Source organism: Hydra vulgaris, chromosome 02 (genome assembly GCF_038396675.1).
Source record: "Hydra vulgaris chromosome 02, alternate assembly HydraT2T_AEP".
NCBI lineage: Eukaryota > Metazoa > Cnidaria > Hydrozoa > Anthoathecata > Hydridae > Hydra > Hydra vulgaris.
Genome location: NC_088921.1, coordinates 30,370,001 through 30,512,500, shown reverse-complemented (window position 1 = coordinate 30,512,500; position 142,500 = coordinate 30,370,001). Strand labels below are relative to the sequence as shown.

The following is a 142,500-nucleotide window of genomic DNA, read 5'->3' as shown; positions in this document are numbered from 1 at the left end:
AAAAAAATAAAAAATGTAAAAAAAACTTTTTTTTTCTGATAAAACCGCACACTCGATTAATTGCTTAGTTTAGTTTTTCAAAAAATGGCAAATCTGGTAAAGGCTGGTTTCATGCCTTTATGAAGAGATGGTCAAAAGAAAATTCAACAAGAAAAGCGGATAATTTAGCATCTAAAAGAGTCGCTTCTTGTACGCACGAAATAATTGATCATTATTTTGAATGCGTTGCCAAGCAATATCAACAGATTGGCATAACTTCTGGGTCGCATATTTGGAATTGTGATGAAACAGATTTTTTGGGTGATCAAGGCAAAGCAACCGTATTGTGTCGAAAAGGGACAAGGCGTATATTTAAACTTACTGGCAACAATGAAAAAATTTATTACACTGTAAATAATTGCTGCAACGCTGATGGGCATTATGCACCACCATTTGTGATATACAAAGTCAAAAGAAACTTTCGTCCTGACTTGGAAAGAGATGGTCCAGTTGGCACCAAATACTCAATTTCAAAATCAGTATTTATACCCGAAACTGAGCAAATTGGTGGTATTCATATTTTAGTATTAGATGGGTATACAACTCACATAACTTTGAAAGCGGTATTGCTGTGCAAAAAACACGATATAATCTTAATTTGTCTACCAGAGCATTCTTCACATATTCTACAACCATTGGATAGAGGTGTCTATTGTCATGTCAAACAATCATGGAAAGAAATTCTTACAAAGTATTACAAGGACTCAAAATGTTGCTCATACTGCTGTACAAGAGAGATAAATATTTTACACGCTTGCATGCAATCGCTGGTTTCCAGTACACTGGTTTATTTCCGCTTTTTAAAAACAACATAAATCATAAGGCATTAGCAATCACATAAACGTTTAATCCACCTTTATCAACTTTAGCAGCCTCCGCAGCCCCTACACCACCTTGCTCAGAAACAGCTTTATAACCTTCAACAGTTTTTTCAAGCAGGAAATCAATCGTATATTAAGAAATCGAAGCAGTGCAACATGTCAAAATATGGCGGAAAATGTATTACTGAAGAAAATGAGATCGAGTTTTTCAAACAACAAGATGAAGAAAAAGCAACAAAGGAAGTCGTGAAAGTTGCTAAACCGTAGACTCTCTATGCCAAGTACTCAAATGCCTGACCATAAAATACTGAGCAACCTCAGTAAAACAATAATAAAGAACAAGTACCAGCAGCCAAACGATTAAAAATTGCAAAATGTAAAAAGTGTAAAGTACACTACACACAGAAATGTTGCAATGCGAGAATTCGATGTGTCAGGAACCGTTGTGCAAAGAAACATGTTTACCAAAGAAATATGTAGTTGGTAGCAAATTTTTTGTTGCAAAAAATGTAAAAATTTTAATATAGTTTCTTACATATAAGTTATGTTAAAAAAAAAGTTTTAAAATAAGTTAAAGCTTAAAAAATTCAATGTTTTTTCATGTTGGTGATTTTATTAGAATATCGTCTAAAACCGCACAATTTTCTTTTCTTTACATTTAATATTTTCGATAAATTTATTATTTTTTTAACATATACTTATATTATCTTATGTAGTTTTTATTACCTATCTAATAAAAAAATAAATAAAGAAGTTATTTAACTTTTATTGATAAGTATGCGGTTTGACTCCATTGTACTAAATTATATAGTCGATACTTTTTATATTTATAGTCATAATTGATAGCGTTCGATTGTCTATAAATTCGTCTGGCTTTGATAGTTTGAATCTAAAAACGAATGCAACATCTAAGTTAAGACAAGTCTAATCGATCGTTGCTAAGATTCTAAAGTTTTCTAGGGTTTTTTTTTAATTAATGATTTATACTTTCTTAGTTTTTATAACATATTATTTATTACATTAAGTACATCAAAAGTGGTACGAAAGCTAACGAAATTCAAAATGCATTACGTCACTTGCACTCGGAAAATTACGAACTACATCAGGAATCAACGCCGCAAATAAACGACACAACCGAGCATGAATCGAGTTATCACGAGTTACTAAAACGCCGAGCTATGTTAGAAAAATTGGTAGACATATTGCAAGAGAAAATGCAAGAAAAACGTCGTGAAAAAAAAAGTAAACAGGAAGTAATCATAAAAGATAGTTCGAATGACGAGGACTCTACAATTTAGCAATTGGAAAAATTAGTTTTAGTTATAAATTATGTGTTTTAATGTATATAAACTACTGTATAAACCTCTTTAAATATATGTATGTATGTATGTAAATGCATGTATATAAATACAGATATATATATATATATATATATATATATATATATATATATATATATATATATATATATATATATATATATATATATATATATATATATATATATATATATATATATATATATATATATATATATATATATATAATACACAAAAAACTAGCAAAGAAACAATTTTTTACGAAATAACTCTTATATTTTGGAACAGTTTATTGACAAGGTACCACACCTAACAACTCAACTCTCCATTGCTTCTTCTGCATTTGTTTCTTTTAATTCAGGAGCAAGTTTAACTACCGTTGTAGTCAATACCTCTGTAGCACCATTTAAATATTTGTATGAACGCGATCTAACTCCCTTCTTGTTAGCTCTGTCATAAGGCCTGATGTAATCGACACCATCTTTAGTTATCACGCATAAATCAACGTTACTACCGGACCCCTTTAAAACAAAAATTATAGTTTTTTAAAACTAAGTTAATGAATATGCAAATAAAACAACATGCTAGAACTACAGAAAACGAGCACAATTTTTTTATTTTGTATTAGCTTTTTACAAATCTTTGCAACATTTGCGAAAGTTGAGCTGTGTATAAACTACGCTCAACTTACGCTATAACTTACGCTAAAGTTAACGAAAAGTATTTTTCATGAAGGGGGATCTAATAAACTCCAATGGGTCGGAAAAAACAACAAAATTATTAACCGCCTCCACCTGTTTATTTGTAAGATGAGAGTACTATTACAGTTTAAAATATTCAAAGATATACTGCTATAATTTTGACTATTATAAATACACTATATATTTAAAATAACAAAGCACGTGGGTTAAATATGGAGGTGCAGACATCACCTCCATATTTAACCCACGCTTTTCTAAAGGGTAGAAGACATCTCCTAGCCGCAAGGTAAATAAGATAAAAAATAATTTAAGTGACATGTACAGCTTTCTGAAATCAGAGAAAAAAAGGGCCGCTGTATATATTGCCTACTTAAACTATCTTTGGTTGGCACAAAATTTTCGACACAAAGTTTTCACCAGAACAAAGTTATGTTTTTAAGCTATTTTTTATGTTAAAAACATCAAAAATATTAAAACTTTAAAAAGTCATTTTAGTAAGAGAAACATATTTGCTCGACTAAAAGTAAGCTAAAAAAAACTAGTTTTTTTTGTCAAAAAACAAAACAATTTGAACACTCTCCAGCTAGCACAAATGTCGGTAAAACGTTAGAACAATGATATGAGTTGCGTTGGCACAACATCAGTCGCCAACATTGTTTTTATATCCCTTTGGTTGCATGCGATACAAATGTGATGTCACCAACAACAAAAAACTGCAAAATGCTTTACGTGTGCAAGACTATTCAAATCGCAAAAATTGTGGTAGAAAACGTGTGAGTACATCACGAGAAGACCGTTTTTTAAAAAATGTTGTTAATAGTGAGCCCCACACAACATCAGCAAGGTTTCACAACTTGCTATGGAAAGGGGACTTACTATTAGTTCGAGAACAATTAAAAGAAGGTTGTGTTATGACTTTGGTCTAGTTGCAAGAAGACCAGCTAAAAAACCTTCATTAAATCCAGCTCAATTACAAGCTAGGATTAAATTTTGTAAGAGTTTAAAAGACACCGGAATGGTGGGAATGTGTAATGTTTACAGACAAAAGTATGTTTCAACAAATTTTCCCGCAAGATTCAGCTTGCTGGAAACTGTTAAGCTGTATGACCTTGTCATACAGCTTAACAGTTTTAACTGTTGTCATACAGCTATACATTCTTAACTGTTTTAGCTGTACGACCTTGTCATACAGCTAAAACAGTTAAGAAATGGTTTACTGATAATAAAATTGTATTATTATCTAATTGGCCCTTAAGTTCACCCGATATTAATGTTATTGAGAACTGCTGGAATATAATGAAGCAGAAAGTTGCAGCACATCAGCCAAAATCTGAAGAACATCTTCAAAAAGTTCTTAAAGAAGTGTGGACTAATGAAATCACTCAAAAATTTTGTAAAACATTAGAACATAGTATGCCAAGAAGAATACAAGCCATGCTTGATAATAAGGGACATCCAACAAAGTATTGAACTATAACATTTAAGTCATTTAAACTGTACTTTTGCTATAATTTGGTGCTATAATTATTATTTTATTGAAATTAACAATTTTTGATAATTTTTATCAATTTTTTTTTCATTTATTTTACATTTTCTATTGTGTTTATTCAATAAAAAATTTACACTGCAAAATTTGAGCTATTTTTTATGACGTGTCTTAATTTTTTGGCCACTACTGTAAGTTGTTTTGCATTGCTAACTTTTTACATAAATGTTTATGTAATTGAACCAATTAAACATGTATTTCCAAAAAAATACAGAATTGATTCAATTAAATAATAATTAAATAACGAGGATAGAATATTAAAACTTAAATTCAATTATATAATTTAAAAATAATATATATTTGTAGCAATCATACCAAATCATTGAAAATTCCTCCGAGAATAGCTTGTCGAACTAACTCTTTAGCCTCATCTATCTAAAATTTTAAAATTTATGTATTACAATTTAAAATATAAAATTAACATTTATGTATTACATTTTAAAATGTAAAATTTTAACATTTATGTGTTACAATTTAAAATGTAAAAAAATATTGAGCTGGTAAACAAAAATATGAAACATAAAGTAAGAAAACTTTATATGGAAGTAAACAAGTTTACTTCCATATAAAGTTTACTTTTATATAACATTTACTTACTTTCATTTAAAGTTTACTTTTAAATGAAGTTTACTTACTTCCATATAAGGTTTAAAACCAGCCTCAAATACAGCCATTGCAGCTAGCGATCCAGAACCTAAATAAAATAATTTTAAATTTAAAAACCCATATTAAAAAGGCCAAGTCAAATATTAGGAACACAATAATACCAAGTTAAATGCAAAAAAACATGGTCTAAGTTTAGACACAATGCAGAAAAATAATAAAAAACAGAGTACACATAACTCAAAATAACATAGATCCATATATAAAAATAGGAAATTAGTCAAAGAAAAATTAATAAAAACAAAAATTAAATCATTTTTAGAATAAAAATACAAACAGTAACTCAAATAAATATGAACTTTTAAAATAAAAACATCAATCTTAACACCAGTCAGCCACCTTCTGACTGGTGTTATGATGTTTTTATCTGGCAAGAAAAGAAAAAATCAGATTTAACAAAATATAAGACTGATTATTGATTGGTTAATTAATAAGCTACAGTAGTGAGCTGGATCTACATGCTAGGCATGGATTCTAAAAGGCCTTTTTTTCCAGTTATGTTTGAAAGACTTTTTGACAAGTAATTTTTGCAAAAGTTGTGTTTTAATATTAAAACCTTTAAAATTTTCATATTGTTATGAATATTGTTGAACAATATGTAAAACAAACACAAATTAAAATATAAACTAAAACTTAACTTTGAGACAATTAAACAAGACAAATATAACTTGTTGCATGTGAAAATGAAAAAAAATGTTGTTTAAAAATTGTTTCAGACAATAAATTTTTTGTAATAAACCGGTTTTATTAAATTATCTGTTTCAAATAATGCAATTATATGAATAAATGGTAACATGTAACCCAATCTGCTTCATGTCCTGCTGCCTTGTAGGATATTCCTTTTTAGGCAAAGGCTAGGAGATGCCAACTCCGACTTAAAACACCCCCTGCCTTGGGGCTCTTGGTTGAGTAAAGACTAGAGATGGTGTCTCGATAAAAATACTTATCTTGGGCCGATGTTAAATGCATCCAGCTACTGTCTTGTAGAAGGCCTCCTGGGCAAAGACTCAAGAGGTAAACATATTCTATCTGTTGATCAGCCTCGCAATCTTTTTTCATCTATTAGGCTGGAGCAGATGTATTTTTAATACATTGTTTCCAGTTTAGGATGTTGAATGCTGAATCTTCTTGACTCAATGCATGGGTTTTGCTTGTGTCTCTGATTTTATGACTAGGCAACTCATTCTATTATCTCCTAATGAGGGTACAGCTCTAAAACTCAGTTTTATGGTTCTGAGGCCGGCTGGTAGTCAGGTTTCCTGAACTCTGTGGTAGCTCTCTGCTTCTGCTCCTAATCAGTGCATAGTTTCTCCACATTCACCCTTAGGTGCTTCTGATCACAGTTTGGTCCTTCTAAAACTGCGTACCTCTTACAACTACCTTAAAACTGACTGGGATTCTTTCTGTGATTTTCTTCGTGATGGCCCTTGGGTAGAAATCTTTCGTCTCGACAAATGTGCCTCTTACATAACTTTGTGGGTTTCGTTCCCTCTCGACGATTCCAGTTCAAGCCTCACTCTTCTCCATAGTTTTCCTCACACTGTGCTGCTGCGATTGCTAATTGAAACCGTTACTTCCATATCTATCAGCAAAATAATTCTCCATAAAACAGATGTCAGTTTATCACTGCTAGGGACCATTGTAAAAAGGTTTTGTCTAATGCCAAACCCGCTATTCTCAGGTCATGAAATCTCGTATTTCATCTCAAAAATTAGGCTCTCGTGACTTCTGAAGAATCTTTAATAGTATTAATAACAAGGGCAAATTTTTAATTCCGCCTCTCTTGTATGGTTCAGATTTTGTCACCTCACCTAAAGACAAAGCTGAATTGTTTGTTAAAAACTTTTCATCAATATCATCTCTTGATTCCACTAGTTGCATTCTACATAATATTGCCAACAAACAAGTTGATCCATTGCTTGACATTCGTTTCACTCTAGCTTCTGTATCTAAAGTGATTACCTGCTTAAACTCTTCTACAGCTTGTGGTCCGGACAACATACCTGTAATATTCTTACAGATGTGTTCTCTGGAACTGTTGTCTATACTTTCAAAACTATTCAACAAGTGTTTATCAAGTATTGTTTTCCAGCCTGCTAGGAATCGGCATCTGTTATCCCTATCTTTAAAAATTCTGGAGAGCGATCTGATTCGTCTAACTACCGTCCCATTAGTCTTCTTCCTATTATAAGCAAGGTTTTTGAATATTTAATTAACAAACAATTAATTTCTGATCTTGAATCTAATAACTTTCTGACCATCAATATGGATTTCGATCTTCTCGTTCTACCAATAGATTTTATCGTGCATTAGATAAAGGTGAAGAGGTTAAGGCCATCGCTCTTGACATTTCAAACGCTTTTGATAAAGTTTGGCATGCTGGTCTTCTCCATAAGCTTTCTTCTTATGGTGTATCTGGCAACATCTTTAAGATTATTGAATCCTTCCTTTCCAATCGTAGTACAAATATTGTCCTTGATGGACAGCACTCTTCTTATTATTCTGTAACTTCAGGGGTTTCTCAAGGTTCTATCCTTGGCCCTATACTCTTTTTAATTTACATTAACAATCTTCCAGATATTCTTACATCTAAGGTGGCATTGTTTGCTGATGATACTACCATTTATTCTTGTGCATAAGAAGCCAACACTTTCTGATTGCTTGGAGGGGGAATTTGAGCTTGAAAAGGATCTCACTTCTGCTACAGCATGGGGCTCACAGTGGCTGGTGAACTTCAATACAGATAAAACTCAATTTTTTTCAGCCAATCGTTATCGCAATGAGTTAGATCTCCTCTATTTATGAAAGGTGATGTACTTGATGAGTCATCTACTCTTTATCTTCTAGGATTAACTCTTACTTCCGATCTTTCTTGGAAACCGTATATCAAATCTGTTGCAAAATTAGCATCTGCTAAGGTTGCATCTCTTTATCGAGCTCGACACTTACTTACTTCAGATCTCATCCTTTTTCTGTGACTGTTCCTAAATGCTCTAAAAACTCTTATTAGTCTAGTTTTTTTCCTCGAACATCAGTTCTTTGGAATTCGCTTCCTTCATCTTGCTTTCCTGATTCATATAACTTGCAATCCTTTAAGTCGTCCGTCAATCGCTATCTTGCTCTACAATCTTTATCTTTTTTCTTCTAGTAATTTCCAACTTTAATTAGTGGTTGCTTGCAGTCTTGTTGGAAGCGAAGATGTTAAATAAAAAAATAAAAAAAATATATCTCTCATTTACTCATTTAATTATCAATTATATTGGCAAAACAAATAAACCAAGCAACCAGGTAACAATCTAATTTTTATTAGGCAGTATTAATTAAAGTAAAAAAAGTTTATTTTAAAATTATCTTGTATTTATATTCAATACAAACTATCAAATAAAAACAAGCAACAAATTTCTTGCAACACATAAAATTAATAGTTTGTTTATATCAAATAAAAACAAGAAACAGATTTCCTATATCACACAACAAAGTTAATTACGTATTTAGATTAAATACAATGTAAGGAATATATAGCATTATATTAACATATTGTTTTAAACTTTTGAGATACTGTTGTAATGTTTTAAACTTTTGAGATACTTTTGAGAAACTGTTGCATAAAGATGGTAATATGAGTAACATAGATATGGTAATGTTACATAAATATGATATTAAAACAAACATTTTTTAAGAAAAATTTTAAAATTGCTAGAATAAAACATAAAATTATGTTAAATACTTAAGAAAAGTTTAAAACTGTAACAATAAAAATTGAAAATTATTGTTATAAAACTTATTCATTGTCATTTCTATTTATTATTAATACTACTTCATAAAAAAAAAGTTATTTTGATCTCCCGAAATATCTGTTATTCCTGATTAAAATTGATTGGCAAGAAATATTAGTCAAACTTTATTAATAACAAATAGACTTACATTTATTATGCATTTATATATTTTAATATATATTCAAAAAATAGAAACTTAAAATCAATTAATTAGAACTTAATAAAATTTAATGAAAACCACATTGTCTGAAAAACAATTTTATTATTCAGTTAATTAATGTTGATGGTCACCCTTTTGAATAATTATATGGAGAACTGTTGGCATTTTTTACTATTACAGGTTTTATTTGACTAAAAATCCCTTAAAAGCCTTGAAGACTTTAGAGAGACTGCAAAAATGACAGAAAAGAAAAAAATAGAAGTTTTTTGCCCGCCTAACAATGTAGAACTCTCTTAATCTTATTTAAAAAATATTTATGCATGGGTATCAACATATATATACACATGCACATAAACATTCCAATAAAAAAAGGATTAAGTCCCAAGAATTGAATTAAAATTAAAAAAATGGATACTGTTCATTGTAAAGAATTCTGCAACATTTCTTACCCATTGTAACATAAGGTAGTTTATCTGTGCTTCCATGGGGTGCAATTGTATAAAGACAAGGTCCTGTAACATCAACACCACCCAATACTAAAGCAGCACTCACATGACCTTGATATCTATATAGAAATTTTAAATAGCAAATCAAAACTAATCTTTTAATAAGAAGTCTAGAAATCAATAAAATCTGACCTGTGAAGATACTGTTTCAGCATCCTACAAGCAGTCGCAACTCTAGGCTAAAAAGTTTAAAAAATAAAAATATTTAGTTTACTACAAAAAAAACATCTTTACAATTAAAAAATATCAATACTTTTTTCTGAGTTTCTAAACGATGCAGCTCTATATTGGCTGATATAATTTGTGTAGTATATTCAGTATCTGCAGCAGTACCTGCTCCACAGCAGCTAAATATAATTAAGTTATAATTAAAAATCCAACACAGTAAAATATATATATATATATATATACACACAAATATATTTAAATGTACTCTACAAAATAGAGTGCTCAATGTTCCTAAAAGAAAAGAGGAACAATAAATTAGTACTCACTTATAAAACTTTTGATAAGTGATTTTCTACTAATTTGAGTCTTTATTGGTTTATAATAGTATGCATGTATTTATGTATGTATGTATGTATGTATGTATGTATGTATGTATGTATATATATTTTCCGACCTCAAACACTTTAAGGTCAGCATTGCCGAATGCCATATATATATGTATATGCATATACATATGTATACATATATATATATGCATATCCACCTATATATGTATATGCATTTATGAATATATATATATATATATATATATATATATATATATATATATATATATATATATATATATATATATATATATATATATATATATATATATATATATATGCATATAGTTGGTAAAAAACCCTGCATATATATAAGTTTACTTTTAGGTTGGCACTGTCTAAATATATTTTACATACATTTAATTTTAAAATGTAAATTTAAATCCAAACAGTTTTTTTTTGTAATATTAAACAATTATTTTATAGAACATAAATGTAAAAAAATTAAATTTACTATATATTAGGTGCTATATAATGAATCTTGGCACAATTTTTATCTGCAACAGTGTTACCCTAAAAATAAATTTATATTTAAAAATAAAAGTAAGTGTAATATTTTATATTATATATGTACTTTACACACACAGATAAGCATTCTAAGTTCAGTTTAATTTTATATTTTAACAAAAATTTATAAAATAAAGGTTTACTTAAAAATAAAGTATTACAAACTATAAAGCAACTTACCTCAGTAGCTCTGGTATCAGCACCTAAAACCACTCCATCCTTATATACTAATCCAACAATAGTGGTACCTGTTTTTTTGGCTTTTGGTAATGGAATCTTTCCTTTCAGTTGAGTTTGAATGAGCTCATTTCTAGTAAAAGTTAGAGAGCATACTATTGTTTACTTAAATTTAAGTTATTAGCAAAAACAGGATCATAGAAAAAAAGAAAATTACTTTAAAACAAATATTCTACAATAATTATTATATATTATTAAATATTATACATTTTTTAAATCTAAATAATATAAAAATTGAAACCTTTGCTTTGAATCTGTGAAACAAAGCCGTAAAAATGTGAAACAAAACTGTTTTAAAATGTCAACACAGCTAAAAACAACTTTACAATTCAGTAAGTACCAGAGTCAGGTATGGAGCTCTGTAAAGAGATCGCTAAAACTTTTGGCTTTTTAAATTGAAATTAAGTGATAGTGAAGACAGTTTTATGTATGAAGAAAGGTTTACTAGTAAAGTATGATTAACCACTAGAAATTTTTCGAAATAATCATTTCCTTGATGTTGGTTCTTTTGCTAGTGAATTTGGCCCAAAGCATAAAAACACACTAATTTAAATCGAAGTCATTTGACTCTACATATTATATCAAAAATTTTTCCCCAGAAATTTTAGGTTCACAAATTAATAATTTCAAGAGGCAGCTTTTTAAAATATTTTAAGAATTCAAAGAACTTTAGCATAGTTAAGTAACTAAAACCTACTCTCAGTATGTCAATAGTTCTGCTCTGGTTAGATTTAAAATCACATTCAACAAAGAGATTTAGCTAGACACAAATTTCTATGTAATTGTGGTACACTTGCTTGAAACTGATAAGCAGACTTTTTTTGCTTCAAAATTGCTTAATTAATTTTAAAAAAAAAATCATTTACTTGTTTGTCAATCTACATACCAGGGATAAAGAGTCCAAAAAGGACTCGGGACTTTATTTTTTCCTTTGGTGTCTATGAGCTCTAAAATAATTATTTTTTGACTTTCAAATCAGGAGTCTTTTTTGGGACTCTGCATCCCTGCTACCAACTTGAGCTGAATCTAGTGAGATTCCCAGCCCTAAGAAGATTTTGACTTTAATTGCATAAATAATATTAATAACACTAATCATTATAATGATATTTAATGCAATCATTATAAAAAGTATAAAATTAAATAAAGTACCTTATATACAGTCACATAAAAAATGATTTTTGAAAAGAAATATTTATTGTATTACTTTCAAAAATACAACCTTTTAAAAAAACAAGTTTGTGACTGTGTCAAACTTGTTTTTTAAACTTTATTTTTATTAAGTCTGCCTCTTTTTTATTTTATAGTGTTAACAAAAACACATGCCTTGAAAGTAGAGGGATCACCACAAAGCAAGATTTTTATAAATATTTGTTCATTATGTTGTTGATTGTCATTTTATCATCTCAGAAATTACATAGGCTGAATAACTTTTTTATTCATACTGTTGAGTATAGCCTGTATTATGCTATAAGGCAAATAAGCTAAGAATAAATGCAAACTCTATGTTTGTTTTTTTTGTTGTTTTTTTTTAATTATTACCCCAGGGCTGAGAAAACCACTGCAGTCAAGGAGGCTACTTTAGTTGTGGTTACAACCCTCTCTCAAGTCTATAACTCCGAAACACGAACCTTGCCGAACAAGACCGCTGCACAGAGAAACATGTTGAGCGCTGTACTACCAGGGATGTGGTGGGGATCAAACTTGGAACTACCAAAGAAGTGGTAAGTATCGAACTTGGGTTTAGAGCAAAATATAAATCCTAGAAAGTTTGATTGAAGTTTATCAACCATTAAAAATAAGTTTAAATGACAAACAGCAAAAGAGATACAGATGGCGAGAAATATGATTTAACTTATGCAAAATAACAATCAATGATATGGCCACAAACAAGTGAAAATTAATGCTAGAAAAAAACTTTGTACTTATACAAAATGATTAAGTGATGAAGAATTATTTCCTTTTTGTATTCAAACAACTCGCATTAAATTCACAAAATAAATTTCTTAAACTTTTAAATTAATAAAATTTTCAAACTAATAGAAAACAAATAAAATGCAAAAACTTATTATATTTTGAATAACAATATTTTTGGGTTTCTTTATATTTAAACAAATATAAAAATAATAAAAAATAAACACAATGCTTTTATTTATCATTTTAATCAAAAGTAAATTATGTTTGATTGAAATTAGCAAAAAGAAAATCTTATGTGGTTGTATTTACCGTTCAGGTCTAAATAATTATGAAAAGTGTGTTGACATTATAAAACCATTAAAGCAGGCATATGAACTCAAACAAAATAACAAATGCTCTGTTATTTTAATAGGTGGTGATTTTAACTATGCAAACATCAAGTGGAATGACGAAAGTTTTAGGGAAATTACAAATGAGAGTGACACAACAGCAGGTATGTTTATTGAGTCGTTACATGACTGTTACCTGCACCAAAATGTTATCGGCCCTAGTTTTTAAATAAAGTTTGGTATAGATACTAGCGTTTTAGACCTTATTTTAACTGATAATAGCAACAGAGTTTATATTCTGGAGCTTTTCCACCATTAGGTGGCATTGATCATGGTCATCATATTTTGAAACTTAGATTTGGATATGAAAATAGATCTAATTTATTAATATCACAACAAACATTAGAGAAAAAAATTTTTTTATAAAAAAGGGAAACTATAAAGTGTTAGATTTGTATTTTAATAACATAAACTGAGTACAAGAATTTAAAGGACTTGGTGTTAATGTTATAAAAAAAAGAATAGAAAAAACGAAATAGGGAGTGAAAAATATATTACAACACTAAATTTAGATTCTATTCAACACAAAAACAACTTACTGTGGATGACAAGTAAACTTAAAAGTATGTGTAAAGAAAAGCAAAAAAGTTGGTTTAAAAACAGAAATTCAGGTTTTAAAAGTCTTTTAGAAGTCAATAAGTATAAAAATTAAATAAAGATATAAAAAAAACTTGTCAAAAAAAGTATTCACAATTTTGAAAGAAACTTGGCACTTTTAAAAAAATTATTTATAAAAATTATTTATAAAAACAATCCTAAAAGTGTCTATGCATATATAAATAACAAAATAAGACTTGAAGACTCAAAGCAATAAAGCTACATAATAATATTATAACTGCTGATAATCAAGAGATAGTAAATACTCATAATTAACTTTTTGCATCTGTTTTTATACAAGATGATTCATCAGAAGAAGTTTTAGGTAACAATCTTTAAAAAAATGTCCTGATGCATATTTTAGTATTTCTATTATTCAGAAACATTTGAGTTATTTAAACATGTACAAATGAGTAGATCCAGATAAGGTTCACCCAAAAGTTTTAAGGAAATGTTAAGAATCTTTGTCGAGTTGTTTAGCATTAATATTTCATAAATCTTATAGTACAGGAACTATATACCAAAGTTATGGCCATGTGCAAACGTTGTTCTATTATTTAAAAAAGAGCAATAAACTAAAACAAATTACAGACCGGTTTCATTAACACTAATTGTTGGTAAAATTATGGAGCGAATTATTAGAGATTGTATGGTGGTGTTTCTCTTTGAAAACCATTTAATTTCTAAAGAGCAACAAGGTTTTGTTAATAACAACAGTTGTATAACAAACCTATTTGGAACATTTGATTTAATCACGCAAGTGTATGAAGAGATGGAACTGCAGAATATGCAGACAAATTTACAAATTTGAGAATTCGTCACCACTTCTCTACAGTTACAAATGATTAGAATTCTCTTTAATGGAATTTCTGAACACTTTTTTTTGTAATCAGTTGTCATAGTCTTAATTCTACGTAATTAAGACTCAACACACCTCAAGTGTGTACAGCATCTTTTCTATTCTATTCTATTCTAAACTGAATATTGTTTACATTTATATTATACTATAATTATTATATTTATTTACTAATTATTCTAATTTTGACTAAAATTATATTTTCCAAGGCCTATTTTTGAGAGACAATCATTAAAAGGTAAATTCTATCTACATCATTTAGTTTGAAAACCTAAGATTTACCTTAAACAGTTATTAAAATTAAAACCCGAGCGCACTGCGACATCCACCATTTTTTAAACTTTTAAGCAACTGAATCAGCATTAATGAGTTACGCAGAATTTGGGACTTAACCGCTTTCGTAAAAATTTATCAACTACGAGGTAAATTGATTTTTATTACCCGGTACACCGGTTTTTCATTGCACCCGGTACTTGATTGCAAACTAACCGGTTTCATAAAAATTCATTTACCGTAAACCGGGGTTTTTGATACGGATACTTTGAATAGCGGGGTAACTTTGAATACAAATCTATTTTTTTTTCAAGTTGTAATTATGGCAAGTACTTATATGAATCCGTTCAAACATTAAACATCAAAGTGTTAAAAATAGTTTATACTTTGATTATCTAAAGTTTTATTTTGTTTATTGGTTTTTATTATTCCTTAAAAAACGATTTAAATATTTCGGATATTTTTCTCAAAAAAAATTAGTCAGAATACTTTGTACACAACCTCAGCTAGTGTAGCAGCTTGTTGTCTAAGTTGCATAATTTTTGTTTATAAATTTATTAGGCATGTAAAATCTAAAGAAGTTTGTTAGCCTACTATAGTTATGTTCCATTGCTATAGCATAACATGCTTTATTGTATACATTTTTTCGCATATGGGGTAACTTTGAATAAGGTTCAAAGTAACCCCACTACATAAATAGTCAAAAATATGAAACAACTTAAAAAATTTCTTTGTCATACATGTATTATATATAATATTATTATGAATAAAAATTAAAGTATCATTTGTATCAACAGTTAGTCACACATACATACACATTCAGGGTGTTAGCTAGCCCAATGGTGCCGCGTAAAACGCGGAATTCTCAATGGGTTTAAAATTCCCAAAAGCCAATGACCTTTTTTTTTGGGGTTTTTTTTTGACATTTTTAGGACCTTTTCTAGAAAATTCCCAACATTTTCTAGAACAACAACAATAAAAATTCCCAAATTTTATTTCTGGCTAACGCCCTGACATTGCTTCTGTATTTGAACACACACAGATATATAAATATTTATATACGTGTGTGTATAAACATAAACACATACACATATATAAACATATGTGTGTGTCTACATCGTAGACACACACACACACACACATATAAATAAATATAAATATATATACATATATATATATATATATATATATATATATATATATATATATATATATATATATATATATATATATATATATATATATATATATATATATATATATATATATATATATATATATATATATATATATATATAAGTAGTATAATATGCGGGTTCTGGCACATTTTGATTTCGACCATTTTAGTATCCACATTTTTTCATATTATTTCAGGTTCATTTCAAACTGTATTTTATAAATTTTTGATAAAATTCAATTTTTTTTCTTATCGATTTGATCGTTTTTTTATATCTGGGTCAATTCAATCTAAAAAAATTTGATCGCGATCAAATTTTTTATAAAATTTGTCTATTTTATAAAAAATATTATTCTATATTATAATTTTCTCAATTTTTTATTATCTATCCAAGAGTTAAACGATTCAGGATATCCATACCACTTTACAAATGATTTGTTTTTGAGTTTTCGAATTACTTTTTCGATTCTAAATATTTCCTGATTTGTTTTTTGCAATTCTTGTTCATAAAAAGTACCTTGTATTTCATCATTATTATAGTCAGTTATTTTATAAGTTGGAGGATCTGTGTATTGAATTTTTGATATAGTAAAAACTTCTTCAGTCCATCTTGGTGTATATCCTTTTCAAATGTTTTCTTCTTTTTAGTTATCCTAACTTTATCACCTATTGAAAATCTAGGATGCATTGGTCCTGATCTTACATTTCCGTTCAAGTTTAACCAAACAATATTCTCATTCTTTTTATCACTAGCTTCAACTGGTGTCATTTTAATTGATGAATGTCTTGTATTGTTATAATTATTTACCATTTCATCTAAAATATCGATATATCTTCTTGTTGAATTAGCTGAAAAGTATTTAAACATTTTCTCTTTCGTGGTTCTATTCCAACGTTCAACTACAGAACTTTTTTCTTCATTTTCAGTTGAGTATATATCTATCCCTAACGATTTAACATGCTTATTATAAAATTCTTTACCTTTATCTACCCACAATTTTTCACACTTTCTATCATTAAATATTTTATTCAAAGCATGAGCAACGTCAAGTCCAGTTTTACTCTTCAATGGAACAATCCATCCATACTATGAAAATACATCTATGACCATGAGTAAGTATTTTATACCGTCATTGAATTTCGATAAAGATTGCATATCAACTAAATCAGCAGCCCATATTTTATCAATTCCATTGACAATCACTTTTCTTTTTTTAAAATGTTTTATAACAGGTTTATGAAGTTCGTTTGCAAGTTCGTCAGTCCATTTCAATTTTTTTTCCTTGTCTTTTTCGCTGATCGATTGTAGTTTTTTTGATCTTTCAGGCCTAATCCAAATCTAGCTTTAGATGCTATAATAGGTTTTATAATACCTCTTTCAATTTTTTCACGTGTTGTTGGATTTTTTATAGCATCCATTTCTTCAATCATCATTTTATCAGCTAAATTTCTATTTGGAGTATCTGTAAAATGTTGATAAGCAAGATCATGATGATAAGCGGCATTATCAACTCTATCTATAGGTTTACTCCATTTTTTATATGCATCAGTGGAAGTAAGTCTTTCATCTAAATTAGTACCAGGACTAGCAAAGTTCATTCCAGGTAAATGCATTTCACCAGGAAATTTTGCCCATGGTAATTTTATTTTTTTAGTTATTGAATTAATTGAATTCACTAAATCTCCACCTTTCGAAGCTGAGACAAATTGAGTTTTTGTTGTTCCACAAACTTCACAAGTTCCACGTAACATATTTCTATTGTTTTTACTAACAACGTTTTGTAGGTTTAGTGTATCTGTTTTTCTTTTACATTTGAAGCAATACATTTTTATAATGTAAATATTTTTTATATTTCCAATAAAAAATGAGCATCATTGATTTATCCTGGAATGCAAATAAAAATAAGAGAAATAATAGCAAGTTGCTCCCTAGAAGTATAAGAGGCTTAGTTGTTGGAAAGTCAGGTTGTGGAAAAACTACTTTGTTATTAAATTTACTTTTGAGACCTGGTTGGTTAGATTATAATAATTTACAAATTTATGGAAAGTCGTTATATCAAGACGAGTATAAGATAATAAAAAAGTGTTTTGAAGAAAAATTACCAAAAGAAGTTATTCTTAATTTGTTTAAATATCAAGACAAAATAGAAAATCCAGATTTAATGATTGAAGAAGTTTCAAAAAATATAAAAGATAAATCTGATATTGAGTGTAATTTTTTTGAAAAAGGAGATGATATACCAGATCCTGCAGATCTTGATTCAAAAAATAACAATTTAATAATATTCGATGATATTTTGCTTTCAAAACAAAATAAGTGTGAGGAATATTATACAAGAGGAAGACATAGTAATGTAGATTGTTTTTATCTTTCACAAAATTATTTTAGATTACCTAGACAAACTATAAGAGAAAGTGCAAATTTTATTTGCTTATTTAAACAAGATTCGATTAGTTTAAGTTATATTTATAGGGATCATGTTATAGGTGATATGCCAATAGAGGAGTTTAAAAGATTATGTAAAACTGCTTGGTCAGAACCTCATGGATTTGTTGTTATAGATTTATCTTCTAAAATAGATAATGGAAAATATAGAAGTGGACTAGATAGTTTTTATTTTACGAATGAATTTTTTAATAATTAATTTTTTTCTTTTATATAAAAAAATGCCATGTATACATGTTAGTGGAAATACAAGTTTAATAAAAACTAGATTCTCATCTAGTATATCTCTTGCTGATGATAGAGAATATGAAATGGCTCTAGTAAGTTTAGAGACGTATTACAGTTTTCCGAATATTGATTTGTCAAATAACAATTTTAAATATAGTTCAGACAATGGAACAACTTGGCTTAATATAAATATTCCTGTAATAGCTTACGAGATTGGAGATATAAATGAATATATTCAATTAGCTATGATTAAAAATGGAAGTACTATATCAGGAGCTGCAGCTATTACAATTGGAGCTAATAGTAATACATTAAGTTCAACTTTAAATATTCCATCCGGATATAAAGTAGATTTTGCAGTTCCAAACTCAATTAGTACGCTTTTAGGTTTTGAATATCAGGTATATTCATCTGGATATTACGAATCAGAAAATATTGTAAATATATTAAAAGTGAATAGTATTCGTATTACATCTGATATATTAGGGTCAACTTATTTAGATGGACAAACAGCTACTATTGCATATTCATTTTTTCCAGATGTAGGTCCTGGATATAAAATTGTTGAAAAGCCAACTAATTTAATTTACTTGCCAGTAATTATAAAGCAAATTTCTCAAATGGTAACTCAAATAATTGATCAAGATGGAAATTTATTGAATTTACGAGGAGAAAAAATAGATATTAGATTTCATATAAGGGAGAGACAAGATTCTATCCTTGAAAGAACATTTACAAATGTTAATAGTAAATTTTTTCGTAAGTTATAATTTTTTTTCGTGAGTTATAAAAATGACTAATTACACTAATATTAAAGTGAATATTTCAGAAGGGCAATTGAAAAAAATTAAAAAAGCAGTTAGTAATGAACTCAATGCTAGTATCAAATTATCGTATGAAGATCTAAATGGTGAGCATGTATTAGCTGTAACAAAAAGACAATTGAATAAAATTAAAAGTGCATATGAAAAAGGTACTGGAGTTGTTATTAATTTAAGTAAAGCTCAACTTATACACAATTCTAAAATAGAAGGAGGATTTCTTGGAGCACTTTTACCTTTTCTAACATCAGCTGGTAGCTTTTTAGCATCAAAAGTTATACCATCACTCGCAACAGGTCTACTTACAGGAGTAGGTGCTGCAACTGGAAACAATTTAATTAATAAAATTGCTGGAAATGGTATTTCTAAAACATTATATACTAAGATGAATGGTAAAGGAATTAATTTTACTAAATTAGGAAAAGGTTTCTATCTATCACCATGGAATAAAGGAGGAAATTTAGGAGACGGTTTATACTTGAATAGTGGTGATGGATATGAAAAGACGGGTAAAGGTCTATTATTAGGTCCTAATTCACCATTTGCTAATATTCCATTTTTAAATTTAATTTTTTAGGTCTTTCAGACCCATGCGGAGTAGGTCTTTTAGACCCATGCGGAGTAGGTCTTTCAGACCCATGCGGAGTAGGTCTTTCAGACCCATGCGGAGTAGGTCTTTCAGACCCATGCGGAGTAAGTCTTTCAAACCCATGAAAAATATTAACATATATAAAATAAATTTTTATATATGTAAAAACATGAGTTATCCAATACATAAATTTATAAATAAGATACCAATCGTTGATACTTATGCATCTAATTCACATTTTAAGTTTAATGAAAAATTAGATCATCCTTCAGTATTAATAAACGGTACAAAATGTGAAATATTTGCACAGCAGGATATTAAATTAGATTTTATGTCTCAAAAAAGTATTTCATTAAAAATAGGTATTGAAATTAATGGCAATAGTGTTGCATTAGTTTCACTTAAAAATGAACTTAAATTAAAAATGCTATGTTTACAAAATTCTGTTATATCAGAGTCTGTAGATGATATAGTTATTATTATTAAAAATAATTCATTTGAAGATGTAACAATTAATAAAGGAGATAGTTTATGCTTTATTAATTTATTATAATATTTTTATTTGCTTTATAAAATGGAGTATTCAACTAAATCTAATATAAAATTATATCCGTCTTTACCAAACGAATATACTGAAATAGAAACTCAAGTAAGTGCTACTGTATACCGTTTGAATAAAATAAGTGAAATTCAAAAAGAAATTGAAATTGAGAGAGAAAAAAGATCTACATTAAGTAAAAAGTATAATAAAGCAATAAAAATAATTTCAGCAGTTGATGTTGCATTAATTGGAAGTACAATGGCACTTGGAACTGTTGGTATTGGTTTTTTAGCTACAATATTAGCAGCACCAATAGCTATTGCATGTGAAGGAGCAGCATTAGCAATCGGAGCTCTTTCATTGATAGGAGGCCAAGTGAATAAAAAATTAAGTTTAAAAGCACAAAAACATGAAAGTATTAAAATACTTGCAAATTCAAAATTAAATACAATAATGGATCATATTTCTAAAGCTTTAGTAGACGGACAAATAGATGATAAAGAATTTGAGCTGATACTTAGCGAATTTGAAAAATTTAAAGTGATGCTTGAAGATATTAGATCAAAAATTAAAAAAGATATTGATGAACAAACTAAAATATCGTTGAATAATCAAGGAAGAGAGGAGGCTATTAATCTATTGCAAATGAGATTTAATAAATCCGAAAATATTAATAAAATAAAATAAGTAAATTCTTTCTTATTAAAAATATGTTTTACTTTTACCCTTTCTTTTTAGAATGTAGCAAGCGTGAAAATGATTTGAATAAAAAAAGGTATTTAGAAAAATTAGTATTTGAAAAAGCAGGCTTTATAAGAAATAATATGCTAACTACTGATGGAGGTAACTTTAAAATACCTACTCAGTATAGTGATGAAGCTAGAGATAAGCTATATTATCTTATTCAGTTTAAATATAAAGATAATGGTAATGTTGAAAATATGATTAAAGAATCATATAAAGAATGGAAAAATATTAGTAAGAAAGAAAAGTGTAGATTAGTTGATAGATATGTATATAATTTAGATTGTAATCTTAAAAAAAAAAAATTAACAAGAAGCAAACTATTGTCTGATTTAATATTTAATCCGATAGAAGATATTGATATTAATTATAGTGATTTTGAAATTAAAGATATCATTTATAACAATTAAAAACACATAACATAAAAGATGTTATGTGTTTTAACATAAAAGATGTAATGTGTTTTAACATAAAAGATGTTATGTGTTTTATTTTTTCTTAAATATATAAAAATGTCGTTGTTTAAATTTACAGATCCTGATAAAAGAGATCAACTTGTAAAAAAATACATTTATCTTAAGAAAAAAGTACAACAAGATAATATTGCTAAAAAGGTGGGTGACTATAACCTACAGATGGATTTATCAAAGTTATATAGACCCTTAATTGATAGTCAATCTGGAATAAATAATAGTATATCTAATTTGAAAGATCAATTAGCACTCACTTTTTCAAATCCTGAAAAGGATCTTGCTATCCTTCATCTTGATAAAGGGTCCGAAGTTCCTGAAAGATCAAATATTTTAAATTTTGGAAAAATTGCAACAAATTATCTTAGATTGTATGCAAAAAGTAAAAAGTCTACAGATCCTATATTTGGTATACATTCAAAAGGAGATGAACTATATATTGGTAAAAAACCAATTACAATTAATAATGATGATATAACTGTTGATGGAAAGAAATATGATGGTACACCAGGTTTTTTGGAATTAGTAACAAAGTTTAAACCTAATAAAGAGGTATATAGTAATGAAGATCTTAAAAATTATAGAGAAATATTAATAAATACAGATGCTCTTACTACTGATAAAGGTAAAGTAAGATCATCTAGAAGTGAAAAATATAATGAGTTAATATCTCCAATTTGGAAAGATATAAGAACTCCTATATTATCAAAGAGAAAACTTGAATATGGAACTGGAGTTAAAAGAACAAGAATACAAACTGTAATTCTTCCTAGTGATCCTAATACTCTAGTTGAGATGCTTGAGTTACGTATAGCTGCATGGGAAGCAGGTAATAGTTCATCAAGAAATGAAGCTGTTGCAATTGGCGATGAATTATTAAGACAAGGTGTATTAAGTAAGGGTAAGTATGAAGCAATACAGAATACTCTTGCAATATAAAAAAAAATTTTCCCTAATTAAAAATGATTATTGTTCAAAATAAAAGATTTGTGAAAAAACATGTTATTGGTGGTAGTGGATTTTTTGATACTTTAAGAGAAATGTTTAGACGAGCAGCAGCATCAAATGTAACAAAAGTATCATCAGCTATGATTAAAAAGCTTGCAGCTACTGATTTAGGAAAAACTGCAGTAACTGCTGCTAAATCAGCAGGAAAAGAACTTGCAACATCAGCAATAGAAGCTGCTAAAAATGTTACAATTGAAAAAGGAAATAAGTTAATTAATAAAGTAGCTCCAAAAGTAAATCTTAGTAAAAAAAGTGAGGATATATTATTAAGATTAGCAAAGTCAGGAGATGAAGCAGTAACAAATTTAAATAATATAATTAATGGAAATGGCCTGAAAGGCCCAAGCGGAGTAAAGCTATCACGTAAGAATGCTATCAGAATAGAGGATTTAGTTAAAAAAGGGAGAGGCCTTCGGAGTATATAAAAAAAAAATTTTTTCTATTATAAAAAATGACAACTTCTCAATCAATTTTAAATATTACAGAAACACCAATTGTAGATGAATCAATTGAAAAATATTATTATCGAGATTATGATCCAGCATCTCGACCTAATCTAAATAATACTGGAAATATTATAATAAATATTGAACAATCCGATTTATATTCAGTACCATCTGATGCGTACCTGTTGTTTGAAGGAAGACTTCTTAAAGCTGATAATACAGCTTATGCTAATGCAGATGCAGTAGCACTTACAAATAATGGTATTATGTATCTATTTAGTTAAATAGCTTATCAATTATCTAATCAAGATATTGAAGTAGTTTTTAATCCTGGACAAGCAACTACAATGTTAGGGATGCTTAAATACCCGAACGCTTATCAATTAGCTCAAGGGTTGAATCAATTATGGTATAAAGATTCAGCAACAACAGCAGTCATTCCAGAAAACACAGGATTTGCAGCAAGACAAGGATACTTGATTCAAAAACCAACTGCAAAAGGTACATTTTCATTTTGCGTACCTTTAAAGCATATCTTCCGATTCTGTGATGATTATGATAAAGTTATTTACGGATTTAAACATACAATAGTTCTTACTAGAAAATCTGATGATGATGCTATTTTTAGAGGAGCTACTGTAGCTGCTGGAAAAGTAGACCTCCAAAGAGTGACATTGTTTATGCCGCATGTACAACCAGCTCTAGCACAACAAAATGAACGTTTAAGTATTATAGCATCTAAAGCAACAATTCCAGTTGCTTTTAGAACTAGGCAATGTGATAGTTTAGAAATCCCACAAACTCTATCAACTACTTGGAAACTTAGTGTAAAAACATCTAGTGAAAGGCCAAGATATATTGTTGTCGGATTTCAAACAAATAAAAATGGAGATCAAACAACTAATCCAGCAATATTCGATCATTGTGACTTGAAAAATATTTACGTTATGCTAAGTTCTGATAAATACCCAGTAACTGATTACAGCTTATCATTTCCAAATCAACAATTTTCAAGAGCTTATAGAGATGCAGCTGTATTTAGTGAAAAATATTATGGAATGAACGAATTGATTACTAATAGTAACATACAACCTCTTGATTATAAAGATTTGTTCCCTATATTTGTTATTGATGTAAGTAATCAACCAGAAAGATATAAATCATCAGTAATAGATATACAAATTAAAATGAACTTTAATACAGCAGTTCCTTAATATACGTTAGGATATGCAGTGGTGATATCAGATAAATTAGTGAATTTTAAATCAGATGGAAGTAAATTAGACCTTTTTGTTAATTAAAAAATGATATGAATAATTTTTTTTCTTTATATAATAAAAATGTATTATACAAGGAAAGCTTTGCAAAATTTATTAAAAGAAAATAACATTTCACAAACATCTAAAAATTATGTCACATTATTAATGCTTGCTATAGATAATGGATTGATTGATAAGGATGCGATCATGTCAAAAGCAACAGAATTAACTGATGAGAAAAGACCTATTGGAAGACCTAGATTAAATAAAGTAAAAGAAGTTCGTGAGAGAAAACCAGTAGGAAGACCTAGATTAAATAAAGTAAAAGAAGAAAAAGAAAAAAAAGAAATTGATCCAAAATATGAAAGATTAAGAACAATTAGGAGAGAACCAGTCACTATTAAACTCACAAACATAGAAACAGGAGAAGAAATAATATATAAATCATTATATATGGCTATGAAAGAAACTGGACATGGATTTGGTTATTTTGAATTACGTGATGGAAAGATTGAGGATGGTTATAAGATTGAAGTACTCAATTCTAAAAAATTAAAAAAATCTTTAGATTTTTGATGTGCTAAAATCGCTTAAAAAAAGATTGATATATAAAAATGAGAGATAAAGGTATGGAATTTTATAAAATGTTTAAACCAACTTCATGTCAATTGTATTGGAAAAAATCAAATGGATTTGTGCAATCTACTTCAGATCCTTTTGAAAAATGTGAATCTTACAAAACAGCTATAAAAAGACCAAAAAAATAATATTAAAATATTAAATTTCATATGATCTTATCATATAAAATTTTGATAAGAAAAAAATTTTTTGAAAAAAATGATATAAAGGAATTTTATTATTATAAAAAATAAAAATCTTATGGATATAAAAATGGAAAACAAAACTGTAAAAGAATTAAAACAAATCGCTAAAGAGCGAGGAATTAAACATTATTATAATATGCGAAAAGGTGAACTTGTTAATGCATTATCTCCAATACAAGTTCCTTCTGCTCGTCATACCACTTCGGATCTAATAACATTTGATAATTCTAATATATTAGCTCCATCTCCTGTACAAAACCATGTAAATCATATATTAAACGAATAAATTCCATCATCAAGTTCATCACCTGTTTTACAACCTGGATTATTTTCAAAGTTGACTACAGCTGTAAAAAATGTATCATCGTATGTTGTCAACAGAATTATAGATGTTGAAGAATGGATTAAACCCTATGTACCAGATCCGATTAAGAAAAAAGTAGAAGATATAGAATCTGAGCTTAAAAGAAAAATAGACTCAATAAAATCTCGAGTTTACTCTACAATATACAAAAATCCTTTGAACCCAAGCAAAGTGGAATTTAAATTGACACAATCAGCTGTTAAGAATGTGGCAAAACAATATTCAGCTAAAGGTATAAAAGGATATGATCTTGAAACTTTTATGAATGTTGCTAAAAATAGTGCAATTAAAGTACTAAATGAAAATAGAGGATCAAAAGTGAATATAGTTGTCATTTGTAAAATGGTAAAAACTAGTATTTTTACAGGAGATGCTATAACCGCAACTCCTAGATTTGCAACGAATAGTACTGTTATATTAGAATCTACAAATTTAGATGAAATTTATGAAACATCAAAGTCTAAAATTTTAGAAACTTTTTCAATGTTTCAACAGTTAGGATCAAACTGGATATTTGTTTCTATTAAAAAAATAGATATAAATATTATAGAGTATAATCCACTTAAAGCAAAATCTTATATTCCACTTGATAAAAAATTAGCAGCTAAAAAAGCAATCATTAATATGCAAAATGATGATAACCAATGCTTTAAGTGGTGTATTGCAAGAGCATTAAATCCAACAGATAACAATCCTCAAAGAATAGATAAAGATCTTATAACTCAAGCTGAAAAAATAAATTGGAATAAAATAGAATTTCCAGTTTCATTAAAACAAATTACACAATTTGAGAAAAATAATCAAGATATAAGTGTGAATGTATATGGATATGAGAGTTCAGTTTATCCTTTACGTATTTCAAAGAATAATGATAGACAACATTTAATAGATGTGTTGTTAATACCTGGTGGTGAAACGAATCATTATTGTTTAATAAATAATTTAAGTAGATTACTTTCATCACAAACATCAAAAAGAAATTGTGCAACTCACTATTGTAGAAATTGTTTATTAGGATTTAGTTCAGAAGAATCATTATCTAAGCATAAATTGTATTGTAATACACATGATTCAGTTCGTATTGATCTTCCAAAACAAGGTTCAACAATGTATTTTAAACATTATTATAAATCAATGAGAGTACCCTTTGTAATATATGCAGACTTTGAAAGTTTTATTAAACCTATCAATACTTGTACTCCCAATCCAAATGAATCCTATACGAAGCAGTATCAAAAACATATACCAAGTTCATTCTGTTACTATATTAAATGTTTTGATCAAAGTATATACAAAGATAAATTAGTAACATTTACTGCAAATAGTGAAGAAGATGATATTGCTAAGATATTTGTAGATAGATTACAAGAAGACATTATACAAATTTGTAATGAAGTAGATTTTAAGAAGCCTATGATATTTACAAGTAAAAATAAGATTGCTTTCTATTCAGCAATAAAATGTCATATTTGTGAAGAAGATTTAGGAAAAGACAGAGTGCGAGATCATTGTCATTTAACTGGAAAATACAGAGGTGCTGCTCATAAAGATTGTAATTTGAAATATAGAATTCCAGAGTTCTTTCCAGTACTATTTCATAATTTATCTGGTTATGATAGTCACTTGTTCATAAAGAAATTATCAGGAGGTAAATAAAGCTGTATACCTAACAACGAAGAAAAATATATCAGCTTTTCTAGAGAGATTAAAGTTGGAGAGTTTATTAATAAAGAGGGTAAAACTGTTGATATTAAGCGAGAGATTCGTTTCATAGACAGTTATAGATTTATGCCATCTAGTTTAGATGCTCTATCAAAAAATTTATCAAAAGAACAATGTAAAATTATCGGAAAATTGTATACAGGTACACAATTAGATTTATTACTCAAAAAAGGTATATACCCTTATGATTGGGTTGATTCTATTGATAAATTTAATGAATCACAACTACCTCCAAAAGAATCGTTCTTTTCTAAATTGAATGATGAAGGATATAATGATGATGCTTACTTACATGCGCAAACTGTATGGAATGAGTTTCATTGTAAATCTTTTAGAGATTATCACAACTTATATAATGTTTCAGATGTACTTTTACTAGCTGATGTCTTTGAAAATTTTAGAGATGTTTGCATGAAAAATTATAAGTTAGATCCAGCTTGGTATTATACATCACAAGGATTAGCTTGGGAGGCTGCATTGAGAAAAACAAAAGTAGAGTTAGAACTGTTGAGTGATTATGATATGATCCTCATGATACAAAAAGGAATAAGAGGTGGAATCAGTACAATATCAAATAGATAAGGAAAATCTAATAATAAGTATATGGATAATTATGATGAAACTAAACCTTCAAAATTTATCCAATATCTAGATGCTAATAATCTATATGGATGGGCTATGAGTAAACCACTTCCTACGCATGGATTTGGTTGGATGGATGAAGATGAATTGAAAAACTGGAGATCAGTTCCATGTATACTTGAAGTTGATTTAGATTATCCAGATCATCTTCATGATGAACATAATGACTATCCACTTGCTCCTGAAAGAGTAAAAGTGGGTAAAGTTGAAAAATTAATTCCAAACTTGAATAATAAGAAAAATTATGTGATACATTATACAAATCTTAAATTGTATGAAAAATTAGGACTAAAGATAACAAAAATTCATAGAGGAATAAGCTTTGAAGAAAGTGCATGGTTAAGTGAATATATTGAACTGAATACTAATCTAAGGACTGAAGCAACAAATGAATTTGAAAAAGATTTCTTTAAACTCATGAACAATTCAGTCTTTGGAAAAACAATGGAAAATATTGAAAAAAGAGTTGATGTAAGGTTAGTCACAAACAGAGATGAAGCTGTTAAATTAGCATCAAGACCAAACTATGAAAGTAGGAAAATATTTGACGAAAATTTAATAGCAATTGCAATTGACATATTAAAAAATAATTTAGATAAAGTCAATTGGTATAGGTTATCTTCAAATCCTAATGCTATTGATTTGTTAAAAGATAATTTAGATAAAGTCGATTGGAGTGAATTATCTAAAAATCCTAATGCAATTGAATTATTAAAAGATAATTTAGATAAAGTTAATTGGTATTAGTTATCTTCAAATCCAAAAGCTATTGATTTGTTAAAAGATAATTTGGATAAAGTGGATTGGTATTGGTTATCTTCAAATCCAAATGCAATTGAGATATTAAAAAATAATTTGGATAAAGTGGATTGGTACTATTTATCTTCAAATCCAAATGCAATTGAATTATTAAAAGATAATTTAGATGAAGTCGATTGGAAGGGATTATCTTCAAATCCTAATGCTATTGAATTATTAAAAGATAATTTAGATGAAGTCGATTGGGAGGGATTATCTTCAAATCCTAATGCTATTGAATTATTAAAAGATAATTTAGATGAAATCGATTGGTATGAATTATCTGCAAATCCTAATGCTATTGAATTATTAAAAAATAATTTAGATAAAGTAGATTGGAAAAGTTTATCTACGAATCCGAGTATTTTCACTTATGATTATGAAAAGATAAAAGAAACAAATATACATTTACCTGAATTGAAAGAATTTTTCATTTCACCTGACTATTTAGATTTACTTATTAGTTTATATAGAAGAGAATATTCTTTAAATGTATTCCTGAAAGAACCAGAAAATGAGATTAAATGTAAAGTTAGAGAAATTTGGAATAAATAATTTTATTTCTACATAAAATGAAAACTTCACGTGAACTAAAAATCAAATCTATATGTAAGAATAATAAAATTGTAATAGCTATTAATAATTCTGATATAGATTTATTAGAAGAAGCAATAAAAGAAGCAAAAAATTTATATGACTATGTTGAAGACGATTTAGCTATTGACGTCTTATGCATCGAAAACATTGACGAATTTAATTCAATTGAAAATTATTGTAATAATGTCATAAATATAATAAAATTAAGTAAGTTATAAATTACAAAAAATTTATAAATTACAATAATATTTTTTTTCTTTATATAAAATGGAAATGCAGATGAAACGAAGATATAAATTAAAAACTTTATTGAATAGAAAAAAGGGTAAAATAACAGTTTTAACAAAATATGCTGATAAAATGACACTTAAAAATAGAACAAATGATCTCATAAACGCAATAAAAAAATATTACAAATTTTACCATGCAAAGTGTATTGACAATGTCGAATTTAATATCATCTACAGCCAAAACATTGATAAATATGATCCGCATAAAAGATACTATAACTTAGTTGAAATCTATATATGAAAAAAAATCCTTTTTCATATATAAAATGAACAAATTTATAAATGTTGAAGGAATAATTTTACCTAATGTACCACTTACAAATTTTCAATTAGAAAAAGCAGCAAAAAAACTAAAAATAAAAAATTTTAGAGGTGTATTTGTAAGAGATCAACTACCAAAGAAAATGAATAAAAAAGAATGCGGAATAGTAAATACAGGAGATTCAAATACAGATGGGTTTCATTGGATCTGTTGGTATAAAGTCGATGACAAAAAGTATGTCTTTGACTCTTATGCACAACCTCCACCTGCTGAACTTGTTGATTATTTTAAAAATCAAGGCTATTATAATAGTGAAAGAGTTCAATTTGGAGACACTTCATTCTGTGGACATTTGTGCCTTTACGTATTGAAAAAACTAGATGAAGGAGTTGATTTTCAAGATATTATTAATAAATTAAATTAAAAAAAATCTTATGTATATAAAAATGCCTGTTGATATATTCGGAAGAACAACAAATTCAAATTCACAAACAGTAGTTGATGGATTAACAATGACTCAAGCTAATAGCACATTTCTTAGAAGAGACGGATTGAATAATATGACTGCTAAAATTGATATGAATGGTAACACAATAGAAAATCTACCAATTCCTACACACCCAAATGATGTTACTTCAAAAGATTACGTCGATCATATAGTACCTAATTCTCACATTGTAAAAATAGTACCTGATTCAAGTTTAACATGTCTTGGATCAAAAAAACAAACTCTTCCACCAAGTACAGGTGATAAGGGAACAGATGTATATACTATATCATTTAATAATAATAACAGTGGTATTCTAAGAAAACTATGGCTAGCATTAAGTAGACCAGGTGATACCGGACCAAGTGTGCAGGTAACGTATTTATTAAAATATACGCAGATGGTGAACTTCGTATAGGAAATTTTGCTTATACTACAGTTAATACTGGAATGGATGCTGCTGGTCTAGCTTGTGATTTTTTATTTTCTTCACTTGGTGGTTCATTTTATGCTAACTCTTTGCAAGGATGTAATATGCATAATGCTACTCAATTTGGAGGATATTTTACATTTGATATGCCATTTAAACAAACTTTAAAAATTGAACTTTATAACGCTACTGGAGTTATGGTCGAATATTGGATACAACCTTTTGTTAGTAGAAATCCATCATTACCACCTTACATCTCAGATCTTAGTTTACGATCTGATGTATTTAGATATACTAATACATCTTATGGTAAAGAATATATTTTAATGGATACTGCAGGAAATGGTAGAGGAATCTATCTAAAATATATTAGAATGCATATTGTTGGCTTATCTGGAGCTTGGTGGGAATCAAGAGTGCGAATGTATGATGGTAGCGTTCCTCCTAAACATACTAGCAATACTATAACACCTTGGACTCCATATAATTATGCTAATTATACAATATCTGGTGGATATGTAGATGCATATAATCAGACTAGTACTAGTACATGTATATTCATGTCATCTGGATTAGAAGATTTTTATCTCACCTCATGGAATAGTGCTAATCTTTATTCATTTAATAATGAAGAATCTGGACTATTAGCTCAAATAGACACTAATGGTGCTCCAACACCTTCAATTACATCTACAACTACTATCTCATTTTATAGACATTTTAAAGATTCAATGCCTGCTGTTGCAGCTGGAAGAAGATTAGTAGTTACATTAAACTCTGGAGATGCACAAGTATCACAATCTGGAAGTTTTACCGTCATCGGAGTACTTTATTATTACAGTTAAGTTTTACAAAATAATTTTTTTTTTGAAAATAATATAAATAATTTTCTTGCTTATATAAAATGGAAATGAAAAATGCTAATGAAATATTTATAACTCCTGAAAAATTTAACATTGAAAACTTATTTGTAAAAAAAGTATTTAAAGCTGACAAACCTGTTCCATATCAAAAATTACATCTTGCATATAGATATCCTAATGGAAATGAGGGACCCGTTTTAATAAAAACATTACCTTTATTTTCATATGGTGTTTGCGAAAATAAAGATATGAAAACGAATGAACTTAATGGCTATTCACTTTCTTTAGTATGTTTTGATAAAAAAGAAGGTATAACTGAAAAACAACAAAAATTTATTGAAATGATTGAAGCTATTGAAGAATTTTGTAGAGAACAAATTGAAATTTATAAAGATGAAATAAGAAAAGGTGGGCGAAAATCCCAAGTTAATACTTCAAATTTAAAGATTTTAAGATATAATACAGATAAACCAAATGCACCTCCAGTAATATATGGAAAGTTATTTACACAAAAGAAAAAAGATTTAAGAATAACTTCACTATTTTATCGTAAAAATAATAAATCCCTTGTTGAAACTTCAGGTCATGATTATATAAATCAAAGATGTAATGTCGTTGGATGCTTAAAAATTGATGGTATTTTTATCGGTTCGATGATTGAATCAATACAAATTAAATTAACAGAAGTAGCTATTATTAAAAAGATTTCTAATTTTACAAGTATTATGACAGATTTAGATTTAGGAAATGAATCAGATGAAGAAAATATGTAAAGTCCTGAATCGTTTAACTCTTGGATAGATAATAAAAAATTGAGAAAATTATAATATAGAATAATATTTTTTATAAAATAGACAAATTTTATAAAAAATTTGATCGCGATCAAATTTTTTTAGATTGAATTGACCCAGAAATAAAAAAACGATCAAATCGATAAGAAAAAAAATTGAATTTTATCAAAAATTTATAAAATACAGTTTGAAATGAACCTGAAATAATATGAAAAAATGTGGATACTAAAATGGTCGAAATCAAAATGTGCCAGAACCCGCATATTATACTACTTATATATATATATATATATATATATATATATATATATATATATATATATATATATATATATATATATATATATATATATATATATATATATGTATATATATATATATATATATATATATATATATATATATATATATATATTTATATATATACACATACATATATAAACATATGTGTGTGTGTGTCTACATCGTAGACACACACACGCACACATATATATCAATATATATATATATATATATATATATATATATATATATATATATATATATATATATATATATAATTTTTTTGATAAACACTAATAAATTTTAAATCTTGTATGAAAAATATGTCATGTAATATGTGTATGAACATTCAATATTGTGTTGAACTAAGTTTGTTGAAAGTACTTTTATTTATCTTTAAATTTGTTTTTGTTTAGCATTTCATAGCAGTACTATCCTACGTTTATACGAAAAAAACTGACGTAAGGCAGTATATATATTATACTGAGTGCCAGTTTTCAAATTTTATGTTAACAATAAACATTATAAGATGAAAGCATTAGGTGTTCATTGGTTGCAAGTTACCACCTTGCATAACAGAGTTTAAAAACTTAATCCGAAAACACATGGAAAATCTGTAGTATACAAATATACAAAAATGAGCTTCTAGACAAATTGTCTGTGCTTATGTTTATAAAGCTGACCATTTATGGAAACAAGGACCAAAAGTAGACCACTTAGAGGAAAATACTTGATCAATCGAAAACCTCTTGTGCCAAAAAAAGAACAGACAATTACAAAAAATAAATCTCCTTTATTCTTTCTTTGCTTATAAACATTACATTTTTTCACATCAAAAGGTAATCAGCAACTTAGTAGCTTAGTGGTTTTGAAAGAAATATGGGATTTACCCATTAGAAATAAGTATAATCTTCAATCATTTGCCAGATGATAGTTGTAATTTTAGTAAGCCAAACAGTAATTAATTTACTTAACTATTGTTTTATGTTGATTTCAAGAAAAAAGCAGGCTCAAATGGAAGAAAAAAAATTGGTTTTGCGCTTTTTAACAGTTTTTTTTTTAAGGATTTCTTTGCAAAATGTAAAGATGTTCCACTTGCATTGCTTGTCAGTAAAACTGATGTAAATGAGAATTTTTTTATGCTAGTCCAATTAAAACTTACCCATTAAAATAAAATAAAATACTAAATGGGTGTTTGTTATAAAATAATATTATTTTATTTTAGCAAAAATGAATTAGTGTGAAACTTGACTGTTGTTTTTATTAAATATTTAAACAAAACAGTACGTTTTTGAATAGGTTTTGCTTTTACAAAAAAACGCATTCAAAGCTACCACATTTGTGGGGTAACTTTGAATGACTATTTAAATTAATATTATAAAAAATCCTTTTATTTAAATATTATTTTGATTTTGAATTATGTAAGAGTCAATTTTAGCCCCTATATTCACTTTGTTAAATTTCAAATATTGTCAATAGTGAAGGAAGAACTTGTGTCGCAAATTACAGACTTATTTCAATACTTCCATGTTTTTCAAAAATACTAGAACATATTATGTATAAAAGATTGTACCATTTCTTAGATATTAATAACATCCTTTATAATAAACAATTCGGATTCAAAAACGGTCACTCCACTTATCAGGCAATTGCCTATCTTGTTCACAATATTTTGAAATCTTTTGATGAAAATAAATATACTTTAGGCGTGTTTATTGATCTCAGTAAAGCTTTTGACACTGTAAATCATAATATTTTATTAACCAAACTAAAAAACTATGGTATTAAACACTCGAACTTTAAATGGTTTAAAAGCTACCTGTCAAATAGACAGCAATACATTTCTCATAATTGCAGTAAAACTAACAATATGAATATAACTTGTGGAGTACCTCAAGGCTCTATATTAGGACCGCTCTTATTTCTAATATATATCAACGACTTAAGTAAATCTTGTAATATATTAGACTCAATCTTGTTTGCAGATGATACTAATCTATTTTATGCTCACAATGACATAAAAATCTTATTTAAAACTGTAAACATAGAACTTCAATATCTTTCTAAATGGTTTAGAGCAAACAAATTATCTCAAAATGTAATAAAAACAAAATATACTTTTTTCCATCGCTATCATGAAAGAGACAAAATTCCATTAAAACTTCCAAATCTTTGTATTAACAATTATGAAATAAAAAGAGAGGTATCATTAAAATTTCTAGGCGTACTCCTGGACGAAAATGTAACTTGGAGATGTCAGATAAAATATATTGAAGGTAAAATATCAAGGAACATCGGCATGCTATATAGGGCAAAACCATTTTTAAATCTAAGTTGTTTAAAACTCTTATATTTCTCCTTTATTCATTCCTATCTTAATTACGCTAGCATTGCATGGTGTAGTACCAATAAAAATAAATTGAAAAATTTCTTTAATATGCAAAAACATGCTATCAGAATTATATCCAATAAAAGCCGCTATACACCCTCTCGACCCTTATTTATTAACTTAAATATACTAAATATCTACCAAATAAATATTTATCATCTCCTAATTTTTATGTTCAAGATTAATAAAAGTATCATTCCAAAAATATTTAACCCGTTATTCAAAATAAAGGAAAACAAATATCTAACTAGATATTCAAATAACAGATATATACAGCCCAAAAGTTATTATGCAGCAACTGACTTTTCAATTTCAATAAGAGGACCAAAGGCATGGAATAAAATACTTTCAAGTGAACTTAAAACTCTAACAATGCTTAATGAGTTTAAGACAAAACTAAGACAGCTATTAATAAAGAATGATTTACCACAAAACTATTTCTGAAATTACATTATGATTTATCTATCAAATACATGAAAAGTATATTAATTTTAGAAAAAGACTGAGTTAAATTTATTTATATCCTAATATATATATTTATATTATTTTGTTTTTTGCTAAGTCTATAGCGCTTCTAGCTAATTTTTCACTTTTTTTTTTTTTTTTAATAGATGTTTTATTTATTATTTTACCACTTTTGTACATTTGTTTATTTTATAAATTTAACGGTACCTCGTACTACAAGGGGGACGACTGAATAAGTACGAACTGGGAATGGCGTAAGTGCGAACTGGCATTATTGCGAATTGACATTAGTGCGAATTGGCATAAGTGTGATCTGGCATAAGTGCGAACTAACATAAGTACGAAATGGTATAAGTGCGACGAACAAATTTGTAAAATTGGCATAAATGCGAATTGGCATAAGTGCGAACTGGCATGAGTGCGAATTGGCAGTGCGCAGCAGCGCACATAAGTGTGCTGAACAAATTTAAAAAGATTGACATAAGTACAAAATGCCAAATCCGCAACTATGTTAATATTTGCTGTTTTATTCGGCGCACTTATGCCAGTTTGCACTTATGCCATTTTTTGTAACTGCTTTACACTCAAGACAGTTCCAACTTATGCCGATTTGAATGTTTACAAATTTATTCAGCGCCATTATGCCAATTCGCACTTATGCCAGTTTGCAAATATGCCTGTTTTTGCAATGCTTTGTTCAGCCTCCCGCTACGTGGTAAAAAAATTTTTACGAAACCGGTTAACTCGCGATCAAACACCACGGAAATAAATCTTCGAGGCTCGTAGGTTTATTTCCGCGGTGCTTGATCGTGCGATAGCTGAGGAAAGTAAATTAGCCGTAAAAGTACTCTATTATTTTCATTTATAAACTTATTTCCTCAACGATAAAAGAACAAATATATCAGAAGTTTTGTATCTTTCTTTCACAAAAATAGTATTTTTGTAATTAGACGCCGTTGGATCAGACACAGACGGACGACTTCTGCTTGCTTCAAAAACACTATTAAAAACTATTGCTTAATTTTGCTGAACGTTTTGTGGTTTGACTTGGGTATTAAAAATAATAGGATATAATAAGATAATTTTAACTTATCTGTTAATTTGAAAACTTTCTTGCTAAACTCTAAATGATGGTGATCATGAGATGATTGGATGTATTAGAAAACTACATCACATAAAACGCCCTAATAAAACTATAATTTCACGCAGCTACCGTAAATACGACTCCTTTTGCTTAAGAAATGATTTAAAGCAAGTAGATTGGAATATTATCATAAATTCAAAAAATCCAATCAATGCATGGAGAAAAATAAAGGATATTTTATCTTTGTTCTTTGATAAACATGCACCTTTAATTTCTCGAAGAATATCCTCTAAAATCTCATTTTGGTTGACATCCGATGTTAAAACTGAAATTAATTTTCGAAACTGTCTGCTTAGAAAACATCGCAAAAATAAATTGAAAATCATAATGCATTCAAATACCAAAGATAACTAAATGATAACTAAATTGATTCTAAAAGCAAAAGGAATGTTTCATAAAGCATTATTAAATGAGCACGCAGGCGATCCTGTAAAATTCTGGGAATCACTTAAGAAGGTCTATCCAAGTAAAAATAAAGATGAAATTATTTTAAACAACTTTGAAATTGATGGAGAGTACACGTCAAATAAATCTGTTATTGTAAGTGCATTTGGAAAGTATTTCTCTTCCATTACCAACTTACTTCTTAAAACTTATAACCCAATAATAAACTATGTATGGAAATCTAAAGCTCCGTTCAAACGACGTACCGAAAAGCAATTTTTACTCCGTCAAATTAGTGCCACGGACGTTGATACCATTATAAGTGCGCTAAAAACAAATAAATCCGCCGGTTACGACAATCTGCATCCTTCCTTACTTAAAGATAGCAAAGATGAAATAAAAGTTCCTCTATCTCATATTTTTAATCTTGTTATAAAAACGGGATTAGTACCTAATGAATGGAAAATAGCTAAGGTTTTACCCATACTTAAATCTGGCAATAAATTAAAGTTTGATAATTACAGACCAATCTCTGTCCTTCCTATAATATCTAAGGTTTTTGAGGAAATAGTTCATTGACAAGTTAGTGATTATCTAGAAGAAAATAATTTACTATGCAATCACCAATTTGGTTTTAGATCTAAGTGTTCTACAGAATCAGCTGTACAATTTTACTGATAACGTCAGAAAAAGTATCGATAAAAACCATCTTGGTATCAACTAGCTTAGCATTACATCAAATAACGAATTATCTATTTAACAGAACCCAGTATGTCGCATATGATGGGAAAGTGTCTGAGTCTCATGAAATCACAAGAGGAGTTCCGCAAGGTTTAATTCTTGAACCTTTGTTATTTTTGATTGAATTTATTGATGTATCAGACGTTTTAATACATAGCTTGATTATCAAGTATGCTGATGACACGGTTATTTTCGTAGCTGATAATGACATTCAATTAATAGTGGAAAAACTACTTGAAGACTTATACGGGATATCAAAATGGTTTGAAATAAATGATTTATTGTTAAACCTTCAAAAACGTAAAACTGAAACAATGCTTTTTGGAACCGCAAGAAAATTTATCTAAATGCCGGTGCTTAAATCTACATATTAATGAAGTTTAAATAAACAATACCAAAACATAAAAATATTAAGGAATCCATCTAGATCTAACCCTTTCACTAAACGACGATTTTAGTTTTAAATGTAATAAGATCAGTGGGCGTATTAGCTTACTAAACAAAACACGACACCTGCTAACAATAAACGCTGCTAAATTAATTTATGTCTCAATGATCTTGCCAATTTTTACTTACTGTGATTTAATCAACTTAAAACACACTGCAACCCAATTATACCACATCAACCGTTTATATAGTAGAATAATCCAAATAATATTAAATGCAAATAAAATTTCAAGCGTTAATATAAACTTGCCGCATTTTAAAGAAGTCAATGAAAAATAAGCTGTAACTTGCGTTTTTAAGATCTTAAAGAAAGAACTTGGTTCATGTGTTTTTTCTAACAGTTTTAAGGCAATTTGTCATTTAGCAAACACAAGAAACAATGAAATACCACTGACCATACCTAAAGTAAAGCTTGAATCCACGAAAAAAGGTTTCTTTTACCAAGGAGTAATTTTGAAATAAGCTAATAATTATTCAATAATATATGAAAAGAAAACTGTCTAAGCTTATAGACTTATTTACGATATTTATGTCTATGTTTTTTGTGTTTTCTTGCTTTTCATGTGTTTTTTTTTTTGTTTCGTTTTTTATTTCGTGAAATTTTCTTTAATAAATAAATTTATAATTTCTCAATCATAAATGTCAAAATGTTTTAACGTTTATCTTACTTCTAAACTCTTTATTTTTGACTTTTTTATTTATTTTATTTTAAATGCTGAACGCAATTTCTTATTTTTTATACTTACAAAATTTGTCTATGGTGATAGCAATAAGACATACTAAGTCTCCTCCTTGTCTTTGCTATCAGCATATAATGCTAATATCTTACGGAATGTATACATTTACACGTCAAAAAAAAAAAAGTATATATATATATATATATATATATATATATATATATATATATATATATTAAAACCTGAGTTATAAGGTAAAAACAAATTTAATTCAGCAGTTTTCACTTTGTAAAGCACTTTTTACTTCTTACTCTGTTGATATCATTATTTTATGGTAAATTTAATGTTTACCTAGGGAACTCGAGCTGCCTAGGAAATTTCATGATTTAAAATCAAAAAATTTGGAGTCTGCTCTGCATCAATTTAAACTTTATTTTACAGTTTAATTTATAAATCTCCGTAATAATCTATAAAAACGTCATAGTAACACTATTATAATATCATAGTGGTCTGTGATAACGGCTTAATTGCATATGATAATGTCGCGATAACGATGTAATAACCTATGATAACTGCATAACAACCTATGATAGCGCCGTAATAACTTTTGATACGCCTAATAACATATAATAATGAAATAATAACCAATGAAGCCAGTCAGCCTTGCATATGCACTGCGAAGTTAATTATTTAAATCCAAATAAATTTAATACAAGTCAATTATTTATATATTGATTTGTTCGTCTTGTTTCTATATTTCTATACCTGTGTATATTTATCAATTATATTGTTCAACGATTTGCGTTTGTTTGAATTTAAATTTACTTATTTATGCGTTTTTGACGCTAAGTAAAAAAGAAAAAATGTAAGGCAATGACTTTTATAAATTAAAGAAATACAATTTATTTGTTTTTAGTTGAAGGATTTGATATGTTGTTCAAGGTAATGTTTTAAAATTACAAATTTATAAATTTAATCTTCAAATAATGTTTTCAATTTTTTTTATCTAGTAATTCTATAAATTGAAGTTAAAACTCTAGGTTGTTTCGCTTGTTTGACGTATTTCTTTTTTTTTTTCTTTTCACCCTTTTTTCATATATTTTTATTATTTATGCTCTTTAAACTACAGTTAAATAAAAGTATAGGATGTAAAATTTTAAGAGCTTAATGATTTTTTTTTAATTTTTAAAGCATTTTTTTAAAATTTTGAAAAATTTAAAGTTTTTGGTAAAAGTTTCTTGACCCAAGTATATTATCAATAGAGATGAATGTGATGTAAAATTTTTATCTCCTGATATTAGATATGCCAGATATGTATATCTATCAATATATCCTGCAAGATATGTATATCTATCAATATATCCTACAAGATATATTACCACAAAGAAAAGAAATAAAATATACACTTTTTAAAAAAAAAAACTGTTTTATTTAATTGTTTTTTATTATTATTATTATTTTTGTGGAATGATAAACAGAGTTCTTTATTCTTCATTCATAAACATGTATGTAACTTAAATGTACTTAGCTATTTATTCGTCAGGAGCTATAACTTTCATAAATCAGCTTTACAAATGGGTTTTTCAAAAAGGCCGTCGTAAAGTTTTTTTTCGTTTTTTGTTTTTTTATCACAAATATTTGACAAAAAAATCAAGAATAAAGATTTATAAAGTTTCTTTAATGAAGAACTATTAAATAATGATTTTTTTTATGGTCGATTATAAGTTCAGGGCCGACGACACAGGTTTTAAAGTCGAGGGATACAATTATCAATTTCTTCTAAACCTTAAAAATATTATTTTATAATACAACATATTACTTATATTATTCTATAATAAAAATGTTATTTTAAAATACAACCAATCTTAAACCACATGTACTTTTTTAAATTGACAGAAATTTTTAAAGAAAATACTAATGTAAGTCAAACCATAGCACCTTTAAAAATTCACGTAGAAAGCGTCATTCGTACGTCAAAAGTATTTTCGCCAAATCAGTCAAGGAATGCTTTTAGTTTTTTATATATTTTCATGTTCAAAACATTTAACTTTGTAACTAATGATAAAAAAAACTGTCAAGAGATTTATAATAGTTTTAGCTTTTCAAGACTTTCAGGAATTGATAATAACCAAAATATTTTGATTCTTCATCAAATACAAAATTTTCAGGACTTGCAGATAACCATAATAAAGTACCCAGCCGGCATATCTAGTTTCATTTTTGGAATTAAAACCTGTATAGACACGTGTTTGTCACGATCTTTGCGTAAACCACGTCTATTTCCCAGTAGTAACCAGACTAGTCTATGGATAGACTTACAACACAGACATAGACAATTCTGTATGTTGTAATGGACACAACAAATGTTTAATTTTTTGTCCTTGTTGTGTCTATCAAATTTTTGATGGTGTCCTAAGATTGCTCAGTTAAAAAATAATTTTCACTTCATAAGTCAACAAAGCATAATTTTTTGTCTATTTGGTGTCTATGATTTTGTCTAAATTTACTTGAATTCATAAAACCAGAAATCTTTCATTACCGTATTATTTGAAGATTGTTATGTAGTAAATTTATAATATTAAAAAAATATTGAAATGACATCAAAACTCCAAATGACGATCATTGCCCATGATTAATTATTGTTTAAAACTTGCGTACATATTCATCAATAAAATGAAAGTAAAAAACATTTTTCTTTTTCACTATTGTTTTATTCACAAACCTAAATAAATTTTAACACCTATTGGAATCTTCTACTTACTAATCCACATTTTATAAAGGACAACTCCTTGATCACATATTTTTAAAATAATTTTATTGAAGGTGATAAAGATTTTAGTGACTAAGGAAAATTTTTTAAATGATAAACTTACCTTCAACTTTTTTGAAGTAATCCCAAACTGGAGAGGGCATTTTAAAAATAAATTTTCACGCACATTCACTGAGAATTGAAAAACAACTGAACTGAGTAATTAATGAACTTCAATTGAGCACAAAATAGTCCATTTTGAGGTTTTTAAATAGACATTAACTTTTTAATCAACAGCACACGCTGGACAAAAAATTAAAAAATGGAACTTCTGTTAGAAAAATTGTATTTTTAATTTTGTGCTCGTTTTCAGTTTTTGAAACGATGCTGCAGTGAAAATTTAATTACTCGTTATAAGTCCAAATTATATATTAAATAGATCTTCTATAAAAAATCGAGATTGTTCATTTAGTGTCCGTTTTTAAAATTATTGTCTAGAAAGACAAACATTTTTTATAGACAATTCATTTTTGATAGTTGTAATTAAAATTGTTGCAATTAGTGCTTTGTCGAAGTCTATTTTTGTCCTTTTATAATAAGTCCATTAGAGATTGTCTGGTTGCTATTTCCCAGGCAGTTTTACTCGAGTTTAACAGTATTTTTTTAGTGTTTTTTGATGTTTCAAAGTCAAACTTAAATGTCGCGTGCTTTTATCACTGGTTTCATATTCTCTGCGGAAATTTAGTATAATATACTACTACGTTTTCGTGACGGTGAAACTAATAACATTTAACTGGTAAATTTACCAAAAACGCCGGTTAAATATTATTGGTTTTTGTGTTGAATGCAATGCATTCTAGTAAAACTGTACTGACCAGTGAACGCCTCAGAGAAGCATAAAACATAAAAGAGTGTAGCCGATTGAGATAAAATTGACATATTTAAACTTAATATAATTCTCTCGTGCTTGTAGCTCGTAAGTGTATAACTTATTTCAGAAACAATATAAGTCACATTTTTGGTTGTTTTCGCTTTTAAGTGATTTCGAATTCTCATCATGTTATACATCATTTTATGCAAGAACAACACAATTCCACGTTGTTTATATGTGTTAATCGAATGCCCATGAAAATGCAATTGTCACAGAAACAACACAAGTCTGGAATCGGTGGGTTTTCTGTACTAAACAGCTGAGAGTTCTCTACAGATAACAGATTTGAGTGTTTGTTGTTATTTTTTTATTTTTGTTAATATGAGATATTTTATTGTAGTTCTTGAAAATGGATTTTGAGGATTCTAATAAGATGTTGTGCAATATTTTCCTACTCTGTTATCTCATGTTATCTCATAGAAGAAAGAAAGTAATGTTTATCATATAATGTTTATCCCACTAAAACCACACTAAATAGGAACAAAAGTCACACTTCATTTTTGCGTAAAAGTTTCGTGTGGCTCATGTGTGCTAAGCATATGTTAGCCATATATTTACTACTCTCCTTTAAGGAATAACCTTGGTGCGTTCCATATGTGACTATAATGTTTATTCCATAAAAACCACACTAAATAAGAACAAAAGACGCATTATTTTCTTATAAGAAAGTAATAACAAATTATATAAACAAACCTTCTGACTTGTTTAAATATCATATTTAAACAAGTTAGTAGATTTGTTTATGTATAGAATATGCTATATGTATACTTAACTGTATAGGAACAAAACCTAGTGAAAAAACCTAAATGGAAAAACATCATCAAATCTAACGTTATTTTCTGGTAGCAAACACAACGTATTAAGATAATTTTATCTTCGTTGAGTATAACTTTGTTTAGAATAAGTATAACTTAAGTATAACTCGTTATGTATAGCAACAAATTTTTATTTGTTAAATGTAACGCTGATTTAGAAATTTTATTGAAAGTATATTTTAAATAACAATCTTCAAATATATTTATTACAAAACCGCTCATACATACAGCTATAAATTGAAAATTATCAAAACTGTACACCACATGGTATCATGAAATATACTAGAGTTTACTACAATGCATTGCAATGGAATTGTAGTTTACAATTGGTTAAAATTTAAAATTCAATGAGGCAAGGTTGTGTATGTATGGCCACAATTTCAGGCAGGACATGAGCGACGTGTTTATCTAACAGAGCAAGTCAATCTATTAATCTAAAATTTGATGTTATTGTAACTGTTTTAAATTATATTTGAAACTTTGATATTTGCATTTTATCATTGCTTGAGTACATCACATCTTTTTTAAACATAAAGTTACAATTTCTTTTTTATGTAATCAAACAATTATTCAGATTTCAGGTAGAATATTTTTTTTAATGATAAAGAGTTTTGACATATAATAATTATATATCAATGTTGTATTAATTTTTTTTATTTTAGCTTATAAAACAAAAAGTTGTATAAAAAACGGTTTAAGGAAACCTATGTGTAACACAGTTTAAGGAAACTAATGTGTAACACAGTTTCTGGTCTATTAAACTACACACCCATCAATTTTTACACCTCCTACACCTCCTACACATCAAGTTCTCTTAATTATATTTATAACTGTATTTCATTATAATAAAATCATAATAAATTTAGTTTAAAAGAAGGTATAAAGTATAATATATTGTGCTATATTTTGATTCAAAGAGTTCAAACAAAAGGGAGGCGAAAACATGTACTAACCTATTCAAGCAATCTGTGATTAGATACTTCGTAGCATGTATAATTATCTTAGCAGTGCTAATTACCGTTATTGAACTGATTATGATAAACCTAAAGACTAAGAAGCACTCAGAAACGAGCGTTTATTCAATAGATACTAATGATGATTTATCTAAAAAATCTTTGTCAACAACCTACTTGCTAAAAAATGCAGAAGAAAATAACAACAACAATTATCAAAAACGTTACCTTTCTCATATAGTTTTTCAAAGCATTAAGAAAGACTGCAATACAGTATATACAGCCGTTGTAATTATAAGCTCACATGCAAGCTTCGTAGACAGAAGAAATACAATACGAAAGACATGGGGAAAATCACCATACTGGAATGCTAAGGAAAAATATCTTATAATATTTGTTGTCGGAAGGACAATTGACTCAGAAGAAGTAATAAACGTAGCTGAAGAAGGAAAATTATGGAACGATATAATTTTTGTTGACTTGTTTGAAGAAATTTCTACTTTAACAAAAAAGATGATCATTGGATTAATATGGACCAATTATAATGTTAAATATGAATTTGTATTTAAAGGTCATGATGATATTTACTTGAATATAAACAACTTATTAACGTTTGTTAAAAATAATAATATAGAAAACGCCTATTTTGGATATAAAATAGAAAATGCAGACGTGAAGAAAATAGATCAATACAAAATGGCGAACCAAAATGGCTACTATGTTTCTTATTGCTCTGGCGTAGGCTATATCTTATCGAAATCTAGCATCAAAAAAATGATACCACTGTTTGATCTAAATTCTATATTTAGTTTTGATGACGAGTTTGTTGGTGAAATAGCAATTAAAATAGGTAATTAATTTTAATAAAAATAGTTGAACAAATTTTTTTAATTTTATATATATAATAAATAAATTTGATATAATAAAATCCATGCTGGTCACAGGAGGCAAATTAAGTTAAAAACAGAAAGAAATACCAAACTATAAGATAAGCATGATTTCAATAATTGATTTTTGGGGCCAAGAAATTAAAATATGCAACAGAAATTTTTTTTTTTGCTTGCTATAAACACACGTACAACGTTTTTGAGATCTTAAACAACGGTATCCCTTTTTATATTTCAAAATATAGGCTCTATGAACCAAAATATATCATTAGCAAATCAATGCACACGCAAACACATATTTTTGCGCGTTAAAAGTGCGCACTAGCAGGCATAAAGCTCTTTAACACGCAAAAGAAAAAAGTTAAATGTTAAATATTTTTTATATTTTAAGATGCTAACAAGTTTAGTAGCTTTGCATAAGAAATGATCAATAAGGATCTAATCAAATAAAAAGATAGTGGATCTGATCTCTCAGATTGTTGAATCGTGATATTTTTGCTTTGTGGTGCAACTTTGCATTACGGATCAGTTTGTTGAGGCTTTCTCCTTAGAATTTAGCATTAAACAAATCAAATTACTTTGAAAAAAAAATTTGGAAAATGAATATCTGTAATAATCTATTTATTTCACTTGATTATCAGGAATTGAAAGAGAAGTTTTAATAAATTCAATAAGGATCTTCTTTAGTCTTTATAATTTTTTTTTCAACTTGCGTATTTGTATCATTGCTAAATACAAGCTAAATACATACTTTATAATCAAATTTCAAAAGGTTAAAACTTAATGTGACTATTTTAGGAAAATATGATTTTTACACGTCCGAAAAATATTACTCTTTTTTTTTTTTTTTAAAAAAAAGAAGCGTTGTTTGTAATGAAACTATGTAATACTATTTATCTAAAATTTTAAACTATGTATCACTATGTATTTTAAATAACTTTTTAAGTAGCAAGTTAAGTAACAATGCAGTTTAAAAAATTAATTGCAAATAAGGTTAAATTTTTTATTTTTTTCACTTTTATTTACATTTTCACAACTACATATTAGTTACATTTTTTTCACATCGTAATATTTTATTTTTATATTTATTATATAGTTATTTTTATATTATTATTTAATTTTATATTTAACCAAATACTGCTAAAATACATTTAACAAAAAAAATAACACTCCGTTAAAAATGAGAAACAATTGAAAAAAATAAATTTAGGAAGCATTAGTTAAATATATTATGAAGTACTTGTTAAGATGGATTATATTATATAAATTAACGTAAAGATACCTTACTTAATGTAAAGATACCTTACTTAACGTAAAGGTACCTTACTTTTTTAAATTACTATGATCATAATTCTAATATTTTCACGTATTTTATGCTAAAAAATATACTTTGATATTTGGTGTAGAATTTTCTTATGTTGATTATTTACCAAAAATTAGTTTACTTAAACATTTTAAGTCAAAAATTGTTGAAACTTAAGTTTTTGTGTGACTTTTTGTTCTTTTTAAAATAATCTGTCTTACTGTGCACAGTGGGCCATGTGGTGGACAAAACCTAAAAAATAAATGTCTTTTATATTCAAAACCATATAATAAAACATATTTGTAATACTCTCGTTTAAAATTTTAAAAACTGTTTTGAGTATAATAGTATCTTTTAAAACCACAAAAATCAATTGCGGTTTCATGTATAATAAAATTTTTTTTTAAAAAAAAAAAACGTGACATTTTTATTTTTAAAATTTTATGAACTTACGCGATTAGTTTATATATTTACATATTTAACAGTAAAGCTTTTCGGAAAAAAAAATAAAGTAAAGATCAGCCTTTATAATACACTTATAATCTGGCTTTAAAATAACCTGGTAAATTTTTAACATTTAATACTTTTATTTTGTACAAAAAGTGTCACATAATTTAGGAAACCTACGAGAACCTATATTAAATGCTTGAACTTGTAAATGTAATATGTGTACAACCTATTTGAACTATATACATTGCCCCTAACTTCCCCTTTTGGTTTTCTTTAACATTTTAAAATAATGACTTGTAGCTTTGTATTAAATGCTACATCATCAGTTAATGAGGTTGGGAAACCATGTCGCTCTTTTGAAAAAACTTGTAACAAAACAAAAATAATAAGCTTAACAATGTTTTTAATATTTTATTTAGCCATAAATTACTTCAACATGCATCATGCAATATGCAACATGCGACAAAATTGAAACTAAGAAGTGAGTTTAAATACAAAACTGGCACAAAAATTTCTATTATTTAAAATAAATACCAATTAAACCTGCTTAGATATACTCATTTGATAAAGCTTTAGCATTCATAATTAATGGTGATATATCAAAATCAACATACCAGCTACTACGATATGGTGCTGAAAAAACGGCTGCAACATATATCCTTTGTATAATAGTATAGGATCTTCAAAAGCTAAATGCTATTCCAAAAACATTTAAATGGATCGCTGTTCAGTACAAATACCGCTAAAAGATTTTCTAAAACACACTCTTAAAAAGCTATGTGGTATACAAAACATAATGCTAAGGAATTAACTAAACTGACGTTTAGATGCAAGGCTGGTTTTAGTGGTGCTACAGGGTATAGTGTTTACAAACAGGTAAGTTAAAAAGGAAAATAGAGGCAAATGAAGAGTGTCTGTTGATTATTTGCATAGTACCTTCAGAACTCAGTAGACTTTATAATAATAAAAACGTTGTAATATTATTCATCCAGAATGTACGGCTAATAGATTAAAAATAAAAAAATGCATTTTTATATACAAAGATGATAAATAATCTACAGACTTATTCAAAACGTCGTGGGCATATAATACTATCAATAACAGAGTTTTAAATCTATATATTCATTTATATTCTCTATATATTTCTATAAATTTATCTATATATTTCAAATCTATTATACAATATCGATAATAGAGTTTCAAATCTAGTGATAAATTTCCTTTTTTTCTGAAGTGCGCGTTTTTAATTTTAAAGTTTGTTGCATCAATTTTTTTTTAGTTTATTCCATCAGAAGAGTCTGTTATTCAGTTCCACAGTATTAAGAAGTTATAGGATTTCAAACTAAAAAATTGCAAATCCGCGTTTTTAAAGTTTTATCAAGTTTGTTAAATAATTTTTAGAATTAGCAACTATTTAACTAAAATTTATGATAAAAATAAATATATCTTAATACAAAGTGATTCTTCGGACATATAAAGGGTTTTAGTAAAAAAAAAAAGATCAAAATAATTTTGTCCACCATATGTCTAATATCCGGCCCACTGTGCTGTGGTGCGTTGAGAATCGAAACCATTAAAAACAAAAAAATAATAATAAAAATTTAAAAAAATAATAAAAAACTTTAAAACTATTTGGTTTATGTTTGTTTAAAATTCATCGACTAATGATGAATGATGAAACTATGTAACTAATGAAACATTTTGTTAAATGCATTCTGCATCATTTTTAAATTTCGTAAAGATTTTCAATCTTCATGAAATTTAACAATGATGCAAATTTATACATATGCTTATCATAAGCATATGTCTTATCATATGCCATATCATACCACATAAGCCTAATGTGTTACGATTCGCTCGATTCAATTTTGATTCAATTTTTTTTTCTTGATTCTAATTCAAAAAGAATTTTATTACAAAAATTGAATCAAGCATATCATTCGTTGTATTCCATTTTATTTTTACGCTTTTAAATTTGTATTTATAATTTATCTTAATATAATATATAGGTATTATTATATACATTCAAGCCCGTAACCAGACTTTTTTTTAGGAGGGTGACAAATTTTTGTCGGTGGCCCACTGTTTTTTTAAGTAAAATTTAAACTTCATTTTTTAAAAATATTATAATTGAATACAAAGTTTGCCGCAACTTTGATATAATGTAAGTGATGAAAAATAAATAAACAACAAACATTTGGTTTCAACGATAAGTATTCAAATGATCAAAACAATTGTTAATTGTCTAAACGAAAGGAGACAAATTCTAATCTCCTCGGATTAATTTTGCAAACATTTTAACAGCCCCATTTAAATCAAAATTTATTGCACATCCACTAATCATAGTGGATGTGCATTAAAGATTGCTTGCATAATGTATCATAGCTTTTTAAATCATTTCTTATATCTCCAATGAAGTTTTCACGCAGATAATGATGGTACAAAAACTTAACAGCATCTCAATTGTATCATATGATTTAAATCTATCTTTTAATTCAATTAATATATGATTTAAAAATGGAATGATGAGAGACCTTTTAAAATATTTTTCAAACGTTTCAAAGGACGGATTCACTCGATGAGATTGTTGGCCTGTGTGCACTTTTGGCGTTACTGACTTTATATTTTTTTCCCCGGCAAGAATTGATACATTCTTATATATTCGTTCGGCAAACATATTTACGTCTATTCTCATGATTTCTATTTCTGAGATAAGTTTTAACACACTTAAAAGCATATATAATGTCACTAGATTTTTCCTTCAACTTAACTATAGGCTCACAAAGAAACAACATAATTCGCTGTAGCGTAACTAGTCATATAATCAAATCTTAACTCCCAACGCTTTCAGAAAAGACAGCGCTTGACGTTTATTTTGAGCAGTCCACTCATGCAGCCATTCGTTTGAAAGAAAGTTACCAACATTTTCAAGTTTATCTACATTTTCAAGCGTACCATGCAGAGGTATACATCTACAATAAATAACAGCTTTAATTATAAATTTTAAAACTTGTTTATTGCATTTGATTCGTTTAGCAAGTTCTAGTAGTTTAGTTGACTGTCAACTATAAAAGAAACATTTTTAAGTGTTGATTGAATAGTATAACATTCGTCAAAACAATGTTTGTGATAAACTCTATTTTTTGTGATAATCTAGTTTTTCTTTAAACTTATTTCCAATTATTAAAGGGTAAGTCAACAAAAGACCCTTTATCAAAAGAAAGGGAAGTTTCTTTTAAAAACAAAGGTACATGGGCCGCAAAACAAAACTTACTGTACAATAGAACATAATTTCTAATTAACATTCGCCCATCCATTTGATCAAAAATATATTTTAGAAAGTCTTTTAGTATACTATATTTTGTGATGTATTGAATTTTGATATCAGGCGACATTTCTATTATATTTTGCTCAACAGTCCTCATGTTCATAGTAGACGTAATGAAATTTCCAATGTCAAAAAAATGACATTGGAAATGCCATTACATTAAATAAACAAATATTCCTGAAATTTCATCTTTTATATCTAAATTGAATACAAACAAATTATTTTTTCCAAACAGCATTCCCACAAATATTCTTATAGAATTTAACTATGAATTTTCAGATATTCTTTCTAAACTATTTAATACCTCATTTATAAATGAAAAATTTCCTGATATTTTGAAATTATCTCGCGTTATTCCAATATTTAAAAATAGCTCTAAACTTTCATGTACAAACTACAGACCTATTTCTCTTTTATTTAACATTAGTAAGCTTCTTGAGAAACTTATGTATTTTAGAGTGTACTCTTTTCTAAACTCATTTAATTGTTTAAATGTTTTTCAATTTGGTTTTCGGTCAAAACATTTTACTTGCCATGCATTAATAAGTAAATCAGAAAAAATTAGGAAAGCTCTTGATACTGGTCATTTCGTTTGTGGTGTTTTTATCGATTTACAAAAAGCTTTCGATACCGTTAACCATAGTACTTTGATTTCTAAATTAAAACAATTCGTAAATATTAATGGTTTCAATTCTAGTAATAAACCAGTTTTGTGCAGTGTTCCTCAAGGTTCTGTTCTAGGTCCTCTTTTATTTTTAATATACGTTATTGACCTAATCAACTCTGTTCACTTCTCTTCAGTTCGTCTGTTTGCTGATAATACAAATCTCTTGCACATCAACAAATTGTATCATTCTTTATATAAAAATGTTAATTCGGATCTAAAAAGTATAGTTCACTGGTTAAATGCTAACCTAATATGTCTCAACACCGAAAAAACTGAACTAATTTTTTTTTCATCTCCGAGAAAAAAGCTATTTCTTTAAAAATGTTGAAATCAAAATCAAAATTAATAATAACGGCTATATCCTTCAAGAGTTATTAAATATCTTGTTGTATTATTTGATTGCTATCTTTCATGGAACTTTCATACTAATGAACTAAGCAAGAAACTAACGGTTTTCGATTATTCGTCATTATGTCGATAAAGTTACACTAAAGAATATTTACTGTGCATTATTCTCATCTCATCTAAGATATTGTTGTCAAGTTTGGGGTCAGTTTGAAAATTATTGCATTAACAAGTTGCTATTGTCTCAGCGTCAATACATTAGAATAATAAACTTTCAACCAATAAAATCAGATACATCGTAGTCCTTCAAAAAACTTTTCATTCCAACATTTCCAGCGCTAGTTAGGTATGCTTAAAAACTTTTTTTAAAAAGTATGGTAAAAATTCTATTGTTTATCTTCTTTTTTTTTTTGTCTCCTTAAATAAAAACTTACCATTTCCTACCACAAACTTGTTCACAGAAAGTAGACTATTACATTTCTACTCTACTAGAAATACACACAATGGAAAACTAAATGTCATCTTTTAAAACCCAGAAGTATGGTAAAAATTCTATTGTTTTTTAGTGCGTCTGTGAATGGAACAGGAGCATTGCATGCATTTTGAATGAGTCTAAAAAACCAAAACCTAAAATACCTTTACTCTATCTTAAACAATATCAATTTAAAAAAATCTGAAAAACTTTTTATTCTGACTTCTAGACATACTATTCTTACGATGAAAATATTCTTTTAATTTTATTTTTGTCATTACTACAATTATTATCATTTATCAGTACAATTATCAGTACTTTTTTTTTATTTTTTTATTTTTTTTATTATTAAAACTTGCAAATTATGATTTCTACATGTTTGTTTTAATGAATGTTTTATGTGCTTTAATCTATGTGTTTACGGTCCATATGTTTCAATATATATCTTTGCTTATTATTACTTATGCTATGTTTAAAAATTGGTGTCACTCCTTTGATCAGATTTCAGTATGAGTGACACCATCCTAAATAAATCATTAACTTATTATTATAGATAATTTTATGCTCATAACTACCATTATGATATTAGTTATTATTATTTTTTCATTGTAATTTTTGTAAACATACTTATTATTACTATTACTATAATTTGTATTAATTATTTTTTATCGTATATTATTATAATATATTATTATTACTATTATTACTAATATTATTGTTATTATTATTATTATTATCAAAACTATTGTAAAAATGATTTACGGAAAATAAATAGCTTGTCGTTGTTGTTGTTGTTGTTGTAGTAGTTGTTGTTGTTGTTGCTGTTGTTGTTGTTGTTGTTGTTGTTGTTGTTGTTGTTGTTGTTGTTGCTGTTGTCGTTCATTAGATGTTATGTCATTCAAAAATTACTGTGTATTTGTTATTTAGTTGCCATAAACACTGTTTTCTTTTAAAATATAAATCATATATACTCAAAGTAATTTTTAAATAAGAAACTTATAAAACAATATATTTTTTTTCAAAAATAACCAGACTTGTGATTATACTAAAAAAGGAAAATCAAGAAAATTTAGCACTTTTTGGTAACTCCGAAAAAAACTTTTCTTAGATTTCCTAATTAGCGTAATTTGATTTTAAGCTTAGATTTAATTTAAATATTGTATTTTTTTTTTTTTTTTTTTTGCATTTGGTTTTTTATATTTTATTATTATTTATTCATGCTTTTTTAGAGTTGTTTTTAAGAATAAAGAATATGCAGCTTTGTTTGTCTTTTGAACCATCAAATCCATATAAATTTTTTAAGGTTTGATTTTCTGTAATTTGTGGCTATGCGACATAATTGAAAACACTGAATACTGGTTTCTAAGTACTGGTTTTCAGTTTAAATATGCGAAAAGAATTTTTAAATATGCTTCTAAATGTTTGTATTTAAATAGAGTTCTTATTTCAAAAGGAAAACAAGTTGATAAATGCTCCCTTTTGAAATCAAATAAAACTGTTATTTTTAAAGTGCATTAATTTAAGAATGTTAAGCAAAAGCTACTCCTCAAGTTACCCTTCAAGGTACCCCTAAAGCATCCCCTCAAATATCCCCTCAAAGAATGAAAAGCTAAAAGTTAAAGTTTTTTCAAAATTCTCTCATATCTATTCCCTCAGACTATGTTGTATTCTTTTTGAGTCACCGAGTCAAACGAACAACTAAAACTGTTCGAAATGAATTTTTAAAATAAAAACGTATATTGTTTGGTCTTTATTATAACTATAACTCTTTATAAGTATAAAGACTACATTTTTTTACTCGAAATAATTTTGTTTTTGTACTTTTTAAAGGTAAATTGAATGTGCAATGAAACACGTAAATGCTTGAAAAACTAACCATTTTATTTTTTTTGCATGTAATATTAACCCTATAAACTAAATTTAATCAAAAGACAACAAATTTATTAATATCTAAATTTAGTCATGAAAACAATAAAATTATTATTAATTAAATTAATTAAAAGTAAAGTTATTTATTTTTTAATTAATTATAATTAAAATTATTAAAATTATTATTTATTGTCCTAAAATCAAATTAATTGTATATACGATAACTGCATATCAACAAATAAGTTAATATGCATTTTTTACTCGGGTACTTAGGATAGTTTTTAAAGCAATTTTCTCAGTTTAAACGACTGACGAATACAAAATGCATTTTTGCCGAGTTATCTTTTCAGTATTTCGATGCAACATAGGTCATTACTAGTTTAAAAAGAAATTGCATTAAATAGAGTAAAAGTGGGTTAAAAGTAAACGAAAAAAAAATTGAACGATCAAGCATTTTTTTTTTATGCATTTATTGCAAAGCCATAGCAAAAAATCTTTAAAATGTGAGGAACCGTATTGTAGAGAATTTTGTGCTCTATCTAAAGATGTAAAATTTGTTTTAAAAAGTTTATTTTGCTTTAGCAAACTTTAAAATTCTCACCCTACTCACCCTAGTAAAAAAGAAAATTATTACAAAAATCAACTTCAAAACTCCCAAAATTAAATTTTACTAAACTAAAAAGGCCGTTTTGTAGAAAATTTTATGACGATCAAGATTCACTTTTCAAAATTGAACTTGCTAGTTTCGTGACTAATTCTCACTCTTATGCATTAAGATGAGCGTGGCTAAATCAATTCATAATTATTAGTTAAAACGTAAATAAATATGACAGCCTTTACTATCTATCTAAATATTTTTAAAACAAAAATGACTCGTACTTGCATTTGTAAAACGCAAACAACTTATAATAAAGAGCAATTGCGAAATGCGCAATTGTTGCAACAACTCAAAAAATATCAAAAGATCAAATTAAAAAAAGAAAAAATCACTTAGTAAAGCTTCAGAAAAAATCACTTAGTAAAGCCTTGTTCTTGTTTAAGTACTTATCAGTTTAGTCAAAGAAGGATTCGGCAAAACGTTCTGTACGTCTGTACAAAGATTGATGTGTAGGGGGACCACTAAACATTGTATTTACAACACCCAAGTCGGTTTTGATGGAAGAGAAGCAATTTATTCAATAACTCACTAAAGTATTCATATCGACAATCAAATTAATTCCAGAAAAAGTAAATAATCAAATAAGTTTTTCAATTACAGATATTCATATTTTAGTTTTGGACCGACACGTCACTCATGTTACTTACAATTTTGCATGTATTTACATTGACATTAACATCAGGCTGACATGTTTACCGGTTCATTCATCCCACCCACTTCAACACTTAGATGTAGGTGCGTATTGTTGTATATTGTTGCATTACTTACCGAATTTTATGCAGGAACAAGTTTCAACAGCTCAACAAAAAAAAGTTCATTCAACTACAGGCAAAACCTTTTAGTTCCGGTGACGCATTTGTATGAACACTAATAATTGGTGGATTTCAAAACACTGGTTTCTTTCCACTTGATATTAGCAAAATTGATTAATCAAAACTAAAAACTGAATAAATAGCCGTAAAATGTTTTTTTGATAAAAAAATTATTAAATTTGAAAGTAGACCATTTACTCTTACCCCAGTCTACTTTATTTATTTTAAAAACTTATGAGTTTTATAATATAATTTAATTAGGTCACTGTTGTTCTTCTTAGTGTTCTTGTAGAAATGGAAAAAGGCTTTTTTTATTAAAACGACCTCTAACAAATTCAAAATATACAAAAAATCTTCTTGATTGCATTCAAAAGTTTTTAAAAAACTGGTTCATTTGTAAATACAATTTTATACTGTGATTTTTGCAGGTCACACAACAAGTCTTTCTAAAAAAATATTTTTCAACCCATTTCTTTTGCCATTTCCTCTCTCTTCTTTCCTGTTTCAAAGTAATTGCTTTTTTAAGAGTTTTCAACTAATATTTTTTCAATTTGTTTATCATAACTTAACGCTAATTTTGAAATATACACTTTATATAATACGTTTATAATACATTTCTTTGGTAACTTTTAGTTTAATTTTAGGAGTTATTGCACGCCACGCTGAAGGCTTCTACATAAATAATGATCATTGCAGCTATTCTAAAGACATCATTGTTTCTCATCCTATAAAAGATATTAATTGCAACATTTTTTTACTGAAAAGTTTTTTGTTGGACTCTAGAAATCTGACGAGCCATATCGAAATTGTAACATCGGAAAATACATCAGCATATGTGGACGAAAAAAATTCCAACCTATCAGGGGAGTGAATTTATCAAAACATATCTAATATGATTTTTGAAAATTGATTTTACTTAATTGATAAAAGTTTAAATACAATATTGGTGGAGACGATGCATTTCTATTGAAAAATTTACTGTTTATAATAGTGGTGTTTACAACATTTTATTAGATATGACATGATATCTTTATTATTTTATCAGATATGACACTCTTTCTCATAGCAATAATTTTAAAAATAAAATTAAACCATATAAACAGCTAAATCAAAATAAAATAAAATTGTGCTTTTTTCAGTATGTAAATATTGTGTTTTTGTCAGTATGTAAACATTGTACTTTTTTCAGTACATCTTTTATTTTGATATATTAGCAACAAATACTACAACTAAATTTTAATTTTTTTTTGGCGTTTATCAAAGGTTGTTTGTGACGATTAAATAGCCGTGGCGCAGTGGTTAGAGCGATTGGTTCAGAATCACTAGATCCGAGTATCGATGTCAGCTTTGACCACATTTGCGATATTGGTAGAAAAATAGGTGCGAGCCTCCTATTTAAATGGTCTTCCGAAGAGTTTTTATCACAAAGCACCTCAGAAGAGCGTTTAAAGATCTCTTGTCTCTTGGAGCACCTTAATAAACACCTAAAAAAATCAAGGGTGTTAATTGGGTTATAATTTTATTAAGTAAAGCTTTATAGATACTATAATATCTCTTTTAAGATAAGATAGGGTTGACTATGAAGTTTAAAGTTGTTTAATAAGTCAGGTTAAACAAAAAGATTGTATAAAAAGGTTGGGTCAAACAAACAACTATTTTAAAATAAGTCTTTGCCATATAAAGAGGAGTTAATTAGAAATAAAGGCTATAAAGATGCTGGGTTACGTTTCAAATTAAATGTAGTTTTAAAGTAAGCCACATATGGACTTAAAGTCCAGCAAAAAATAAATAAAAAAAGTAAAAAAAACTTTACTTAGGCTAGCAGTCAAATCAAAAGCTTTCAGAGCGTTCCTACAATCTTGAGAATATTCCAAAAATTTCCATTAATTTTAGGAGCATTCTAGAATTTTCAATGAATATACCAAAACTTTTAAGATTATTTCAAAAATGTACGTAAATTTTAGGAGCATTCCAGACATTTTGAAGACATTCCTTTCAATCTCAGAAATAACCTAAAAATTTCACAAACTTCAAGAACTTAATAGAATTTTGAAATGTTGTGGATGTATCAAAAGCATTATATAAAAGTGAATACCTTAAAAAAAATTCAAACCGCTCTTTTCTGTTCAGAAACAATTACAAAGGAATAACACTCCTTAACCTAAATTACCTATATCCAAAAATTTTGTAATAGAATTAAAACGGAAGTTTTTGGAAGCTCCATTAAAAACTTCCATCTTTAGAATGACTCATCGGACTTGAATTGCTGAACTAATTGAAAAATTGATGTTGGAAACAAAATTAGTGTTAAAACATAAAAAAATGTTTTTAAACAACTTCGGTGCAAGTCAAAAAATATTTATACTTTAAATTGTCTTTATACCGATTTTGAGCACAAAATCAAAATTTTTTTTTTTATCTTTTTAATAGTTTTTAAAGTGCTTCAGAAAAACCTTCTGTCACAAAAAACAGGAACGGACAGTCGTAGTCACAAGTTCGACAAGAAAGTGTTTAACAATGTTGACACACTTTCCTTACTAATATCACTTAAATCAGGAGATTAGGAATAGTCATTTTGGAGTAAAATCAAATGACTTGATTTTTTACTGTGTATTCAACCCTCACCACCACCACCACCCCTTTCCCCCACCTGGACTACATCCTGAAACTGGACTTATTATACTCTCAAACTAATGCATCACTACAGTTTCCATAAAAAATACTAAATGCAAAAATAATTGCTGATATTTAGTCTCATTTTTGAAACCTTTGAAGCTGTGTTTTGAAACTTTAGTGGTTGTGTTTTGAAACCTTAGTGGTTGTGCTTTGAAACCTTAGTGGTTTTTAAAAGAAATATTTCTCATTTTTTCTATTTCTCATCATTCCTATCATTTACATTAGTATTTCTCTAAAATGTTAATTTAAATGGTTGAAATAACTTAATAATTTATCATTATGTTTTTTCATTATTTTTTGCCATGGGTACATACTTGATGGTGCTGCACACTCGCATTTCATCTGTTGTTAGACAATAACCGTTAACTATCGTTTAATTTGCTCCTGTTACAATTTTTTCTAAGATTTCAAAACAAATTTTAATCTCAGGTGTTAATAAAAGTTTCTTTGGGACATCTAAACAATTTGTATTTTTAAAAAAAGGAATAGCACTTTATTTCCTATTCTGATTGTGAAAGACCTTTTATATTTTTAAACGTCACATGGTTCGAATATAAACGTGGTGTTCATTGACATTAGTACGTCCTATGTTAGTTTTTGTTGTAATTATTATGATTGTAAAAAAAAAACAAATAGGTTGTTAATTTGGTTGTTGTTGCTGTTTTTGTTGTTGTTCTTGTTGTTGTTTTTGTTATTATTGTTAAGAATTATTATAAAAAGGAAAATAATTGGCTTGATGTTGTTGGTGCTTTTGTTGTTGTTATTGTTGCTGTTATTATTATTATTGTTATAAATTATTACAAAAGGAAAATGAAAAAGCCTGATGCGGAAGGCTAAATAAATGCAAATGTCATAAGGGCGAACTGGCATAAGTGTAAAGCGTTGCAAAAACGGGTATAAGTGCGAACTAGAATATGTCCGTTCTGGCATAAGTACACCAAAAGAATTTGCAAAGTTGCAAATTCTTTTGGTGTACTTATGCCAAAAAAAAGTTGCAAAGCAGTTTTTGCAACTGCTTTGCACTTATGCTAATTTGCATTTATCCCATTTTGATTGTTTGCAAATTTATTTGGCGCACTTATGCCAGCTTGCACTTATGCTGATTTGCTTTTTTGCCAGTTTTTGCAACTACTTTGCACTTATGCCAGTTTGCTCTTAAGGAAGTTCGCACTTATGCAAGTTCGCAAATATGCCATTTCGCACTTATGGAATTCGCGCTTATTCAGTCGTTTAGCTTGATGTTGTTGGTGCTTTTATTGTCGTTGTTGTTGTTTTTGTTGCAGTTGTTGTTGCTTTTATTTTTGCTGTTGTTTTTGTTGTTGTTGTTGTTGTAGTTGTTATTGTTGTTGTTATTTTTGTTGCTGCTGTTGTTGTTGTTGTTGTTGTTGAGAATATGAAATTTATTATAATTGTAGGTAAACACCGTTGCCACTTACAATTTAACTATGTTATTACCCTTTTTTTTTTTTTTAACAAATATTTTGTTCTTCATACAATTAAAAAATAAAAAAAATACAAAGAAACATTTTCAAATAAAAATAAACGTTTTCATAAAATTAAAAAAAAATGATTTATATAAACAGACAGGGACACAAAGAAGATATGGATGACCAAAGTCATCACAATCTTTTCATGGAACCCCTATTTGAGCTTTTAACAAGTGTAAAGTAAAATTGTTGAAGAAATTAGATAAGTGTTTTTATTAATTTATTACTGTTCTATTCTTTAGGAAGATTGAGCACTTTATTTTTACATTACATACATTTACATAATTTATATATATACACATACACACACACATATATATATATATATATATATATATATATATATATATATATATATATATATATATATATATATATATATATATATATATATATATATATATATTTATATTTATATATATATATATATATATATTTATATATATATATATATATTTATATATATATATACTTTTTTTTTGCTATTAAGATGCTCTGAAATGATCTTGTCTCAGAGCACCACGAAAGAGCATTTAACAAAAAAGTTCACTCAATCTTTTAAACCAATGTTGCACATATGGTTATAGCAGGCAACAAACTTTGGACCTTTTCGTTTTAAGCTCAGTGCTCTTCTTCTACCACTACAGTTATATAATATTATTTATTTATCATAAAAAAGTGTGTTTAATGTTAATAGATCAATCAATTTTTACGTCACTGTACACGATTATAAACGATCTCGATCTTAGTTGCTACGCAGCGTAATACTATTAAATAATGAAACAGGGAGAGTATGTTTAATTCATTTGCTGAAAATGAAATAAGTATGAGCAAAAAAAATTTAGATTATATTATTAATATACCATTGTTTTGTTATTATCTGGCTAGCTTTTGCTGAAACTTTGTTATTATTTTACCAAAAAACAAATCTACACTTTAACCGAAGTATTTGCAAAACAACAGCTGTTTTATTAAAGATTTTAAAATGTCTGATAATAATAGGTCTGACACTACAGACGTTTTAACGCAACGCCGTCTCAGTAAAATTCAAGCACTGTCTCTGAGCGATAGATTTAAGAATTATATTGAAAAGGTAAATAGCATGAGAGATCAGTGCAAAAAAATAGAAAATAATGTCTTTTTAACTCAAGTATCTTCTCTTCAAAATGAAATTTACGAGTTAAAACTTATTTATGAAAGAGAACTAGAAAACCAGCGCGATCAACTGGATTCTGTAACATCTGAGAGAAACACCTTTCATCTGGAGGCAATGAAATCAGGATCACAATTAGCAGAAATGAACGACAAGTATAATTCTTTCTTTTCTTTTTTTTTTAACTATTTAACAATGATTTTCATAACGAAACATTGATAAAAAATTTATTGAAGCCAAAATTTTGTTGATAGTAAGAGAAAGTTTTTATACATGAAGTAATTGATTTCAGTATAAAATAGTAGAATTATAAAAAAAACACAGAAGTGTTTTTTTAATTAATAATTTTACTATTTTTATATACTACGGTAAGTCAGATATAAGTTAATATTTATGTATTATATTTGTTCAAAACCCGTTATTCACAATCTATTAATTTAACAATACTAGTTAAAACCATACATATTAAATAAATATTATTTATAATATAAAATACATTTAATTGATTTAAAGTAGCTTTTTTAAAAATACGCTCTATGATATACGTATAGGGGAAGACGGGGCAAATTGGCGAGTGTATTGAAAATCCTCAATATTTGCAAAACTGTCAATCATGACGCAATAATACTTTGTCAGTATTAGTTTGTTTGTTTTTTATCAAAATTTTTAGTTTTCTGCATAAGTTATCAGTTTGCAAGAGTAAAAAATTTGTAATAAAAATTAAAACCTAAAATTCATAAATTTTTCTAAAATTTAAAAAAATCATAAATTTGTTATCTGGTCACTTGACCGGGGCAAGATGGCATTTTGCATTTTCTGTCTCTAATTTTGTAAAATTTTAAAAAATACCAACTACTCTAAATAAAGTAACATAAAATAAACACGCGACGTTACACAAAATATCTATTAAAAAGTTACACCCGAAGGGCACCATCTATTAGCAATAACCGAAGCCGTGGTATTTTTTTATGCACAAAAAACAAACTAATAAGTAAAAAATATATAAAATGGTATTTTAAAATAGAAAATATAAAATACAAAATATAAATTATTTTTTTATGTTGTTAAAAGTCATCTTACCCATTTACCGTCTTCCCCCTTTTTCCCGCTCATATGAGCCTAATCTTTTTTATTATTTTGGAACAACAAAAATGTTGTCCAAGAACCTCGTCATGAAGTTATGGTTAATTTTAATAAAATAGAATTTAAATATTTTTAGAGATAAACTTAAACTTTATTTTAAACATTTTAAAAAAAACTAGTTTAGGTTGAGTGTGTAAATACTAAAGCTCCAAACAAACGTAGAGATTCACTAGCCTCAGTTTTTTAATCTTCAAATATAGTTCTACACGCATAACTTCACGCATGTTTTTGTTAACTTTTTTTTAGTTTGTTTGATTGGAACTTGCCCAGGCAATGCCCAAGCGATGTCAAAATATAGTAATAGCTATGAATAAAAACATCTTTAATAATTAAATAATTAGAAATGATTAGAAATAAATTAGCTTCATGTATTGTGGCGACATTGTTAGAGATCATCAAAACTTTTTTGAAAATTTTTATTCAATGCGAAAAAATATTGATAGCAAAAAATAATGTCTCTTTGATTATAAGGTTTGGTAATTTCAGTGGATCTACAATCCAGTGAATTTCATATCCTAATACTTATAACAAAGTTTAGTGATGATGCTATCTTATTTTTTTATTTATTACTTAAGTAATCATTTTTGTTTTTATCATTTATTGCGTATATTTTTTATATTTTAAAAATAATAATTTGTTGCACAGAAATTAAAACAAAATTATTGTTAAAAGTTGCTTTCTAAATACAACTATGTTGTCATTGCAACAATAAGGAAACACTTTTTTTGCAATCGAATAGTACCATGAACAACTTTTTTTTTTTTGTTAAATAATGAATTGCTTTGCAAAAATGAATTTGCAAAAAAATTTGTGAAATAGCAACCGTTGTAATGATTCCAGGAAACTTTCTATAAATAATCCCTATTCATTAAACCTAACTACAAAGTTTTGAATTCTCATTCTCTCTCAAAACATTAAAAACTATGATCTTTTGAATTTATAATCCTTTTATGGGCAATTCCACCGTTACTTACGGGACATTTTGATTTTTGTAATGTCACATTTTTAAATATATATTTTTTATTTTAACAAATTAGATATTCATATATTTATGAATCATCCTAAAATAATTTATTTGTTTTCCTGTATATTTAAATTTCGTTCAGTTATTATAAGTTTAGGAATTAAAGTTGATTATTTGCTGTGTTACTTACGGAACGCAAAAAAACATTGCATTATACCAATTGTTTTCAGATGAATATTTGTTTTTGTGAATATTGTTTTCAGATGAATATTTGTGCGGCCGTGGCGCAGTGGTTAGAGCGCTTGCTTTATAGGTAGGAGATCCAGGTTCGAAACGAGCTCTGGATAAATTTTCGCGTCACGGTAAGGAAGGAGGCGTGAACTTCCTGGTTAAATGCACTTCCGCGGTGCTCTGTGACAAGACCGTTAGGACTTCTTGGGGCACCTAAAATAAAAATTAAAAAAAAAAAAAAAAAAAAAAAATATTTCAAGCCAAATATTGAACCTACAAAAACTGGCTTCTTAAATTAAATTAAGTTGATATTATTCTGCGTAAAATTATTCAAAAGTTCATTTAGCTATTTATTTATATATCTTTAATCAAATTAGTTATAATTACTGACGGGGACATTTTAACGCTTTTATCAAAATGTAGTTTAGCTACCATATAGGGGAAGTGGGGGCATAACACCCCCCGTAACGTTTAGATTAATGGAGTATGAAAATAAAAACGGCATGCGTTTTTTTAACAGTGTATTTTGATAAACACATCATTAAGCTTTAAAATGCTGCAATTAAGAAAAAATGAAACGGTTTTTGAAAATGTTATAACACAAAAATTAGACTTAGTGAAAAAAACGGTTGTGCCCCTATAGTGAGGCCCAACCGCACCCTAAAATATATGTATATATATATATATATATATATATATATATATATATATATATATATATATATATATATATATATATATATATATATATATATATATATACATATACATGTACAATATGTATATATATATATATATATATATATATATTAATATATTATATATACATATATATATATATATATATATATATATATATATATATATATATATATATATATATATAATATTTATAATATAAATATACATATATATATATATAAATATATACATAAATATATATATAGGTATATATATTCAAATTAGGAAATGCATAATTATATACCTACAATATATGATAATCACCAGATATATATAAATATTAAACTCATGTATATCTGGTGATTATTATATATTGTGTAATGTAATATATGTTATTATATTTTACTAAGAGTATAAATCGATATCTTGTTATATTTAATATAAAAAGATATCGATTTATACTCTTAGCTTTAAATTTTAATCAAAAACTCATTTATAAAAATTAAATAAAAAAGTACGAAATCTTATTTCCGACATTTCAAAACAATACTATTTAAGTTTTGAACATGAAGCATACAAGGATGACAATTGGGATTCTTGTCATTCATAATTATCTAACGATGACAAATATCAAAAGGACGCGGTTGTGCCTCCTGTGCGACTATGCGGTTCTGCCCCAGAGGACAGTTTTTAGAAAGAATGCAGTTTCATAGATTGCTCATTAAGTTATGCCGATGTCAAAAACGGTTTTTATTTGATGAAATAATGCTGATAACAAATATGTTTAACACTAAAATCAAATATTGCTTAATCCTCAAAAAAAAAGGTATGAAAAAATATGATGGTAATATAATATTTTTATCAAAATAGACATTATTATGTTCAACTTCCCAGAAACGCAACAGGCGTTCTTTTTGACATAATCGAAATGAAGGAAACTGATTTACCGACGCATGGTATGCTTTTTGCCATATTAGGTAACATTTTTCAAAGGGAAATGTTGAAAAACGATTATGCCTCCATATGCAGTTATGCCCCCACTTCCCCTATATAAAAAGTATGACGCAAGACTTTAATTTGAAACTAAAAACAAAAAAATAGCACAAATAACATTATTAATCAAATTTAACATTTTTAAACATATGGCAACCCAATGATAACTTGGTTTTTGTTCGAATTTTTTTTTTTTTTTTATTGAAATAACTCACTTGAGCGTGGAATTGCCCTTGTAATGAAGTGTTACAAAAATTGAGCATAATAAAAGTATATTAAAGTTTACTGGGTATTTTGATAACAAGTAAAAATTAATAATCGAAGAGGGAGGAGGAGTAGGGCGTTCTGTCAAGTTTTAAACTTTATATTGTGAAATATTTTTGCTACAAAATTTTTTTAGGTTGTTTTCAAATTTTAGATTTCAATGAATGTAAATTTAATCAATTCATTAAAACATAATAATGGTGTTAATTTCTCATTCTCTATCATAACATTGAAAGTTATGACCATTTTCAATTAACAGCCCTATTTTGAATTTACAATCACTTTGCAAATTTTAAAAAACGTTTTCTTTAGATATATTTATGAACAAATACAAGTTCAAAGCATATTTCAGTTTAAGTTAACTATTACACCAAAAAGTCTACTTCCAAAACACCGAAAAAAATCTAGCTAAGCAGTAACGCGATATGTTTATGTTCAAGGTAATATTAAAATGTCTATAATGTATTTGTCTGAATATCAATCCCACAGTGAATAATCCTATAAAGTATCCCTTTCGACGATTTTAAGTCAAGCCTCATTCTTCTCCATGGTTTTCCTCTCATATCTACTGCAATTTCTAATTGTAACCATTACTTGCATATCTATCACCATAACAAGCCTCCAGAAAACAAACGTCTATTTTCTATTGCTAGAAACCATTGAAAAAAGGTTTCTAGCAACAGTAAAATCTCGTATTTCATCTTTAGAATTTTTAAAAGTGATTATAATAAAGGAAAATCTGATATTCCTCCGCTCTTGTATGGTTCAGATTTTGTTGTTGCTGAATTGTTTGCTAAGAACTTTTCATCAACCTCGCCTTTTGATTCCTCTAATCAAGTTCTACCTGATATAGCCGAGAAACAAGTTGATAGATTGCTTGACAGTCGTATCACTACAGCTTCTGTAAATCTAAAGTGATTTCCTACTTAAACTCGTCTACATCGTGTGATCCGGACAACATACCTGTTATAGTCTTGCTGTTATAGAAGTGTTCTCCGGAGCTGTTGTCTATACTTTCAAAATTATTTAACAAGTGCTTATTAGAGTCTTGCTTTTTAGCCTGCTGCGAAGTGGTATCTCTCATTTCTATTTTCAAAAGTTCTGGAGAGTGATCATAATCGCTCTCGGTATTTCAAAAGCCTTTCATAAAGTTTGGCATGCTGATATTCTCCATAAGCTCTTTTTTTACGGTGTTTCAGGTAACATCTTAAAGATTATTGTATCTTTCTTTACCAATCGTAAAGTAAAAGTTGTCCTCGATGTAGAGCACTCAATTAATTTCCTGTAACTTCAGTTTCTATCATTGAGGAATCCCTGTAGGCAACTAACAAACATTAGTAACACCTTTTGTGCCAAAAATCAGAAAATTTTGGATTCATATGGATTTATATTCTCCATAAGCTCTTTTTTTACGGTGTTTCAGGTAACATCTTAAAGATTATTGTATCTTTCTTTACCAATCGTAAAGTAAAAGTTGTCCTCGATGTAGAGCACTCAATTAATTTCCTGTAACTTCAGTTTCTCTCATTGATGAATCCCTGTAGGCAACTAACAAACATTAGTAACACCTTTTGTGCCGAATATCAGAAAATTTTGGATTCATATGGATTTATGTGATTTATGAGATTTATCTCGAATTTCAAACAGTATTTTCTTCGTTTTGCAAAAATGTCAGTTACAACCTTTTTTACTTTTTTTTTTAGCTCTGAAATGTGAATAATTTAAAAAATAATAAAGCTAAAATATTGTACAATTGTACAGGGAATCAGTAATTTAACCTTTAGGGGTCGTTCACAAATTACGTCACGTAATTTTTGACCGTTTTTGACCGTTTTTGACAACCTCATTCCCTCCCCGTCACATCATCGTAACTCTTTAGTAACAAGTTGCGTATGAGTCGTTACAAAACCACTAACCCTTCCCCTTCGCCCAAAGCGTGATGTAATTTATGGACAACCTCTTAAGAACTTCAGCTGCTCAAATGTCTTGGTGCGTTTATTAGCTGTTTATATATCTTGGAACGGCAGATAAATGTAATTATATATACGATTTTCTCATTCCTTATCTAATTTAGAAAAAGATGTAATGAAAATAGATAAACTAGGTAATCTGTCAAGAAGTTTTGCGTTACCTTCCCAAAAATTTACAAGCAAACAAATGGCGAACATTTACTCAGTCCAGTTATCAGAACTTGTAAAATAATAAAATACAACTTAATATAGCTAAATAAACTTAAATTAATGTTTTCTAATATTGCGCATTTTAAAATAACCTTTTTTTTAATTATCCTAAATTTTTAATAGAAAGCTAGTGACGACTCGTGAAGATGGATGTGATGAATGGATGTGATGAATGGAGCATTAATAATTGAGCTTTATTAAAACACTATCCAAGCAGCTAATTATTTACGACTTTTTTAACTTTTTTGTGCCACTAGTCCGGAATGTGTCTAATTATTCTAAACATTCTAATTATTCATTAATCTAATTTTTGAGATAACAATCTATAAATTATAGTTTTTTTACTTTTAATTTTATGCATTTTAACCTTTTACAGCCGACAGCAAAAACCATTGAGGAGGATTTTTCCAAGTACAAGTAATTTCATAAAAAACTGAAATGGTCAAGTCCAAAGTAATTATTTTTTTAATGATTTTAAATTTTTATTTGTTTTCTTTTCCTCTTCTCTTGATCAATCAAGCCCTCTTAACGACCTGGTGCTCTGCATTATGTAGGTTTAGGAATCTGTATTATACATAGTGTATTAGCTATTTAAAATATTCAATTTCTGTTCAATTTCAGAAAATTAAGAAACATGTACTCTAGGGTAGTACCGCGTGATTAAAAATGATGATCTTAGCAATAGAGTAAATTATTTTTGTGGTTCTACCACCTGACTAATAAAAATGATATGAGCAACTAAGTAAACAAGACTTTTTGTCAGGGAAAAATATTTTATAGTATTAAATACCCAAATAAGTTTTTTTAAGGTATAACTACGAGTTGAACAACAGAAAAAAAATTGAAAATGCACTTGCTGACTCACAACGGTTACTTACAGAAAAAGATATGCTCATTCAAGAATTACGCATTGCCATTGGCCAGCATCAAAACTGTAGTATAGATTTACGCAAAGAGTTAGAAGATTGTCGTAATCAACTTAATACTTTCCAGAACAAATATGAAAATGAAGCAAGTTTAAGTTCTGAACTTGAGGCGGATGTTCAAAAACTCTCATCGCAATTATTTTTTGAGCGAGAAATTCAAAAAACGGTAAATTGTCGTTAATTTCTAAAAAATATTTTTCATGAAAATTTTTAGTTTTTTAAAATAGAAATACAAAATACAATATATAGAATGCAAACTGATTGATTTATAGGAGGTAATTGATTTAAAAAACAAAGTTGTTTCGGCACAACGCGCTCTAGAAATTGCAGAGCAAAAATTGAGTGACCACGACCTTTATGATGAGAAACTTCATTTCAAAGTTGAAGCCATTCGCCGAAAAACTCAGCAAGAAATGTTATCTATGCAAGAACAACTGGAAAACAATTACCAAACGCAGGTTAGAGACAAAGATATGTACATATATATATATATATATATATATATATATATATATATATATATATATATATATATATATATATATATATATATATATATATATATATATATATTTATATATATATTTATATATATATATATATATATTTATGTATATATTTATATATAGGATAGATTAGGGTAATATGAGCACCTTAAGCAAAAATTGGAATAATTTCAAAAATAATTAAACTGGATCCAATATTTTTGCGAATAAACAATATTTAGGGATCCCTTCTCATGATCCACTTAGATATTTGGGCACCCGAAATTTTTTCTTAAAATCACAGAGGTTTTAAAAAAGTCACAAAAATGCTCATTTTACCCAGACCACTTGGTAATATGAGCACTTTAAATTAGCTCACAAAAAAACATTAAATTTAAAAAAAAAAAATACCAACCTGACAATTAGAACTAATTTTTGGAAAATAATGATTCGTTATTAACAAAACCTATCATTAAAAAATCAAATTTTAAGCCACTTTTGTTGAAACAATACTACTATGTTTTCCGCAAGAAAAAAGAAAAAAAAATTAGTTCGTTATTTTTTCAATTTTATCAACTCAAACCTTTGAACTATAAAAATTCAAATTTTTTGAATTTAAATTACAAAAGAATATTTAGTATTGCTAAAATATTAAAAAGTTTTACTATATTTTATTTTTATTCAAAAAACCAATTAAAACCACTGCTTTTTTAGGACTTTAAACTAGGTAATTTCAATGAAAATCACTGGGTAATTTGAGCATGCTCATATTACACAAAAATGGCATCTTTAAATAAAGTCAAAACTAAATAGTTCTATGCATTGTTTTTCAAGCCAAAAAGGATTGGATTTGTAGCTAACATATTTTTCTGTATGAAAAAATTAATTTCATTATTTTAGCACCAAGGTTTCGCGCCACAGACTTATTCATGCGTGATGATATTATTTTATAAAAGCAAAAAATTTAACAACGTTTTTATTAGATGATACCCGCTAATTACTGATTATAGATTTACGCTAATTACACTGATTCCTGTAATCACCACATAAAGTTGATTCAAAAAGTACTATATTGCTATACTATATTGCTATATATATATATATATATATATATATATATATATATATATATATATATATATATATATATGTATATATATATATATATATATATATATATATATATATATATATATATATATATATATATATATATATATATATATATATATATATATATAACGGGTGATGCGGAAGTTATCGGACAAATCCTAATTTCATTATTTGAGCATAATAATTAGTTTTTGTGGTTTTATGCGTAGGCATAAACGTTCTATAAAATATAAACTTTATTATTCGAAACACAATTATTTAAAATGAGGTTAAATGCAGCTGAACGAGAATCTTTTCGAAAGCGACTAAAAATGTTTTTTGTACATAAACCTAATATAAAAAATAAAAAAAATCTTAAATCATTTTGAAAAGGAAGGATTTGCTCGAAGTACAATATATGATAACCTAAAAAGACTTAAAACTGTTCAATCGTTTTCTGATAGAAATCTGGTCGTCCGACATCCTGGACTAGAGAAAAGAAAGCCGAATTAACGAGACGGTATGTCCGAGCCATTGTTTCGCACTTCCAAGGCTGTAGCGATCAATTCATCAATCTATATTAATGAATGTTTAGAAAAACGACTTTTTCCATTTATTCACAAGTATCATGGAGACTTTAACTATTTATTTTGGCCAGATCTAGCAAGTTCTCATTATTCTAAAGATTCTCTAAATTGGATGGACCAATATGTCTATTACGTTGATAAAGAATCCAATCCCCCAAATGTGCCTCAAGCACGACCAATTGAAAATTTTTGGGGACATTTGACACAGAAGGTTTACGAGGGAGACTGGCAAGCTTCAACAGAGCAAGTTTTGATTGATCGCATTAAACAAAAACTACAAGAAATTAATTTAAACTTTTTACAATCGCATATGAAGGGCGTCAGAGCAAAATTGAAATCAATTGCAGATGGTGGTGTTTTTTCATACATAAAATAATATATTTTTATTTAAAGATAAATGCTTTATTTTAAAAAAATATAATAGTAGTTTGTTTTTTTATTTATAAATAAGTTATTGACGTTTTTATTTTATCCGATAACTTCCGCATCACCCGTTATATATATATATATATATATATATATATATATATATATATATATATATATATATATATATATATATATATATATATATGTATATATATATATGTATATATATATATATATATATATATATATATATATTTATATATATATATATATATATATATATGTATAAATAGCAACTTTATCTTCACTGCTTACATCTAAGAAATCTTTAAGTATGCTCATATTACCAATGTGCTCATATTACCCTAATCTACCCTATATATATATATATATATATATATATATATAATATATATATATATATATATATATATATATATATATATATATATATATATATATATATATATATAATTGTCAAATTTTTATATTTTATTTTAGCTTCAAGAATATAAAAACCTTCTGGAACAAGAAAAAAAAAATTTTATTCAAGAAAAAGAAGATAATATCAACCTCAAAAAAATAATCGAAGAAATGAATTTAAAGGTTATAAAACTTGATAAAAAGGTAGTAGTAACATTTTAATAAATTAAGTAAAAAAACACATAGGTCACTTTATCTTCTAACAGATTCAATCTAAAAAACGGTTATAACTTTGAAGGCGCATAACTTCCTTGGCTCATGAGATAAAACTTAATTTCAAAAAGAAATTAAGTGAGATAAAACTTAATTTCAAAATAGTATTTTAGGTGGGCAATTTATTTGCATATTAATTTTGTTCAATCAAACCATTGCGTCTTACATAGTCTAATCGGCACCGAGTTGACTCAGAAAGGCAATACTTTATTCCGTCGCGCAATTTCTCAAGATTATCAGCTTTCCAATTGTTCTCATGCACTTTTCCTTTGAGAAAGGTACTTTCTCTGAATATTGGCGAAGATATTTCTTATCGGGAAAGCAAATCCAAACGAGTAATTTCTTTTCATATTTTGCATTAGGGTTGAATTTGACACTTGTTGGTGTTTGAGAAACATCACTTGAATTATAAATATATTTTCCATTATTCAAAGAGTGGTTAAAAGTTCTTAATGGAATCTTCTTCTTCTTTGGACTGATTAATGACTTTATCTTTAATGTTTTGCTGATATATACTAAGGTGCACTAAAATTTCCGAGCTGCTTATGTTTGCAGTATGTCGTCTTTGTCATCAATTATTGTTTTAAGTCTTTCGATGTTCTTTTTTGTTATTATTTTAGCAATCCTACTACTTCCAGAGACTCTCTGGTGCACAGACCTCTCACCAGAGACTCTCTGGTGAATTATTTTTAGCGCGTCAAATAAGGAGAAACTTCTCAGATGTCATACAAGAAGTGTAGTGATACGCAAGTAATTTACATTGCATTTTATTCTACAAGTACCATATTACTTGTAGAATAAAATACAATGTAAACCACCTGCGTATCATTACACTTCTATACTTGCAATGATATTCATTGTAAAAAGCAAGTAGTGCAAACAACATTAGAAAGAAAAAAAAAAGATTTCTTTAGAGATAAATCAAACAAAGTATTTAAAAAGTTTTATTTTTATTTTTTATATTTACTTATATTACTCTATACTTAAATCATTTTGAAAATCTGACAAGTCATACAATTAAAATTTTGCAGAAATTAATAAAAATTGTAGCATTCACAAACAAACAAACTTAACTGAATTTTTTAAGGCGGAAAATACTGTTTGAGTGATCAAGTAAATGACATCAACTTTGAAAATCATGATTGATGCTTCAATTAATCAAAATAACCGAAACATTAAACTGTGAAATTAAGAGATAACTAATACATAAAAAATACCTAAGTGACTTTATGTTGTTTTATCTGTTACACAGTATTATTTAAAGAGAAAAGTTAGTTATATATGAAGATATATTTTTACATATATATATATATATATATATATATATATATATATATATATATATATATATATATATATATATATATATATATATATATATATATATATATATATATATATATATATATATATATATATATATATATGTATATATATATATATATATATATATATATATGTATATATATATATATATATATATATATATATATATATATTATATATATATATATTTATATATATATATATATATATATATATATATGTATATATATATATATATATATATATATATATATATATATATATATATATATATATATATATCTTTAGTGCAATTCTAGTCAAGACCAGAACAGAGGTCTTCGCCATGTTCTTGAAATTGAACGTCAAGCTGCTGTAAACAAGATAAGTCATTTAGAAGAAAAACTTTCAAAAATGAAAGAAAATCTTGATATTAGCATGCGTGAATTGAATTTGGCAAAAAATAGCAACATTCCTATTAATCTTGAAATTGCAGCTTTATCAAATCTACTTGAAGCAGAAGAAAGTAGACTGAAATTAGCCTTGTTAAATCCTCCTGGTGAACTTTCTCTTTCAGCGAGAGGAGAGCTGATGTCAACTAAAATCCAAAGACGTTCATTACCGGGAAGTCCGAGAACAGGCATTTCCTTAAATACAACTCGACACCGAACGAAATCAACATCCGGTATGGCTAAAATTTTTTATAAAATTATTTTAAATTTTGGACATACTGTATTAAAAATTCCATATTATTAATATAAAAATTTTATTAATATAAAATTAAATTTAGCAGTTAAAAGTTAAAACTAAAAGTTCTTTTTTTCTTATATCATATGATCGATTTTGTTTCAATAGCTATGTTTGATATGCTTAACCAATCAGAATCAGCAGCTGCTAATCTAGAGCCAGTAAATCATTCTCAACGAAAAAGTCCTCCTCAACAAAAATACAGCTTTCTGCCACCCCTCACTCTAACTTCACCTTTGCCAACGACAAACAGGTTACTTTTAAATAGTGTACAAAAAAGAAAATTTTTAAAAGTTTTTAATTATAATAATATTTATAATAATAATATTTCTTATTTACGCCATTTTGCTATGCTTTTATTTAGAGAAGTCATTAATGGTGGAATAAGTCATCCACCCAGAACCTTTGGTAACACGGCTCTTCCATTAATCTACAAACCAAAGAACTAAACCTATTATATATATTTATATATAATATTTCAAATAGCATACATTCTTCAAAAAATATTTTATAAATAAATATTATATATATTATTTGAATTGTATATGTCTGCGTCTGTGTTTGTATGTATTACAACAAACACACGCACAAATTATGCTCGAAACAAAAGAGTTTATTTAAAGACCTTATTAAAAAAATCAAAAATTTTATTTTGATAAAATTTAGAGATTCAAATGTTGCGAGATTTAAAAGTTACACAATTACTGTTCGCAAAATGATATTTTAATTCCAAACGTAGAGGATGATTTTCAAATATTGGTTGTAAGGTACCTTACGTACGTACGAGCTACAAGATAATGACTTGTGTGTGCCTGTGTGTGAGTTTTGTTGTATGTTTTTTGTTTGTTTTATTTCTGTGCCTTTTTGGAATATATTTAATATAACTTTTCCTATCTACTTCATTTTATATTTGTAAAAAATATATTTTTAATACATTATTTGACGTTTTAAATAACACTCCAAAAGCAGTATTCTTTTTGTTTTTCAAATTATATTATTTTTAAAACACGATTTGTAAAATATTTCTTACTTGAATAATAGTTTTAGTATTATGCATGACTTAGATTTAATATTCTTAATGTTTTATTATTGTATTCAGTAAAAAACCATGTTGTGTCTACAAAGAAACACAATTCTCAGTAAATTCAAAAAAAATTTATTAAAGTTGTGACACTATATGTATAAAATAAAACAGTAAAACGTTTCTGACTATATATAAATAGTAACAACAGTAGCTAGAAAATTTAATAAAATATATAAAACAGAAGTATAAAATTGAATAAAATATATAAGACAGAAGGTATAAAATTTAATAAATTATATAAAACAGAAGATATAAACTAAGTAATAAGTAAAAAAAGAAAAAAAAACTGTTTGGGGAACATGTACACAATCTAAACAATAATCGAATCCTTGAAACACACTAAAAAAAAAGCCTTGAAACACACTAAAAACTTGTGTCAAGGAGTTTTGAAGTTGTCACAATCTCAGACGTTCTATTGATTAAGTAAGTCTTAATATATAAAGACTAGTTAAAAATATTTGTTATGTAAAAACTCTATAAAGTAAATATTTCTATATTTGTTTATTCTTTAAGAACCCAATTAATATTCATATTTATATTTTGTAAAAAATAATTGTGTCAAATATTATTTATATTTATTTTGTTGGGTAAATTGAATCCAAAAAACATTCTCAAAGGTTGAATAAACAAATAATTTGCTTTTCTTAAATGTGTTTTTACATTTATGTTTTTTTGAAATAAATTTTTCCTAAAAGGCCTTGAAGAGTCCATTTTTATTTTCTTTAGAAGAACGCCAACTAATTAATAAGCAATATACTATTGTATTTCATTATTTTTCACAAATTTATACAGTTTTTTTTCTTATGATATCAAATAATACTATTAATTTGACTAATTCTATTTCAAAATAATGAACTTTATTGGTTTTCCTGTAGTATTATTTATGCATTTTTCTATTTCCTTTCTAATTTGCCTACTTTATACTATATTAATCGAATTAATAATATTATTATTATATAATTATATTGTATTATTATATAATTTTATATTATTAAATTATTCTATGAAGTGGATCATGATATTTAAATATGTACCCGCACACACAAAAAAGTATGCACAAAAAGTGTATTGAACAAATATCGGGGCTTCCGCACTTTAATATAACTAATCATGTTTAAATATGTTAAAGTATGGTGTAAAATGTTTAATGCTCAACTGGAATACAACTATTATTACACTAACTATGGTATTACATAACTTTTATTTATTGCCTAATAATTACTTTATTTACAATATTTACTTTATTTACAGTATTTACTTTATTTACAATATTTACTTTATTTACAATATTTACTTTATTTACAATATTTACTTTATTTACAACATTTACTTTTATTACCAATATTACATTAGGGTATTAATGGGCAATTTTTAGAAAATGTTGACACACTAATATTGGCGCAATATAGTTGAAAATATCAAAATTGCAAGCAGTATTGCCCTTTTCCTATATCACTCTTAAATGTTGTTGGTCTTATTGCAGATCTTGAACCATCTATCACTTTTTCTTCTTTAAATGTGAATTCATTTTAATGCAAGGCAATAATTGCAACTTTTAATTCTCTACCAGAATATATTGTTTACACATCCGTTTTGTATTTGTTCAAATCAAATTTAAAAAAGTACAATGTTCATCACTATTGCACACTATTTTAAATTGTTGTCTTTTTTTGTTTTGTTTTTCGGTCTCACATAAGAGTAATTATAATATTCCCTGTATCATCTTTTTTTATTTCTTATTTTTAATTGAAAATAAATCAACAAATAAACTGTTTTATTTGTTTAATTTTTTTTGGAATGATTCAATTTCTTATATACATGTATTCACATTTGTACCATCTGAACTCACATTTGTACCATCTGAACTCACATTTGTACCATCTGAACTCACATTTGTACCATCTGAACTCACATTTGTACCATCTGATTTCACATTTGTACCATCTGAACTCACATTTGTACCATCTGAACTCACATTTGTACCATCTGATTTCACATTTGTACCATCTGAACTCACATTTGTACCATCTGAACTCACATTTGTACCATCTGAACTCACATTTGTACCATCTGATTTCACATTTGTACCATCTGAACTCACATTTGTACCATCTGAACTCACATTTGTACCATCTGAACTCACATTTGTACCATCTGAACTCACATTTGTACCATCTGAAACTAAAGGTTGTAGAAGTTTTATAAAACTTTCTTCTTTCAAAATATAATTTATTTTTTATTATATATAAATATCCTTCCCCGATTGAGTTGCAACATCAATATAAATATTTGAAAAAGTAAAAATAATATAAATATATGCATTATAACTAAGTGTCGGAAAAACATATAAAAATAATATAGTCTAATGATTTGTTTACATATGTATCATTATAATTTACTTTTTTTAATTTTATTTAAAAATTATTAATTTTGCCTTAAAAAATTTACAATTTATAAAATAACATAAATAACAAAACAAATGGAGGAAGAAGAAGACATCAGTTTGTCTTATCATCAAACTCCATTTTGACTTCATTAAAGGTCGTTTTTTATAATAAAATATATAAAATCGTGATAAATGCTTATGATAAAACATTTTTAAAATGTGTTAGACTAGGTTTCACAATGATATAACTGTTAAAATATAAACTCTTTTTGAAATATAAATTTAGAACAAATAAAAGTAACAGCAAATAAAAGAAAGAAATTGTCCTAGTTTATATTAATTTACTAAAAAAAAAAGAAAATCCGTAGATAATAAAAAACGCTTTGATTCATATTTGAACAAGTGTATTTTTCTTGATAGTAACAGTCTGGGGAAAAAAATTCCACATATAAGGTCCGCGGTGTTGGACTGAGGATAAATTTAGTTTTAATGTAACTTTTGGGATGACAAAGTTGTTATATGAGAATCTAGTAGGCTATTTATGGCTTATTTCGATAAAATAGGATTGAAATATAGATGAATATATTTTATTTTGTACATAAACTGTAAAATAAGATGTATGTTAATTTTGAATACATTCAACGCTCTAAGTTTATAAGACAGGTTCATAAGACACTTATGAGAGGTTCATAAGATACTTACTCCAAAGACAATTCTTCAGTCATGTTTTGTTTACTGTAAAGTTTTTTAAGCTTACTATAGTTTGTGCTTGCCCAGGACACGCTACCATAGCTTAGGTGACTATGTAATAATGAAAAATACAAACTTGTTAAAAGACGTTATATTTAGAAAAAATTTTGCTTTATACATTATTGAATTATTTCTTGAGAGCTTACGGCCTAAAGTGATTATATGAATCTTCCACGACAAACTTTCATCCATGTCCACACCTAGAAAGTTTATGAAAGTTTCTCTTTTTATATTAGTATTGTTTATCATTAGATTGGTTAGTTTAAGAAAATATTTTCATTTTTATTAAGTTTGTGAAATAGGATGAACTTAGTCTTTTTGACATTTAAAGAGAGTTTGTTACACATGAAATATTCGTTTATTTTAATAAACGAATTTTGATAAAATTCTTTTTTTTCTATGTTAAAAAGTCTTAATGCCTCTATGTGAATAAAAGAGATTGAAGTTGTCCTCAAAGAAGATTAAATTTAATAAGTTTGATGTTGAATATAAATCATTTATATAGATTAAAAGTAATAACAGTCCAGGATCAAGATCAAGATCAGGAAACCCCGCAAATTATGGTGCTTTTTGATGTTTTTGTTGTTTCGTATTGAATGTATTGCTTTCTGCTTGATAAATAATCTTTTAACCAAACTTAGTTATCATTTTTTACTTCATACACTTTAAGTTTTTTAGAAGAATGTTGTGATTTAAGGTGGCAATCATTATTAAAAGTATTAGAAATATGAGTTACTAGCTCAATTACAGCATGGTTGGTTGAGTGGTTTTTTTTAAATCCAAATTGTTTGCCGTATAAAAAATTGTTTTCCGTAAAATAACTGTAAAATCTATTATACATGACGCGTTCTTGTAATTTGGAAAAACGTGGTAGAACTGATACAGGTCTATAATTAGTAGTATCAAAACCATCTCCAGATTTATAAAAAGAGGTGACACAGGCAATTTTTTTAGTTTATTTGGGATAATACCTGATTTTAGTGAAAGATCGAAGATGTGATGGAATGATGGTTCAATAATATCAAGTACTGATTTTACGACAAAGCTACTGATATTATCAAATCCCGCACTTTTGTCGTATTTTAGAGTGTTTATAGCGGATCGCAATTCATTAAAATCTAGATTTGTTTCTTTCATAATTTCTCTGAGGTTAGGTTCTTAGTCAAGTAAAAATAAGATGTTGCAAAACTTAACGAAATTTTTTCTGTTCAGCTGTGACCCACATTAAGAAGGAAGCTATATTGAGATATTCAGCTATTGTTATCTTATCACTGACTAACTTACCATCAATTATAAGTTTTTTAGCTTATTCTATTTTGTACAATTATTATTACCGACTATCTCTTTAATCGTATTCCACGTTTTCTTAGCATCCGTAGTTGTTTGTTTTTTAAAATTTGACAAATAATTAAAATTAAAATTAAAATAATTAAAATTAAAATAAATTAAAATTTGACTTTTTTGAGTATTGCTTTGTTTTTTCAATTTTTATAAGTTTTATTTTTTAGGAATTTGTCGTGAAGTTTTTTTTTTTTTTTATTGAGGATTTGATTAAACCTTTAGACATCCAGGGAGTTAAAAGTGACTTTTTGTTTATAATAACAGTTTTAAGTGGAAAACGCATTTTCATGATATTTACAAAATTGACCTAAAAACAGTTTGTAAGCGTTAATTGCATCACTTGGTTGAAATAAAAGATCCCAGTCAACATTGTTTTTTAGTAAATTTTTGAAATTTTGTTAGGAGTTTTTATTGATCTCTCGCTTGCATATAGGAGATTCGAGAGAGATATTGTTTGGAGCTATGTTTTTAGTAGTAGGAAAGTGATCTAAAAGGTCTGTTTTAATTGTACCTGTGCAAACATGGAAATTGTTGTTTTTTATATTATTCTGTTGGCTTAATAATTGTTGGAATGAAACTGTGCTCAAGGAGAGCATCAAAAAAATGTTTAACATTATTATTAGAAGCATGCTTCAACAAGTTTATACGTTATATACGTTCGTATCACCAACTAATTAAATATGCTTTTGCGTGTTATTTATTTTTTATTTTTTATTTTTTTTTGTTCAAGAATAAGCTAAGATGAGTCTTGAATGTTTTTTACCACCGATATGGTGGCCCATTGCTACCATAAAAAAAAATTTCCAAAACAATTCTACGTGGCCCATTTTTGCCATTGCCATACGGCCTACTTGTTTTATAAATGCCGTGAAAAATATATATTAAAAAAATGGCAACTAATACACGAAAACAACGCTTGGTTAGAATGCATACATGTAATGGAAAGCTTAAAATGCTTCGTGAAACAAGTTCTATCTTTTTGAAAAAAAAAATTTTTGAACTTAATAAAAGTTAACTTTCCGCACTATGCATGGAGTAAAAGAATTCTTGATAGACATTTTCGACATTTAAAAATTGATTCCATTGAAAAAAGAATTACAAGGTCTTGGTGCACTACTTGGGTACTGTGCTATGCATCGAAAATTAGGATGGCTTCACGATTTAGGAGTACCAAGAGCTGTTGTTCATGCAGCAATGTTTGCAGAAGATCAAGCAGCACTTAAAACATAATTAAAAAGAAGAAAAAAGAAAGCCAAGTATAAGTTCAAATGTATAGAGATACTACATCAGAAAATCTTTCGACAGTATATTTGTTAAAAGATTAACTAAATGCATTATTAGTACTACTATTTTAGTATTCTTTATTAGGGTGTCCCAAAAATACAACTTTTTCACAGAATAAAAAGGTTCGAAACATATCCTGGTTGTATACCTTAAATAAAAGAAAAATGTAAAATTTTAGGTCATAAACCTTCAGGAAGTGATAGATATAGATTTCCTTTTTTCCTTAAAATGTCTAATATTTAAATAGTAAAACAATCCAAAGAAAAAACAGTTTATTTTGGTTCAAAATATTTTTTGTTTGATTAAAGTGCAAAAAAAAATTACATTTAATCTAGTATCCTTTTTGCTAAGGAGTTATATTGTTCAAATCATTTTTTTTTTCACACTGTTTCTTTTCTCTTTAGCAACCATTATGATAGTTTGTCTCTGATTTTCATTATGACTTTCTGCCAGGAAATCTTGCACTAGACAAATATTTCTTTCAAAGCAGTCATTTGTGCACTGAATAATTGAAACAAGTTCTTTAAAAAACTTGAAGCTGGGATGAAGATCTACAAATTTTCCATCAGAAATCCAAAATTATATATCTTCTATATTAGGATCAACTATGAAAAAAATTATTGTATTTCGTCTTCTTCCTCTATGCTTTCGGCTACTTTTATAGCTTTGAGATCATTAGATAGTGCCTGGATTATGATTGATGACTTCAGAAACCAAGGAATGTAAAATATTGTTACAAAAGGTGCAATTTTGTTGACATCTCCTACCTCCTCCACTGACATAAATTTCAGTTTCTTATGAGTTAGTTGAAGTATGAATAAATATATCCCATTTGGCATAAATATAGCTTCATGACAAGCAGGGGGTTGATGAAGGTAGAAATTTGGTACTTCGTTACCCAAATAGAAAGAATCTAGTTCACATAATCTTATATAGTCTGTTCTCAACTTGGAAAAGGTTTTCAGGGTAATGGTATTTCCAAAGTATTCTTTAGCTTCGTGTGAAATCTGATGCGTGTTAGAATTGTTTTTAAAAATGTTAAAATTAAATCTGTCTAATGAGTGAATATCTTCATTGCATGCCTAAAAATTTTCAAGCAAATTTTTTTTTTAATTTGAAAGCAGTTGTTTTTTTGGTGCCTTAGTCTTTCCTGTTTACGCTTACACTAAATAACTGATGTGTCCCTCATATATATGTCGACGACATAAAAGTCACATAATGTGCTTCCCAACAACATACCTACTTATAAGTTCGATTCCTCCATTATGTGCACCAGTGTTTGAAGCAGTTGTGTCAGCACAAACAGCAAAAATGTTATTTTCAATTCCGAAATCTTCTCAGTGGCGGATTAAGACTTTTTGGGGCCCGGGGCTATTTAAAAGTAGGAGGCCCCGTTCCACTAACAACGACAAAAATAAGTAAAACAAAGACTTTCTTGAAAACGCTATCACTGATATTTATTTATATACAAGTTTTATATTTATTTTATTGAATTAAGTTGAGTGATTTTTTTCTGCTTTTCTTCCCCGCAAACTCTGCAATCACATCGCTGAAATCCAAAGTTTCTAATAATTTTGACTCAATAGTTACTCTTGCTATATTACTTAAACGACTATGGACCATTTTTGATCGGTACATGTTCTTAACTCTTTTAAGAGTAGAGAATGATCACTCAGCCTCGCAATATGTTATGGGAATAGTTAGAAACAAGCGATATGCTATATAAACATTTGGAAATACATCAATAATATCGGTTTCAACAATCCAATTTAAAACATGCAGAGGAATCAATGTGTTTTCAGTCTCATATTTATCTTTTTTAAGCGAAAAAAAACCCGGAGGCTGCAACTTTAATAATGTTACAATTGTTCTATTTCAAATGTTACAATTGTTCTATTTCAAATATGAAACTATCTTCTAAATCATTTGAGTACACTTCTACAATTTTTTTTGCGCTAACTTGCAATTCCATGGTACTAATAGTTAACAGCTTCGATAGAAATCCAAATAACTTATTTACGTGGTTGTAACCATCACTTCTTATAGTTAATTGTGTCAATAATGACAAAAAATGTATTCACTCGAAACTTGTCGGATACGCTTAAAGAATCAACTTGGTTTTCTCCTTTGCTCAATTTTTTAATTACCTTTCTTTTGTTCTTATCCGAATAGTCTTTTTCAATAAACGAGCTAAGTTTTTTTGATTCATTCTCAAATCTCGTAAAGTCGTTTCGTAAGTTTTTTACAAAGTCAATTAGTGAAAGTAACATACTGCTTGCTGTATGCAAATCTAATTCAACATTTTGAAGAAATTTGCTAACTGCATTAAACCTCTTAAGTATGTGATGCCAAAGTACAGCCATGAATGCAAACTCTAGCTTAGTGATCTTATGTTATAAACGCAAAGCTTTATGACGAGTATCAGATTTTTCTTCTGTATCCTCAGTTATATGACATAGCGCTGCATGAATCCCATCAATATTTTCTACTAAACTTTTTGAAGCATCTGACCTACATGACCACCGTGTATCTGATAGGCGCTTGAGTGTAGCATGATTTCCTTTCAATAAATCCCGTCTATGTGTTGAAGCTACAAAAAATAAATACAAACTCTGGAGAACGCCAAAATAGTTGATAGAATTGATGTACTCACTAACACTGCACTGCCCTACTAAATTTAAAGAATGTCTAGCGCAGGGGATAGGAAAAGCTAATTCACTCCACTCTTTTAAACGTGCTTGTAATCCAGAATATTTACCAGACATATTGCTTGCATTATCGTATGCCTGTCCCCGATAATTGGTTATATCAATATCATATCTTTCCAGTAGATCTAAAATGTCAGTAATCAAAGATTTACCGTCGTGGCTTTTAATTTGTAGAAAACAAAAAAATCGTTCATACACGTGACCATTTAGATAATAACGAAATATCACAGAAAGTTGATCCACGTGAGAAATATCAGGAGTCGAATCTACGATAATTTCCCATTATTTTGCTTTTTTTATTTCGGTAATAATGTGCGTTAAAATCTTTTGAGACATAATATCAACAATCTTCACAAATAGTTTTAGACAAATAATTTACATTATCTTTGCCTTTATTTGCAAAAGTGTCAATTTAAAACTTTAAAACTGGATCAAATTGAGTCAACAGTTCTAACATGCCTAAGTAATTTTTGTTATTTGACGATCCTATAACTTCATTATGGCCTCGAAATGCTAAACCTCTTCCGGCTAAAAAACGAATAACCGCTACTATTCTATTTAAGATTGCAGACCAATAATTAAATTCCCTTTTAATCTGGCTTACCATATATTCATCGACATGATTATTTTTTTGTTTTATGAATTCTATCCACTTAATCATACATTGAATATGTTCCTTGCTGTTTTCGTGGCCGAAAATAGTTTGTTTAGCTTTTTTCCAATTGTAAAAGCCACTTTGACAAATACGTTGTCGTAATCGGTTGAAAACAACTTGTAAACATAACAAAATACACATCCAGTGGATTCAGAAAACATTAACTATTTTCGGTCACACTTTTCGCCATTATTCATCACTTTTTGAAAATATTTAACCGAATAATATCTTATTATTATGCATTTTAGATTCAACATTTTCAACTTCTTGAATTTCATTTGAAGGACCTTGGCAGGCTACCTCATTATCCAAGTTATTGTTTTCATCTTTTCTTTAATTGTTTTTATTATTATCTACAGTTTGTGCAAATTACATATTAGTTTGGTTTGATGAAAATAAATTTGTCATTTTCGGAAGTTTAGCTACCATTTCCTCTCTCCCTTTCTTCAATCTTCTTTTAGAAGCTCCACTTCATATTTTCTTAGCATTTTAATTATAACTGTATAACCTGGAAAGTGTAAAACTGTTCTTTTTTTCTCATTCACGAATTTAGCGCTTCAGCTAATAAATGCATTCACATAAGAACTCTTTTGTGCGGAAGTACAAAAGAATTGTAGAACTGCAATTGTTAATGCATTTTCAATAACAATATAATTATTCAAGTCATTAATAATTTTCCGAAGGGAATTGTTTTTGTAGCAATTTGTACAAATGTTACATTCAATTATTGCTATAAGGCTGCTACTAATCTAGTAATTTTTTTTTTGTAGAAGTAGTTGCGCTCCTTCGTTGTCAAAGACCGGAAAAAATATATAATGCAGCGTTTTTGTTGACAGTTATTTCATTTTTGTGCTTTTGTTTTCAGACAATTTAGTAAATTTAACTTTGGCTCTTTTAAGTTAATAAAAAATTTAATTTTCAGAGTTAATAAAAAATTATTGACTTTGAATCGGGGCTCTTAAAATAGTTGGGCCCGGGGCTATAGCCCCCCTAGCCCACCACCCCCTACCCCCACGCCTTGATCCGCCACTGAATCTTCTAGTTGTATTTTTATTTGTTTTAATTAGTCTTTGCCTTTAGATACTTTGAGTTAATTTCTCAAAAGAGACTTATCAATAAACGTGGTGGAGGAGGTGGTGGAAATATTACATATTTTTCAAATACAAACAAGGCTTCTAAAAGAAGATCACAATGATCTTATCATCAGAAGCCTTTTACAAGAGTACGTATAATATTAAAAAACGTCTTTTTACAATAAGAGTACGTAAAAAATAACATAAACAATAAATCATACTTAGATAAATGAAAATAAATTGTAAACAAGTATAATACAAAACTTGAACATACATGACAATAAAAATTGTTTTTTATCACAAGATAAATTAAAAATATTCTTAGATATTTTTAATAGAGAGAATGAAATCTTTTAATTTATTTTTAAAAACAGGATAAGTTAGGGGTAAGTCGAAGTTAGGCAAAATAATTTTGTTCCAGAGATGAGCTGCACGATAAGTGATACAAAATTGATTGAATTTTGTTCGACAGAGTAATTCATTTAAATAATTATTATTCTACATGTTAAACTTGCTTAATGGTTTCAAAATAAAATAGTCTTTAAAAATTAAAGGAGATAAATCACACTTTTACATATAAACAAAATATAAACTTTTATATACGTTTAGTTTATATATATCAAGGATTTTCATTTGATTAAAAAATCTTGAGAAAAGTGCAAACCGATCCGCAGAATTAATTAAACGAATCGCATGTTTCTGACGGCGATAGAGACATTGTAACTTGCTTTGATCAGTGCTACCCTAGGCAATAACTCCATAACTTATATAACTATGAATTAAAAAATAATAATATTTTGTTAAATTATTTTTATCTAAATGAGTACTCGCCTTATATAAAATTCCGATAATTTTTGAAACTTTTGAGCAGACATAGGTAATATGATGTTTCTACGTGATGTTCTCATCAATGAAAACCCCCAGGTATTTAGTTACAGAATCTCTTTATATTTTAATATGGTCAATATAAATTTTTGGTAGATTTGGGGGTAGAGAACGTTTTTTGGAGAGCGGGTCGAAAAAAATCCATTTTGTTTTGCTTACACTTAATATTAATTTGTTACTTTTAAACCATTTAGATATGTTTTGAAGTTCTTTGTTCATCATGGAGAATAGTAGATAGATGTCACTGTTAGAGAGAAATAAAGTTGTGTCATCAGCAAACATAATACTTGGAAGATTTGATGCTTTATGCAAGTCGTTGATTTATATTAAAAACAAAAGAGGGCCTAAAATGGAACCTTGCGGAACACCACAGGAAACATTTAAAAACTGTTTATGATTAAGTTCATTACAAGAAACAAATTGTTTTCTGTTAGATAAATAACTTTGAAACCATTTAATTACTCTTTCATTTATTCCGTAATAATTAAGATTATAAAGCGGTACTGTAGATCATAAAAATATTATAATCGACAGTATCAAATTCTTTTGAAAGACCGATAAAAATTCCTAATGTGAATTGAGATTTTTCAATAGAATTGGAAATTTCACGTACCAACTGAATTTTTTCATACTCAGTTGAGTTATTCTTTTTAAAGCCAAACTGATTGTTGTATAATAAATTGTTTAAACTTATATAATTAAATACTCTATTAAAAATGATTCTTTCCAGTATTTTTGAAAATATAGATAAGATAGAGATAGGCCGGTATTTACTAATGTCAGATTTGTCACCACCTTTAAATAGTGAGTGGAATAACTTTTTAATTGATCAGGAAAGACTCTTTGTTCGATTGATGATTTAAAGACTTTAAAAAGAATATATTTTATTTGTTCAAAGCAATCTAAAGTTATACTACCATTGATTTCATCTGGTCTAACTGCTTCATATTTTTTTTTAGTGTTTTAAGGGCTTTTTTAAACTCATCAAACAGTAACTCTTTAGATAACTCATCCGAGTGAATGCAATTATCCATCGGTACTAGGAAATCTTTAAATAAGGCTTCAGTGTTGGAAATTAACCTAGATAGTTTAGGGCCAATTTCAACAAAGAATTTATTAAATTTGTGAGCTATTGTTTGAGAATTATTTATATTATTTTTATCCACTTTGATCATGTGTGGCAGGGAACCTGAGCATGGCTTTGATTTACCGGTAATTTCTTTTATTATTTCCCAGGAGCGTTTACAATTATTTTTGCTTTATTGAGAATTTTAGAATAGTAATGTTCTTTTAAGTTTTTTCGAACTTTTTCAAAAAGATTTTTGTAGTCATTGTAGATTTTACTCATTGGCGAATGATTTGTTTTTTAGATATTTTATGTATAATTTCTGCTAAACTTTTGATGATTTTTTTTAATCTTTGGTAACCCAGGGAGAATTAATGTTCTTTTGATTTATTGTTTTTTCATATAAAGGAAAATTGGCATAAACAGGAGTAAAATGTATTAAAAAAATTATCGTAAATTTTGTTTGCATTATCACTAAAGTCTATGTTCTTCCAATGGAGCAATGATAATTGTGTTTTAAATTGTTCAATATTTTTTAGTTATCAAATAAAATAAAATGTATACTGAAATAGATTTTACATTTCATGAAATATTTAGATATAGTACAACTACTAATTTTAAGTAAACACAATAATAAGAAACTAAAACACCAAACTAAAAAAACAAAAAACAAAAAAAACGTAAAACAGTACAATACTTAAACGAAAAACTTTATGGAATAATAATTAAGTAAAAAGTTTGATAAATTTAGGAAAAAATTCAATTTTTTTTATACATCTATCTAGAATAAAAGACTTTTATATACCTAATTAAAATATAGCAATAAAAGAGAAGTATATTATAATAATATACAGTAACAACATTGCAAGTAATATAGTAATATAAGCATCAGCAATAATAATAGGCAATAATAATAAAAACTCCACTTATTGGTAATAATAATCAAAATAATAATAATACAAACGATAAAAATAACAATTCTATTAATAATAATAGTAATAATAACAATAATATTAATAACAATAATAATAATAATAACAATAACAACAATAACAATAATAATAGCAATATTTATAATAGTGAAAGTTGGAAATAGAATAGTGATATTTATTTGAAAAGTTAAGAAAGAGAAAGTATTAGTAGAAATAAATCACCATTGAAATGAAGAAAGTAGTAGAGAAGAATTTTAAATAAGATTAAGTATTAGTAATTATAAACCAGCATTGAAGCGAATGAAGTTAAGATTGATAGTAGATAGTTAGCAGTAGAGTAGCATAGAAATGAGGAAGAATACTTGTTTAATAAAAAATTAAATATACTGTTTTTGCATTTGGAAAATGTAGAGAGAGTTTCTAACTGTGAGGGGAGACTATTCCATGTGCATATGCTCTGATATTTAATCGATTCACGTCCATAACAAACATTTCTATGCTTAGGTATAGATAATTTGAAGCTTTTAACTGATCGAAGTTGGTGCGGATTATTTTTTTATAATTAAAAAAATCTGTAAATGGAGGAGGTAAGGTTTTATGTTGCTGCTTTCGAACATGCTGTTTCTGACTTCGGATTAGAGTTAAAATGCTGAAAATAGATTATTTTTAGGGCTTTATTTTGGAGGTGAGATAATCTTTTAAGTATTAGAGACTGGGTTTGCCCCCATATTTGACAAGCATATCTAAGATGAGACTCAAAAACCACATGATATATGTTAAGAAGCGTTTTAAGATTAAGATAATTTTGAACTTTGGCCTACATACCGTTGGACCTGCTTAGTTTCAGTGCTAAGACTTGAAGATGGGATGCAAAACTTAAATTGGAATCAATTTTGATACCAATTTTGATACTTGATAAAATTTATCTATTTTTTGACTACTTAATCTGAAATTCAGGTCATAGTTGCGTAATCTAACTTTTATGTTTGTTTAAGTCATAATTTTAGAGTTGAAGTTAATGGTAAAAAAGATGGAAATGTAATGGTAAAAAAGATGGAAAAGAGGTAAAAAAGGGAAATGGTCAGATATGTCTGTTTTTAAGAATCCTTTATTTAAGTCATTGTTAAAAATATCAGTTATTAAAATGTTATCAATTAGAATAGCTGACTTTGGAGTTACTCTGGTAGGGCGATTTATTAAAGGAATGACTCCCATTTTAAAAATAGAATCATAAAAATTTTTAACTTTAATGTCCGTAGAGTAATGGAAGCAATTCATATTGAAAATCCCCTACAATAATTTTTTTTTTTTTCAAGGATGCCTTTTTGGAAAAGATTTTCTTCAAAATACATGCTCATGTTCTCGGCCTCACCGTTCGGATGCCTATACCAACAGCTCAGTAAAATGTTTTTTGATCGGTTGTTTAGAATTTCAATAGTTAAAACATCTTTGTCGCTGTCAGAAACACTCAAATCATTTATTTAATATTTTATTTAAATAAGAACTCCTCCACCACGTTTATTGATAAGTCTCATTTGAGAAATTAACTCAAAGTATCTAAATTTTTTTCAGTTATATAGCTTTCAGTTAAACAAACTATATTTTAAAAAATGTTTGGTTTCCTGCAACAAATTCAGAAGATTTTCAAAAACGCGGTTTACGCTTCTGATATTTAAATGAAGAATTCTTAGTTGATTAAAATTATTGTTTTTTGTATTTTTAAAATTCTTCTAACATGTTAGGATAGCAATATGAACAATAGGGACTTTTTTTCAACCCCATGCTCCTGTACTGTAGTTAGATGTTCTTTAACCTAAAAACACGAAATGAACTATAATTTGCGTATCTTTTAAAAAAAGTTCACAGCTCCATTGAAAAATCGATTTTGATATAAGTACTACTATGTGTTCAAATGTATTTAGAATGTTATTGTCATTTATTACAATAAATTTTCAATCCAACAATGACTCAGAACGTTGACCTTGCAATTGCTTGTTGCATAGAAGGAATATAGGGTGCAAATTGACTTTATTTTTGCATGACGAATAGATTTCCTTCATTACTTTGATTGTGCGCTCTGCGCATTGATTACTTCTGGGGGTTTGTAGTATGGATGGCTCTCGCTTTCAGTGATTTTTCAAAGAGCTTAAAGCCTTTTTGTATGGATTCAGCACTTCAGCCAAATTATTAAAGTCGTTTTTGTTGTGCAGTTATTCTGCAAACCAATGGTCTGCCTAACCATACAATATAATACAATATAAATCTACACTCTCTATCTAAAGCTGTCCTTGTTGAAGGACTTAAAATAAAGGCCTCGCATTGCTGGTATTGGGTAATTTCTGAAACCGATTAATGGAAAATGTCCCTTTTCATCAAAAAATTGAAACACTCGAGTGAGATGAAATAAAAATTTCATATCATCTCTCCAGCCTGATGTTTCGAGAATTACTTCTATTCCGTTATCAAACTGTGTTTTCAGTTGCTCGTACTCCTTCAACAGTTGATATACAAATGGATATTCAATGTTCAGCAATTATTTTTTACTTCCAAGTTCTTCATCCATCACCAAACGGCGGATTCTATCTACAACTGATAAACTGAGATTTTTTGATGCGTTTCTTTGTGAACATTCGTTGCAATATTACAACAACACCATTCTTTTTTCTTGAGCAATAGTTTTTCCCCTGCTATCTATCAAGCTCAGGACGTCCAACTTGATTTCTCTTCTTTCATTTTTAAGAGGCATTCTGCACTTTTCCTCCAGTGAATATTCTTCCAAAGGGACTATTCTTCTTCTTTTATAAGAGTCTTCAATTTTTACCAGATTATTGGTCCAGACATCCTTCTTCTTTTGAATGCTACTATCGCTAGGCTTGTACGTCGCTCTGTGTTTCTTCTGTAATAACTATAAAAATAGATAAGCAGCTATATATACACAGTATAAATTGTTCTAGAATATTCTTAATTGCTCCAGAATGTTTTAAATTGTTCCGGAATGTTCTAAATTGTTCTAGAATATTCTTAGTTGTTCCAGAATGTTTTAAATTATTCCAGAATGTTCTAAATTGTTCCAAAATATTCTAAATTGTTTTAGAATATTCCAAATTGTTCTAGAATATTCTTAATTGTTCTAGAATATTCTTAATTATTGCAGAATATTCTTAATTGTTCCAGAATGTTTTAAATTGTTCTAGAATATTCTGAAGTCGATTGAAATAATTAATAACTAGATCTAAGTTTTCATCAGATGAACGTGTCTCATTTCTGAAAAATAAAAAGTAAACGATTTAAAATTATTTGTTTCAGACATTTTGATTGTGTTATAAATTAAAAGAACTTTCTTAACATAGTATGTTAAAAGATTACTTTTTATGATCTCTAAAATCAAACTTGAGAATAGCGTATTTATCTTCTTTTCTCAATTTAACCACTTCATCCCACAGTTTTTTACGCTTTTCTATTGTTTCCTTTGTAAAGTCTTCATTAATGAACACACCTGTTCCGCATAGTTTTTTTGAGTTTTGTAGAATTAACTTTTTGTCGTAGAAATTTAAAAGTTTTAAAACAATTGTTCGCTCTTTTCCTGTTTTTATTAGGCCTGATCAGTGCGCTCTTTCACTTATAATTTCTTTATTAATTTGGAGTTTTTTAGTAAATATTTCTTTAACAATTCTTGAACGATTTTCCCAAGATTCACCAGGTAGTTCTTTAACACCATCGATTCGCAAATTATTTCTTCGGGATCGATTTTCGAGATCTAATAATTTTTTTAAATATCTTTTAAAATATTAAATTGATTATTCGAATCAAGAAGTGTTTTTTTCATTGTAAAATTTTTTAATGTCATCTCTGCGTTTGTTAGTTTCTGATATCCTTTTCATTGTAATCTCTCATCTTATCAAGAAACCAAAAGAACTTGCGCTGTTTAGTACAGCCTAAAATGCGTTAAGTAAACTTTGTTGCATATCGCATTATATGCGGTACTTAAGTCATATATTAAATTATATATAACTAAATATATAACTTCACTTTCGATTAAAGTTTTATATTAAATTATATATAATTTAATATATAACTTTACTTTCGATTAAACTTGTATATTAAATATCAATACATAATTTGATATATATCTTCACTTTCGATTAAAGATAACATATACTTTACACAGGTAATGAGTCCCTTAAAAGATAAACAAGAATAAAAACAAACAATTTCTTTCATTGCCCTTTTAGTTATAAACACAATTTTAAGTCTTTCAAAATAGTTGAAATCGTCACCAAAATCATTTATTAAAATTTCAGATGCTTCTCGCAGATTCCTCTTCAATTTTTCGGCAGAAGCTAGCATACCTAAAAGACAAAAAAAACTTTTTTTAAATATATTGAGCCTATTTCTTTATGAGAGTTAAAATTTTATTGTTATTAAAAACAATAAATTACAAGACAAGTTATTTAATTTATTATTTTAAATAACAACTACTTATAATTATTACTAGTGAAATTAATTACATTATTCATTTTAATAATAAAACTTTTCCATTGGAAACTATTATCTTTCATAAACGACTCAGTGTTTCAAAAAACTATTAGTTACAATTAAAAGAAAAAAATTATTTAATTTCTAATAAACAAAAAAAAATACCTATGAATATTATTTGTAGGATCATAACGACCTTGGTCTTTTAAACACCTATATAATAATGCTGAACTTAATAGTAGTAGTGCCCTTTCGAGCGTGTTTGACACAGAACTCTTGCCCACCATTACCTCGGTTGCAACCATTACAACCGAGGTAATGGTGGGAAAGAGTCGCAGCACTTTTTTTATAGGAAAATGCAAACGAAAGTGTATACAAATATCTAACTTTTGTAAACTTCAAGCTATGTAATGATAAAATATAAACCAAGTTTTACAGTTTTACTTTCACTTGAAAGAATGCATTGCGGCAACATATCCTTAATTTATTATATATCAACAACTCCTTAATTTTGATCTATAGCACTTATTTTCTTTTTATAAAGTATTATGCTTGTTAAATAGTTTTAAAATCTATGTTAGCCAATACGTCTGCAGACGTGTTGGCTAAATTAGATTTAGATTATTTTACGGTCTCTAGACTCGTATTTTACGGGTCATTACAGCTATTTTTAAATGAATCTTGTAAAACTTTTTTAAATATTTATGAAACTCATTCAACCATCGTTTAATCTAAAGTGTAATACAATATTAAAATGATATACTTTTTTAATTTAATATTAAATTTTAATTCGTATTGTTATAAAACTATAATGCTAAATTACCTGGTTTGAGATTAAAGGGCCATATTTGGTGCTATCTATTGGATCATTCTTAATATTTTGGTGTAAATAGGCAAAGCAGCCATGTGCTTTTTTCTGTACCTTTTTTACTCTAATATACTTGGAAAATTTTTTTTTTTTAATCAATATTCCAAAATGAATCTAGCAATAAGCTTTGGAGTACTATTACTCCTCCATAATTTTATCCACATTTTTTTTCTCCTGCAAGTATCTATACTGTCAAATACTGTAATCAGAAAGGTACTATTTTGATAGACCATCCGTTTTTTGGTGACCATTAGGAGAATGTACCCACTTTGGACCTTCGGATTTACAGTTGTCCTTGGTTTTTCTCTGCTTAAAGCAAGTTTTCTGTTTTTAAGTGCTGCTTGATCTTCTGCAAACATAGCTGCATATACAACAACACTTGGTATAGGTAAATTGTTAAACCTTCCTAATTTTTAATACATAGCACGATATCCAAGCAACGAACCAGAGCCTTGTAATTCTATTTTGACAGCATTTTGAACATCTTTAACTGTTGTATTTTTACTAATGGTATATATTTTAAATGCTGAAGATGCCTATCAAAAATTCTTTTATTCCATGCATATTGTGGAAAATTATATTTCATAAAGTCTAAAATTTCTTTTCTTGAAAGATTTTTTTTACGTAGCATTCTAAGCTTTCACGTTGTTTATGTAAATTAATGGCAAATTTTTTTTTACGGTATTTGTAAACAAGTAAAACTATATAGCAATGGCACCGAAGGGGCACGTTGAATTTTTTCGGGATTTTTTATTTCTTATAGCAACGATGAGTCACCATACACCTGGTTGTCTATAAATAGTATTTATGATTATACTTTTAAAGTTTTTGTTAGCTAATTTTATGCATAATGACTCACAATCTATTTCATTCACACTAAGATCCTTACGCAAAATAAAGTATTTTGATTATTGGATATTAACGTTCCACCATCATGAGTTACACGCGGTTGATGAACAGATGTATAACTTTTTAATTCAAATTGTGCATTTTTTTCACATTTACATCAAGTCTCTATGAAGCAAATAATGTTTTATTTCTTCAAGTAAAAATTTAAAATTTTCAAAGTTTTTGGTTAGACTTAATATTTACATTTAAAAATGAACATGTGACTTTATTTTTGCAAAATATTTTACGGTTTGGTAAATCTAGTATCAGTTACTTTCATAGGAGGTTTAATAAACAGGAGACGCCTTAGAATATAGTTTATAAATAACGCAGTGAAGTCAGTTTTGAAAGTCAACCGTCTTGGTTAACCCAAAACATTGTTAAGTCAAAATATTGATATATTTTGCCAGTTGTTTCCGAGGTTGTAATATTCTACAAAGAATTGTTTGCTAACTGATTATCGGATTCAGTTTATTTCAAAGTATTAGAACACTTAGGTAAATATTCAGATAGTAAAAACGCTTTTTAAAGATGCCATATTTTACAGTGTGAGCATCATGTGGAATAAAAAAAGTTTTGTGAGTTTTTTATTAAAAATTAACAAAAATAAATGTAAACATAAATAACAACAAATATATTAAATTTATCTTATTTATCTTATTTATCTTTTAATCTCTTAATTGTTTTGTATATATACATATATGTATATACATGTATGGTGTATACATACATATATGATATATATATATATATATATATATATATATATATATATATATATATATATATATATATATATATATATATATATATATATATATATATATATATATATATATATATATATATATATATATATATATATATATATGAGACCTTGAGATGCATAGTGGTATAAGTCACTCATACCTAGTTTAAGCTGCTAAACATAAACTGATGAACAATTTAATCATTTGGTGCGATTATTTGACTAGAGTTTAATAAATTTTTTAGCAAAATCTTAAGTTCCGTGAAATGTTTTAGGTTAACAAAGATAGCGGCTGTTTTAAAAACTGGCTTCAAAAAAGTCACGTGACTCCGTCTCCTGTTTATTAAACCTCCTTGGTTATTTGAACAAAGTATTTTGTATAGGTATCTATATCACTGAGACTTGAATTTTTAAGAAAATCTTTTAATCGCAAATTTCCCTACATTTGATAAAAATAATAATAAAAAAGTAAATTTATAGAAAAGAAGTAATGATATTTACTTAATGTTCCGATTTTTGATCCGATTCCGATCCTTCACTATCAGTTTATCATGTTTATTTTAAAACTGCATGTTTTCTGGAAATTCTTGCAATCTTCATGTCGTATTTTATTTGTTTCTTCTGAAAAGTCCTCGTTCTTTCAAGATAATATCCATTTTTCATTTTGAATTTTACAATTTCAAGGTACAATTATTGATTACAATGTACAATGCTGGCTTAAAAAATTTGTTTTTAGTTTTTCACGTTCACGTTCATTTTCACGCGGATGTAACAAGTCGACGTACAAATACTTAATGTCTAACGTCGACGGCACCCATCGTCCTCTCGAAAAAACTGCAGTCGAAAGAGACCTTGGTGTGATCGTCTCGAATGACCTTAATGTCAGACCGCAAATAGAGTCAGCCGCATCAGTAGCAAATAGAATGCTAGGGCGACTCAAAAAAAAATTTCGCAGACGCAGTTTTTATTTATGGCGCAATCTGTATCACACTTACATTCGCCCGCATCTTGAGTTTGTTGTACAAGCCTGCTCACCGCATTTAAAATCAGACATTTCCATTCTCGAGCAAGTCCAACATCAAGCAACAAAAACAATATCGACTATTAAACACCTGTCCTATGAAGATCGACTCTACCGGCTTGGTTTAACAACTCTTGCTGTTTTGCTGCTTTGTCTGTAGCGTCTATATCTCCATGTTCGTCAGCATAGAGGGGCCTGGTGTAGCACCTCTTCATCAAATTATAAATAGATTATTGTATTTGTGTTTGATCACTTAATGATAATAATGATTGAACCTTGCTGTACTCTTAAAGTTAGTGGAAATGAAAAAGAGTGTAGGCTTTTGAGAATGACTTGAATACTGCGTTTTGAAAGAAATGATTTAGTAATCTTAAAACTTTTATATGAAGAAACTAACAATAAAGAGAAGATTAATTGTAAGAGAGTTGGAGAGGAGTGTTTTCAAGAGTTTTAAAAAATTGGAAATTTTTAGTACTTAATAATAGTGTAGTGAGGATTGAAGTAAGTTTTCAAGAATAATGTTGTAAGACTATGTTGGAAGCGTTGCCTGAACCAAAAGCCGCAGAAAACTAAAATTGAAAATTGACAATAGCATTGGAAGATTTGGATATATATATATTGGATACTTATTATAGTGTGGCTCTTGTAAATACGTGCTCTTTAATTAATTTATTTATTTTTTGTTTTTCTTTTTTACTTTTTTTTCAGCTTTTCTTGTTTACTTGATTATTACTCTTAACATGAATATTGTTAAATATGAATATTGTTCTTGAAATATTTCTTAAACTAATTGTTATTTATTTTTACATTTATAATTTTCAATAAATAGTTTGTAAAGTATATATATTAATATATATACTTTATAAATAAATAAATAGTTTGTAAAGTAAATATATTATACGGTTACTGTAAATACGTACGATTGGGGCTCGGTGTTAAGACAAAATAATTTCTTCAACTTGCCCCGCGAGTGTTTTTATTTATAAACTTTTAAATTGAAAAAGTTATTAAACGGCGAAATATACAAACAAAATAAGCCAGAGTGATTTGGATGTCTAATAAATTTGTCGGGTCAGGTTATCCTGCTACTAGTAACATGTAACCCAATACAATCAACTTCATGTCCTGCTGCCTTTTAGGAGACACTTTTTTAGGCAAAGGCTAAGAGAAGCCAACTCCGATTTAAAATACCTGACTTGAGGCTCTTGGTCAAGTTAAAGCTAGAGATGGTGTCTTGATAAAAAATACTTATCTTGACCAGACGTTAAACGCTTCCAGCTACTGTCTTGTAGAAGGTCTCTTAGGCAAGACTTAAGGGTTAAACAGGTTCCATTTGTTGACCAGCTTCTTACCCCTTCTTCATCTATTAGGCTGACACAGGTGTGTTTAAAATACATTGTTTCCAGTTTAAGATATTGAATGCTGGATCTTCTTGACTCAATGCAAGGTTTTGCTTGTGTCTCTATTTTTATGACTAGGCAACTCATTCTATTATCTCCTAATGAGGGTACAGCTTTAAAACTTAGTTTTATGGTTCTGAGGCCGGCTGGTAGTCAGGTTTCCCGAACTCTGCGGTAGCTCTCAGAGAGGGTGATTCCATCAACAGCTGTTAAATATCAGAGTACTTATAGTGCCATGTTGCGCATGGATAGTGTCCCTTTTTGGCATGCATTATCGAGGCCACATTTGGAGCCCTTTGTTACGGCCTTGGGTTTGTTAATAGTAATAAGGCAGTTGCTTGGGTTATTAAATAGTGTACTGAGTACTATCTATGCTTTGATAAAAATGACTAAAGAACCAAAAACCATAAAACACAAAAAACCATCGTCATCACCAAGTTCTCTTAACCTATCATTGACAAATATTCATGATTGTCGAAGTAACTTTTCTTCTGTTAAATCTTACCTATTGAAAAGTTCACAAGACCTACATGCTCATTTTGAGACTAATTTGAAATTGGGAGTCTCATCTTGTGATCTTAGTGTTGATGGTTATCTTCCTTTATTTCGTAAAGATTCTTGGGCATTTACATTTGAAAGAATTGACTCATTTATCGGGAAGCTAGGTTTGAATTCACAGACTATTGTTTGCTTTCGTTTAGCACTTCACTCTATCGCCTTTCTCTTTGTTTTATATTGCTCTCCTTCATCTCAAGACTCTTTTCGATGTTATTTCTGATCAAATTGACCATGCCCTTTCTCTTTTCTTTCAGCTAATATTGTTGTTGGTGGTGACTTTAATTTTGATGATGAAGAAGAATGAAACAATAAATTTATCTAAAACTTTTATTTTATTCTTCTTCATCATCAGAATCAGATTATCATTGTACCTTTACAACTATTTTCTTCGTGATGGCCCTTGAGTAAAAATCTTTTGTTTTTCTGCTGACAAATGTGCTTCTTACATAACTTCTTGAATTCAGGCTGACATGGAATCTTTTTTTTCCTCTCGACAGTTCCATGTCAAGCCTCACTCTTCTCCATGGTTTTCCTTGAATTACGCTGCTGCAATATATTAATCGAAACCTAGAATAATCTAGATCTTCATATATTTATGAACGGTAATGTAATAGACAAGTCATCTACCCTTCGTCTTCTAGGATTAACTCTTACTTCCGATCTTACTTGGAAACCATATATCAAATCCATTAAAGTTTAGCATCTGCTAAAATTGCATTTTTTTATCGTGCTCGCCACTTTCTTACCTCGGATTCTATTCTTTATCTCTATAAATCTCAAATCCATCCTTGTATGAAACACTGTTGCCATATCTGGGGCGGATCTTCAAATGATACCATTTGTTTCTTAGACAAGGTGCAAAAACGCATTTTAAACATAGTTAGACCTGCTCTTGCAGCCAACCTCCAACCATTATCACATCGTAGTAATGTTGCTTTTCTTTCTCTTTTCTATAAATAATTATATGGGCACTACTCTAAAGAGCTAGCGTCTCTAGTGCCATCTACTAAAATTCATTCTCCTGTTACTCGTCATTCTATTAAGTCTCATACTTTTACTGAAACTGTTTTTAAGTGCCCCAAAAATTCTTATTCGTGCAGCTTTTTTCCTCGAACATCAGTTCTATGGAATTCTCTTACTTCATCTTGCTTTCCTGATTTATATAACTAGCAATATTTTAAGTCGATAATAAAATTCATCTTATCTCTTCCAGTAACCTCCAACTGTATTAGTGTTTGCTTGCAGCCTTGTTGGAAATTGTTGAAAAGAGAAAAAGTTGTTGTAACAGCATTTGTATTAGAACAAGTTATTACTTGTTCCAACACAAATGCATATGCGAAGCCCTACTCCGGAGGGATATGAGCTGCGGCTAGCTAGCAAATAGCAAGCTTTGTAGCAATTTTTAAGCGATTTTTTTTTCTAATTTTATTGTTTTACATAATTTATATTATCTTTTATGCCTTAAAATTTAGTATTGCACCTAATATATTTATGAAAATAGTTAAACTTGTAACATTGCTAGTTTATTACGTCATACCGCTATCTACATATTGCGACTTTGAAGAAATTTATATTAATACAATACTTCGTTACCTATAAATCAAAGCCTTGTTGCTACCTGCAACATAGCAACAAATCTAAAGCTAGTCGATGGCTATATAACGTAGCTCTTTAACTAGAAATGTTGTTACAATATATTGGTAGCCACATATCGAAGCTTTGTTTGTAGCTATTATATAAAGAAAATTCAACTATTGGCTTTAGCCACCAATAGCTATAGTCACTAACCGTGAGTTTTTAGTTGGTGATTTTAAAGAAGTATAATGGTAGCTACATATCGTAGCTTTGTACCTTGCTAAAGCCTAACTATTAAACTATAGGTAGTCGATATACAACTATGCACCAGAAAGTCAACCACCACACTACAATTACATGTGCTACAAGTATATTAGAAAAATTAATAAATTTGTTGTGTCCATGTCCTATAAGAGAGAAATAATTGTTGAGGTCATTTTGAGCAGCCGTGGCGCAGAGGTTAGAGTACTGGCTCAGAACCAAGAAGTTTGTCGTTCAACGCCGGCTCTAGCTCAATAAGTGACATTGGTAATGAAGGAGGCGTGAACTTCCTGGTTAAATGCTCCTCCGCGGTGTTCTGTAATGAGATCGATAAGTCTTCTTTGAGCACCTTAATAACTTAAAAAAAAGAAAAAGTAAAAGAATAAAATTAAATAAGTAATATGTAAAAATCGAATACGAATTTTTGCAAGCTAATTGCAAACTTTTCTAGCAAGCAATCATCGTGGCCAAATCGCTGTTTTTAACATTACGAGATACCGCTAGCTTGTTGCTTGCTTATGTAGCCAGCAATTCTAGTAGCTATATTGTGGTTTTTATTGCTATGATTAACACTAGCTGGTCGCTAAACAATTTTCCACCGGAATATCAGTTAACAAACTTTAAGAGCAAAGTATTACAATTTTTGCATTTCTTTATAGTTTTATTTACAAATATATATGGATTCAAAAACATTTATTAAAATGTTTAACTTATTTGTTCTGTATACATTCTATACCATAATCTGATAATGTGATAAAGCGGAGACGACCTATTTAACCTTGTATTACTAATCTAGTATTTTTACAATCAGTTTGAATAGTAGCTTAAAAAAATCGAACTTTGAACAGGTAAAAATGTTACATGTGAAATCGAAGTATAAGTAAAATTAAAGTAAACATATAAGTAAACGGAGGTTTGCTCACATTGTTGACAATTTTAGAAGCTTTTTTTCGCAATTTTATATTTTGTTTTTATGTAGCAAAAACAATGTATTCAAATGTTTTTTCTCTTCATTAAATAAAACTTTGATACTTGCAAATTTTAGCGAAAATTTTTGTTTGGTATCAAATACCAAAAATATTCCTAACCCACTTATGAAAATGAATAACAAAAAATTTTAAAAACTGTTTAAATTGTATACCACGTGATGTTATGGAATATTCTTGCGTTTTCCATCGAAAAGATATAATATAGCTTAAGGGAGAACAAAGTAAAAACAGGTCATTTTTCAAGTAACTGTTTTTTAAGTCAATAAAATACTACGTATTTATCATAATTTAAAGTTAACCAATTATATTTTACTTTAAAAAAAACAATCAAATGATATGGTTTCCAAAATTGATAACTAATAATATTAAGGCTGCATTTACAATATACAATGAAACCACGCATAAAAATAGATTTCAAATTAGAATGGTCTAAGTAGTAATGAAAGCCAAAATTGAATAAAAATTTTAGATTAAAATTAAAAAAAGTATTACCAATGTTTATAAAAATTATTTTTAATAATAAAAAAATATACTTATATTAGACTGCTGCAGCATAATTACATACTTGGCTGAAATACAATGACAATATTGTTCAAAATAAGAAAACATTTTTTGGGTTAATCGAAGCGTAAAGCAAATCACTACCTCTTTCAGGGAGTTGAGATTTTGAACTTGACCGTTTCATGCTGCTGATTATTGGATCGGATGAGCATAAAGATTGACATAATACATCATAGTTCGTTTTCGAACGACTTCATTGTATAGTTTTCACGGAAACGTTGCAAAATCATTTAAAATCCTTTTTTTTTTGCTTCTTTTGCATCTTCAGAAAGCCAGTTGACAAAATTTTTCTCCTAACAAATTCATGTCCATTTTATAATAATTTGTGCAAACTTTGTGATATGAAAAACTATGGGTAGCTCTGCACAAACAAATGGCTAACCTAAAAGTCAATCAGTCATAAAACTACAAAACTTAGTTAGCAGTACAGCTCAGTATACTAATAATATTTACAAACAAATAAACTTACCTCAAGGCAGTACTTTCGAAATGCATCTGCATTGTTTGGAAGAGCTGATGACATTGTGGCCAAGATGAAATGCAACTTTTTCAGCAGTAGTACATTTAGAACTGTGCACATAAATAATTAATCTAATCCGTTTTTATTCACTTCTTTGATTTTTTTTTAGTTTTTTGTCACAGCTAACTTTTTTTCTGCGCTATGAGCCTGCCCCTCCTACTTTTTCAACTTGTAGCCAAGGTGTAGGCAGCACTAAATCGTTCTAATCCATGCATGTAATGATGAAAAGATATAATGTCAATCAGAGTAGTTTGCATTTTGATTTTTTGTTACCATTTTTCAATATTGTTCATCTCATTTAGTCTGCTACCACACGCTGAGCATGACAGTGATTCATTGGTCTCGGCTGGTAAGGCTATTGCCACTTTACGATTTACCATGGTTACTTGAATGACATGCAATATCTTGATGTCATTTCAGTTGATTCAAGATTTGCATTTCTATTAAAAGACTTTTTTTTTCAATGAATACAGCTGTAGTTTCTTTATTAAATTTAAAACGCAGTGGATTACTGTTTAATATTAGGCTTATGGTTGTTAATAACTTTTTTTTTGACTATTAATAAAACTACATAATTCCAGTTAAACAAGACATGTGACAAATAGACTAACGTTTAATGTTTAGCAAAGATGATTAGAAAGTATTTAGTAACAAACGTGATAAAATAACTCTAGAAATTCAGTTAGATATTTATAAAGGAAATTTTGATTTTTATACATATTATATTATGTTAAAGTTTTTACTTATATCCATACTTCACTATATATCATAAGCATATCTGCTTTTAAATCAAGCAAAAATACTACATCACAAAATAAAATCCTGGAGAGATATAATAATCTTCTTGCCAAAAAAAATGGTTCTTTAAAAACGTAACAAGCAGTAAAGATAGAACAAAATCGTTTGTGGTGTTGAATAATAGACCGTCTTCTCAGTAGAGTCAATACAGCTTTAGCAGGTAGAGAGTTTAAGAACTTATAGTTTTTTAAACATGGTCAGATTGTTAATAACTGCATCACAGTTAATAGAGGCAGAAAGAAAGTGAGGGAAAAAGTGAGGAGACTGTGCAGCCTCCTTATCCAGTTTATTGAGTAACGTTGAACAAAATGCATTCAAATGTAAATCAAATGCTAATAAAACAAACTAAACAAAAAATTAAACAATGAAAACATCGCAAAATCACTCATATAAAACTAATTAACAAACATCACAAAATCACTCATATGAAACTGATTCATTTTTATTAAATCAATAAAGATAAATTTTTTTCTTTTTGTTATATTCATTTACAACTATAAAATCTGCAACCTTGCTTCAATTATCTTTTTATGTCTATTAAAAACAAATTTTAAGTTAATAAAATTATTACCATGAAAAAATATACACATTGAAAAAAAAATGACATAATCTTTTTTTCACTAGCTTTTTCGTTGTAATAACTTCCTTTTCGAATTAATATAAAATACTTTCATCTAAACTTAGACGTTTAAATCTTAAACGTTTAAATCTTAAACGTTTAAATCTTAAACGTTTAAATCTTAAACGTTTAAATCTTAAACGTTTAAATCTTAAACGTTTAAGAAAAGTAAAGATACGACATGCAATGAAACTGAACATGCATAAAAATGATTTATCAGCAATAATTTTTTTAATGTCATCATATCCGTTTTTGCACATATTTATCTTTCCTGATAATTTAAAAGTTGCAAGGGTGATACCAGTTCTAAAATCTGGAGATGCAACTTGTATCGCATATTATAGACCTATTTTAATACTACCATGCTTCTCAAAAATATTAAAACATGTTATGTATGAAAGACTGTACTATTTCTTAGATAGTAATAACATTCTTTACTATAAATAAATTGGATTCAAAAAAGGTTACTCTGCTGATCAGGCAATTGTTCATCTTTTTCATAATATTCTTAAATCTTTTGATGAAAATAAATATGCTTTAGGCATTTTTATTAATCTCAGCAAGGCTTTTGACACTGTAAATCATTACATTTTATTAAACAAATTAAAAAACTACGGTATGAAACACTAGAACCTTAAATGGTTTAAAAGCTACCTGTCAAATAGACAGCAATTTATTTCTCATAATTACGGAAAAAATAACAACATTAATATATTTTGTGGACCACAAGGATCTATATTAGGACCGCTTTTATTTCTAGTATATATCAACGATCCAAGTAAATCTTGTAATATATTGGACACAAACTTGCAGTTGATACTAATCTATTTTATGCTCACAAAAGTCCTCCAAAAACTTTAAACCCTTATTCAAAACTAATCAGAATAAATACTTAACTAGATATTCAAATAACACCTATATACAACCCAGAAGATATTTTGCGACAACTGAGTTTTCAATTTCAATTAGAAGACCAAAGGCATAAAATAAAATACTCACAACTAAACTTAAAACTCTTACAATGCTAAATGCGTTTAAGGCTACACTTAGACAGTTATTTTAAAATGATTTACCACAAAACTATTTCTGAAATTGCAAAGTAATGATTGACCTATCGATTACATGAAAAGTATATTAATTTTAGAAAAGCTAAAGTAAAATGCACTTGGTAACTTTTCAAATTTATTTATGTTTTTGTTGTTTAATATGTGTTGTTGTTCTTTTTATTTTTTGATCCTTAGACTTTGGTTTTGTTCTGAAGTTTAATATTTAAAAAAAAATTAATTTATGATTTTTTAATAAACAAAAATTTAACATTTCCGTGCTTTTAGAAGAATATGTTTAAGTAAATTGCGCTTCTTGCTTTTTTAATTAAAAGATGTTTTATTTATTACTTTACCAAATTTACGTTTCTTTATTTTATATAGTTAACGGAAGTGCTTATTTTTAAATTAAACTTTATATTTACGGAATTTATCAAGAAGCTCTCAAGAAGCTTGGCGATAAGACATATTCGTCTTCTTTTCGCCTCTGCTACCTATATATATTGTTATTAAAATACGGATTGTATATATTTACACGGCAAAAAAAATATATGTATATTTATTTTTGCAAATATATGTATATATATTTTTTAAATATTGCGTTTTAACCACACGTAACAAAAATTAAAAGTTGGTTTCAATTGGTTCAAATTTGTAAAACAAATGGTAAGATCTAAACAAAGCTGCAAGTATATAAATTTTCAGTGATTAGAAAACAAAATCACTAAATTTATGTGCCAATATTGTCACAATATTGTTTGCTAAAATTGATGCAATAGCACATGTTTTGGCTAATATTGGCCAAGATACTAAATATTGAGCTGATATTATTTGCTACTAGGATCTTGTTAGTTTGTGAATTGTCATAACAACTTTGTCTTTTAAACACACAAATCACGCTACGTAACAATTACATAATATGATACATAATCAAAGAGCTTAAGGAATCTTGTGAACAGTAAAATATTCATGATTCCATTTTCATGGGATCATGAATTATGATCATTACCATGAGTAATGCGCGTATAAATCATTACCACGGTAATGATTTATACGCGCATTACCCATAGTAATGAAGAAGTAGTGTTGCTGCTAACGAAATTCAAAAAGGAAATCTAATTACAGGCAAATTTCAAGAGATATCAGTCAAACGTTGCAGAGCAAATTTTCGAGAGATAACAGTCAAACATTGCAGAGCATTTTTTCGAGAGACAACATTCAAAAATTGCAGAGCATTTTTTCGAGAGATAACAGTCAAACATTGCAGAGCATTTTTTCGAGAGATAACAATCAAACACTGCAGAGCATTTTTTCGAAAAAATGCTCTACAATGTTTGAATGTTATCTTTCGAAAAAATGCTATGCAATGTTTGACTGTTATCTCTCGAAAAAATGCTCTGCAATGTTTGACTGTTATCTCTCGAAAAAATGCTCTGCAATGTTTGACTGTGATAGCAGTCAAACATTGCAGAGCATTTTTTCGAGAGATAACAGTCAAACATTGCAGAGCATTTTATCAAAAAGTGCTTTCGTACATACAAAGAGCGGATTGAATCATTTAAAAAAATTGTAACTGTATTGTAAAAATTGTAAAAAGCATTTATATTATATATTTTATATATATATATATATATATATATATATATATATATATATATATATATATATATATATATATATATATATATATATATATATATATATATATAATTATATATATGTATGCATATAAGTAGGCGTTGATCATCCCCTGAATCTTGTTGATAAAGCAGCAGTTGACTGTTTTTTAGGCTCAAGAACCCTTTTTGAAATTGTTAAGGAAATATCTGATTTTTATTTAATGTCTACATATTGATGGTTAAAGATTGTTCGAATGTTTAAAAACTTTTGTCAAAGACTTAATAGAAAGCACATTTAATGGAATTGCAAACAACAACTGCAGTACTTGATAGCTCTGATAGAAAAGTTTCTGTATTGACTACATAGTGATTCTACAGAAAAAGACAAAACGAGAAATCAAGTTATAAACATGAAATAAATTAGTTTAGATATAGGTAGAAAATTGTGTTTTTCTTTTTTGGGTTTTGTTTGAGGCTCTAAGAACATGTTTTATCTTTTTTAAATCAAAACAATAAAAAAATTATCTGGTATTGATTACAAGAAAAGCAGATATTAAAAAAGGCGTATCATTTATAACAAAGATAATGCTTCGGAGAAACTTTATTCAAGAGTCAACTTTAAAACCAAAACATTTATAACTGTTTTATATGCGTTAGAGTCAAATCTGACATAGATAGCCTTGGTATTCAAATAAGTAAAAATGTTTTTCATTCTTAACAAAATTAGAAGCTACAGAAAAAGGTATTAGCAATGACGCTACTGTTGTATGCCAAAAATATCCTGAAGATATGGACATCAAACTTATAGGGAAACTGAAAAGTGCCTAACAATTTTTGTTAATATGTTAAAATTTATTCAATGGTTTAACGGAAAATTATCTTTACAATATTTAAAGATTGTGTTCATACATCATTTTTCAATGTAGAAGAAACTTTGAAACTGTTTCTTAGTACGATGGTTTAGTTAAAGAAAAAAAATTAATATTTAAAATAAAAATTAATCAAAACAAATTATTTCCTTTCAGTCCATAAGTACAGAATGCAGGGTTGGCATTAAAAAACCCGTTCAAAAAAACCCTCCCATTAAAACCCAATAAAACCTGCTCAAAAAACCCGATAAAACCCGGGCAATCTGGGTTTTATTGGGTTTTTTAGAAATATCTTTATATTTTATAATTTTATGATCTATTGCAACCAAAATAAGCATATTTTTTAACGAAAACAAGAAAAAAAAGAAAAAATAGAAGAAAATAAAATTACAATGTTTGAATTGATATAAAATTAAAAATTTAGAGATTGAATGAATATAAAGAAAGAAAAGAATATCTTCGAACATTTACATTCTAATGGCACTAGACATTTAATGACGTTAATCTTTTCGACCTTAATTTACTAAATCGTCTTTTTACTAATTCGTCTAGAATATGATTATTATATTGGCAGCTTTTTTGTTTTGTTATTTATAGCTTTTTGTTAATGACGTCTGTTTTTTAATAGTTTTTTTTTAAAAAGTTCTTATATTATAAGTTTTTTACTTTTTTTTACGTCTGCTAATTGTATGTGTATATATATATATATATATATATATATATATATATATATATATATATATATATATATATATATATATATATATATATATATATATATATATATATATATATATATATATATATATATATATATCAGAGCTGGATCCAGCTTTTTTTGGTCTTTGAGATAGCTAACTTCCAGACACGGAGCAAACTCCAAACATTTATATGTTTATACATATGTCAAATAAGGATGCGTTGCAAAAAATTGCGATGATTGGAGGCGGGTAACAAAAAAGCATCAAATTTTGTGCCCCCCCCCTGCCCCACACGTGAGAGCAACAAGTTAATGAAATATTTTTTGTACTGTTTTTAACTAGACTAATATTCATCCATAAATTTTAAATTTTATAGTAAAATATTTTAGCTTTCAAAAATTATGACCATATAAAGTTTAAATCCCCCTCAATTTGAGGGGGTTATAAATTTTATATGGTCATTATTTTTAAACGCTGAAAGATAATACTATGAAACTTAAAATTTATGGATGAATATAAGTCTAGTTGAGAACAGTACAAAAAATATTTCATTAACTTGTTGCTCTCACCTTTGGGGCAGGGGGGGCACAAAATTTGGGGCTTTTTTGTTCCCAGCCTCCAATCATCGCAATTTTTTGCAAAGCATCCTTATTTGACATATGTATAAACATATAAATGTTTGGAGTCAAGCAAAAAATGCTGGATCCGCTTCTGTATATATATATATATATATATATATATATATATATATATATATATATATATATATATATATATATATATATATATATATATATATATATATATATATATATATATATATATATATATATATATATATATATATATATATATATATATATATATATATATATATATATATATATATATATATATATATATATATATATATATATATAATTATATAAATTTATTTTTGTCATATATAAGTTTGAGCGTGATGCGATGTAATTTACTTTAGTGTCTTTTTTTTTTTTTCCTTCTGGTTATTTTCTTAATTAGAATTGTCTGCTGTCTTGAAAAATATTTTGAAAATACATTTCCTCGTGTTGGTTTGACAAGGTTCTAACTGATTTTTTTTTATATTTAGGAGAATAGCAAATAAATCGTTTTTTCTTTTTTTTTTTTATTGTCTTAATAAAAATATTTATACTATAGTTGTTTGTTTATTTATGTATTTTTCTACATCAACCAAAGAAAGAGTACATAGACAAATAAAAAAACAATAGTATAAATAATTTTAATTAAACATTAAAAAAAAGTTGAAAGATTTTTTCTTAATCCTCCTAGTATAAAAAATTTCAGTTAGAACCTTGTCAAACCAACGCGACTATTTGTTTTAACGTAAAATTTTCAGATCAATTGTGCTTGATCCTATACGTCAGCAGACATTTACGTCAGCAGACATTGCGGAATTCCCACGTTAATGTAAATGACACAATCCCTTCACGTTTGTTCAAACTTAACGTAGCAATTAAGGGTGGAATGCAAGAAGCGAACTTGAGTCAAGTTCGACTTGAACTTTACTTTATAACCAATAGCGGCAGAGTATATTTTGAGGGGAAAACCCATACCCTGCCGCTATTGGTTAAAATGTAAAGTTCAAGTCGAACTTGACTTAAGTTCGCTTCTTGCATTCCACCCTAAGTCTTGTTCTTAAGATTATTTAATGAGAAAAAAATGAGGTAAAGAAAAAGAGATTACCCCAGTGAAGCCATCAAAAGAAAAAGTAAGCAGAAAAAAAGAGGGAACTTACAGAGAAATTCCCTAAAAGATTTTCATTATTTAGCAATTAGATTATGCGAGTTATTTTATTTTACAGGCTAGTTATATGCCGCCATCTACCTGCATAAGATGTTAACACATCACGAAGCGTAATGCGTTAATTTTAACAAACAGTGGGTATTAATAACACAGGCCAACAAAAAAAAAATTTTTTTTAGAGCCGATCAAACAATATGTTCTTTGTGTAGCACTTCTTATTTTGATTTCAATAAAATAATGTGATGGTGAAAAACTCATTTTTCACCATCGCGTTAAGTTGTAAAGATATTTAGGTAAAATCTTTAGCATTTGGGATAAAATCCCTAATTTTGTCAAAAAAAAAACAAAGACAAAAAACAACCTGGGTCTCAAAAGAAGCGTATTTTCATAAAAATTTCAAAAATAATATTTGATATTATTGATGAGAAACATTTTGAAAATTAAAAATGTTTTAAGAGTCGTAAGCATTATTTAAAACAATTTTTTGTGTTAAAAAATTCTAAGTAAAAAAAAAATATGTTTTCTATAATCTCTATGAGTTTTCTATAATCTCCATGAGCTTCTTTTGAGACCCAAGTTGACATACTTTTGAATAATTTATTTTTTGACAATATTAGATTTTATCCCAAATGCTAAAGATTTGAACCCAAATATCTTTACAACTTAACATGATGATGAAATAATCGCGTATTTGAAATCAAAATGAACAATGCTCTACGAAAATATTTTGTTTGCTCTGCTCCATAAAAAAAAAATTTTATTTGACCTGTGAAATGCTTTGTTAATTCTTTTATTTTTTTTTTTTATTTGTTGAAATTTTAACACATTTAATATACAAAAAACAAATCTTATTTAAAATTTTAATTACGATAGGTATTTTAGGGTTACATTTTAAGGATATTTTATTTTTTTAATTCTATTTTATTGTATTTTTAGATCAAACTAGATTAGGCCCGTAGGAACAAAAACTATGTTAGGGGGGGGGCTGTACTACCCCCGAAATAGTTTTTATGACATTTATGATTATTTTTTTTAATTTCATTCCTTTAGTCGATTTCTTCAAAATTATTTATTTGAAAAATTATTGAGGGGGGGGGGACAAGTAGTAAACCTCCCGTTTGCAACGGGCCTGTAGATGTCCATTAGAGCTCTATCCGGATATAGAAGTTACAAATAATACCAATAATCCTGAAAAATTACATATACTTCATATACTTTTTTCAGATAGAGGGAAACTTACTGGCAGTTTTATTGAGCGCAATCAAAAATTACTTATTAAATTGAGCCCAATTCAAACCACAAGAACCGTTTCCAAAGAATCCAGAAACAATGTAATGTTTTTTGAGACTATTATTATTTGTAATTAAATAAGTTTAGTATGAAAATATCAAGATAATGAAATTCTTGTTCTATTGTTTTTATACTAGCCTGCCAATTCTTTTGGTAGTTAGCAGATCGTCAAACCAAATCTTGATATTTCGTGCAGCTTAACGATGTTTCTGTTAGAAGCAATATAACACAATATACATCTAATCATGAAAACTCACTGCAACACATTAATGCTCTATCCTATAATAGTTAGTAACAAGAAAATTTCATCGATATTTTGTCGCAAAGGGAAATAAAAAGTAAAACTACTTTCTAACGAGATGTGTTATAAGAACTGTAGCATAATAAAATTTTTTTTTTAGAAAGCCATGGTTCTGAATTCGTTAATTTCGTATCGATTTTACGTTTACTATCTAGTTTTGAACCTATTAAAAAATAACTAAAGTTGTAAACACCATTAAAAAAATATGGAACTGATTTTTTCGTTCGTAGAGGACAGGGTTACAATGAGGTAAATGTTATTTCAGATGTAAATGGTTGATTATAAGATGTTGGATGGTAGATTATTATATACATCATCGTATCATATTGATGCGGATTTACAAAAATCTAATTTTTTTAGTATTTTACTGAGTAATTTTTCAAATTGACTTGAGAAACTAAGAAATCAAAGCTCATTCTACGATTTACTAAACGAGTGCATGTGCTTTTAAAAAAGTGTGGTGAGGGCGTGGGGTGTATGAGGGTGCAATTATTTTTACTTTTAATACAGTAAAAACTCTTTTTCAAAGAAACAGTAAAAAAATGATGCCGGGAAACTGTCTTCCAAATACAATAAAGATTAGTTTACGTGTACAAACAACTAGTTACGTAACTAAAAAAAAAAATTTAAAGTTTTTTATTTAATCACTGCTTTTGATTTTTTCAATTAAATTTACTTGTTTTCAGTTATTTATTATATGCATTTTAATTTTTTTGGAAAAACGTAAACCCAAATCTTGCACTTTTAAAGGAAAAACCGGCGCTACTGGACTTTCTCCCCTTCAACCTCCAAGTTGCAAGAGTTGTTCCAACAAGCACTATTCACTATATTAGAAAACAAACTTGTTGTCTTTTTTTTGTTGTTGTTCTTTTTTTGTTGTTGCTTTTTTCGTGTTATTATATTTTAGTTTTATGTTAGTTAATAATTTAAAAACTTTTTCTAAATCATTAAATTTCTTATTTAAATTTTCCAGTTTTAGAAAGAGACTAGGTTCCTGGTTCCTGTTTTTGGAAGAGACTATTTAAGAGACCATAAAGCATATAGTGAGTATCAAAAAGAAAATGATCATGAGTTTTTTGCAAAATGTTTTTGTGTGAAAAAATTACATTAATTTACCTAATGTTGCAAAAGCTACTATTACTATTAGGTTCGAAGTAAGTAATGCTACAACATCTGCCATTGCAGCTGCTTTCTTAGTAGACTATCAAATTTAAACTAAAATAATAGATCTCAAACTATCACTAAAAAAGAGATATTTGATGCAAAAAAGCGTATTTTTACTATAATTAGTAATAAACAATGTTCAGAAGTTTTCCAATTTAAAGTCTAAAATATATTTGACACAGAATTAAAAAAAGTATTTGACACATATAGAAATAAAAAGTAGAGTAGGAATAACAATGGCGGCTTAGACACTTAAAGTAATCGAAAAATACAATAGAATAAAAATAAAATAGCATTAGAAGTTTGGAAGTCATTGTACTTGATAACATTTTTGCTAATACCGGTGTGGACAATGGATTAGTAGTCTCTTAAGAAAGGTTTTTTAATTAAGGAATTCATTCAATAGATAGTGTACTTCATTAAAATTAGTTACCTCTTTGCAACGTTATAGTCAAAATAGATGGTAACGATCCAAAAAAATAAAGGGCCCTATTTGTTAAAAAGCATTTGCAGGTGATTTACACAACTTACCAATTTTTGTATTTGTTCCGATTAATTCAGAGATTGACTCTTATGTATTTTTTGCTGTTTTATCTGATCTTAGAATATACCAGCGTAAACTTTTTGAATGTTTTATTGTAATATCTAACGGTTTTATTTCCCAAAAATATTAAATGAAAAAACCTGGTCCTGTCTACCACTTTAGCTTTACAAACTATGAAGACTTATTTAATAGCAAAGAATCCTACATATGAATTGTGCACAATTACAAAGTATATTGTCCAAGTTAACTGCCCCGTGAGGTTTGCACATAAAAAGTCTGGTCTTTAGAAAGATACCCCTAAATTCTTAATAAGACAATAGAGCTAGTTAAAAATCAGATAGACAATATACAACGTATTGTTTTTCGAAATCTTCAACTAAACACTTGTTGTTATCTTCAAAAAAACTCTCTCTACTCTATGTTGCAAGATGATGAAGAAGATATAAGGGACCATACTACCTAACAAATTCTGCACATAAAACATTTAAGAGAAGTAAATCCTGAAGTAAAACCAAAAATGAAAGCAAAAGCAATAATATCTTTTAACTTTAACGCTAATACTTGGAGTTGTTTAGTTGAGTTCTTTAATTAAGGTTAAACCTCCAACTTCTATCCTTATTTCATCATTTGAATTAGAGAAAGATTTTCAAACTTTTCAAAATTTTATTTTTTCGGATTTAGCTAACAACACACAATCAGTGGAAAGGTCTGTAAAGCTTGTATTAGAGACATCAAAGAAAATTTTAATGGTAAAATTAGACAGAGCTTCATTCTTACTAAAAACAAAAGCAAAGCAGAAAATAAGTGTAATTCATCAAAAGATTACTTTATATCTTTACTTTATAAGGTTAAGGACAAGTCTTTTTCAACCTCTAAGTTCTTAATTATACGTGAAACAAATTGAGATCGGTGCTTCCAGAGACATAAGGGTGGTGTTCAATCAATAGTCTGCTATCATATGTTTTTAACTGTACACACAGTATTATTATTCTTTAAACCAATCAAAAATTGATTAAGAAAAATTGATATTGTGTGGCAGAAACCAAGAGATTGAGTAAAAAACATCTAGCGATTGGTGCAGAAGATTTTGTATCACCCATACTAACTTTACCTAACAGGTACAACATTTAAAGCGGTAATAGAAAACTGTTGTCTACCAATAGCGCTACATCCATTAATATGTTATTTATAGTGATTTTTGTAAAATGTAATTTCATTATTTGTTTTCTTCTTTGGAACTATCATTGAGAGATAAATAGGAGTAAATTGTAATATTTATGTTCCCGTTTTTAAAGTTCATGTTATAATGCTTAAAATATATAAAGATTATGTAATTTTATGACAGAATTTCAGAATATTTAAGTCTGTAAGGTAGGGCGGGGTAATCTGAACCTATTTTTACCTATTTCTGACATTGAGCAAAAAATAAATATAGCATAATGATTTTTTTGTGAAGAAAAATTAAAATCATGATTAGACATCATTTTTAGTAAAATACATCAAAAAATGGTATACATAACTTTTAAAGACATCTAAGAAGCACTAATTTGAGTTTTATTCTATAGACCCACATTACCCCGTTTAGCGGGGTAATGTAGGTCTAAATGACATTTTCATCTTTTTTTAATGAAGTATACCAACTTATAGTAAAATATGATTGAAGTCATTGAGTATGTATTTAAATTATTTGATCAAAATTTAAACATGTAGGACTTTAACAGATGTTTTAAACGCAAAAAAATTTTACTCGTTCAAAGTGCTAAATTAGAAACGCAATATGATTTTTTTTTTCTGTCTCTGTTAGCTAATTTCTAAGGAATGCAGAACATTCTTGTGGTTCATTTTCCATAGTTTTTTTACAAATTTTCTAAATATAGAATAAATCGTTTTATAATTCTCCAAATTGAATACATGATATTCAAATTTAAAAGTCGAAGTACTTATAAAAGTCAAATCATTATAAAATTATGTTTAAGGTGGTACAACACCAAAAAAAACTAGGAAACTTTGTATAAAATATGTGTCAAATAAATCAAAGAACGTTTAGCCAAAGTTTCAGAGCTAAATAATTTACCTTTCTTTAGATATGAGCATTTTATTAGAACACTATGTATCTTTTTTTCCTAAGCAACGGAGATACTAAATATTTAACATGGTTGTTAGGGCATTTTCTCCCTAAAATAAAGCTCAATTTTACTTGAGTCTTCAAGCTTGATGTCACTTCTATGTTTTCCGAATTGAAATTCAATTAAAAGTCATTGTTCTTAACCACTAAACACGTTTTGTAACAGTTAACAAATTTGAAAGATTTGGAGTGTTATTGTTTGTTTACCCTTTGGATTTATATTATATGTATATATTTTATATATATATATATATATATATATATATATATATATATATATATATATATATATATTTAAATTAAATAAAAGAAATGCCAAATAAAAAAAATAGTACTAGAAAGAAGAGCAGAAAATGGAATGGGTTTAAACCATCTGATATTCTCAAATCAAAACATGCAGATCAGGAGATTTCTTGTGTTAGCTCAAGAAAGTTAGATGTATCGTTCAGCTCGGATAAATGTGAATCTGACGACTATTTTGTACTTATAAACTTTTTATTGTTAAAGAATTTAATTGCACACACTGTTTGCCCCAATTGCTTTATTGGAAATTTGTTAATCAAAGATAACGTTGGTTCTCGCATGGGCTTTTGTCGTTTACTTGAGATGAAGTGTACAAAGTGTAACTTTTCTAAAAATTTTAGAACTTCACCAAAGTCAAAGAATTCTTTAAACACAAATGAGTTTCCTATTGATACTGTTAAAAAAGAACTTTCATCTCTAGAATCACCATATGAGATCAACTTGCGAGCTGTCATCGGATTGCGAGAAATAGGTGCTGGTCATGAGTCGATGAAAACTTTTTCATTCTGTATGAATCTTTATTGTTTGTCGTCTAATGGCTTTAATAAGTTAAATAAAACTGCCATGTTAGTATACAAAATTGCTGCTGAGGAAAGTATGCAAAAAGCTGCTTTTGAAACCAAATCAATAAACAACTCTCTTGAAATGAAAGAAGTTAGAATTTCTATTGATGGTTCATGGCAAAAGCAAGATCATAATTTGTTGAATGGTGTTGTAACTGCTGTTTGTAGTGATAAATGTATTGATGCAGAGATATTTACCAAACATTGCAATGGATGTAAAATGTGGAGAACTCCAGAGTATCAGTGTTGGTTGGTTGATTACCAGTGCGAATCGAATCACAAGGGTTCATCGGGTAGTATGGAATCTGTAGGAACTGTGGCTATGTTTAAGAGATCTTTACAAAAAAATAAGTTGATATATAAAGAATATCTAGGAGATAATGATACATCTTCTTTTAATGATGCAATAGTAGCATATCCTTACAAAGAGTATGGTATTATGCCTGTAAAACTGAAATGTGTTGGACATGTTCTAAAAACGGTTAGGAACGCGTCTACGAAACCTTGTCAAAGCCCAAAAAGGTACTAAAAAACCAATATCAGCCAGAGGTAAACTCACTGAAAACTGCATTAATTCAATGCAAAATTTCTATGGTCTTGCAATCAGATCTAATGTGGGAAACTTGTATTCAATGAAGAAAGCAGTTTATGCCATACTTTTCCACTTCACCGATTTTCCTGATTCCAACACACGCCACCAGTTTTGTCCTCGTGGAAAATATAGTTTGTGCAAATACTGGGCTCTAAATCAAAAGAATTATAAACCCAAATCTACCATACCTCTGTGGATAAAAGATTTAATTCTACCAATAATTATAAACACACAAAATGCAAACGAGGCACTTAATGGACTTATTTGGGCTCGTGTACCAAAAAGAGTTTTTGTTTCTAAATCAACACTGGAAATGGGAACGTATTCAGCTATTTTAGCATATAATGGTGGTGCAAAGGGTGTTATTAGTGTTTTTAGACATTTTGGTTTCCATGGTAAGGTATCAAACATTTCAGCAACTTCTAAAAATAAAAAAAGGATTAGTCAAATGAGAATGTTTATAGGGATTTTTGGGGCAAAGAATTTCATTTTTAGGCTCCATTTTAAGTTTAGAGTGGTCATAACCATTTAAGTGGTTATTTTAGGGGTTGTCAAGAGTGCCATGAGGTGTCTCTATGGTTTTTAAACTAGACGAGACATTTTGTATGTCTAAATATAGGTAATTATGGTCAGACTATTCAAATCTAGGCATATGTCTTTAGAAGTGATCGTGACCGCTTAAATGGTTATTTTAGGGGTGATCAAAGGTTGTCCTGAGATATCCCAATATTTTTTAATTAGGTGAGACATGCTGTATGTCTAAATATAGGTATTTAAGATCAGGAAAATCAAATCTGGGCATATTTAGTCTCTGGGAGTGATCGTAACCGTACAGGTCGTCATTTTAGGGGTGGTCAACGATAGTTTTTTTAATTAGATAGATAGGTTGTTTATCTAATTATAGGTAATTAAGGTTGGGGAATTTAAATCTGGCCATATTTAGTCTCCAGGAAAGGTTATGATTTCACTGGTAGATGTGGCCATAGGTTGTCAAGACGATGTTTTCGTGATTTTTTTTTTTTTTTTATGTACTTAATTTTTTTGATATTGTGAATATAAACATTTAGCGTTCAATAAAATTGAACTTTATTAGTATGACTTTTTTTATATATAAGAACCTAGGTGATGACATATCATACATTAATACATCAAGAACCCCTTGGCCTATTCAGGTTGATTGAAGTCTTTGATTTTTCCGGACTCCTCTTTATTCTGGACACCTTAGTAACGTAGCTCCAAAACATTTTTATTGTAAGATCATAGTTTGTTTTTGGTCTGGAGAATATCATTGTGTAGTGCTCTTTGTTGTTTTGGTGTAAACCATTAATATTAGGGTTTATGAAATGACTATTTTTCACAAAAAATTTATTGTTTCTCCATTTTTTGGCATTATTCAAATGAAAAAAACACATTTGACCCATTTAAAGTACAATTTTCTAGATCAAAACTGGTTTTTAGAAAAGTTATTTATCTGACATTAAAACTAAAAGTACAAGATGATGTAGTTTACTCGCTTTTAAAGAGAAATTAAAGATCTTTTTTTCTCGTAAACAAACTAATTTCTCTTTAATAAACTAAACACTTCTATTTGCATAAATAAAACATTTTGCATACATAAATACAAATAATAAATACTCTTTAAATCATCTTTTTACATATGTTCACATAAAATTAACACAAAATAACAATCCACAAAAATGTATATTAAAAAAACCGCTTAAACATAACAAAAATAATTGCAAATAAAAAAACTATTAAACCAAAATCACATAGTCGTAATGTTTTATAACTTTCCACAATAACATAATCGTAGATTTTGCTTCAAAAAACTTCAATTTTTTAAAGCAAAATTTACGATTGGATACCATTTATAATAAAAGACCTTGCACCTGGCACGGTCATCTGAGATCAAAATTGTGGTAGTAAATTTCTATCTAGCATTTTTCTGCTTGTATACAGGTAAGTGGTAAAAAAAATGTTGCGCATTTTAAAGGGTTTTGTTGAAAAACAAAAAAATTAAGTATGCGATACGCGGAGAAATAAGTTTAGCGCGGTAATTGAACTTGGGATTTTTTTTTAACTTGGGATTTTTATTTTGTTAAATAAAGTATATTAGTAGAAATACCTTTAATCTAAAAGAAACTTTAAAGTTACTTTTTTTAAAAAATCAGAACAAATTTTAATTTTTTTTCAAATTAGTTTTTTTACAAGAAAAAATCCCTGAAATGCAATCTACTATATTAAAAATAAACTAGTTATGTAGATAAGTTGTTAAATAAGTAGGTAGGCGATTTGGTTTCTAAGTTGTTGGTTGTTAAATATGCAGATAACTGGGTAGGTAATTTATAGGTAGGTAAGCAAAAAGTATTGGTTTGTAAGCAAAAAGTGTTGGTTTGTAAGCAAAAAGTAAGTTGGAAGTTAGGTTGGGAGGTAGGTAGGCTATTAGGTTGGTAGGTAGATTGGCAAGTTAGTAAGCAAAAAGATAGGTTTAAATATAAATATAAATATTATAAAAAAAAAAAAGGAAAATGCTTTTTTGTTCCCAGACTCCAATCATCGCAATTTTTTAAAAAGTATCCTTATTTGACATAAGTATAAACAAATAAATGTTTGGAGTTTGCTCCATGTCTGGAAGTTAGCTGTTTTAAAGACCAAAAAATGCTGGATTCCCCCCTGCTCAGTGTAGTTAGGGCGATTTACAAAATATTCAAATTCTTTTATTTGAAATGAGCATGATTTTATCAGCGTATTATGTCCAAACTAGAGCCTTAGATGTTATAATTTTTTTTTGCTTCAGGTTTTTTAATATTTAAAGAAACTTTTTTTTTTATATATAATTTTCAAAACCTTTTTATTACCCCTAATAGTGAACCCAAAGATCACCATTTTAGAGTCTTTAGATCAATTTCGCTCACCGGCGTTTACATTCTCTACCAGTTTTTACAAAAAATACAAGAATTCACACTAAAAAGAGCTTATAATTAAGAAAAATTGATTGAAAACCGATTGTGATTTTAAGATTTTTTTTTAAAAAAAAGAATATTCGGTCCGAGTTTTTTCGCTTTAAACATATATTTTATATATGTATATATATTTTATGATATCGCAAAATTTATCATTTTAATTTTTTTTGTCTTTTCATAATTCACAAACCTGATCATTTAACAAAAATATGTCGTAGTCAACAAAATATCTTACAGACACTATAATACTTTAACTACACCGAGCGGGCTACAAGACTAAAACTTTTTTAATAACTTCCTTTTTAAATGCTTTTCCGCGGTGCTCGGTGATAAGACTGTTAGAACTTCTTGAAGCACCATAAAAAGCATAAAAGTTAAGAAAAAAAACAAACAAACAACTTTTATTTAAATAAGATATAAAAAAAGGCCTCTGTTATTTAAATACTTCCTATTCAATTTTTTATCAGTGTATTCAGTTATGTTTTTATTTGCTCGTTGTTTTTTTTATCTGTGTATTCTGTAATTTTAAGCTCCAAAAAGCTACTATAAAACTTTTTTGTAAATGTTTTTTTAAGAGGCGGAAATTCACAATTAACTAAGTACTATTACCTTTATTAAACGTCATTATTTGAGTAAACACGCGCGTAATTTTTAAATTTTACTTAAGTAGTCATAGGAGACAAAAGTCTTTAGGCGTGGTGAATAAAAAGGAGCAATTGCTTTTGCTCAGTAATTGGTCAGCTTTGCATAAATGAAAGCTTAAGTAATTTTGCCTAAGTTTTCATTTACGTAAAGCTGAACAATTACTGAGTAAATTGCTTAACTTTACAAGAATAAAAAATTGAGCAAAACTCCTTAGGGGTTTATTTACGTAAAGCTGACCAATTACTGAGTAAAAGCAATTACTAATTTTTATTCACCCGGCCTTTTGTATCTTATTGCTATTTAAAAAAAATTTTACCGGTAAAGTTTTTATATTTTCTTGATTTGTTTAAAAGTTATAAATATGTCAATTGAATTGATATCGGCAAAAAAAAGTTTGGACTTATTTGCTTTTTTAATTCTTTGTGATACTTGGCAGGTTTTTTTTAAAAAAAAGATGTTTTTGATATTTATTTTGATATTAAGCTCCGCGACATTCAAAAAAGTAATTGTGGTTAAAAATGTCAAATGTCTGAAAATCTGAGCAATTGTTTCAGTATGGTGAACAAGTGAACAGCATCTGTAGCTTGTGAACAATATGTCGTAATTTTATGCAAATAGGTGGCCAAAAATAGTTTTGAAGAAAGTAATAACTTTATTTAATTTTTTTATCTTTAAATTAACTTTAATTTTAAATTTAAACTAACAATTTATTAACTTATTTAGTTATTTTAAGAGTTTTTTATAAAAGTACAAATTTCGAATTTTTTTTTTTTTTAGTTAAACTTAATAAAGGAAAAATTTTTAAGATTTGTTGGGCCCTAATGACTGTTTTTTTAGGGACGACTCCGAACAACTAGCCGCGCCACTGATTATATTATTTATTATTAATGATATTGTTTCATTGGAGCAGGTAACTTGTAAAGATAACCCATTACCCTAACAGACCTAATTAGTAAACTGTGTAGGCCATAAATACCTAAGAGGACACTAGTACTTCTACAAAAGGTTACAAACTTGTTTTAATTTTTAAAAAGAGAATATTTAAAAATTTTCTTCAAAGTAATAATTTTTCAAAATTTTTACTTTTAATATTGCTATATTTATTTCACTCATCAATGTTTTCATCTTCCAAATAATCTTTATCAGTAGCTTCTAAATCATTCATTATTTCATCTTCTAAATTAATAATTTCTGTTGGTTCCAATAATTCTAAGTCTGAGGATTCTAGTTCTGTCAGTTTTATTGATTCCTTATTGCCCACTTCTAAAAGTAAAAAATTCTTCACTTTTTCTGGAAGTTTGAGCACAATTTTCTTCGTCCGTCTAGATTCCAAGGAGATAGAACTAATAAGAGGATCGGACGATCTCATTGCACGGTTAAAGACGTCTTTAAAATTTGCTTGTCTTGAACATTTACGAGCATGTAGTTCACGATGTCGTCTGTAATATTTGTTTCGGCATTCAGATGCTTCCTCGGCTAAAACTCCCTAGGGAACTGGCGAGTTTATCATTATTTCTGCTCCATGTGCAAGAACTTTGCGAACTGTTGACGGCATTTTATACCAATCATACAGACCTAAATATCGACAGTATACTGTTTTACAGTATAGTTCAAATAACTCTGGATTCAATGTTTGCTGACAACTTGTTGCAATTAAGATATTTTTGAACATTTTAATAATTGTTTTATCAATCCCTAATATTTTGCTTAGTTCTTTTGGTTCAGAGAACACTTTTCTGCAAACATTTCCAGTGGTAGATATTTCTGCTCCACTAACTGCGGGAAAATCAACCCGGAGATGCTTCCTTTTGAACATTAATTGCTGGATAAATTTCTTTTTTTTATCGTATGCTGTCTTGAATTCTTTGGTTACTCTCCATTTTTTTAATTCGAGTCGATATAAAATATGTAAAAGACACTCTAGAAATCTTATCCAAGCATGTAACAGAGATATCCCATAGATAAGTGTAACTTTTTTTGCTGTAAATCCACTTAGAAAGTTTTACAAACAAGTCATTGGTGTAGCTCCGCAAATACAACAGCACTGCGTTGACGATGTGTTTGTTATAATTGCTAAAACCTTTCTATCAATCATGCACAAAATAAAATTGAAATCAATAATAACTTTCCATTAACCAATTCAATAATCACTAAATGCAAATCCAAAACTTCATTTTCTATTTGACGTTTTTTTCCTAAAACGACTACGGCAGTTTCTTTGATGAAATGAAGTTCAATTGGCCTACAAAATCTTGCACTAAGAGGCATTAAGTTGGTCCACAAAAAGGCATTTTTTGAATTTGATACACTAAGCCTCAAAGGTATTGTTACAACTGCAAACATGCTTGAATCTTGACTGTCAACAGAATCGGAAAACGCTTGGCAGTACAAAGCCTGCCCAGTAGATCCATTTATACCCCAACTGTTTAAAAGCAACATATTTTCACTTACTTGTTACTGATATCCAAAAAATCCATTATTTCTTTTTGCCTTATTTTTACAATTCTTTCAGTGGTATGATTCATAAGTGCTTGTAAATCTACTTTGACTCTTAAATCACTGACTTCCGAGTGATTATCCTGTAGACTACAACTTAAGTGCTTTTTCAACTGTTGAATAAGATGGATATCTTATTTTAGATGCCTTTTGGAATCGTTTATAGCCAGATACGCAAAGATCTACTTCAATTATTTTTGCAGCCGCTTCTTCAGCTTTCTTGGGAAACAAAAAATTGAAAATTGGCTATAATCCAGGTAGCGCAAAATTTAAAGAGAAACTTCTCGCATGGTCGCAAAAAGTTGCGGATAATTTTTTAATTTCTTAAAAACTCCACGTTATTTAATAATAATTTGGTCGATACCTTTTGATACTATATTTTTTGCGAGTTCGCGGAAGTTGGAAGTTGTGATTTAAACATTTTTTCGGCTTAAAACATCATGAAAATTGAAAAAGAAAAAAGTTTTTTTTTTTTTGAACATCTTAAGACGTATATAATTTGATACTCTTTAATATATAAACAAAATAGCAGAAAAAAAAAATTGTTCACGAAACACTGCAAGAAAAACAAAAACATATATATTTTTTTGAAAACTTAAATTTGGCAACCATTTTTGACTTTGATGGTCACTACCTCCGGGATTACTATCACCAGAGTAAAAATATTTTGTATTTTCTTTAATCTGAGCATTTTAAAGCAGTAGGAATTTAGTTTTCAAAAATCTGAGACAACTTTTTTTTGTATTTTGGCCACCCCAAAACACGTAGTAAAATAATTTTATTTTTTCGCTTGTTGCGCTCTCGTCAGTAGAGTCTATTTAAACATTATAATTATTAAAAGAAAAAAGATTGCTGCCCTATGTCAAACCCTCAGTCCATGTAGTGGCACTTTCTTGTAGCAGCAGGCTGTAAGAAGTCGATGTGTGTACTGAAGCCAATAAATATTCCATTTGTTTATATAAGATGGTATCTCTCACAACAAAAAAAGTCAAGCAGCTTTACAGATTTTTTAAAAATAGTTTACCGGTTGTTCAACCTTTTAGCTAACTCTGATGTGAAAGAACGTGCATGGACGTCGTTTAACTTATGTAAAACCTATTGGGGTTTTAAATTTGCCAATAACAAACACAGATTTTTTTTATTCCCCCGTCGCATTTCTTACTCTTAAGCCTGTTAGTCTAATTTTGCGGTGGCCGTATAGCTCAGATGGTTAGAGCTTTATTCAAGTATGGTAAGATCTGGAAAACTTATGAGATATGAGCTTAAATCCGTCACATTAGCGCAACAAAATTAAATAAAATTTGTTTAATAAAGAAAATTATTTTGGGTTTGTTGTAAAGCTATTTTTATTTGTTTTTTTGCTAAGCGATAAATGTCTTTGGATATAAAAATTATTTAAAAAATATTTATATGTAAGTAAATAAAATTATTTAAAAACAATTTATCAAAGTAAATGCATTATATCCTCTTATTAGATTTTGGGCAAGAGGCTTAAAAATTGTTGTTATTATATATATTTTTTTAATTCAGCGCAAGTGTAGTTCAGGAAAAAAAAGAACTACTCAGTTATTAATACTTTGTTTAAATGTCAGTTCTTCCAAATATGTAAATATAAACAGAGATGACAGAGTTTTCATAAAAACTTTAAGAAAAAAAATTTCTAGAAATAAAAATGACGAGAATTTTACTTGAATGATGTTTAAATAAAAATATTAGGAAAAATCATAACTAAATATATTCTACATATACACAATATATACATTTATACAATTACAATTTAAATTCCATTTAAAACATAAATAAAGTTTGAATGCTTTTTAGCAAAAGATAATTATTTAAAATATTTAAATAATTGATAAGTTTAACTATTCGAGCTGAACTTAAGTAATGAATTCTAAAGCTAATCCGATAGCGATAAAATTTATTTACACTTGGTTTAAATTCAAAAAAGTATATAAATAAATTTAGCCGAGTAAAAAACTTTTTTTAAGTTTATTAAGCTTTTCAACACCCTTTATTTAATTGTTAATTAGTTAGCTTGATTAATCTTTAGAAACCTTTATATTTTTTACTTGATAATGGTTTTATTGTCTGAATTTAATAAAAATAGATTTCGTTAAGATGTACATAGGAGAATCTGTCACCAGACAGATTATTTGCTCAAGCTCTTTTGGCATTCTATCAAAACATTGTAAAAGTTTAACGTTTTAAAATAAAAGTTTTAATAGCGGTGTTTAACGCTATTTAACAGTGTTTAACGCTATTTAACAGTATTAACGGTGTTTAGAAAAACGATACAATTATTCCACGATTTAATTTAATGGTTTTAACATTTACTTTAACCTTAAAGTAAATGTTAAAACCATTAAATTAAATCGTAAAAATATTAAATTAAATCGTAAAGTTATTATATCGTTTTTCTAAACACCGCACAAGTAACAACTTATATATAGCACTTTTTTTATTTTTCAAAATTTCTTTAAAATTTTATTTAACTTTTGCTTTTTTTTTCCTTTAATGTTTTTTATTAAGCGTGCATTTATCGGCGGTGTTATTTATAGGAGCAGCGAGTGTAAAATACTGAAAACTGTATGAATGACACACGAAACGGATTATATCTTAGTTTAATTAATCCCATTATTGTGCTAATTTTATACATTTTTTTCTTAATTAATTCAGTGAATCTATTTTCTTAACAATAATTTCAAAAACGAATTATAAAATATATATAAAAAAAATGCTTGCATAGACCATTTCTTTTGAATATTCCCGCAAACCTAAATTGGGCGACATCAAGAATGTTTGGCTAGTGTCTTCGCTATCGATAAAACATCATTAATGTCGATGTTTTGTCAATTATTTTTATTCCACATATATATAGAGTTTTCTTTAGAGACTTATATTGCTATTTTAGCGCTATGCAATTAAGATAGAATATCACAATAAGTATTAGTCGACATTTTATTTTATATATATATATATATATATATATATATATATATATATATATATATATATATATATATATATATATATATATAATATATATATATGTATATATATATATATATATATATACATATTATATATACAACTTTAAAAAAAGTTACCCTTGGTTTCTGTCGCGTGTTTAAAACCTTCTAAACAAAAAAAAATAACACGTGCCAAGAATGGTTTCCGTTCCGTGAAATTAATTATTACTATTTGCCATAATTGCCGGTTAAATTATTTATAAATTTCTTTAAAGAATGTAAAACCACTAATAAAAGCATGCGACATTTAAATTTGACTTAAAAACCTTAAAAAACACGCGTAAAACTTTCTCGAGTAAAACTGCTCGTAATAGACGTATACACGTGTTTTTGGTTTACGCCTGGATTGTGTCAAATACGTGTCTATATAAGGTTTATTTCCGAAAAAGAAACTAGATGTACCGGTTGGTTTTTCTTTTTTTTTTTTTTGTCAGAAATGCTTTATATAAAAATATCACGATGCTCTTGAAACAAATTTTGGTTAAATGTAGGACTACCGGGTTTTAAAAATGCAATAGACAGAGTTAGTTCTCTGCAATCTCGGCCAACATTCATTTTATCATTTATCAAAGGTTCAGTTATTTTTTGTGATAAATAACGTACTTTTTCCTTTTTATTTAAAAAAATAAAGAATAAGATATAAAAAAAATCTGTATTGCATTTGCATTCTACTATTTTCTGCTTACTTGGTATGACACATGACTTGGTATAACATAGACTACTTATAGGAGTCATCTATTTTACGTTATATGCATAATTTTTTATGTAGTTTATCTTCTATTGGTTGAAAGTTCTCCCTTGTATCAGCTTTAGTCAATGTTTCTCTTTCAAGTTTTGCAAGCTTCAAGTTTTATTTCAATTTATTGATATGTTTATCCTAGACATTATTCTGTTGCAGAAATATTTTACAGACTCATTGCAGATTCTAAATCAGCTTCAATAGAAGTGCAAATTTTATTTTATTATAATAATTAAACTACTCAATGTTGGTGTTGTGGGTGTGGATGTTAATCAAATTGTTGATGGTGCGCAGTTGATGGTATAACCGATGCTGATTGCGATGCTGACACTATTATGACTTTGTTAATATTTGACATAACTATATTTTCTTATATACACTGACCTCGTAAATTTCGCTTCATCAACACTTTTAAATTTTAATAATTAATAATATAATTTTAATACTTTTTTCAAATTTCCAAGTCCTTCAACGTGATCCGCGTTCAGTGGTTGCACAAAATAACAAACTGGTAAGTAAAGGTTCAATGTTGCGTATTTTGATAACTTTCAATGGCGAATGCTGTGATCATCATGTGACATCCAGGTTCGAAACGAGCTTTGAGCATATTTTCGCGTCGTGGTAAGGAAGGAGGCGTGAACTTCCTGGTTAAACGCACTTCCGCGGTGCTCTGTGACAAGACCGTTAGGACTTCTTGGGGCACCTGAAAATAAAAAAAATAAAAAAAAATCATGAAATGCTGTTTTCGGAAGATCATATGGTCTTTTTTTTTTCGGCATAAAATCGAAATTAAAGTCATACTCGTTACTGTCCCAAATGTGTGAAGTTTTTTAATGATTAACTTTATTCATAGTAATTTTTCATGTAGTTGTTCAAATAGTCGTCAACTATATCTAAAGTGAATAAGGGCTCTCTGTTTGTTGCGTTGTTTTATGCCTTGCATAAAGCTATTTCATGTTTCCATATTTATTAAAAATCATATTACTATTATTGTAAAGGTTTGCCTCTTATGAATAAATGCTACTGTTTTGCGTTATTCAAACAATAAAAATTACTTTAGAAATATTAATCCATAACTTCTAAACTTAAACTGATAGTGCTGTTGGCCTTCCACCTCCATATTGAACCGCGTTTTTACTGTTATTTCTGACAATCGACACCGACTTTGATACATGATCTTAATTATCTTTTAAAGCATTTTCAATTATTTCTTCATTGAAATCATTTTTTTGACATTTTGTTGATACTGAATATTTTTTTATTATTTTTCAGGAGATAGGATTTATATTAACGGATTAACAGAGAGAAACTTAGATTCATTTATAGAAATAAAACGAATTTAAAAAGGAAATAAACACATTATCATTTTATTAATTGTTAATCAACAGTAATTGAGGGCATCTAGGGTTTTTTTTATTGACTGATGTAAACAGAGTACTACATTTTTTAGTTTTTATTAAACAACTTCTTAATTTTGCAACATACAAATAAAAATAATAGATTCAGAATAAAAAAAACTTTATTAGACAGTATTCTTAAAACATTTAAAACTGGTTACTTATTTAAAATTTAGAAAGTTATAAATATAAATAAATTAGGATTATTTCAAAATAAAAAAGCTCTTTTTCTTTAGAAAGATTTTTTCAAACATAAATATTGTTTACATGTTTTTATAAATAAAGTTCTTTTTATTATAGATTTGTATTTACATAATGATGTTTCTTAATACTTTGTGTTCAATGTAAAAGTTTACGGTAAGAATGACAGATTTAAATTACCAAAAGGACACTTACACGAAAGTAATAAAATACTTTAAAAAAACTTTTTGAATTTTTTTCGTTGTTCTTAAAATACCACATTTTAAATTAGAAAGAAACTCCATTTTAAATAAAAGAACTTTTTTACCGAAAGTTCTTTTATTTAAAATTTTTTCAATTTTTAAACTATAAAATTTAAACTATCGAAACAATGTCAGATTTTGAGTAGAGTAAAAAATCAGGGCTCTTTTAAATGTATTAAAACTTTTTATAAAAATATTTTAAGTTGTAGCACTAAAAAATTCTGAACAAACCTTAAGAATCATATTAGATAAAATTTTTGGATATAAAGTTTTTTCAGTGTTAACGCTTTTTAATTTAATATAATTTTACTTTCTTGCTTGATTAGCTAAGTGATTAGTTAAGTTATTTAATAATTGTCTAGTATTAAAAAAAAAAAGTTTCAGACAAAATGAATTTTAAATTCCAACTTATTATTATTAGCATATTTTGAAATTTATGTATTTTTTGGTTTGAAATTTATTAAATACTAATATATCTAGTTCAATACTAATATTGTATAATAAAGCATACGTAAAGACTTTTTTTTATTAATTGGCATTATTTTTAGCGTTGAAGTTCTTTAAAACAATTTATTGTCTTATACAAAATAGAAATTTTTATAACTAAATAGAATGTCTATCTAAAAATGTCTTGTTGTCTTTTTTGTTTCATCTTACTAACTATTATTAACTATTTTTTTTTAGCTTAAAATTTATTTTTATGTTTTATTCTTGGTTTCGTCTTGTAAAATTAGTGAGTGTGTATGTTTTATTTTGTACTTTTTGTCGCTAAAACACCTCTTAAAAGAGAGCTATGTAAGTTTCACAAAAGCCTAATTTAAAAAAAGTATTTTTTTTTGGCGAAATTTTAAATTTAATAATAAACTTTTATTTAAACAGCTACTTTTATTAAATATACTACTAAAACCCCCACTCCCACACGGATGGTGGGTGATTGCCTCGATTTTTGCCTACATTTTAGCGTGATTTTTTTTGTCTATTAATTTTAACAAATAAGCGTTGCTACTTTCGGCAAAATATCCTTATTCGGCGTAATAATAAATATAGAAATCTTATGAATCTGCACTGTTCTGCGACTTAACTCAAAAACAAATACATTCTTAATTTTAAATACGCCCCTGGCTTCTATTAATTTATATAGAAATAAAGGGTTTAAGAGTTTGCAATTGAACAAAACATTGTGTACTATCAAAATATTATTATTTATTATGCGTTTTTTGAATAGACGATACACCTACATATATTACATACATTTTTAAATATATACAGCACTTTATGCATTTTTTAAGTATTGCGAAAAATAGTAAACAAACATAATGGCTGATTTTGCGGGTTGATAGTCAAATATGAATGTGCTCTTTATTCAACTTTATAAGAGATTTATTTTCGAACTTTTTAAAATTATTATTAAAAAAAAAGTAATGTTTTTTATAATGTTTACGAATATATTTACAAATTCTTAAAATCACTTTCAATAATTTTTTTAGGTATTTTTATTATTAAAAGTGGTTTTGAGAGTTTTAATACTGTTTTTTTTCCCGAAGTGGTTTGTTAACGTAATTTTTTGTTTAATTAGTGTATATTTAAAGTAATTTTGTTATAAACTTTTCAAATCAAGTTCATAACAAAAAGTATTTATTACGGATTGAAAATTACAAAATTTGTCACTTGATGTTTGGGGGAGAGTCTAAACAGAATCTGCTGTTTTTTCCCTTGCGAAAATTTTTATCCTTTTTTTTTTTAATTATTTGTTAAAAATGTCTATATAAAATATACACCCATGTGTTTTTCTTTTAATATAAAAAACAACAGCAACAATAACAAAAAAAATTCAAAAACAGTACCTTGTGTATGATTTCTTCTTCTTCTTCATCTTATTATTATTATTATTATTATTATTATTATTATTATTATTATTATTATTATTATTGAATTAAATTAACTGATTGAATTAAAGTCAGAGGTTCATTGTATATATTTACATTTATAAAATAATTTTTTTTCTTACAGAATTCCAACATGATTTTTAGGACATTAATTGAGCAATCTCGTTTTCGAGTGTTAATTTAAGTTTAGACATTTATAATAAGTCATTTTTTATGTAAGTTTACTGACTTTAGTTGTAATAGTAGTTGTTTTACTTTTTTATTTCATACCATTAAACATATTTAAATGTGTGTCAGTTCAGAAATGTAAATACTGTATAGTTTTTACTTTAACCTGTACAAGATTCAAAAAACAAATTCATTTCTTTGACTCATTGACTTTCTGATATAATAAAGTTATATAATGCATTGATTTCATTTCATCTGAATTTTTTTCCGCTACAGTTTTGTCATTTTTATTCAAACAAAAATGATTTAAAATAAATAATTTCAAATTTTTCAAACATTCAAAATGATTGTTAGAGGTATTTGGCAAAATCATTGCGAGAGTTTAGTATACGTATTTAAATGTAATGTCTCTAAAATTTAACTTTTTCAATGTTTTCAATATTGTTTTATTTTTTATTTTTAGAAAGTTTCAGCCTATTTTCTTAAATTTAGTTTTATACCTTGTGTTTTGGATCAGCTAAAATATATTTAGAAGCAACATCAGTTTTTAATTTCAATTCATTGCACTTAGAACACCTGTTCAATAGAACATATGTCTGGAGTACCAAAAGCAATATTAAACTGGTTGTTAAATAATATCCTTTAAATTTAATGTCCCATAAATCTTTATATTTGATTGGAGATTCATAAACATGTTAAATATTTTATTTATATTTAATTCTTCAGGTAAACAAATGTCTATTTTTTTCTTAAGAACAATTTGAATTTTGTTTATGTGGTCATTTTTCATTTAACTTCAAAATATTTAATCTAATGGAGTTACAATTTTGACCAGTTATATGAGCAGAAAGTGTTGTTTTTTTTGAATTTGTGATAATTCAAAATAAATTGTGGTAATTTGTTTTTAAGTATCAAGTAGTAGTTCATTCTAATCAATCTTTTTTATTTATTTTAATCTTTAAAGGAAATAATTGGATTCTGAGATCATATGACTACAAAATTTCAAGAAAGTATGTTCATTTTCTTTTTTTCTATGTATTGTGCGTTTTTCTAAGCAAAATAACTTCAAAAAGTGAAAATAACCCTGTTTGTTTCTTCCCATAAACTTTTCATATCGTAAAATTTTTACACATTATGTTTCATTTACATATTTCCTATTTTGAAAATAATGAAAGTTATATAATTAATAAAAATAAACAATTATTATTATAATAATTTATAATAACCTATTTATTAATATACAGGTTGAGTTTGTAATTTTTTTTATTAACTGTTTATTGCTTATTCTTGAGTTGAATTACTAAATAACCTGATTAATAGCAAAAATTTATATATTGGTGATCTTACAAATTGTTGTCTAAAGTTAACCTTAAAAAACAAACAAAACACATAAAAATAAAAAAACATGAAAATGAGATTAAAATATTGTATATATTTTTAAACTGTTTATAATATTTTTTTCAGTGTATTAATATAAATATCTAAAATAAAAATGAATAACATAAATAAGTAACAAGTTTATATACATACACTTGCTAAATATAAGTTTGACAAGTGTATGTATATTCCCTGCAAATATAGTTTAAAATAAATTTAATGAGGAAAAAAAAATCTAGACTTTTAGTTTGCCTTTAAAACTTAATTTTGCCTTTTTTTATAACTTATTATTTATGACTTAATTTTAACTTAAATTAAAAATTTAATTTAAAACTTAATATTGCTATGTATTTGGTACATTTTTTTCATTCTTAAAACAAAAGTTTATTTACAATTTAATTTGTTATTATTTGATTTGGTGTGTTTTATATACCAGAAACTAAAACAGAATAAACTAAATAAGGATTAAAATTAGAAGCAATTTACCGACTCAGTATGTTGCATCTTTATATCAGCATTTTAAGACTGGTTGTCTTTATTTATTTAACTAAATAAACGCATTCTATTTAATTATAATTTTTTAAAGGAAATAACAGACACAACTAATGGATCTTGTTTTTATCAAGTTTTAATTTAAAGTTCTGCTAAACTGAAAATAACATTAATTGACTAGTAAAATAATAAAACAAGAATTTAATTTCATATCTTATATTTGTCAATCTTATTTTCAACTTATTTTCTTTAATGCTGTTATTTAATTACTATTTTGTTTATTTTTATTTTTCTTAAATTTTACTTCATGTTTTTATTTATTTAGTTTTATTTATTTATTTAGTCTGTTTTATGGTTTATTGATAATCTATTTTATGGTTTATCTATTTTATTAATTTTATGTTTGTGTTTTATTTATTAAATTCATTATATATTTTGATTGTTGTTTTTTCCCCCATTTTTATTTTTTTTTACACCCATTTTTTTTTTTACTTTCAGTGAATGAAAATTGGTTGCAAGTTTTTATTACAACTTTAGTTCTTCTATAAAGGAAAAGGTCTGATTTTTAATTGAATTATGATTTATAGATTTGAATTAATAGTAATAGTTTTTATGTAGGTAGTTCACTGAAAATGAATTAACTAATATTAAACTTACATTGTATTGTATATTGCATATTTATATCAAATAGAAATTGTTTCATAAATGGTATTGAGAACGTTAGTAAGTTTCTATTCCCCATTTTTTGTTTTATTACATGCTATTTTTAAAAATGTTATACATAAATTTAAAAGCATGTTTTAGAACTTTCATGAGAAAATGCCGGAAAAAAAAGAATTTAGTTTCATTAAAATTAAAATAAAAATTTATTTTAGATTTATCTAAATATTTAGTCTAAAGTTTTATTTAAAAAAAAATAACATAAAAACATTTAATTAAATTTTTTTTTGTGAATAAAATTGAGGAAAGCTTCTAATGTATTTAGAAAGTTTGTCAGTAAGTAACAATATGTTTTCTTCCAATTGTGTTAGAACTGCTTTTATTTAATGTCCTTTCTTAGAATGTTTTTGATTTTATTTTTGTCGTTGCTAGGGTGTTGCTTTTTAAATTGGTTTACTTTGTGAATGACTCCGACTATTGTATGAACAATTTATAACTAATAAAATTACTTGCTTAAATTTTTAATAGTTTAGTAGGGTGTGACCCATTAATCTTTTTTTTAATTATTATTATTATTATTGTCAGATTATAGGTGTTTTCAAATATTTATGTTGTTTACAAAGTTGTTCAAATTGAGTTGTGCTAAAAATAATTTACTGCATTATAATCTCAGTTAAAAAAACAACAGATTATCTTTGTTCCGAAAAATATTTTCGTCTTAGTCAATTAAACATAGTGTAACAGTTCTTTGAAAAACAAATTCTTGTTTAGTATGTTTGATGTTCTTTTTATGAAATTAATAAAGATTAAATTTAAAAATAGATATTTTTAAGCTTTGCATGCATGGAATTTTTTTTTGAGGTAATTTTTTTTTTTTAATGAATTGGTGTTGAAAAGTTGATATTAAAGTATAAAAAAATTTCTACATTAGTTATATTTACTTTTGCAAACACAGAATTAATAAAAAAATTGTTTTCACTTATTTTTATTTAATATTTTATAAGTATTATAGTTTATATTTTTATATATTAGTAAAGTTTGATAATTATAAAATAAATATTATTATTGGCTTTCATTATCTTTTAGGTTCTCCAAAAGATACAATGCCTGATACACAATCCAATGTAGTGCCATCTTTAGGTTTTCTTGCTTTACAAGTATGCTCGCAATTTCCACTGCATACACTTGTTCAAAAGTGCGCACAACCTGCTGATTTATTTAACAACAAACCCCTTTTAGATTCAGTTCAGTATATATGTCTTAAGCAAAACTTTTTTATACCTAGCAACATCAGCGAACTTTTGGTACAATATATTCTGAAGTACCATCCGGGTTTTTATGTTGAATTGTTTACAGATACTAAAAGATGTAGACTTTCTCAGCTTGACCTATCCGTTAAATCAATAAATTGTTCTCTTAACGAGAATACAGTTGAAAAGTTGATGATGCACCCATTAAGCACTCTTTACTTAAGTGAGTGTAAGTTCTCACTTCAAACATTTTCTGCAATTGCTAGTTGTGCATCAACTTTGCAGCAACTAGATTTAAGTTTTGTGTCTGGTTTTAAAGGTTGTTTAGTTTTAAAAGAACTTGTTAACTTGGTGAAACTAAATTTGAGGGGTGCAGATATAGACTTTAGTAGGGATCATTTTAAACATATTGGAAACTTAGTTCGCTTGGAATGGCTGGATCTATCAGAAACACCAGTTAAAATGATATTATTAAAAGAACTTCAGGGTTTGAAGAAGTAATTTATATGTTATTTTGTTTTTATATATATTATATCTAATTATTTAAAAAAATACATTAATGTATAGTTAAGGTATGGGCAGGTAGTATTTAGATATACAAAAGTATTTAAAGCTAACTTTTTTTACATGCACTTTTAAGTTTACATAAATATATTGTACCAGATCAAAAATATAATTGTAATTGGACTAGTCTCTAAATGTATTCAAAATTATTCTCTAAATGTATTCAAAATTAATTTTATAAACTTGTTTACGAGGCAGCAAAAAAAAAAATATTCATATAAAAAAATCTCAATAACAATCAGATTCAATCGATAAAATTATATTATAATATGTTATATGATAAATTAAATAAATTATATATATTAATTTATATTATTATAATTTTAAAAATAATAATTATTTTTATAAATAAATAATTGTTCTAGATTTTGTCATAAAAATTTTCATTCAATTTTTTAAAGGTTGTTTTATTATTGTTTTTTTGTTTTTTTTTTAAGGTGAAATTATTGAAGTCTAGTTTTATTTTAATAAGTAAAATATAATTTGGATGTAACCTAATAAAAATATAATATAATTGGGGTGTAGCTTAATAAAAATAATTTATACAATTTAATACAGCTACTCCAGTACATTTAGATGCTTGCCTATTTTGATAAAAAAAAATTTATAGTAACAATAATCTAATAAAAAAAGCTTCTTTTCAAATTAAAAAAATCATAACCAATGCTGATAAATATGTTTAATATTATCAATAAAACATGCTTAATATAAACATATTTAATATTACGAATAATAGTTGAGAAATAAAAGGAATTGATTGTAATTTTTTTTGTAAAATGAACTTTTGTTATCAGAACTAATCCTACTTTTAAATGCAAGCTGTGCATAGCCATTGATAATAACATGCCTTAGCATAAAAATATTTTATAATAATAGATTTATAGAACTGTGCAGAATGATAATAACATGCCTTAACATAAAGTTGTTTGATAATAATAGATTTATAGAACTGTGCAGAATGATAATAACATGCCTTAACATAAAGTTGATTGATAATAATAGATTTATAGAACTGTGCAGAATGATAATAACATGCCTTAACATAAAATTGTTTGATAATAATAGGTTTATAGAACTGTGTTTGATAATAATAAATTTATAGAACTGTGCAGAATGTAAAGGTTTTATTGTTAAACTAAATTAAACTTTGATTTAGTTTGGTTTGAAATGCTTTTAAAATGATCATGGATTGTCCTTTTGTTTAATGTTAGAAAAGGCTATTAGCAGCTGCAAGGGTGAATGCTATCCTCACAAAATATTTAATTTGAATATATATGAGTGTCAGGGTTAGTGTTAGGGTTAGGATTGAAGAGACATCACTCTAAAAATCCTCTCATTGAAAATACTTGAACCAAATTAAATTTATAGTAAATATAGTGGTTCAAGAGATAAAGAAGTTTTTTCTTATATATCTTTTTAAATAACAAAATAATGTATTAAAAAGTTACTAAACTTTGTTAGTAGTAAATTTGTAAAAGTTATTATTGGTTTGCTTCCATTGTAGATACTTTTAGCATTAATAGGGTCATTAATCATAGAACTTCATACGTTTTGCAAAAGTGTAATTGTGCAATCTTTTTTTAAGTTTACTTTTTATTGATTGAACCTCTATTTACCTGCAAGGAAAACTGTTTTTTGATGGCTTATCCTAAAAATCTGCAAATATATTCCATTCTTTTTTTTTTCCAAACTTAAAAAGCACATCGCATATGATGTATCAGGGTTTCCGATAAAAAATTGCCCATCGTGTTGTTTCGCGCTCATAAAATTGTAATAAGTTGTCATCTAGCTTGATTATGTTGCACTCAAGATAATGTCCGTGAGAGCAATCATGAGATTAAAAAATTGTTGAAGGCTGTGCTTATAAAAATTTTATATTTTTTATACAAAGTTCTTTTATTGACAAATGTTTTGAAATAGTACTACAACAGCACACTAATGACACTACATTAACGGTTCTTTATACTTCCCAACTTCTTGTATGTTGTTTGCGTCTTATTGCTATTTTTTTCTATTTATGATTAAAAAAAAAGCGCAGTTCTTCCTATTGATTTAGTATTAAAGAATAAATTGTTGACTGTTTTTAATATATTTATTTAATAGTATTACACTGTTAAATTACTTAAGATACATTTAAGTATTAGAAACGTTTACAAAATACTCTAAAGTTATAATTTTCCCATATAGTAATTTTCTATTCACAATGCGTTTGTATAGTGTTGGGTTTTCTATTGGCATTTCATTTGCCCATGTTTCTATTCAAATTCTATATATATATCAAACCCTTAGTCAATGTAGCAGCACTCTTTTGTGGCAGCAGGCTATAAGATAGTCAATGTATAGTGAAGCCCTGTGCAGCAAGCTATTTCAGTGTGACATCATATTTTATCTAAACACACATTCATAGTTATATATAATAAGTATTAATATGTATTTAGATAACATCTCTGACGTAACACTGAAATAGCCTGCTGCCAACAGCTTCAGTACATACACCAACTATCTTATAGTTTGCTGCATTCATCACAATAAAAAATATCTAAATAATAGCATTTGTCAAGTTTAAAAAATAACTGTAAACAAGAAAATTAAATGAACTAAAAACAAGGTCAAAAATTATTCGTCAATGTCTAACACTTTTATGTGGGCAGTTAGGTCAGCATTGCTGAATGCGGATCCTAATTCCGAGGGCTGATATTACTTATATAAGTAGTTTTAAGAAAATTTTTATTCAGATAGTTAAGTAAAATATATAAATATTCATTTTTTTTATGTACAGCTTGAAGTGGCTATCACTATACAACTGCACCCAGTTGAAATATAATGCTAGGTTAGTTGGTTTACTTTTAAACTTCAAGAAATTAGTGCATTTGGATATTTCAAGTAACCCATCTGAATCTTTTTACTTGGATAAATCATCTCAAATTGTAACATCAAATACATTAGCAGTGTTGGCACGGTTACCAATGTTGATGTCTCTTGATATATCAGGTATATAAATTAAAAATTACTTTAATGATTAATAAACTCAGCTTACCCTAAACATTTGTTTCAACTTGTTTCGACTTACCCTAAACATTTACTTCATTAAAAATGATAAGCTATAGTTTCTTTGGTTTGCACTAAACTATAGTTAGCATACAAAGACTTTCAAGAAAAAAATCTTATTTCACATAATTATGGAAAATAACTTAGGTTGAATTAAGATTAACCAATGTCATCAACTTTTAAAATAATTTTTTAAAGTGGTGTTTACATGCAGTAGTGGTGTAGTGGTAGAGTGGTCGCTTCGTAAACAAGAAGTTTCAAGTTGGTAGTCAACATGTTTCTCCAGAGAGAGCCTTATTTGTAAAGGTTTGTGTTACGAAGTTAAAGAATTGAGAGAGGGTTGCAATTTTAGAAAATAATTAAAAAAAAAAAGTAGCTTCCTCATCCTTAGGGAGTTAACTAACATTAAAAAAATATATTAGTATAAATAAAGTATAGTGTATATATATATTAGGGGTGTTCACATAACCACTGGAAAAAAAAAAATTTCTCTGATCTGAATGCACACTAGTTTATTTTGTGCCAACTGGCATTAAAATTTACTTTGCAAAAGATAATTAAAATAAATTAATGTTTAGAGGTTGCTCAATGGCCTTTTAGTTTTACAATAATGGCATTATGCCTTAAATAATTTCCTAATTTTATCCCATGTTCAATTTAGACAAAATATTAAACAAATTTGATGTACCATTGTCTTTTATGAGCTAACTTCTTTGGTCATGTGACAAGCAGCCATCTTGTCATCTGATGTTTTTGATTGAAAAGCATTTTCATTAATTGTAATTTTTTGCTGAACAACTGAAATATTTAATGATTTTGAGGTTTTTATTTATTTTAATCCTATAAAATAATAATTGTAGCTGTTATGCCAATATCTAGTTTTTTAGTGCTAAATTTTGTTGCATATTTTAAACAATGTTTACAAATTAATATTTAATTTCTCAAGTTGAGTTTAATTTGGTATCGTTTTATTTTAGCTTTTTGCTGAAAATTAGTGAAAAGATAAGTTCTTCAAATTTTCCTTTGACACGTAATTGAACTGCAATATGGTTGATTTGTCAACCTGAGAAGAACCTACCAAACATTGTCCTTCCAACGATGGTTGATGTGTTAAGGACGTTTTTCCACTATCACAAAGCATTGAAACAAACAGTTCCAGCCAGTGCAAAAGCAACATCTAATGGTTTAGCTCACATCTGGAAAACAGCCAGAATTCCAATGACTTACCAGCCTCATATTGTATCAAAAGTGAAAGCATGTGTTGATGAATATAATTTAATTAAAAAGAATAAAGGAAGAGTTAGTAAGTCACAGATTGCTAGAGAGAAAGATTTTAGTATCAAATTAGATTTACTGTTTGACATTTCACACAAGGATGCAAACAAGCAAATTAAAATTGATGAAGATAAAATATTTCTGGAAGACCAAAAGAATGCTTGTATGATGAAAATGGCTGGAGAAGATGTAAAATTATCTCAACAAGAAAAGCGAACAGCAGAGTGTCAACAACCAGATACAAAAAGAAAGCAGAATGAGGAAGAGAGAAGACAAAAAGCAAATGCTGTCCTTACCTCTAGCTGTAGCCACTTTAGTCTTGATTGTGATAGTGCTAGCAAAGCAACAGAAGTCAGTGACATTCCTGATGACAATGATGATTATGAAATAGAAATTCCGGTTTATCACAAAAAACTAGAAACCCAATCAACTGACTGTGAACAAAGTCCTAAAAGTAAAAAGCCACATGTTCTCAATGAAATTTTGTCTTCTCCAGATGTATCATCTACACTTGATCGAATCAATTTATTTGACCAAAAATTCACTATATTGGCAGCTGCAATTGCTAGAGCAAGTGGAGAGGACCTCCAAAGTACACCATTATCAAGATCAACAGTCCGCCACAAACACATCATGCACCGTTCATTAACTGAAAATCATATTCGGCAAAAATTTATGTCAAGTGAGAAACAACATATGGTTGTCCACTGGGATGGTAAGATGATGAGAGACAGCACCAACTATGAAAATCCAAAGTTCAATGTTGATAGAATTGCTATTGATGTGACTGGAGAAAATACTGGGTATTGTAAAGATATCATCTGGCACTGGACTGGCACAAGCAAAAGCAACCTTCCAGTTACTGACCATATGGAATGTTGCAAATTATATTGTCGGTGTGTGTTTTGACACAACAGCGTCAAACACGGGTTTTAAAAATGGTGCGTGCATCTTGCTAGAGAAGTTGATGGAAAAAAATCTTCTCTACTTTGCTTGCCGTCACCATATGCATGAAGTAATTATTGGGGAAATATACTCAGTTTTGCTTGGACCCAGCAGTGGGCCCAACATAGCTCTATTTGAACGATTTCAGAAGTGTTGGCCAAGCATAAATCAAGCTAATTATGCTCCATTAGATGACGCCCATCTTGCTGAACCACAGCTTCAGCAACTTAGATCAGAAGCTGGCTGCTTTCTGCAGCCTTTCTTATCAGATGACTCTTCGTACTTACCAAGAGAAGACTACAAAGAGATGGTCGAGCTGTGTCTTTTAATTTTGGGTTTTTCGTTATCAGACTATGCCACCAAGAAGTATTGCTTTCGCATGCTGGGAGCTTATCACATGGCTAGATGGATGGCTAAAGTCATCTATTGTATGAAGATATACCTCTTAAGAAATGAATTCAAGCTGACTATGACAGAACAGAACAACTTGTGCAAATTTTGTATCGTTGCTGCTCATATCTATGTACCAGCATGGATTGCCTGTCCAATTGCAAGTGATGCTCCAGCAAATGACCTGATACTCTTCACAAGAATTAAACACTATTCTGAGATCAACAAGGTCATTTCAAATGCTACTATGAAGAAGCTTCAAAATCACACTTGGTGCCTTGGGTCAGAAATGATTCCACTTTCATTATTTTCTGACAGGGTTTGTGACAAAAAGTTGATTGTTGAAGCTATGATTCAAAGTGGAGCTGATTGAAGTGTCAGGGGTATAAAGTGTCTAGCAGCAGAAACAAGTTGGAAAAGAAGCAACTTCATGAGCTTGTTATATCATCATCAACTGCTGTTTTGCAGTCACTTGGTCTCGATGTAACCATTTTATCTGGAACCGATCCAAAGACCTGGGAGGAAATTGCTGAATTTCGTTATACTAAAGCAATTGTTAAATCTGTGAAAGTTATCAATGACACTGCTGAGCGTTCGGTTGCTCTTATGAGCACATTTAATCAATCCATCTCAAAAACTGAATCTGAAATGCAGAAACTAATACAAGTTGTTGAGGACAACAGAAAATGCATTCCAGATTGTTGCAAAAGCATATTGATGACATATGCCACTGTTGCTACAGACTAAACTTTTGATCTTGTAAATAGTGCAACATTTGAATGTTATTTCGTTATTTAAGGAATTTTTTGAAAATAAATAATTGTATATCATAGCTATAACTCAAGTTTTTTAAATATTGTTGTTCAGCGAATGCTTTTAACACAGTAAATTTTTATTTTCCTTGAGCAACCTCTAAATATTATCCAAAACACCTAAGATTTTGAACAGAAGTTTTTTTCAATCAAAGAAACAATATTCAAAACTGTGCAACATTTAATTCAAAAAAAAATTTTTTTGGACACCCCTAATATATATATATATATATATATATATATATATATATATATATATATATATATATATATATATATATATATATATATATATGTATATATATATATGTATATATATATGTATATATATATATATATATATATATATATATATATATATATATATATATATATATATATATATATATATATATATATATATATATATATATATATATAGTGGTGGCTCAAAAAATTGGAGCCGTCCTAAATTCTTCATAAAATACGTATTTGAAATACCAAATTGCTTGTAGTTATTTGATTTCAATTAGTCACAAATATGCATTACGCCACATCTTGGCATTATTTTATCATAGTGGCAACACATTTTATTGCATTGTAATAAGGTTAGTAGCATTTGAGTTACTAACGGTGGTTTTTTTAATACACATGGATTTTTGACAGCAATATTTAGTCCAAGAACAAATTACTTTTATTTTTATATTTTTCTCTGAAAATTATTATTTTTTTTTTTTCTGAACAAAGGTAAGTGCTTCTTCTTTTTGAACGTTTAAAAAATCTAATATTTTTTTGTCTCTATTTTATTTTTCAACATAACCTAACCTTCTTTTTTTGTTATCTTTAAAGCAATGGGAAAACAAAAGGATATTTCACCATCTCTAATAGGACTGATTCAGGGTCTTATATTGGCTGAAAATAGCTCCAATAGACAAATAGCAAAGAATGTAAAGGTTTCTAGGGTAACAGTTGATAGAATTAAAAAAAAAATGGGGAAAAATGAACCATTGTTGTCAGAAAAGAAAAAAAACTGTTGCAAACATAGAGTGACAACCCCACGTTCAGAGAGAAAAATAAGAGATATAGTGGTGGAAAATAGGAGAAAATCAAAAAAGTCCTTAAAGAAATCCTTAATGAACAAGGAATATCAATTTCTTTGGGGACTCTTTGTAGAAGATTGGCAGAACAGGGCTTCAAAGCTTGTAGACCTGCAATCAGACCCAAACTCACTGAAGCTATGAAAGAAAAGCGCCTACAATGGGCAAAAAATCATTTACACTTTACTGTTGATGATTGGAAAAAGGTATATTTGAAAAAAATCATTCTTCTAAACTGAATTCTTTTACATATTTTGGCAACTTATTAAAAAAATGGTGTTTTTTAATTTTTATAACTTTGGCTTTTAAGGTTTGCTTCTCAGACGAATCCACTATAGAGATCATTTTGGATAAAACCAATTTTGTGAGAAGAAGAGAAGGCGAGAAGTTTAATGAGAACTGTTTGGTGCAAAGAGTAAAACACCCACTCAAAATAATGGTGTGGTCTGTTATAAGTGGCCAGGAAACAGGAAGGCTGTATATTGTACAAAATACGATGCGCCAGGATCAGTACATTAAAGTTCTCGAGAAATGCCTCATACCTCAGGCAAAGGAGTGGTTTCAAGATGGAAAATTTATTTTCCAACATGATTCGGTTCCATGCCATAAAGCAAAAAGTGTATCTAAGTATTTAGACAACAAAAAAATTACTGTTTTACCCTGGCCAGGAAATTCACCAGACCTAAATCCAACAGAAAATTTATGGGAACTTTTAAAGCGGGAAATGTCAAAAATTTTGGTAATGAATAAACAAAAATTAATTGAAAGATTATGTGAAGTATGGCACTATAACGAAAACATTCAAAAACAGTGCTTAAATTTTTGATAGAGAGCATGCCAAGGAGAGTTGCAGCAGTCATCGCAGCTTAAGGTGGTAATACAAAATATTGATGTCGATTTAGATGTTAAAGTGTTTTTTTTTTGTAATAAAACATGTAAAAGTTATCACCATTTTTTTTCTAAAATACCTAAATGTTCATGAACCAATTAATTTAGAAATTCAATGTATGCCAAAATCGGTGAATTTGGCACCTAAACCTTAAAAATGTGGAAATCTTATGGTGGCTCTAATTTTTTGAGCCACCACTGTGTG

General features: G+C 27.6%; 8 protein-coding genes and 1 long non-coding RNA gene across 19 annotated transcripts in view; 7 read left to right on the top strand and 2 right to left on the bottom strand.

Moving 5' to 3' along the window:
• Positions 1 to 2,254, top strand: part of LOC105845651 (chromosome partition protein Smc) — an 11,151-nt gene extending 8,897 nt beyond the window's left edge. For all 4 annotated transcript variants that reach the window (XR_010636643.1, XR_010636642.1, XM_065790566.1 and 1 more), the window contains exon 5: positions 1,886 to 2,254. Coding sequence is in view for 2 of the 4 variants with exons in the window: in XM_065790566.1 (XP_065646638.1) it covers positions 1,886 to 2,158 (273 nt within the window). In the remaining 2 variants the exon portion in view is untranslated. The remainder of the gene's footprint in view (positions 1 to 1,885) is intronic.
• Positions 2,255 to 2,419: 165 nt separating this feature from the next.
• LOC100204701 (proteasome subunit beta type-7) lies at positions 2,420 to 14,993 on the bottom strand. The gene is made up of 9 exons (XM_065790568.1): positions 14,868 to 14,993; positions 10,773 to 10,902; positions 10,540 to 10,598; positions 9,785 to 9,878; positions 9,664 to 9,710; positions 9,475 to 9,590; positions 5,062 to 5,120; positions 4,742 to 4,801; positions 2,420 to 2,700 (listed from the first exon to the last, which is right to left on the bottom strand). Exons 1-9 carry the CDS (start codon positions 14,915 to 14,917, stop codon positions 2,497 to 2,499), a joined length of 819 nt encoding a protein of 272 aa, XP_065646640.1. The 5' UTR covers positions 14,918 to 14,993; the 3' UTR covers positions 2,420 to 2,496.
• Positions 14,994 to 21,916: 6,923 nt separating this feature from the next.
• Positions 21,917 to 22,813, top strand: LOC136075998 (uncharacterized). Its single transcript, XM_065789455.1, has one exon. It carries the CDS (start codon positions 21,917 to 21,919, stop codon positions 22,811 to 22,813), a length of 897 nt encoding a protein of 298 aa, XP_065645527.1.
• A 520-nt stretch (positions 22,814 to 23,333) lies between these two features.
• On the top strand, positions 23,334 to 24,542 carry LOC136075997 (uncharacterized). Its single transcript, XM_065789454.1, has 2 exons — positions 23,334 to 23,589; positions 23,638 to 24,542. Exons 1-2 carry the CDS (start codon positions 23,334 to 23,336, stop codon positions 24,540 to 24,542), a joined length of 1,161 nt encoding a protein of 386 aa, XP_065645526.1.
• Positions 24,543 to 37,291: 12,749 nt separating this feature from the next.
• On the top strand, positions 37,292 to 37,900 carry LOC136075996 (uncharacterized). The gene has a single exon (XM_065789453.1). The coding sequence runs from the start codon at positions 37,292 to 37,294 to the stop codon at positions 37,898 to 37,900; it is 609 nt and encodes a 202-aa protein (XP_065645525.1).
• Positions 37,901 to 39,970: 2,070 nt separating this feature from the next.
• LOC105845650 (UDP-GalNAc:beta-1,3-N-acetylgalactosaminyltransferase 1) lies at positions 39,971 to 56,652 on the top strand. The gene is made up of 3 exons (XM_065790569.1): positions 39,971 to 40,128; positions 44,599 to 45,484; positions 56,070 to 56,652. The coding sequence occupies exons 1-3, from the start codon at positions 40,117 to 40,119 to the stop codon at positions 56,294 to 56,296; spliced, it is 1,125 nt and encodes a 374-aa protein (XP_065646641.1). The 5' UTR covers positions 39,971 to 40,116; the 3' UTR covers positions 56,297 to 56,652.
• A 3,741-nt stretch (positions 56,653 to 60,393) lies between these two features.
• On the top strand, positions 60,394 to 74,478 carry LOC100199525 (vimentin). Its single transcript, XM_065790565.1, has 7 exons — positions 60,394 to 60,896; positions 68,007 to 68,289; positions 68,396 to 68,581; positions 71,158 to 71,283; positions 72,967 to 73,342; positions 73,513 to 73,657; positions 73,769 to 74,478. Exons 1-7 carry the CDS (start codon positions 60,574 to 60,576, stop codon positions 73,851 to 73,853), a joined length of 1,524 nt encoding a protein of 507 aa, XP_065646637.1. The 5' UTR covers positions 60,394 to 60,573; the 3' UTR covers positions 73,854 to 74,478.
• A 17,205-nt stretch (positions 74,479 to 91,683) lies between these two features.
• LOC136076476 (uncharacterized) lies at positions 91,684 to 92,490 on the bottom strand. Its single transcript, XR_010636304.1, has 2 exons — positions 92,210 to 92,490; positions 91,684 to 91,917 (listed from the first exon to the last, which is right to left on the bottom strand). It is a non-coding gene; the product is annotated as an uncharacterized LOC136076476 (long non-coding RNA).
• A 36,239-nt stretch (positions 92,491 to 128,729) lies between these two features.
• LOC101236350 (protein zer-1 homolog) overlaps positions 128,730 to 142,500 on the top strand; it is a 62,346-nt gene continuing 48,575 nt past the window's right edge. For 2 of the 8 annotated variants that reach the window (XM_065790560.1, XM_065790556.1), the window contains exons 1-5: positions 128,730 to 128,882; positions 130,483 to 130,528; positions 131,886 to 131,943; positions 133,134 to 133,794; positions 136,641 to 136,852. In XM_065790560.1, coding sequence (XP_065646632.1) covers positions 133,151 to 133,794; positions 136,641 to 136,852 — 856 coding nt within the window. In that variant the 5' untranslated portion in view covers positions 128,730 to 128,882; positions 130,483 to 130,528; positions 131,886 to 131,943; positions 133,134 to 133,150. Of the gene's footprint in view, positions 128,883 to 129,472; positions 129,566 to 129,979; positions 130,245 to 130,482; positions 130,529 to 131,885; positions 131,944 to 132,635; positions 132,909 to 133,133; positions 133,795 to 136,640; positions 136,853 to 142,500 lie in introns of those variants that run through there. The other 6 variants (XM_065790561.1, XM_065790557.1, XM_065790559.1 and 3 more) reach the window with 4 other exon arrangements.

What these genes read in the sequence shown, in the direction of transcription:
- LOC136075997 (XM_065789454.1), top strand. Translation starts at nt 23,334, where the DNA reads ATGACAACTTCTCAATCAATTTTAAATATTACAGAAACACCAATTGTA. An exon ending in AGTAGCACTTACAAATAATG is followed by an intron (nt 23,590 to 23,637) that starts GTATTATGTATC and finishes TATCTAATCAAG; the next exon opens with ATATTGAAGTAGTTTTTAAT.
- LOC105845650 (XM_065790569.1), top strand. An exon ending in TGAAATAGCAATTAAAATAG is followed by an intron (nt 45,485 to 56,069) that starts GTAATTAATTTT and finishes GTTTAATTTTAG; the next exon opens with GAGTTATTGCACGCCACGCT.
- LOC100199525 (XM_065790565.1), top strand. Translation starts at nt 60,574, where the DNA reads ATGTCTGATAATAATAGGTCTGACACTACAGACGTTTTAACGCAACGC. An exon ending in TTATAAAACTTGATAAAAAG is followed by an intron (nt 71,284 to 72,966) that starts GTAGTAGTAACA and finishes ATATATCTTTAG; the next exon opens with TGCAATTCTAGTCAAGACCA. An exon ending in CCTTTGCCAACGACAAACAG is followed by an intron (nt 73,658 to 73,768) that starts GTTACTTTTAAA and finishes GCTTTTATTTAG; the next exon opens with AGAAGTCATTAATGGTGGAA.
- LOC136075998 (XM_065789455.1), top strand. Translation starts at nt 21,917, where the DNA reads ATGTCGTTGTTTAAATTTACAGATCCTGATAAAAGAGATCAACTTGTA.
- LOC100204701 (XM_065790568.1), bottom strand. Translation starts at nt 14,917, where the DNA reads ATGGTGGATGTCGCAGTGCGCTCGGGTTTTAATTTTAATAACTGTTTA. An exon ending in TATATAGCACCTAATATATA is followed by an intron (nt 9,879 to 10,539) that starts GTAAATTTAATT and finishes AATTATATTTAG; the next exon opens with CTGCTGTGGAGCAGGTACTG. An exon ending in GAGGAATTTTCAATGATTTG is followed by an intron (nt 2,701 to 4,741) that starts GTATGATTGCTA and finishes TTTGTTTTAAAG; the next exon opens with GGGTCCGGTAGTAACGTTGA.
- LOC136075996 (XM_065789453.1), top strand. Translation starts at nt 37,292, where the DNA reads ATGATAACTAAATTGATTCTAAAAGCAAAAGGAATGTTTCATAAAGCA.